The following is a 144179-nucleotide window of genomic DNA, read 5'->3' on the forward strand; positions in this document are numbered from 1 at the left end:
TTATAATTAAAAAGTACCGGTACTTACGTATTATCGCAACCAGGTCAAAATTCGCATAAATTGCGAAATTTGGCTACCCTACTTACGGTAACCCTACATGTTATACGTAGTTTTGTAAAAAGAGCATGTGGAGATTCACAAAATTTTCCTGCATTTTCGTGCAAATTTTTGTAATTTATGAGAAAATAGCAGTGTACATGGATAAAGTGAACAGTGTGCGTAATGCCATTTTTGTGCAATTCTGGGATTTTTTTTAAGTAAAAATAAGTCGACGTGTACATGGTTATGGCGAATACGGTTTTTAATCAGTGCTAAAAGCAATAGCCAAAAGATTTCCGCCGAAAAAATAATTCTGCAACTTATTCAAATTCGAAACCGGAAGGGTTTAATTGCTATTTTATATTTTAAAAGAAAATAATATAAAAAAACTGTATTAAAAATTATCTGTAATTAATAAATGTACATTTTCTTTCTATTCATACTTTTTTACTCAAACTTACAAATAGCGTCAACCTGGTTGCGATAATACGTAAGTACCAAAGTACCTTAAGATATTAGATTGAATGTTGAAACGTCATTATGAGAAAGAAAAAAAATTGGCTTTTGCTTCAATAGGATTGCATGTAAAATCATAAATGTAAATCAAAATTGTATTAAAATTAATATGTTTATGAATTTTGTTATGAAATCTCACATATCTTTTTAATATTTAAGCAGTATAAATCAATCTAATTAATTTAAGCAATACAAATTAATGTAGTAGTATGTGGTGTACAAAGAGTTTAAATATTTTTAAAAGAAAAAAAAAAGAAGAGTGTCTAAATTAATTGAATACTAAGCATCTGTAAAAAATATCCATGTTGGCATATAGAATGATATAGATGATATATTGTAATATCAGTGAGTCGTAGAAACTTATTCAAGTTTGAAGTTTATTTTTGTGGACCTCGCATCAGAGTCTACAATAATAATGTTCCATTATTAATATTTAAAAAATTCAAATGACAACTTATTGCAGATGTGAAATGATAATTTCAACTGGCTAATCAGTATCTTAATACTATCGTAATGACTCTCAGGATTTTTCATTGCTTAATATTGTGATTTTTAATGAGATGTATTAAGAGTGTATTTTTAATCAGATTTTCTTTCATACGAATTTTTTGGAGCATGATATGATGCTCATTGGGATTGATTGCATAGTTATGATCTTGCTTTTTTTAAGAGAATTTGAAATATATTTTTGAATATTCTGTGTAATGTTTTTGCCATAAAACATCTTTAGAATGAACCTTTTTTCCAATATGTAGACTAAACTTCAGATATACTTTTAATATATTAATGTATTAATAAGATTTATGTATTTCACTTAATGTCCACATGTGTATTTATTATTAAAAAGCATCTTAGGATCTCTGATTGAATCTTGAAAAATCTTTATGGGAATGAAGAAAAGAGAGTTCATTTTGCTTCAATATTATTGCACCGAAAAATAATTATAAAGCAATATTTTATTATATTAGAATTAATGAATTGATATTAATTTTATTATGAAATACTATATATGTTTGTTTAGTATTCAAGCAGTATAAATCAGTCTTCATAATTTAAGCAATATAAAATCATCTGAGAGCCTTAACATATTTTTTCATTTTATTACAAAATGAAAACATCTCATGTTTAGTTCATTACATATGTTATATTTTCATTGATATTAACATACCGTATAATTTTTATAAATAACTTTGTGTCCATTTTATTTCTGTATAAAAGTTCAGATATGTTTCAGTTTATTTAAATCAGCTCTGCTATATTTACAATATCACTCGAATCTTATTTTTATTTTCTGTTTGATAAATCGGTAGAACAGTATTTAGTATTTAAATATCCATCATTACGATGTAACATAGTACGTTATTATTCCTAAAATTCGAAATATTAGTTGTAAAAATTAATTTAACTTGACTTGAGTTTGAAATAAAACGCTGCGTACTACATAAATGAATCAGTCGGCTGCGTCTACCGAGGAACGATCGCCTTCGATTGTGACGTCACAAATCGGTGCAGCAGGCCTGTAGATATCTAGTTGGCCTTGGGCGAACGTAGTTCGCAAACGTCAGGCACCTGCGCGGCAGCGGTATTCCGGGCTAACTATGTTGACGATTTTCAATCCGAGAATAGAAGAGGGAGAACATTAGGTTGAAAACTCGTAGGGAAAAGCAATTATAGAGTTTCCGAAGTAGATATCACGACAAGCGCCTGGCCCCAGCCACCACCCCAAGCTCTTATTGGACACGACTTCTGATGCCACACAGTGACGAAAAAAATTCTCCGCGGCATTATTTTGCGCCAAAAGCTTTAGCTCAAGGTCATTTTAGCGCTGAAACAGGCGAAGCGCTGGCCGACGATAGAATAATTTGCCATATTTGGGAAAAAATTACAAAAATAAAAAGCAGCTTCAGAAATATATTGTTAATATACATAGTATTAGAAAAAACGTGCAAATCGATGTGCAGGCGATAACCGTTTAGCAGTATTTTTGTCATTGGATGAATATCGTTTGACAATAAACATTTTTTATAAGATAAAAATTGAATTAAAATAAAAAGTGATCACTTTTTATAAGTATAAAACACTTTTACAATAACACTTTTTATAAGATATAAAAGTTAAGAAACAAAACAATAATGCATAAGAAAACAGCATGATAATTCCAATTGACAAAGTCAAATAAACGATATTATTAGTGCTTTAAAAATATCTTATCACTTTATCTTATTTTTAACCATAAATGAAGAGAAATTAATGCCTAGAATTAGAAAGAAAAAAATTAATCTGACTACGAGCAATTTTAATACCAAACAATCTCTATATAACAAACAATAAATGAAAGGAAGGTTATTTAGTTAACAAACAATTAATTTTTATAAAGCAATAACTAGCTTTTACATTTATATCACTTTTAAAAACACTTTTCTGCAAAATAAACCGCTAATTCATGAAAACTGCGGCAGACATTATTTACACAGTAAGTGTTACAACTCGAACGCGAAATGAGCGAAAGTTTCTCTTCAGCCAGTGGCAACGGGGAGTCGAAAAACGAACTTGGAAGAGAACGGTCGCTCACTCGGTTTTCTCTCGATAGAATTTGATACGAAGGGGGATAATCCCCATCTTTTGATTTGAAATTAATCTCGAATATGTATATATTGTAATATAAAAGATGTGTGTAAATAAAAGTCATTAAGACTTAATTGAAGTAGTGATTTGAATCGAATATAGAAATCGAAAGCTCTCCCAAATAGAACTATGGATTATAGATATGACATATTTTAGTGGTGCCTTCACCAAGGGACTTTTGGATTAGAATTTCGAAGATTAGCAGATGGATTACCTGTAAACAGGTAAGCAATTCCTTTTTCTTTGAAAATTTGGAAAAAACTGAGTTTCAATATTGTGATTAGTAAATTTTAAACATGGAAGCTTTAGACAAACTGAAGCAGAAACGTACGAATGAACAGAGTAGCGTTACGAAATTAATTACAAAAATAGAAGCTTTGTTATCAGAAAATATCGAAAACACAAACATTGAGGAATTGCAGGAGATGAATGAAACAATTCTCGAAAGAGAAAACACGTTGAAAATGTTGAATTCACAAATCGAAACTCAGTTAAAAGATGCCAAAGAATTTGAAAAAGATATTACTGCAAGTGATAAATACAATGAACAAATTATGTCTACAAAGTTTAGAATTAAAATAAGATTAAATAAATGTAATGAAAATTTGTCTGTGAAAAATGCATCAGATGCAAATTCTTTGAACACTTCCGTTTCTGAAATAAATGTATCGTCATCGGCTATGAAATTGCCAAAGTTAAATATTCCAAAATTCTTAGGAGATGCAGGAAAATTGTTAGAATTTTTTAACAGTTTAAAAGCATTAAGCAAGATTGAAAAATTCGTATACTTGAAATCATTATTGATAGGGCAAGCATATAATGTCATTGAAGGATTTCAATTAACCGAACACAATTACGATTCGTGCTTAGAACTTTTAAAAGAACGCTTTGGAAAACCAGAGAAAATTATAAAATCACATATGAATAATCTTTTGGACATAGAACCAGTTAAAAATTTTTCTAACTTAAATGCACTAAGAAGATTACACGACGCTTGTGAAATAAACATTCGAAGCTTAAGTAATTTAGGAGTAACTTCAGGTTCGTACGGACACTTGTTAAATCCGATATTATTGAAATTATTGCCTCATGATTTGATTCTCGAATATCACCGAAAGCGTGATCCAAAAGAGGAATCTGATGTTACAGGTTTAATTGCTTTTTTGAAAAACGAAATTGAATGCCGCGAACAAACGTACGCAGTTAACAAACCGGAACCGAAATTCGTTCCATTGAACGGAAAGAATAAACACTTCGACAAGCACAAAAGTAATTATAAATACACAAACAATAAGTTTAACTCTAAAGTTAATCCCTCGTCGACGGCAGAATTATTAGCTCCCGTAAAAGAAGAAAACTGTATTTTTTGCAAAAATAACACACATAATAGTGAAAAGTGTAATATGAGTGTAAATGAAAAACGAAATGTATTGCGATTAGAAGCTCGATGTTATGTTTGTCTGTCTCAAGGTCATCGATTTTCTGATTGTTCTGAGAAAAACTCTTGTGTATACCGCCACAAAAAACATAATGCAACCCTTTGTTACAAAAATGAGAAAAAACCCAAAGCATCGCAATCAAAAGGTGTAATAATAATAATAATATTTATTCTTAGCCTGCCTCGCCTCTCATTGGGCACTACAGGTCATTCGTTATTAATTAATTAATTACAAAGCAAATTAAATTTATAAATACAATTTGATGTTGGTTTTTCCAACTTACATTGAATAGTTATATTAGTGAAAACAAGTTTGAATAGGAATTTGAATATATATATGAAAAAGTGAGTTAATTACATATTTATATAAGACATGCTGCCTTTTACATATCGTCAGGTTTTAACCTGGTATGACTTGTATGATGGTTGTGATACTTCTTTGGCGAAATGAAGCAACTCCAATGATGGAACACAGCAATAACTTTTATTTAACACTAAAAAAATGGCGACATACAAACAAGAAGAGAAAACATATTCTAACATTTGAAAATAAATTACATTCTTCGTGCGAGAGTCGCACGTGGCACTCGAGTCTGGTTTCAAATATTGCCATTCACAAATACCTTAATGTTCATCTATTTAAATTATTTAAACTGCAAGATTTTAATACTATTTAAAGCTGTTACAACCTCTTCCCCAACGGAGAGACTTTTTCCGAAGGGAAAAGTTCTGTAAAATTTGACAGTTTAATAAGCTCGGCTTGCTCATTTGCTTAAAGAGAAAAGGTAACTTCTCTGATAAGTTTCCAAACTTCAGGCCAAAATTTTTCAGTTTAAACAAATAATTTTACACCACATTTAAATAGGAAAAAAATGGACAGTGTTCAAATTAGTCTTCCTTTTTTTTTTTTTTGGCGGTGCCTAGATCGCAGGCGGTGCATGTTGGATCAGTTCCTCGGCTATAATTCACAACAAAGCCTTTCCTCAGTTCATTTGTGCCTTTCGGATAATATTCAATTTTCTTTTGTTTTCAACAATTGTTTTCTTCGTATATTAGTAGCGGCTATGCTATTAAATCGAAAGCCGAAAGATGATGATAATGTTGCATTGCAAAATGATTCTCAATATTAATTTCTTTATCGTTTTTCAAATTTTCGTGAAAATCTTCCACGTTTAATTCCGGTGATTTAACTTCTTCTTCAAAGATATCTTTGGATGCTTTATTTGCTTCCTTCGTCGGTTCCAAGATCTTCTCTTCAGCTATTTTTCTTTTCCTTTGAGCTCTACTAGAGACGGCATTAAAATGGTATCACTAAGTTTACGTTCAAATGATAAACTAATAAAATAAGTCAGTTCAGTGTTAACAGGAAGTAATAACCTGATATCACTAATATTATGTTCAGTGATGAACTAATAAAATAAGACAATTCAATATCAACAGGAAGTTACGTTCAGTGATGAACTAATAAAATAAGGCAATTCAATATCCACAGGAAGTTATAATCTGGTATCGCTAATATTGCGTTCAGTGATGAACTAATAACATAAAGCAATTCAAAATTAACAGGAAGTAATAATCTGGTATCACTAATATTGCGTTCAATGATGAACTAATAAAATAAAGCAATTCAATATCAACAGGAAGTTACGTTCAGTGATGAACTAATAAAATAAGGCAATTTAATATCAACAGGAAGTAATAATCTGGTATCACTAATATTACGTTCAGTGATTAACTAATAAAATAAAAATACGCACGATTATTCGATCTCGCCGGTGCCTCCAAAATAATTAAGACTGTGATACTTCTTTGGCGAAATGAAGCAACTCCAATGATGGAACACAGCAATAACTTTTATTTAACACTAAAAAAATGGCGACATACAAACAAGAAGAGAAAACATATTCTAACATTTAAAAATAAATTACATTCTTCGTGCGAGAGTCGCACGTGGCACTCGAATCTGGTTTCAAATATTGCCATTCACAAATACCTTAATGTTCATCTATTTAAATTATTTAAACTGCAAGATTTTAATACTATTTAAAGCTGTTACATGGTCTTGTTGTCTTTGACGAAGCTGACAATCTGTCTTACTTCCTGGAGACCATAGAAATCCGTTAGGTAACCTCTGAGACCTTTACTTTGGAGTAGGGCGGTGTTGGCTGGAGATCTAAGCGACTTGGTGAGTGGGAATGAAGTGATGTAATGGACGGCATCTGCTGTGCTGGCGGGTGATCCACAACTGCACTTGACGTGTAAATGTAGAAACCTCTCTAAATATTGGGGGAACCTTCCATGATTGGAAAGGGCCTGAACCGTGTAGTGGTTCGAGTAAACTCTTGACAGCCTGACGATCGGGAAGATTGCGAAGGTGTATCTTCCGATGTCCCCTTGTTCCCACCTTTCTTGCCATTGTGACATGAAAGCCTCTTCGATGTGATGCTTGGCTGCTCTCGTGGAGATCGGAGGGGAGATATCTAAGTCTTGGCGAGATGTGGCTGCCTTTGCGAGAGTGTCTGTCCGTTCGTTCCCTCTTGTCCCTTGATGACCTCTTACCCAGTGAAGGGTGACTTGCTTTGTATTACTCAGAGTAGAGACAAGCTCTTTTAGAGATTGAATATGCGCTGGAATCTTGCCTGTCTTATTCATACTCTGTAGGACGCTCATACTGTCTGTGTAGATAGAGATCTTGTTAAAATCTGAACTGCTTGCCCAGAGGGCTGCTTTCCTAAGTGCTAGGGATTCCGCTTGAAAAACTGTGGCATGATCGCTGAATCTGAAGTGATCTTGAAAAATTTCTTGACTATTGTGGAAAACTGCGAAAGCAGCGCCTACTCTTGTGTCGTCTTTAGACCCGTCGGTAAAGATCTCTAAACCCTGATCGGACGGGGGATGTTTGTCCCATCGGAAATCTCTGAGGGAGGCTGGATGTAGGGATGTTGTACTGAAGCATGGTTCTAAAAGTGCTTCCTCGAGGAGAATGGAACCCTCTAATCTCGCTGATTCTTTGAAGGGCAGAAGTCTGTATGTTACTCGCTCGAATTCCGCTTTGAGATCTAATGGGAGTGTGTCGGCTAGGATCTGGAGGGCGGCAGGGGAGGTGGTAGTAAAAGCTTTTGTAATCTTTAACAGGGCGATCCTCTGGATTTGTTGTAGTTTTTGTCTTTGTCTTACTGCGCCCTGCATCCATACGGGGCAGCCGTAGAGAATCATTCTTTCGACTCCCCTTAGGTACAGGTCTTTAATTAGTCTACCTTTTAAGTTCCATTTGGACTCTATTATTCGGTTTAAAGTATTTATTATCTTGCAAGTCTTGTTCCTTATATCTGATAGGTGAGGAACCCACGTTAGTTTGCTATCCAATAGGAAACCGAGGTATCTGAGAGTGCCCTGGTTCTTTAATGTTTGGCCGTGCCATTTTATCCTGAGGGGACTGTTAATTATCTTGTTGCCCTTTGGAAAGATTATCATCTTAGTTTTATTTATGCTAAAATCTAGTTTATACTTTGAGCTCCACGCAGAAATGATGGAGAGAGCTTTCTCTGCTTTCCTTTCTATAATAAGTCTGTTACCCCCATTAATTACTAAGATGAAGTCGTCAGCATAAGCTTGAAGACTTGCTGTGTCTTCCAAATCTAATTCTAAAGCTGTATTAGCCATGATATTCCACAGGGTCGGGCCGATGTTAGACCCCTGTGGCGCTCCTCTTTGGTAAGTGTGTGTGATGTGAACACCGTCTCTTTGGTAAGTTATAACTCTATCGTGAAGATAGCTGCTTAGTAGCCTGTAGATATTCTTGGGGCATCTGAGTCTTATTAATTGTTCCTTTAGACCTGACCACCAGAGCCTGTTATAGGCCGAGGTGACGTCGAGAGCTATGACGCATGTGTGTAGCCCATTTGTTTTGTTCTCGTTGATGATCTTTTGTAGGTTCTCAAGGGCATCTATCGTGTTTTGACGTTTTCTAAATCCGTATTGTGCTTTGTGCAGTAGGTTATTTGAGTCTAAGTGATGTACTAGACGCTGTGTCAGAAGCTTATCAAGAACTTTGCCCCAAGCCGAGAGGAGGCAGATCGGCCTATAGGCGCTGGGGTCTTTGGGGTTCTTTCCTTCCTTTTTGAAGAGAACTAACTCTGCATTTTTCCATGCACGTGGAAAATATCCTGTATGAAGGCAGGCGTTGAATACTTGGGTTAAAAGATCCTGATTGGTTAGTCGCAATTCATCTACGAAGTCTATGTTAAGCCTGTCCAAACCTGGCGCTTTGCCTCTCTTTGTGCTTTCTATTGCTTTTCTTATCTCTATGTTCGTAAAGTCTACATCATGTGGAGTGTCTATGGGACTCGTTGCTTTCTGTCTTATTAGTCTCTGCTCATCCGTGTCATTGACGCTTGGATCGTCGGGAAAGTGGAAACTTAGAATTTCTTTTAATGTATCTTCGATGGTGGAAGTTAGGGTGCCGTCACCCTTTTGGATGGCACTTAGTTGGAGGGGACCTAATCTTTTGCCCTTGGCAATATCATAATAAGTGCCAAAGGGGGATGTGATCTGTAGGCTTTGCCAAAATGCGTCCCATGAAGCTCTTTTTGCTTTGAAAATTATTTTCTTATATTTAGCTTGTTCAATCTTATATTTAAGACGGAAATCTTTCCTTATTGAATCAGGAGCCCGGTGGTAACGGCGCTTTAGGGCTCGTAACTTCTTTCTCTGGATGTTTAATTCTTTTGTCCACCATGGATTGCTTCTGTGGTGTCGGATTTGGCCTACTTGCGATTTCTTTGTTGCGTCGCATGTCTCCTGAATGAGGACGGTGGTGTCTTCTATTTGTTTGTCTATGTCTTTTATATTTCTTAATCTGCTGTGGCTGTTATTTTGAAATTTACTTTTTATCGTGTGTCTGAATTCTAGCCAGTCCACCTGGGAGAGTTTCATTTTAAGATTTAAGTTATGCTCTTCTTCTATATTTGTTATTTCGTAGGTTATATAATTATGATCACTTAGGTTTCCTTCTTCTATAACTTTCCAATTTATGATTGCTAATTGATTATGTCTTTTGAGAAGTGTCAGGTCGATCCAGGAAGTCCCTCTGGCTCCTGAGAATGTTGGGGGCTTTCCGGATCGTTTATGATACTCATGTCCGTGGTAGCCAAGAAATCACATACCTTGAGTCCTCTTGGATCTGGGTGATTTGGGCTCCATATTGGATGTTTAGAATTAAAGTCCTCGCTGATGATGATGGGGATGTCTTTTTGATTCGCTATTTGACTTTCTAATGTGCTGAGAATTGGATCTATGTCTTGTGAAGGCGGACAATAGACCGATATCATAATGAATGGGGTACTCCCCTCTATCCTAATTACACATATTGACTCGTTGCTGTACTAATGCTGGGATTTTGCTATCTGTTAAGATAATTGCTGCTTTTGCCCTATTTTTTGCGTAATACTTCCTATAGTGTAGTGGAAAACCACGTATTTGGTCGTCTTTTGTGTAGGGCTCTTGAATGCATGCTATTTTTATATAACTATTTGTTTCTAAGTAGTCTCTTAAGTATGTAGTCGCACCCCTTGAGTGCTGAAGATTTATCTGAATTACTGTGAAATTATTCATAATTTATTCTTTGCTTATACCTTTGTAATTCCTTAATGAAGCATGCGCAATGTTTACTTCTACTGTTGTGGTTTGTTTCCAGTCCTGTTTCGAATTTTGTATTAACATTGTGGCAGTTAATGCATCTACGAGTTTGTCTGTTACACTCATTTTTGAAGTGCTCTTCTGTTCCGCATCTTGTGCACCGAGGATGTGCTGTACAGTTTTTTGCTGAATGGTTATAGCCTAAGCATTTTGTGCATTGAGAATCTTGAATGAATTCCCTGACACTATTCCTAGTCCACTGTATATTAATTTTCTTAGTCACCATTATTGCTTTGTAGCTGGTCGGGTCTATAGAGGCTACCCAGTTATTACCGAATCTGCCTTTCATATGGAAAAGTATTGCTATCTCAGCGTTTTCTATCCCTGGATTTTGAGTTAAGATTTTCTCTTTTATTAAGTCCTTATCAAGGTCTTTGTCTACGTTGTATATTACTATCTAGGATTGACTTTAATTGGTCTTTTAGTCTCTACAATCTCTATTAACTTAGAGTTTTCTTTTATCGCATCTTCTAGAATGTCTAGTTCCTTTTTCTTGTCTACTTTTATCAGAATCCCTCCTTTTCTTACTTTTCTAACTGCTTTGACCCCGACTTTAAGGCGTGCTGGGTTTATTTACTAACTACTTTTTCACGTACCTCTTCTGATGTCATGTCAGATTTGCGATAAACTATCGTGACGTATTCTTGGGTGTTTTGTGACAGGACTGGAAACAAACCACAATAGTAGAAGTAAACATTGCGCATGCTTCATTAAGGAATTACAAAGGTATAAGCAAAGAATAAATTATGAGTAGTTTCACAGTAATTCAGATAAATCTTCAGCAGTCAAGGGATGCGACTACATACTTAAGAGACTACTTAGAAACAAATAGTTATATAAAAATAGCATGCATTCTACACAAAAGACGGCCAAATACGTGGTTTTCCACTACACCACTACACTATAGGAAGTATTACGCAAAAAATAGGGCAAAAGCAGCAATTATCTTAACAGATAGCAAAATCCCAGCATTAGAACTGTACAGCAACGAGTCAATATGTGTAATTAGGATAGAGGGGAGTACCCCATTCATTATGATATCGGTCTATTGTCCGCCTTCACAAGACATAGATCCAATTCTCAGCACATTAGAAAGTCAAATAGCGAATCAAAAAGACATCCCCATCATCATCAGCGGGGACTTTAATTCTAAACATCCAATATGGAGCCCAAATCACCCAGATCCAAGAGGACTCAAGGTATGTGATTTCTTGGCTACCACGGACATGAGTATCTTAAACGATCCGGAAAGCCCCCAACATTCTCAGGAGCCAGAGGGACTTCCTGGATCGACCTGACACTTCTCAAAAGACATAATCAATTAGCAATCATAAATTGGAAAGTTATAGAAGAAGCAAACCTAAGTGATCATAATTATATAACCTACGAAATAACAAATATAGAAGAAGAGCATAACTTAAATCCTAAAATGAAACTCTCCCAGGTGGACTGGCTAGAATTCAGACACACGATAAAAAGTAAATTTATATGACAGCGCTAGTCAACGCTCGTATATTCAGAAACGTCTGTCTAAAGAACTAGGATTAAAAGTCGTGGGAAGGGAAGAAATAATGATTCATACTTTCGGATCTCAAGTGCCTACCAAACAGAACTGTGCGCGAGTAGAAGTAAAAATAAAAAACATTTTCGATAATTAGGAATTAATTATTCAGGTTTTAGAGACTGATGAAATATCGAGTGCTGAGCTAGACTATCCTCCGCAAAATATTAAGGAGTTTTTAAAAGATAGGGGAATAATTTTAGCGGATGTTGATCACGAATCTTTAGATAACAACAACGTATCTTTACTCGTTGGAGCTGATAATTATTGGAAATTAGTAAAAGACAAAATTGAACGTTTGAACTCATCATTAGTTACAATGGAAACCAAAATGGGTTGGATTTTAATGGGAAAACTATTTGATCGTATTGAAAATGGTGAAAATGTAACTAATGCCTTCGCAGTGACTTCTTTATTAATTCACACATCGAAGATTGAAAATTTGTGGAAATTAGATTTATTGGGGATTTAAGACCCTGTTGAAACAAAATGTAGAAAGGAAATGGAAATTGCCGCATTGAATCATTTTAACGAAACTGTTACCTTTAAAGGGCGAAGGTATGAGGTTCAGTTGCCTTGGGTAACAGAAAAGGACTGTTTAAGTCAAAATTTCGATATTGCTAGACAGCGTTTAAACAGTACGACACACCGGTTGATACAAAAAGGCAAATTCGAGGATTACGAAAATGTTTTCACAGATTGGTTAAATGAAGGAATTATAGAAGAAGTCCCTGAACACGAAATGAATAATCAGTGTCACTATTTACCACATAAAGGGGTATTCAAAGAAACTTCGACCACGAAATTGCGACCAGTATTTGATGCTTCCTGTAAAGACAAAAATTCGCGCTCACTTAATGATTGCCTAGAAAAGGGTCCAAATTTGATGGAACAAATTATTCCTAGAATTTTAAGATTTCGCAAGAATAGAATAGGAGTTACTTCAGACATAAGAAAGGCTTTTTTGCAAATGTCAGTGAATAAGAGTGATCGAGATTTCTTACGATTTTTATGATGGAAAGACTTTGACAAGAAGGAACTTAGAGTTTTTAGACATAAACGCGTTGTTTTTGGATTGAATTGCAGTCCCTTTTTATTGGCTGCTGTATTAAGCCATCACATTGATCTAAAATCGTCTAAATACCCTGAAACAGCGAAAAATTTAAAAGAATCATTCTACGTAGATAATTGCATCACATCTGTTCCTGATGAAGAAACACTTACGCGATTCATCGAGGAATCGAAACAGATATTAGATTCTGAGTCATTCGATTGAGAGGGTGGGAGCACACTTCTCTTTTGAAATCTGAAGACAGTATAGAACCTACTCCTGTATTGGGAATTTTATGAGATAAGGAAGATGATAGCCTTTTCTGTGAGATGAAGACTGCTACTTACAAACCAGTGAATCTTACTAGAAGAAATATATTGTCTGCGGTACATTGCATTTTCGACCCCATGGGTTTTCTCTGCCCTATAAAGCTAACACCCAAACTACTCATACAAAAGACGTGGTTATTAAAAATTGGTTGGGATACAAATATACCCGAAGACTTAGGAAAAGAGTTCTATTCGTGGATTGACGATTTGTCACTTTTATCCAGTATTAGAATTCCAAGGGCTTTAGATATAAACGGAAATGAAAGTCTTAGTCTTCATACGTTCTGTGACGCAAGTAAACAAGCCTATGGATGTGTGAGTTATTTAAGAAAAGAAACAAGTGAAAATGTATCGGTGTATTTTCTTCTAGCTAAAAGCAGAGGGAGTTCATTAAGAAAAATGACCATAAATCGTCTAAAATTAATATCCTGCTGTATAGGAATCAGACTCGCAGCTCTTGCTATACAAACACTCAAATTAGACAACGTTCTAAGGGACTATTGGACAGATTCGAGTACTGCTCTTTCTTGGATCCAAAGAGACGACCATTGGACGCCATTTGTCGCAAATAGAGTAAAAGAGATACGAAAATTGTCATCGGAATCTGAATGGCGTCACATTCCAGGAAATTCGAATCCAGCAGATATACCATCACGAGGGTGTTCAATTAAGAGTTTTGTGAAATCTCGCTGGTGGCAAGGGCCAGAATGGCTTATGAAGAACGAGGAAGAGTGGCCAACTAGTGAAGTAATTGATACCGAAGACTGTGAACTTGAAAATTCTGATAAAAACATTCAGTTTAGTAGATATGGCAGAAAAATTGGGAAACCAAACAACTTTAATTAGTTTAATTTTGTTTTCAATACAACTATTATTTGTTTTCTTTATTTCTTTCTTTGAATTTAAATTTTGTATACAATTTGATTTTCCAGTTTAGTGAATTAATCTCTTTGCTAGTATTTTTCAGAAAAGAATTTTTTGCCTGTTGTTTTAAGAATGTAAGTTTGCAGAATATTAAGTAAGTTTAAAATATTCAAGGTATTTGTTACGCCTAGATGAAATTGTTGATTTTGGTAAGATTTAAATTACTCATCTTATATTCGTATTTCAATTTTCATTTCAGAATTGTTTTGATTTTTTCATACTTTGTCAAAAATCAAAAGGTGGGAGAAATGTTACAACTCGAACGTGAAATGAGCGAAAGTTTCTCTTCAGCCAGGGGCAACGGGGAGTCGAAAAAAGAACTTGGAAGAGAGCGGTCGCTCACTTGGTTTTCTCTCGATAGAATTTGATACGAAGGGGGGATAATCCCCATCTTTTGATTTGAAATTAATCTCGAATATGTATATATTGTTATATAAAAGATGTGTGTAAATAAAAGTCATTAAGACTTAATTGAAGTAGTGATTTGAATCGAATATAGAAATCGAAAGCTCTCCCAAATAGAACTATGAATTATAGATATGACAGTAAGAGTTAAATGCTATTTCTTGACATTGCTGACGAAGCAATGTCAAGAAATAGCATTAACAATTTATATAAAAAGTGCCAACATATTTTCTTATATTGTTAGGTTCGTTTTAATTGCAAATATTCTGTTACATCGCACAAATTCACATTAACACAGGACATAACCAAATCCAAAGTAGTTGTAAGTTCCCCTTGACATAACTCAAACGAAACAGATAATGGTATCTTTTCAGTATGACGTCATAAACGGCAACCAATAAAAACAGGGGTGGGGGCTGGGGCCAGGCGCTTGTGATATCACGTCGATCAGGAACAGTGTAGGAAGTGGAAAAAGTTCTCAATGAAATCTCAAATTAGGCTGGGAAATGCAAGTAAGATGAGGAAGCAAAAATTAAGGAGTGCAAAAATACCCAGCAGTCTTAACCAAAGCAAGAGATGGTACCAAAAGTTAAACAGTTAAATATAAACAATTAAATACAGACAATTACATATTTTTTAAACATTCAATTACATATTTTTATAAATGTATTATAGAGTTAATTTTTGAGAGATTTACTAAGATTAGCACAAAATAAGCTACATAGGAAGTAAAGTTAATTTAAAGCGTTTATTTCCTCCATAACAGAGTAGAGGATGTTAGATTTAGTACCTAAGTCATTTGCAGCCTGCATAATAGGCAGTTTACTTTTAAAAATTTGCATGACCTTGTGTAGGTTGGTTTCAAATGCTCTTTGAAATTCAGATAGAATTTTCATTAGTTCCAATAATTCCATCAGATTACTGCCATTTGGCAAACTACTGGAGTTCATGCCGTTTCTACCGTTGGTGAAATTTGTAGAAAAATTTAAGCCCATAGCAGGAGGTTCCGAAGAGGAATTGGCATTTTGTTCTTCATTACCTGATTTTAAAGTCTGAGCATAACCCACACCATTGCGGCGAACAGAAGAGGGCTTCTTAGGTCTCTTAAGGCTAGGAAAATTTTCACAGCCCCCATACGAGGCTAGGTGACCGTCTTTTCTGCAGTTGCAGCACTTAGGGACGTCTAAGCGTCCTTTATCGCAGGCCTGAGTCTTATGACGTCCAGCGCATTTCACGCATCGTGGGGAAACATGACAATTCTCCGAGGAGTGGTGCTATTTCTGGCAGTTAAAGCACTGCGGAACTAGGAATTTCAAAACATATTTTTTCCACCGTAATTGAAAATAGACACAGGTCAGTCAGTTTATGGATTCGATCGATTACTTCATTTTTAAATAACTGTACTTGAAATAAGGGCATGGGGGCCCGAGTCCTATTTTTTGTCAGCTGCACTACATTGTGAACCTTGAATCCTTGGTTAACTAACTCATCTTTGATTTCGGAGACCTCCATATCAGAAGGTAGCCCTCTCTGTAGAAGCTTAATAGACTTTTCATGCCTAAAATTGACTAGAAGATGACCGATACCTTTTTCGAGACAGTATTTACTCAGAGTCCTATGATCATTATCAGTGCGGGGTAAAACACTTAGAAATTCACCATTCAGACGGAATAAAAACTTGACATCAGGTAGTTTAGCGGCTGAGTCCTTACAAAAATCATTAAACTTAAAGTTTGCTTCAGGCCTAACCATTATGGGGGAGGGGGAATTACACGTTGAACAAGCGTGCTGTTGAGAACCACTTGCATTTACATTTATATTACAAATATTATTAGATGAAATATTTGCAGATATATTTGAGTTTGAATTAGCTACATCATTATTTTCAGGCTGAGAATTGGTATTGCTGGACTTATCAGGTTCAATGTTTCTTCTAACCTTCTTCGGAAACATACAAGGACCTGACTAAGAACAGAGAGCTTACTAAAGCTATGTTCACTAATTGTAGTAAGTAGACACGATACAGACGAAGGGTATACAAAACCCTTTATTTTTCTTTATATACAATGACTTCCGTACTTCGGAATACACTGACCCTCCACTCGGGGTCTAACTTAAAAGATATCAAAATAAAACTAAACTCTAATTTAACTTTAGAATAAGATTGGCCTTATAATAACAGAAAGCGTATGTAGCACAGAGACTGTGAACACTACAATACGTTTAATTTATCAAGAGGATTAAAACCTCTGGCCTGGAAGGCAAATAGCAACTGCGTAACTTCTAAGGTAAGCGGCCTGCTTCGAACTCACTGCTTCCTCTCTTTCGCTTGGCAAAAAGGCCACACTTAAATACTTGGCGTTCGCCAGACAAACTTTGCATAAAATCCTTCACGCTTATAATTCTGGCCGGAAGTAGAAAATAAGAAGTGATAGTAAAGATTTAAAATAAAATAAACGTTAGTAAAACTTAAGATCCTTACATACTTCCCGCCAGAGTTAATTAGTTTGAAACTGAGGTCTAAAACGACCTTGTTGAAAACTTTTAGCTCTAGAATCTAACGCGAGGCCAACCTTTTACAATTATAACTTCGCTAGAAACTAGAAAATTTAAAAGAAAGAAATTTGTTACAATAGCAGCTCCCAGGATATACAACAATCTTTTTTTTTCCATCTGTACTGCATCTAACCATGAGCTTTATTCAATTCTGGTTCCTTCCAGAGATCTGGAAGGAAAACTAGTTTAATGAAATGTTACACAATGACATTGCAAATAACATATAGAATATACTTCTCTTAACATTCTTATTTCATTCGTGACTATTTTAATTATCTCTCCCCGTGCTCTCTGACATGTGTTGTAAAAGAACACCAAACACGAATGTGTTTCTGTCTACGTGTGCCACACTTCCTCCTACAATCAAAACACTAACGTGTTAAAATTCAACATAACGAGACCTCTTAACACACCCTACTTTCAACTCTAACCCTGAGGTACTATTCTAAAAGTGGCTAACTCTAAAGTGTAGCGTCAGAGAGCCTAACTACATCATTCAACCTTTACCACATATTCGCCATGATTTAATCTTTACAGTCACACGAATAACAAATTTTTAACATTACTTTCACTTTTACCATATCACGGTATTTCTTAACATTTAAAATAACAGTTCACATGTATATAAGAACATATCAACATGCCGTTAATTTTACACATTTGAAAACATACATTAGTAGTACATTGTTAACTTCTATTCTTTTCAAAGCAAGTGCCAATTCTTTCTACATTGAAATAATACTACATTTCAAAAAGTCTTTCAGACTAAAACTTCTCTCTTGCTAGAATGTTTTAAATAAAATTTATACAATAGCTTTTTACAAAAATTTAAGTTTACACAACGCTATTATACATCAACTTTAGTTTTACGCGCGAGTAATTGAAAACATAATAAGAAAATCGGTCACAACTCATTTCTCGCCCTTTTGGCGATAAAGGTAGACCTCGCATGAGGTAAAACTTCTTGAAATCTGCCACTTGCAGTAAGAATGAAAGATTAACTTAAGTTTGCAAAGTAACATAAAATTTTACTTATCTTTGTAATATTCGGACATCCTTTTCTGGGCCCAGTCTTTAAAGGTACTGCAGATATTAGCCTGGTTTATCCTCCTTCTTGTACGGGCTCGCCCTTCAGTGCTTTCCTCTGGAAGCTTCCGTTTTTCACCAGTACGGCCACCCTTGAACACCTTCCTTTTCTCCTCTGCTTGTGGTCTTGGCCGTTTGAAGGCAGCTGGTCTTGGCGGAACCGGGAAACTTCTGTCGTGATCCTGCTTGGACCTCGTTGTTGGCCGTTCAAATTTTTCTTGTACTTTTTCCTCCGCCGCTGATGGCCCTTCCGCAGTTCGGCGACTTTTGCTGCGGAGAGTTCTGTCGGATGAGTCGATCTTCCGTTTTAAAGCCGGGTTATAGTTGCCGTCATTTCTCCTGGTCCTCTTCACATACGTCGTCCTTCTCCCTTCTTCATTCTGGGGGTGTTCGTGAACTCTGTTTGCTGGACGGTGGAACGGCTTCTTTTTCTTTTTACCTTCAATTTTTCCGCGGGGCAATTTTCTTTTCACTTGCTTCTGTCTCTCATTGGCTTGCCCTTGTACTTGTCGTTTTCCCACCTCTGGAACTTGTACCTGCGGTGTCTGCCGTGCCGGATCCTGCAAAAGATCTGAAAAGATTTGCATTTTATTACGATCGAAGTAGGGCTTAATTTGATCAATATTTGCGGAACAGGTTTCACCATTTCTGGCCTTTAACACTACAACAGCGTGAGTTATTTTTTCTATAACATATGGTCCTTCAAATCGTGGAAAAAATTTGGCAGTTTTATCTTCTGGTGCTAAAGAAAGTGAATGCTTAATTTTTAAAACTTCATCCCCTACTTTATAAGTTACTCCCCGTCGTTTCAAGTCATAATACAGTTTTTGTTTTCTTTGTGCTACTTCAGTATTCTTCTTTGCTTCCTTAATTAGTTTTTCTATATCGCCCATTTTAAATTCTGTGGCTCTTTGTTGCACATAAAATAATTTATCTAACGGTGTTATAATCTTTCTGCCTAGAAATAACTCAGCAGGAGTTTTGCCCGTTGTATTATGTTTTGCGGTCCTAAGGGCGAAAGCAAATTCATTGACATAGTTATCCTAGCTTTTATGAAAATTTTTAACATAACTACGGATAATTTTTACTATATTTCTGTTGACCCGTTCCGCTATATTTGATTGCGGCCGATACGGGACCATTTTTAAATGACGTATGCCCAGTTTTTGGCACATGTCTTCAAATATATTACTTACAAATTGAGGACCATTATCCGACTTTTAGGGGCGCCCCGTATTTTAAAATATATTTATTTAAAATAGAATCAGTAACTAATTTCGCGGAGGCTCGTTTTAAGGGAACAATTTCGGTCCATTTACTAAAATGATCAACCATAACAAGGAGATAGCGACTTTTATTTAACTGACTTTTTGGGAAAGGGCCCAATAAATCGATGCCAATTATTTCATTTGGAAACTCGGATTTAATACTATTTAGAAACCCGGCCGGGCGGAAATTAATATAATTAACGGCTTGACATGTTGGGCAGGACTGGACATACGCCCTTGTTAACTTTTGCAGTTCAGGAAAGTAGACTGCCTCGCGTACGCGTTGGATAGTTTTTCGAATACCAGCATGAGAAGCTAAAGGGCTGTCATGGAGCTCATGCAGGATATTTAATCTAAGACTAGCTGGGATAACAGGTCGAAATTCGTTGTTGGAATTCGTAGTTTTTGTATAAAATAATAGACCATCTATTAGTTCGTAATGGGCCGCCCTATTTCTTATCGCCACAATATCTTGGTGGCTAAAATTTTCAGGATCCTTCAAATACTCATAAATACTTCCAAACTCAGGATACTTACCCATTTCGGTTATTACAGTTTCTCGGGAATTTATTGTACACGCTGTAAGCATTGCAACTTTTACCGTATTACCCTGTTCGTCTAATTTAATTCGTGATAGGGCATCTGCTACGATATTTTCCTTTCCGGGGGTATGCTTGATTACCAGATTATATTCTTGCAGCTTGAGTGCCCATCTTATTAACCTTGGGGATAAATTTTTCCCTGAGTACAATCTAGTTACCGCCGCATGCTCAGAATATACTGTTATCGGCGCCTTTCCAAAATAGACTCGGAACTTTTGCACTGCTAACAGAACTGCAAGTGCCTCTCTCTCGGTCGCGGAATAGTTTCTTTGTGTTTGATTTAAAGTTCGGCTAAAAAATGCCACGGGCTGCTGATTTTGCGAAAGTACCGCTCCTACCGCATAATCCGAAGCATCCGCTGAAATTTCTAAATTTTCATCCTTTTCAGGAAATTTCAACACAGGGGCTTGCGTTAATGCTTGTTTTAATTTTTCGAAAGCACTATTGGCTTCGGCCGTCCACGAGAATCTTGCCTTTTTCCTTTTTAATTTTAACAATGGCTCAGCGATAGCCGCAAAATCTTTTATAAAGGACCTATAATATGAACAAAGTCCTAGAAAAGAAGAGAGCTTCTTTGCCGTGTTTGGAGTCGGATACTTTTGTACAGCGATTATTTTTGATTCATCTGTCTCGATCCCTTTTTGCGATATTTTGTAACCTAAATATTTTAATTCAGGGGCTGCAAATTTGCACTTTTCGACATTAACTTTTAGACCGGCCTCATTTAATAAAGAAAACACCTGTCTTCAATCCTGTACATGTTGGTCTAGATTATCACTAGTAATAATGATATCGTCTAAATAGATAAATGTGGACTTTCCAAGAACAGGTCTTAACACAATGTCCATGCATCGCTGAAATGTTGCTGGGGCCCCAGAAAGGCCAAACGGCATACGCAAAAATGCATAAGTGCCAGACTTGGTTATAAAAGCAGTCTTAGGCACGTCCTCAGGCCTGACCCCTATTTGAAAATAACCATTTGTTAAGTCTAAAGTCGTCATAAATTTGGTTGATTTTATGTTCCTTAAAATTTCTTCTATGATCGGTAACGGATATACCGGATATTTCGTTATGGAATTTAATTTACGGTAATCAATAGCGAATCTCCACCTTTTTGGATGCTCCAAAGGATAATCATTATTTTTCTTACATAAAACCACCGGGCTAGCATAACTACTTGAGATGGGCGTTATGATCTTTTTACGTAGCATATCGGTAATATGCCATTCTATAATTTTTTCCTTATTCTTATCATACCGGTATGGTTTTTGACGAACTGGCAATGCATCTCCGGTGTCAATACTATGGTTAGTAACCTGAGTAAATCCTGGAATATCACTAAATAAGGAAGCAAATTCACTTACCACTTGTCGGATTCTATCTTGCTCGTCATTAGGCAGGTGGTCGAGATTTAACCTTGGCGGTTCAACCTTTTCTACACGCACTGGTTTCATCGTCAGCTTAAGAGACGCTTCATTAAAATCCAGTGTAGCTTGTACGTCTGAAAGAAAGTCTATTCCTAGTATTAAGTGTGCTTGCAAATTCTTTACTATAAAAAACATCACCTTTACTTGTTCGTCCTTGATACGGATGTACAAAGGTACTTTACCTACGCACTTACATTGTTCTCCTTGCGCCGCTAATACTGTTGTATTATCCGCATTATATATGCGGTATTTGCGAAAATACTTTCTAAAAAAGACTTCTGCCACACAGGAACACTGCGCGCCGGTATCCAGGAGTGCGGTGGCCGGGATATTATTTACCAAGACTTCAATCTTCGGAAGAGTTAAATTTTTCACCATTATTGTATTTAACTTGTAGGAAGAGGGGTTTTCGTGGCCTTCGGATTTCCGCACCCTCTCGTCAGCAGAAATCCGTTTTAGTTTAAATTATTTTTCCTTTCCGTGCTTTCCTTCTTTTTCCACTGGCCTTGAGACTTTTTTCCTGGGTTGCTATTGAACTGTCGACGTTCGCCGGCTGTTTTTGAATGCTCGGGTTTCCTTGCCCACTGATTCGCTTTTTCTCCGTAGCCGTATGCTTGAGTTTGCTGTAGTCTTGGCGTACCAAATTGGTTTCGCTGTTGATATTGGCGTCTTCTTTCGACGTCCGCCGTTCTTCTACTTTCAAACTGGATTGCTAGCTCAAATAATTTTTCCAGTGTAGTCGGATTTCTCAATTCAATAAAGTCTTGCACTTGGGGTAGTAACCTCGGCAAAATCACTTGAATTATTTCAGGATCCGGACGGTTTCCATACAAGAGCTTGAAAACGTGAATTTTTCTTAAAATAAAGCTCGAGAGGTTTTCGATTCTTTGTTGATATATGCTAAAAAGTTCCGTTTGTAATTTCGCACGATCCCTTACAACAGGGAAGGCTTTTAGTAGGGCAGTCTTGAAATTTTCATAAGTATAGGTGGGACTTCCTGCTTGATCCAAGAGACTTCTGCCGATACATTTGAACCAGTTAAGCGCTTGGCCCCTCAAAGCGCTGGTAGCTAAGGTAACTTTTTGAAACTCGTGCACGGGGTAGAGCATGAAGTGGTCATCCAATTTTTCCAAAAAACTGGTTACCGGTGAGTTTCCATTAAATGTTGCTTCTGGTTTCATCGAAGCGCGCATGGTCTGGACGATGTACCCAAATCCTTCCAGGGCGGCAGCTGGCATTTCTGGATTCTGAGCCGCTTCTGCAGGCAGCACAGGTTCTTCTTGAAACTCTGGCAGGGTTATTCTTCTTCGTTGGGCGCCACTATCAGGTTCAATGTTCCGCCTTACTTTCTTTGGGAACATGCAAAGACCCTGACTCGGAACAGGGAGCTTACTAAAACTATGTTCAATAAATGTGGGAAGTAAACAAGATAGACAGGAAGGGTATACGAAACCCTTTATATTTCACTCTTTACAATAATTTCCGTACTTCGGAATACAGAGACCAACCACTTGTGGTCTGAACGTAAGAATATAAAAATATGTAACTAAACTCTAACTTAACTTTTGAATAATAAACAAGGGCCTACATGGAAGATTGGCCGTATATTAACTGGCATTTCTGGATTCTGAGCCGTTTCTGCAGGCAGCACAGGTTCTTCTTGAAACTCGGCCATGGTTATTCTTCTTCGTTGGGCGCCACTATCAGGTTCAATGTTTCTTCTAACCTTCTTCGGAAACATACAAGGACCTGACTAAGAACAGAGAGCTTACTAAAGCTATGTTCACTAATTGTAGTAAGTAGACAGGATACAGACGAAGGGTATACAAAACCCTTTATTTTTCTTTATATACAATGACTTCCGTACTTCGGAATACAATGACCCTCCACTCGGGGTCTAACGTAAAAGATATCAAAATAAAACTAAACTCTAATTTAACTTTAGAATAATACACGTGTAAGATTGGCCTTATAATAACAGGAAGCGTATGTAGCACAGAGACTGTGAACACTACAATACGTTTAATTTATCAAGAGGATTAAAACCTCTGGCCTGGATGGCAAATAGCAACTGCGTAACTTCTAAGGTAAGCGGCCTGCTTCGAACTCACTGCTTCCTCTCTTTCGCTTGGCAAAAAGGCCACACTTAAATACTTGGCGTTCGCCAGACAAACTTTGCATAAAATCCTTCACGCTTATAATTCTGGCCGGAAGTAGAAAATAAGAAGTGATAGTAAAGATTTAAAATAAAATAAACGTTAGTAAAACTTAAGATCCTTACAGACTTATACTGTTATCAACAATGTTTGCATGACTTAATACTTCAAATTTATTACATATAGTTGCACAAAATTTCGACTTAGCTTTAGGAGCTCTAGCAGTTTTATTAGGTTTCTTAAACATATTATCATTTTCAGAAAGATCAGAGTCACTTACATTATTTTTTCTCTCAGATGTGTTGCACGGTCCAGGACCACGTGCAACAGAATTAGGCTTAACACTTACGGTACCATCATTAGAGCTATCAGAGGTTAATTTGGAACGACCTGCTAGGTATAAATTGCACTTACATCTAATTCGGAGATTTGTCTGTTGAACAGCTTTATTCCATCAAGAAATCCCATCGTGAAATTGTCCGGTTCAGTACATTCCCTTTTAGCCCACCTTTCATGCAGAGTACTTTTCACAATATCGCGTTGATGCTTTAGTTAAACGATTTTTGCTTGTGCAACATCATAGTCAAAATTCTCTAAACACAAGCAGAACTCCAGTCTGCAATTACGCATTCATAATTTGAACTAGATCCACTGTTATTAGCAGTCGGAGAACCCGTTAAAAAATTCATAACCAAATTCACTTGAGCAGAGGTAGCGAGATCGACACGGGGTAACGCGGGGAGATCATCCCAGTCCGCCGCGTCTGAATCAAAATCCATCGCACAGGCAGCAGCTCAGAAAACACGCACCTTCACACTAGACGACTAACACGCGACCGTTTCAGCAACGTGGACAAATTGCCAGGATGCAACGGCAAATATTTTTCGTCTTCGCTATGTTGTAAAGACGTGGTAAAAGTTACCACGACCACTTTGCAACCTCTCGGACCAGTTTGCAACGTTTTTGCTACGTCATGTGCTACTTGGAATCTGTGTGTGTGCATATATATGCAAGGTGATATGTTTTGTGATTTAAACTATAGTTATATAATATTTTTATTTTTCTTTCTATTGCTTTTGTTAAAAATTTATTATATTTTTACTTACTAGTAAATTGTTTTTAATGCATCATTCCAAAGTTTTCTGTATCATTCCAAAGTTTCCTTATGTTGATATCTACGATGTCATAAGCATAATTCATAAATAAATAAAATTATTGATATAATAATCAGTTTCTATGCTAAAATTTAAAATTCATTTAATATTCCTGTTGAATTGTTTAATATTCCTATTGAATTTAAATCAAAAAAATTAAATATTTTTTTTTGTACGTAAAATAGAGTAAATATGGTTGAAAATTTTTCTGTACGTTTTTATGTTTATTTTTGTTTGTATTGCGTTGCCTATTAGTTTACATTGCTTTATTATTTATTTTATATCATTCTTTTTCGATTATTTTGTTTATTTTATTATATATTGTGTTTAATTTTTAATTTGTGAACATCTATTTTATTTTATTTGTTTAATTGGTTTTTTATCCAATAATATTTTTTAATCTGTGTAAATAATTTGATGAGATCTGGTGACTGGCTATGTAAGTCTATCAAGCCTTGGTAACATTTTGGAAATTTTTGGAAAACACATTTTCGAGGATCCAGGACTGGCATTTCCAGAATGTCATTCTTCCCAATTTACCTCCTTTGAGCTCACCCAAGTTGGAAGTTGCAATTTAGTTCCGTCATTCTGTAAATTGAATTATTAAGTACATAGTAATTTAACCTTCGATCAGTGAGCGATTTTATTTTCCATGATAATCGTCCTGTGTTATACCATGTGTACGAGAACTGTTAAAGCTACTTTTAATTTATTTAGTTAGTTAGTTTAATTAATTATTTAATTTAATTTTGATAAAATAAAATGAACTGAAGCTATAATCTGAGTTTTTTGTAAAACCCTTGTTTATGTACTCTGTGTTAATTTTTATGAAGTCTTTAGAAATCAGTTTTGATATTGATTATATTGTATTTTATACAGCAGATATACAAAATTCTAAGTTAACCTTTTTTTTAGAACTCGAAAAACATGTTCTCTCACTGTTAGAACTGAAGGTGAGAAGGATGCAGTTGTGGAAGGATTTTTACCAGGCACATACAGTGTTTTCAACTTAGATAAGAAAGTTTCAAAATTCTTCATATGGAGAATTTCAGAAAAACTTTCGGTAATATAAATCACTATTATTATGTTATTTTATTTTCTACTCTCTCTGTCAATTTCTGCTTTGAACAGGCAAAATAATGTTTTACAAGTATAATTAATATATTATGAATAAGTGAAACACTACTTTTGCAATAATGCTTCATTCTTTATAACTTATAATATTAATATTTATAATATCATACAAATATAATAATATTTTACTGCAATTAATACTTCATGTAACTGCTATATGTACTGAAATAAGTTGGGTAATCTATGAATGTAAATTATGGGGACTTCTGTTAAAGTTTCCAGTTTCCGATGTAGTTTTGTCTGCAAAAAAAGCTATAAACGTCACGATTTATGGAAAGAAATTATTGAGATTTGCCCAGTAATTATATCTATGGAGAACCGTGCAGTAAAATAATAATAAGACAGTAAAACAAAATAATAATAACCTTGTGATAGATTAAAGATGCTGACTAAAAATAATAACTAAATTGCTTAGTTTGAAATAAAGAAACATGAAATATGATATTTTCTTTAAAATTAATAAGCAACCAAGCAGTTATACTTCCGAAATGAATAAAACTGAAGCGAAAAAAATTATTATGCTATAGAAAGAAAAATTTCAAACTTTATAAATGCATGAAAGGAAGAGTTGATAGAATGACAAAATTTATAATTATTAGTTTCAAAAACAGAGCTCACTCAGAAGAAGCATGTTTAAAAAATTTGTTACTTCGTGTTTGAAAAGGTTGAAGTTTAATTCCTGTAATACTAATAAACTATATATTAGGGAAACATTAAGAATTTTCTAAAATTAAAAAATACTTTTCAAATGATTTTGTTTCTTTATCTTGGTGATTTCTGCAGATTTCGCAGTAACATGTTTTAAGTTGTCTCCATGGCATAACAAAAGGTATTTCTCCTGCCTTCTTGGCATGTCTTCGTGGTGTGGTGGTCTGCACGCTGGGCGCGTATTCCAGAGGTCCGTGTTTCGATTCCCGGCAAAGGCGTTGCATATTTTTCAATCTTTCTTGCTTCCAAAAAATAACCTAATGTCTCTACAGTGGCGCCTGAACTAAAAAGGGTGTTGGATGATGATTCTCCACGCGCAGGATTTGGCGACTAGGCCCCCTAAAAACTCCAGTCACCATTTAAAAAAGGATGTATATAAGGTATTTCTCCCGCCTTCTTGGTGTGGTGGTATTCCAGAGGTCCGCAGTTCGATTCCTGGCGAAGGCGTTGCTACTTTTTCATATCTCCTACTTCGAAATAATTTAATGTCTCTACAAATTAAATTCTTTTATGGGCAGTTATATTGGAAATATATATTCGAAATATGAGTTTTGCTTGTCTTGAAATAGTCTGAATTTTCCTTTTAGGTCTGTCCTTTTATGTCTGTAGCAATTGTTTATCGACCCAATTGCATTGTTTTTATCCTTTTGCTCTGAATGAGGTTCAGTTATCATGCAGAGCAAAAGGAGAAAATGATCCGAATAATGACTCTGCCTCTTAAACTAGAAGTGATACTTAGCAGGTTCACTTTTCTACGTATGTACAATCGAAAATTTCTAGAACAGTTAAGCAAATTAAAAAAAAAAAAAAAAAAAAAAAAAAAAAAAAAAAAAAAAAAAAAAAAAAAAGAGGGGAAAAAAAAAAGAAAATTTTACAAAAGCTAATAAAAAATTTGAAATTCATCACTCAAAAATATTTGTCTTAGGACTAAAATAGGAATTTTAATTCATAGCATACAGATTGCCTAATAATGGAGATACAATTTAATTTACAGCATAGGCGGAGAGACACACTCAAAACATTTAAGTAATTCATTAGCATGCACTTGTACTTCATTTGTCACACGCTGAATAACGATTTCAAACATACAATTTCTTGTCAGATGCAGAATTTTCTATTCTGGCTTGCGTAGGACAGCATCTCTCAGTCTCTTCATACAAATAATATCTTTCACATATCCTCATAGGAAAGATCGAAAAGGGTCACTGAATGATCTTGGCGAAGGAAGGAATTAATCTATGTCTTCCAATCTATCTTCCCTGAAAAACGATCAAAAACCGAAACAATGATGCTCCAGTGAGGTGATGTACAGTGTGGGGGGGGGGGTCTTTACAACATTTTTGGCCCTTGGACATTATGTTATGCACAGGGCAAACCAGTGTGCTGATACAACAACCACTCACAGAAATGAAATGTAAATGGATCAACATGGGATCCAGGACCAGTGCCCAGCGGTCCATGCGTTAAGATAGCCGTGGTGGTATGATGCCCTATTGCAAAATGACGTTGGACTGAGTTCTTCAAGTTGTGAGATTTCAGAAGTTTCCAACCTATCTGTCTAATTGAATTATCCTTTTAGGATAGGAAAATAAAGAAAGAAAATGGTTAGTGATACGATTATGCATAAAAGCCTGTCACATATTTATTCTCGTGTAGTGTCTTAACACTTCATGGCGTCAGGACCGACGCTAGGGTCTCACGGCGCAATCTTCTGCTGCTCGATGCTTCCATAAATTCTAAAACATTTGCAGCTCCTAAATTCTGCTGGCCGATGTGTGCGTTAAATTCTAAAAATTTTGTCATCTGTACATTCTTTTGCTCTATGCTTCACTTAATTCTAAAATTTTTGCGGCCCCTAAATTCTGCCGCCAGGTGTGGTCGCACGGGTTGCACCGAACCTGTAAATTTAGAAACAGAAAAACAAATTGAAAAAAACCTGGCAAAAATACAAATGAAGTAACTCAATGTATGCTGTGAAAATTAAGTGCTCATATAACCCAGAGAATGAATGCCCAAGCAAATGAAAAACCGTAAAGTTACTGTTAAACTATAATAAAATTAAAAATACATGAAAAGTAAAAGAAAGAAGGAAATCACAATTTATACTCAATATAGTGCTGCCATCTATTGTCAAAGAGATCAACTAACTAGAGGATATTTAAATCAGTAGGTTACATTAAATTAAATTAAAAAATAAACATACTTATTATTGAAATAGCGAAAATATTTATGTGAGCTAAATAAATGAAGTATAATTTCACTACGTAACTGATAATATGCAGCCTTTTGTTATCTAGTTTGTGTCGTATTTTATGACTGTAGATGCAATAACAATGTGAAGAGTGCAAAATAAAGTCTTTTTAAGGTATACGCGAATGAAATAGACAGACATATTCAATATTAATAAGTTTGGTGCATAATTTTTTCAATTTAGAAATTTTTTAATAATACTATCTTTTAAATTATTAACTGAGTGTTTAAATTCAGAGTAATATTTTAATATAGAAATGTGTGAGGTAGAATTCTAATGACGTGCAAACTAAAGATATCTTTTTCATTTCATACGTAAAATTATTTTTAATAATTTCAAATTTAGGTCCAAAAGTTGAGCTTTAAGAGGATTACAGTTTGTCTGCGTTAATTTCACATAATTCGGGAAAAACAGCAATCAGCAACAATGAAGCCTTCATTTCTAACTATGATAATTAAATAAAAAATGTGTCTATATGCAAAATTATTAGCTGCATCTAAGCAGAGCCGTGGCTAGTGTTTTCAGCGTAGCTAGGTAATTGCTTATACTTATTTAATCTCTCTCTCTCATTACACTATATGATGAATTTGTCTTCTCTTAGTTTACTAACTATTTTATAAATTTTAAATGAAAATTTATTTCATAAACACTTTTTTATTTTTTTCCTTCTTTTTAGTTCCAGTTTCATGTTGTCAATCAAATTATTTAATTGATAAATAGTTCAATTTACTACCTTAGAATGAAATATATTATTTCTAACGTTAGATAAACATTTCTAAATAAATAAATAAATAAAATCAATATCACAGAAATCTGTATGGAAGCAAGAACAACAGTGTGAAGCATACTGACATAATAACTGGAAATATGCTTCTAAGAGAATGACGTGACTCCCGAGGAAGAATCGAATTTCTGTCTTTGGTTTTTAAAAGTCACGCTGCGGTAGAATTTTAAAAAGATGTAGAAAATCGTCTAATTAACATCTTTTTTATCACTCTTATTAAAAAAAAAAAAAAAAAAAAAAGTAAAGAACTTTTTTTAATCTGTGAACATTTCGAAACTTTATAAAATGCATTTTTTAGAAGTTGAAAGTTTAAAATAGATGCCAAATTGTTGAACAAAAATCCAATCGCCAAAAAATTAGAAATGATGTTAAAAATTTCTTAGAAATTTAATTTATAAGACTTCCCCCCCCCCCTTTGTTCGTTGGAGCAAAAGGTAAAATTATGAGATTTTTAGTTAGTAAGTTAAACGAAGATATGTGGAGTAAATCGTTTCAATTTTAAATTAAAAAAAAAAAAAAAAAACTTACCTAATTTTGAAAAAATGATGTCTGTACATATTGACACCCACAAACAGCAAAATTTGAGCTCGATTAGCTTACCAGGAAATAATTTTAAAACTGATGATAAAGTTTTTGACCATAGCTGCAAACACCATGAGTTAAATAAAAGCTTATAAAAAGTTGCTTCACTCCGCCGTTCATTCACAGGTTCACTATTTAAAATATTAAGAAGAGGCGTATGGAAGAATAGGTAATTATATTCTGTTTAAAGTTAATTCAAATTAATGGACATTGAATATTAGAATTTGACTACCTAATTATGTTTTTTTTTTTTTTTTTTTTTTTTTTTTTTTTTTTTTAAGTAAATAATTGCCGTATCTTACTCACATACAACAGCTTAAAGATAAATTTAATTACATTAAAATGGTGATAAAATTTAGTTTTCATGTGAATTGTGTGAATAAAATGAAGCAAATTTTTTATATTTATAATGCTTGGATTGCAGTAATTCTGTTACGATGTTCTTTTAATTTAATATGCATAAAATAGTGCATGAATTTGTAATTTCTGTATTTTTTTAACAGCTACCAGATAGGGTCAAGCACTTTCACTTTGATGGATGCATAGAGGATGTAGAGTTTGGTAGAACTCCTGTTGGACTCTGAGATTTTGGATACGCCGAAAATAATTTTGCAGTATGTGCAGATAGGGATCAGCTTGTTATATTACAGCCTTCAAATGGACTTCCTTTTAGTGGAGATGGATACATTATTTTGCCCAGAAACAAGCACCAGTTCGGGACAGAAACAAATATTAAAATGCAGTTTAAAACATATGCAAAAGAGTAATTGATCTTCTTGATAGGAAAAAAATGTTAGTGGTTATTATTATTATTTATTTAAATATTTAGTGAAAAATAATGAAACTAAAATTTTTATTATTTATTTAAATTTTTAGTGTTATTATTTGTAAAATGAAATGATTTTATAGTAGTAATAGTTATTAGTTAATTTTGAATGGTTGCTTTACTTATTGCTATACATTGCTTTACTTATTATTATGATTCTTATTTGATACTATAGTCATGTCCTTAAAATTTGCTTAATAATAGCTGGATTAGTTAAACAAATGTAACAGTTTGAGCCTCAGTTAAGTACCTAAGTATATCATGAATACCCAAAATGTATGAATGGACTAGTCTATTTATCACTTATTACTATAAAATAAACTGAAATCAATTATGAAACCTTTATTTCTCGTTTCTGAATCATATTACTAAGTTTCAGAGTGGGCAAATTAAAGTAGTTTAATAAAGCAGCCCACACGATAAGGTATAACAATTTTTAGGTAAGTTACTGAGCTACTGCCATTTTGCGTGAGTGCATTAGATTTGGATGATCAAATCCGGCAGTGAATCACTTTACTCCAGTTCCTGAAAGGGAAGTTCTAACTCTTAACAGTTCACGACGGGATCTTGTTGGAAGCGAGCGAGGAACAGAGATCTGGCATTCATTCACGAAATGATTCACATTACTGTGTACGTTTATGCCTGATAGGCGAAAAAAGAACGGGATTTGAAAGAGTGACAGAAAATTTCGATTTCAGCTTTAGGTGAGAAAAGAATGCTTATCCTCCCATGTTTAATTGTTATCATTTCCAAACGTTTTTAAAAATTTTTATTGTAGACTTTTATTTTTAATTCCGCGAAGAAAGGCGGTATTAAACTAAAACTTCAATAGCGCAACAGCAATTAATTATCCATGGACTGCAGTACCGTGATGTCTGCTTTCTTGACCCTGGACAAGTGGTCAGCTTGTCGCAGGACCCCCTGTGTCCCCAAGCGAGCTTGGTACGTATTTTATAGACCCATTCAATGGACGAAAGGGTGAGTCCCCTTGCCCAGCCCGGGAATTGAACTCCGGACTTGTGGTGTTATTGCGCGACACACTAGCCAATGCGCCACAGGGCCTCGAAGGAGGTATTAGGGAATCTGAAATCTGCAGCTGAAAGAAATCAGTTCAGGAAGTTAGTGTTTGAATGAGTCAATTCTTCGTGGTATACCATGCCGCATGAATATTTCTTCAATGAGGGTTATAGCGCCCTCACGTGCTGTAGTTTGAGTAAGAGGAAATTATTCAACCCATCGCGTAGCACAGTCTTCGACAATGGAGATCCATTTTTTTCCAGTGTCAGTCTGTGGCAGTAGTCCAAACAAGTTTAAATTCGATGTTTTATGAAAGGTGTTGCTTCTCCTCCTGGCTGGAAGATGATCTCAAAAGGCTGAGAATAGACACTGGTTCTTAGCAGTCCAGTTGGCTTTTGATTGGTAGCCTTGTAGTGGTTGCCCTCAAGACAGCTTTTCACATAATCAGACATGCACTTTTTCATACAAGTCCGATAGTAATGTCTGGCAATTTTTGGAATGTTCCTTCCTCTCAATAATGTCCAGCCATCGGGTCATAATGGTGCTTTCGCATGATGGATTCACGCTCGGCAGTTAGAATGACTAACTGGGCCTCTTCTGAATCAGAGTCGTATCAGTAGAGAACACCTTGATTCATTAAAAATCCCCGTTCAGTCCAGTTAGTACATTCTTCAGTTTTCTGAGTGGATTAAAACCTTTGTATAATCTTTTTGAAATTTTCATCTTTAAGTTGGGATTCGCGCATGACTTTTGGTTCTCTTGTGGGCATGTACACTACAGATATATTTGAAATCTCGAAAGGTGAAACTTTATGTTCAGAGCTTGGGGGGGGAACAGCATCTCAGCGATGACGTTTGCCTTTCCAGTGATGTATTGTATTTTCAGGCTGAAAGACTGAATTTCAGGTGCCCATCTAGCAAATCGTCAGGTTGCAGACTTAAGGTTCAAAAGCCATTTTAATGGTTTACGATCAGATGCTACAATTAATTCTGATCCTTCGACGTAACCACTGAATTTCTTCAGGGCCTAGACGACAGCGAGAGCTTCTTGTTTAGTCGTCGAATAGTGTAGCTCAGCTGGAGGAAAGCAATCGGCTGGAATATTCTATAGGGTGCTCTTTTGACTTTGAAGTAAAACGGCTCTAAAAGCATAATTGCTTGCATCGGTTCGAAGAGTATAAGGTTGAGTTCCACTTGCTTGTTTCAACACGGAAGGTGGTAAGAGGCGGTATTTTAGAGTTTCAAGTGCTTTTTGCTGAGTGAAACCCCATTTCCATAGAACTTTCTTCTTCATTAGATCACTAACGGGTCGTGATATTTCTATGAAGTTTTGTATATTCCGTCTCATCTAAGAACATATTTGAAGGAAGGATTGCAGTTCTTTGACGTTTTTGAGAGGTGGAATTCTGTGGAGAGAGGAAACTTTTCCTGGATCATTCTTTTTTTGTGCGATCCAAAATCCCAAATATTTGACACGAGATGTTGCAAAGTGGGCCTTCTCTCTGTTTGCGTGACGTTTGAAGAGCAAAAGTCTTTCGAAAATAGCTTGGAGATTAGAAACGTATTTCTCCAATGATTCTGACAAAACGATTATGTCTTCCAGACAGGTGAGGGTAGGATGTCCTCAAGTCCATTGGGAAAACTGTCTATCAATCTCTTAAATGTTGCTGGGGCATTCCGAAGAACAAAGGGCATTCGTAAGAATCGATATGTTCCGAAGGGACACACAAATGCTGGCTTGTCTTAATCATCAGTATGGACCTTGACTTGGTGATAACTTGCCCGAACATTAAGGGTCGACATGACCAGTAGGTTTTGCGTCATGTAACAGATTATCCATACTCGGGATTGGGTAGGAGTGCTGAATTGTGATCGCGTTCAATTTCCTGTAATCTATGCAGAGGCGTACTGTTCTATTAGGTTTCTGTATTAAAAGAACTTGGTATGCATAAGGTGATTAGCATTCTTCAATTATTCCTTTGGACAAGAGCTACTCAATTTCTTACTTTAAGATTTCTTTCTTGGCAGGATTCATCTTATATGGTGGTACATCTACTGGGGAATGAATTCCAGTTTAAATTCGGTGTTTTATGAAAGGTGCTGCTTTTACCCCTGGTTGGAAAGATAGTTATTGACTCAATAATTCATTGAATTATGATCCTTTGACAGTGGAGTAGCGAGCATAACTGGCGCCCGGGTCAAAATACCTTTTTGGCGCCCCTTCCCCGAAAAAAACACAGTGATATGATGAAAATCTTGTTTGGAGACCATTTGTCGCCCCTCTGCGAGCGGCGCCCGGGGCATCATACCCCCTTTGCCCGCCCCCTCGCTACGCCACTGTCCTTTGATGAGACGATAGATGTTGTTCCTCACCTTCTCTTAACAGTACAGTGTCAACTTCCGCCGCACATTCGGTTCACTCATTGGGTTCAAAATCATCACCAATAAACTTAAACTTCTATTTCGCGTTATCGAGGTAAAACCGCCAATGATTTAGTAGGTCTAAAACAATTCCAGCGCTTCTAAGAAAATCCGATCCTAAAAGTGTCTTGTAACCCTTTGCTGTGAAGAAGCGCAAATAAAGTTATGCAGAATGATCTTCCTTCAGTGTGACCGTCTACCTGGATCATGTGGACCTCTTTGTCCCTTTAAATTCCGTCGGCAAGAGGGACCTTCATAGTAGTTTTCTTAAATTATGTTCCTTGCTCTTTCAAAAGATTATATGATGTTCCTTTCCTATAATGTGACTAGCGCCAGTGTCAGTGCTGACAGTTCCAGTAAACCGTTGATTTTTTACCCTTAAAAGTGTCGTGTGAGGTGTCTCCACAGACAGTGTATGTAAGGTTATAGCTCTGAAGTCAGTTAATAATTTTTTCTTAAAGAAGGAGAGCAGGTTGGAAACTTAGCCTTAACGACGCCTGATTTTCCACAATCATAACAAATAACAATTGGTCGATTTTCTCTCACGCCAGAATTCTTTGTCTCTGAGTTTTAAAAAATGTGAGGGTTATTTTTATAATTTTTGGGACCACTACTTTGAGAAGGTTTTGGAGTCTCCTAACTGACGTTTCTACTTCCCATACTTTTAGCTTCTTCATATTATCAGCGAATTAAATAGGATCAGTTCATTCTGACCAGTGATCCATAAAATGTTCTGTATAATCAAGAGGGAACCGTTTAGTAATTTGGTCCGATACCCTCAAATCCTTTAACTTCTCAAAAGTGTTGACTTTTAATTCGCCGATTTAGCCATCAAAGAAATTTCTCAAATTGAAGTAAAAAAATCTCGCCATGTGCTATCAGGACTTTTGCGGTGCTGTGAAAATAACTGTCGGAACTTTTCAGCACTTAATTTAAAATGCTTTAAGAGAATTTTTTGATGTTGTCAAAATCTTGTGCATCACCAGCAGATTCCTTTGCAATTAGTTTTGCAACGCCATTAGGTAACACCTAAGAGATACACTACCGATTTCCCTTGAGGTATGTTTCAAAAGTTTTAGTTGCCTTTCAAATAAATTGAGAAAAAGGAGAAAACTTATGTCATCAGTTTTGGGATTAAAGTGAGGAATTAAAGTTTGTAGTTGTAACTTAGTGATATCCGTATGGGTGAATTTTAAAGCAGGTACAGAATTATGATTAGCACCTGAACTAGCTTCTTGCACTTTCAATTTTTCAAGCTCGTGCTTGCGTTCTTCTATCTTTTTCCTTTCGTTATATTCGCGTTCCTCTATTTCTTTTCAGTCCGCAACGATGCTAAAAAATAGGTCTTTTGTGAACTATCCTTAATATCAACTACTGTCATTTGTTTAGTAACCTTCACACGAAATTCGTGTGTTAGAATACACATATCTTGTTTCCGCCCTTTAGCAAAAAACGACATCGTGACGAGTTTCACTTACGATAAATTTTTCGAGGGGGGGACACTTTATTATGGTACTAAATAGAAGGTAGTAATAAGGCCACCTTACCAGGAAAGATATGTAAAATCTGCATCCGGAAAAGTCATTGTACGGAAGAATGTCATTGACGAACGAGGATTACTTTATTCAAAGTTTTATTCATTTGTAGGAACTGGATTTTCCAACTGGTGTGGATGCATGTTCCGGTTCTGAAAGAGAAACCGAGCAAAGGCCAAGTGAAAATTCTTAAAATTAAACATTAACGTTGAATCGTCAGTGATGGGGGGTTGTGTAGGATGGGTTCATAAATGACTCTTTTATAGTGTAACAATAATTTATTAACAGGTTTAAGTTACGCAGGACATCACGTATAATTTTAAGAATATTATAGAGCAAGAGTCTGATACAACCCAACAGGTTCATCCCCTGGCCATTACTGAAGTCTTAAGTCACCAGAGGGCATCTTCGTTATTAGAGTAAGTCCACCATTGTTTATATTTGCAGCAAAGTTTATATTAAAGGATTGGTTACGCATGTTAATTAAAATAAACGCTATAAACACATTTCTACTTTGCTGAAATTTTTTTCATTGAACGTTTTTATTCATGCTTGTAAAAGAGTAACACTGAGAGCGAAAACATTGCCATGATTGCTTGGCCATACATTCGAGAGGTAACAAAAAGAGAGTTCTTAAGCAGAGTAAATTACCGTGAGAAATAGGAAGAAAAGTTATATAATTTGAATTCTTATAGGTGCACAGTTTCGAAAAATTAAAGAATTATTCTCTGTATCCTAGAGCGCCATCTAAATGGCATCTTGCCTCTCCACCTCGAGACAGAAACTTCGTACACTTTTAATAAAGCACACTTAAAAGCTGTATAAACTAAGTGAGCTTGATAATAGTGATTCATTTTGAACTAAAATCATATCTTCAGTTTGAACAAACTGAAGATAAGTTTTTTGCACTCGGAGGAACTAGTTCATATTCACGTCAAGCTCGCATCAAAGTAAGCATCAGTCACGACATGCTGGAATTGTCATACGAAACTGAATTGAGAAAGAATTTTTTTAAAACTGGACAGCGTATTCAAAGAATTCATAACAATATTTCAACAGTTTCAAGTTTTTGATATGTCCTTTTTACTGTGTAGAAACTTTTGAATGAAAAGTACGAATAGAGATTAAATTATGATCGCAATAACGAAGAATTTCTCATTGACAGAGACATAAATCCAGATTTTTATTTCTATTATTGCTTGGAAAGACGAAATAGAGAGATGGAAGCACGGTCGCGTTTAACTTTTGCAACGTATTCTAAAATATAATGTCTAAAACGTATTTAAGCTGAAAAACAAATATTAAAGATATTAATTAACATAAAAATGAGAGCAACGTGCAGAAATTTGCAGTCCTGTAGTTTCGAAGATTAACTGAACGTACTTCTTCAGCTGCAGGAGTCAAAATGATGACAGAGACACTGCTATTATCGAGATGGCATACATTTCTCTCATTATTTTGACTCCTATACAGAGGCGTAGCTAGTGTTTTTAGCGCCCGGGGACAACTGAAGATTTTGCGCCCCCTTTCTGTGGGCCAAGAATGAAAAACATTTTATTCTAAAATTTTGTAACATCAATTTGCCGCCCCCTGAATGCTGCGCCCGGGGACAGATTCCCCCCTTGCCCCGCCCTAGCTACGCTACTGCTCCTATATCCGAAGAAGATTTTGTTTAACCTTCGTATTGCAAATTTCTGCTCATTGCATTGATTTTTGTTGCTTAGTAGTATCTTCAACATTGTAATACTATTGCTAAATTTTCTGCGAATTTCTGTAAATATTAATTGTTGTGAAAGGAATTTTTCTAAATGCAGTTCGATTAAGAAGGACTTAAAATTTAAAAATGATTAAATTGCGGTTAAGAAATCGTACTCTATTGTTTGCAACAGCCACAAGAGTAGTGAAACAAACTTCTAGAATTTTATCGGTAATTATGTTAACAGGAAAACAAGCAAATTAGCATTTTAGAATATTGAAATTAATGTGTTATTTCAAAACTAAACTCACAGCTTTAATTTATTTCCCTATTAGTAATTTTAATATTTCAAACATTTTTTTCGTGTGTACTGAGAGGAACAGGGCCATCGGCAGAGTTGGTTCGACCTGTGCGACAGCACTGCGGGGAATCAAAATCTTTTGAATTTAGAGAAACGCCGCGCAACAAAATTTGTAGAATTTAGGAAGGCACCGGAGAGCTTTTCAGTCATTATGATATAATTTTATCTTTATCCGTGAAATAGGCGTAATAAAAGTCAACTCTCCATCCACTTATTTTGACTTGACTTTTTAATACATTTTATTTTATAAGGGAGGTTAACTGTTCTGGACGCCGAAAATGCTGGAGCCAGTGTTGGAACACATGGAAGGAATTTTCTTGTTTTTACTAATTCTTCTATGTTATCAAATATTTTATTTTGTTATAATTTCTATTTTATAAAGTCTTTTATTTTTAATGGAAATTCTAGTTTTATAAAGTTTCTCTGTTTTTAAGTTAGACATTCAAATTTGCGTTTTTCAAATCCAATCCTCCTCGAATACTACTTTATGAGTTTGAACTGAGCAATAATCTTCCTTTCATTTGTTGACGCAAGTCATGTTAATCTTAGATGTTAAGAGAAAGTATTTATATTCTTAGCTTCTTTATTTACATTCTTTTAGACTTGACGTAAACTGAATGTTCGTTTCTAGGTTTAACTTTCAAGTGGCTCCATCTATGGAGCATAAAATGTAAATATTGTTTGCTTGGTATCGTGGAGCAATGAATTGAATCTTAACATTTATTTGCTTTACAGTTATGTGTTCCCAGTTTACGTTAAGTTTTAACTACAGCAGAACCTTTATCTGTCGGAGTCTCTGCTATCTAAGCTGGCTGCTACTTCAAAGAAATAACTGAGAAATGTAGTATCATGTAATGTAGAAATGTAGAAAATCAGCAACATTCGCGAATTTTATCAGCGACTGATATATTGGCTTTCCTTATCAGCAATGGGTTATTTAATAGCCTTCATATTGCGCATTACAGTAAACAACATGGCTTACACGTACTAAAAATACAATAAAGGAACGGCTATTAACAATTAATTTTTAGATATGTTTCACAGGATAGGACTCTGTTACGGAATGGAAGAATTCAGAAAGCATTGAACCAAATTTTCAAGTTGTGAGTGACGAAGAAATCTGGAGAACAATAAAAATTGTAGTGACGCTGCGGAGGATGATGAAACTAAATGTGTAAAAATTAGCTATGCTGAAGTCTTGTTTGGGTTTATTTTGACTAGGGCAATGTACACAAGAGTGTTCTCTGCCTAAAGGAAATGATGCTACAATGGAAGACTTTTCGAGAAAAAATGGCTCATATATGCGTTACATATGAAAGAAATCTATTAACGCTACCATGAAGCCAGCTGGTTTGCAGGGATTTGAACTGACATCAAATTATTCGTATTTTACCTCTCGGCCTCTAATAGTCCTAAAGCCTTCAGGAAAGCTCTTTAATAGTTAAAGCAAGCCCTAATGATACTCCTATGGATCTTTTGCTGATCAAAAACTGGCATGAAGCCAAGATAATTACAGCACAATCATAAAAAAGATAAAAAAAAATTAAAAGAAAATTGTTTCATAAAAATACAGGTAAGAAATTTGACGAAATTTCACAATTTACGTAAATTTTGATGAAATTTATTTATTCCAGTTTTTTATGCTCATTTTTGTCACAGATTAAAGTCTTGCATGGATTATCTGTTCATTGCCAGAAACAAATTTTATCTAGTAATAAAAGAATTTGTTAAAATATTAACATTTGTAACTGTGCACTTACTTTCAGAATTTCAAATTAACAGTTTCATAAAACTTTTGCGGAAAGATAAATTGACGGGAATTGAAATTTATTTTCTATTAACCAAGTTTTCGATAATCCTAGGTAATTAACGTTCCAATTAGCTTGGATAATTGAGGGTTTACTGATATAGTTCCTTCTTTTGAAGTTAATTTTACTTTCAGAGGCAGAAGAAAATCTAATTAGCCCACCTCCAGATCTGCCCTATGTTTTCCCACTAAAGCTGCTATTTCAGTGTAAATTTGGACATGCAGAAAATTTTATTGTATTAAAATGACTAAATTCCTACTGACAACAGAAGGGTTATTATTATTATTATTATTATTTTTTTTGAAACAAAGGCAGCAAGTAGATGAGAAGGTATAACCTAGCCAGGGCCACTCAATTTGTATGAAAGGTTCTATTTCCGCTCCAGTATAAAACATAATGATCTTGAAATTAAAATTCAATTAAATTCAAGAAATTTGCACTTACTATAAACACTTACGTATGCTTAAAAATTAATCATCTACATAAACAAATTTTCTCAACCATCTTAAAAAAATAAGGAAATGCTTTAAGTTAGTTTATATGGTATGCCATTCATTACACTTTTATGCTTCTGATTTTAACTGCTTCAAAAGTTTTAATTAGATCTTTTATATATGAAGTATCCGTAATATCATTTTCTATTGATAGCACTGACTAATCAAAATATTTTTAATCTGTTGTTTTATATCTGAAGCATGCATAATATTATTTTCAACTGATAGCATTGATATCAGAAAGACGTTCTTCTGACACTTTTAATTTCAAATAATTTTTCATTAATTGCAATAATGTAAAACTCCTTTTTACAGTAGCCATTTATTCACAGGTAATTTCAATAAATATGCAGTCCTATAGAGGTATTTAGATATTATCTTCTAATTTATATCTGCGTATTTATGTCAAAAGAATAAATGGATATATATTATTCTATTATAAAAAATCAACATTTTTATGTGATTAATCGATTATGACGAAGAATACAAGGATTATCTACCTTTTAGAAGTTTTTATATATCACGAATGGCATCAGTTGGAGTCATATGACAGAATGTCAAGAGCCGCAACTAGATTTTCTAGCAATCGCCACTACACTTTTATATCTTTACCAAAGTATAAAACACTTTTAAATAGTTAAAAACAAAATTTGAAGTATATTAATAACGATTTTGCATGCAATATTAATTTCTACAGCGTATTTCCTACCGTCAAGATAACAATTCTCTTCTTAAAAAACATTACGAGGTTAGAAAATCACAGAAACGGAATTATTTATCTTTTTGTTTTTTATTTTGTCAATTAACAAACGACGATTGACTTGGAATTGTTTAAAATTACCGTGCCCATTATGCAGTTGTTGTTAGTTATGCTCACTTGTCTGACAGTAACATCAGCCCAAGCCCACGAAATTCCTCATGGCAAGGAACGCAAGATAATGTCTGCAGCAGCCTTGAGCACTTAACAGGTGACAGTGCGATTTAGCTCTGTTCCGCCCCCAGTTTTGACGGAGAGCGCTCCGGGGGGGGATGGGTCCGAGGGTCTCCCACCCCTCTCCTCTTCCGCTAACCACATGAAAGGGCTTTCGGCTTGCTACATGTTTAGAGTGCCGCCATGCCGCACCGACACTACACATTCACAAACATCCATGCCTTCTCCGGGATTCGAACCCGGGCCCTTTCCGCACGCAGTCAGTGACGCTAACCCCTATACCGGTTGGGCCCCTAAACCGGTTGGAGCCGCCCAACCGGTTTAGTGAAAAGTTAAATTACTTATTGTTAAAAAGCACGCTTTCTGTGTTTAAAAATTGGAACTAATGTTTTTGTTACAACGTGAGACGCGCATGAGGGACAAGTGATATATAAGTCACGTGAGAATTACGATCCGCAGTTTGGCCACGCCTGTTACACGGTATTGATATCTTGCAATATATTCCTATATTCCAATATATATCATGGAATATAAATTTTAAAATAAATATAACTAAACAAAGGAGTAAAGTTATGAAAGCATATTAAATATTAAATGATTCTCAATTACATTTAGCGAAAGGAATTTCGCATTTCTATCTTACTTTGCGTATTTTATATGTATATGTATAAACAAAATATGTGTAAATCTCTAATAAACAGACTGGATCGCAGTTAAAGTAATAAACAGAGGAGCGTTCTTCCACACAACGTTTATTCACGAACACCAAAGACGAACTGATACATATACATAATTGACATCACAGTTTCCTTTTACAAACAAACACTACCGCCATCTATTGGCGATCTATGGATACACAATCCTAAACTTAACAATGTAAGGCTACGGTTTATACAATTCCGTCTTCATATACAAATATTTTGACCATAAAGAACTTTACGTGCAATAACTAAAATCACATTATTAACACTGTACTAAAAAATCTGGTGTGCACACCACATGAATTCCTTGTACGGCCTATTAAATTAAATATATCTTTTGCTACACTTCAATGAAACCTTGAATTATTCTAATTTAAGTAACCAATCTCTAAAGGCAAGCTGAAAGTGACATAAAAAAATTGCAAATTTTGAAAGTAAATATGTCAGTTAATATTTGTCGTACGAGAGTCAAACTTGTTGTAACTTGTTTTTCATTTAAGAGTATAAAACGTTTCCAGATATAAATATGGGAACCGGAAGCCTGCAAGTTAGATTTCGTTATTTGTAGAAAATATATATATATATTTTTTCCTTAAAATTTTTCATGGCCGAAACATGAATATCTTCGTCATTTAAAGCACTTCTATTACTGGACATACATGCTACGACCAACGATTGCGGAAATAAACGTTGGGTAAGGACTTTTAAGTAGGATAAGTGGAGTTGTTTCATTTAAACAAAATTTTTTCAGGATTCATTTAAATGCTTATAAGTTACTTCATTCAACTAAAATTCTACTAACTTTCTCAAAGGAGATAATATACTGAATAATCCATTAGTAAATAAATTATCATTTTATTACTTTGCAGCTTTTGCGCAAGTATTAGGCAATTATTACGATTAATTAATATATTTACTTAAATCATACATACATATGTAAAATATAAGAAAATACGATAGCTGCTTTAAAAATAATTGGCGATCTCAAAATTAACATTCTAGATTTGGTGTTCTCCCCTCTAAATTCATTTGTTCTCCCAAATTCGAGATCTTTCTACGTTATATAACACTACTGGAAAAAGGCAATTAAAACTAATATTAATCAATCATAAGTCTCTAGAATCCCACCTACTCTGGTATAAATATCTCTGGCGAGCTAATTACGTCATTTCTTCTTCCGTTCCCTCACTGCTGCTCTGTCAACATCGCGTCGCGTAACTGTCGAAAAAAAGCACACACAGCATTACAAGTATCCAGATGCCGTTACACGATTTTTCAAATGTTTTCACCCACACGTTAGACGACAGATGACATTGAACACACGGCATTACAAGGAAATCAGTCTTTTCTAATTTTTTTCTTTCGCAGGCTAGTCACTGGAAATTGTTGGGAGTTCATTGGAGTTTCTCCGCACAGGTTCGAATCCATTATATGCAAAATACGAGTATAAGAAAATACGATAGCTGCTTGAAATATAATTGGCGATCTCAAAATTAACATTCTAGATTTGGTGCTCTCCCCTTAAATTCATCTGTTCTCCCAATCTAATGAACTCCTAACAATTCATCTAAATGAATAATACATTGTTTTATAAGAATGGTAGAAACATACATACATTCATGCAGATTCTTCATTATTTAATTCCTTTAAATAAAATATAGGGCGATAATATTTGGTGGCAACAATCTGAAAAGTGAAACAACGCTTATCGTGAATCGACGCAAAATGCCAAAACGCGAAATGAATAGTCCTTCTGGGAAAATTGCCCCATTGGACAAAAAAAGAATAATGAAGAAAAAAGCTTTTGTTTAAGAATTTTATTGTTGTGAAATAAATAATATAAGAAATATATAAATAAGAAAATAATTAAAATTGTGTCTTTAAGCTCCTCTAGAATTCTATAAATAAAATAGTTTTCCATCACTGGAATTAGCTGCCATATTTTTAAAGTAATTGTGCTGCATAATGATGGTTCACAGTGAGTATTCTTCGTGGAAAGGAAAATGGATTCATGACATAGATGTCCATAAAACTGCTTCTAATGCGCATCGTCAGGTTAAGTTTACATCCAGAACACTTTAACGAACTTTTTTAAACTATTAGCTGCTTTACTTGCTTTTGCTGTCATTGCAAAAATGAAGGTTTCAAGATTTAGATATCTAAAGTCGTATTCAAGAAATACAAAATCTGAATCGCGATAAAATAGATTTCTTTTAATATCCAGACAACGGAACAATGATGAAAGTCTCGGTAAATTGTCCTCGATTTTGTTTTGCAGATAACCAATTTACTTAGAGAAATGTTAGTAATTAAAAAATAGTTTGAAAAAAAAAAAAAAAACAAATAAACTTCTTGTAATATATTTGTAGTTTTTGATCTTAGTTCAGTACTACTGTTTAAAAAATTTTGATATTTTAATGATTTCAATAACGCAGAAAATTAAATTAATTCATAGTTTAATAAAATTTATTCAAATTCAAATTTTTGTGACTATTTCAGTTACATAATTGCTATACAGATTTCTTGTAAGCATTTAAAGACTAATTTTTATTATCTGAAAATTATATAATAACTAATGGTTCAGTAAATATTTACTAAAAATTAAGTGTTATCATTAGGGAGTTTTCCAATAATATATCGGCCTTCCAGGAAGCAAAATCCTGCATAGATCTTTATCAATTTTTCTTTATCTGCTCTTTCTATGTCGATGCGACAATGTTGAATAATTAAGTATGATATCAGTTATACTTAAAATATTAATGTGTTAACTATGCAGTTATTATTTCAATTAATTTCTTTGGTAAAATATTCCTTATTAATAAAAATTTTTGACGTGTTAAACATATTAAAAATTTAGGTACTATTCGGTTTTGAGGGCCGTAAAAAATCGCCAAACTATTGTTGATGCCAGTGCTGCCAAAAATAATTGCCGCAACCCTAATGCAAGAAAGGAAGTATGATAGTAAATAACTATCCAAGATTGATGTTTTAATTTAGGTGAAAGGTTAATTTCATATAATACTTTTTTATTATTATAATTTATATAAAAAAGGCTAAACATGACTGAATGAAAGCATAAGAGTAAATAACTATTTCAGACCATTATTATAATTTATATAAAAATTGCTAAACATAACTGAATGGATGCCTGCATCGCTATTTCGCTACCGAGTTATCGCTAAAGCATAATTTCATCTCGTTGTTTGTTCAAACATAATTTTCTATCATGAATGATGCCTTTCTTTGACGAAATTCTTGGCAAAGTGCAGAATCGCCCACTTATTTGTTTGCCGCTTTTTACAAGGGTAAACACAATTGGATTTTTGTCAATTTTCTTTTACTTTTTAAGTGAAAATAGGTCGATGTGTACATAGATAAAATCAAGGGTGTGCACAGTGCCATTTTTGTGCAATTCCGGGATTATTTTTTTTTAAAGTGAAAATAGGTCGATGTGTACATGGAAACCGAGTATGTGCAATTCTTAAAAACGCGTCAAGTAGTGGGTGATTCTGCGCTTTACCCAAAATTCTATTGCAGACTTTTCGCCATGGGCAATTCCCAAATTGTTAAATCCATAGGATACCAAAAAAGGATTTAAAATCACAAAAGGATTTAAAAATTAAACTAGCATTTCAATGGCGTCTTAAGAAATATAGAACTATATAAACTTACGCAATTTGAAATCAGCGAGTACGATAGATTTAACGCGCTGTTAAATGGGCGCGTTTGCTAGATTTGGCGCTTTTGCGCATACATTTTCACTGCAATTTTTTTACGGTCCTCAAAACGGAATAGTACCAAAATGGGAACTTATATAAGAGGATTTTTCTTGTGAAATTTACTACTTAAAAATTAAAGAAATTAATGTTTATTATTTGAATAACGCATGCTGGCCATGCATTAAACGAATTCGTTTAATACAGAATTTATTACTTTTACGCATTTCTTACGGTTTATGATATGTTTTCTAAGTTTATTACAGCTTTTCCTTTCAGAACTTCATAAATTAAATTAAAATACGTTATTTAGCATTTTCATACCTTCCACTATTAAATGAAAGATCAATGTTAATATGATGTCAATACTTACATTTGAAAATATGGACTACTTTAGAAAGGGCTCTGAATTATTTCTCATTATGGCAAAGCACAAGGAGAGCTGTCTATCTAAAGGAACGGATGCCTTCGTGTCAGACATTTTAAAGTAAATTGGCTCCTATTCAGGTTACACATAGCGAAAAATGTCATGCAGCTCCGGGATTTGAACCCGGGCTTCACCGGGATTTGAATCCGGGTCTAACTACCCTCTTTCAGCGATCTTTACTGCTCGGTCCCTAGTGGGCCTCCAAAGGGTCTGAATTCCCTAATCAGTTCCTGCATCTCTTCTGTCTCAGAAGATTGGTTTAGTTGATTACGTCAAAGTACTCGAGGGCTATCTGCCTAAGGAGAGAGATGCCTTCGCGGAGGACTTTCAAAGGGAAACTGGCTCATATTCACGTTATACATGGGGAAAACCACGAAAACGCCTATGCAGTCAGCCCGATCGCGGGAGTCGAATCTCGGATCGAACCACCGATATTCAGTGACTTTACTACTAGGGCGCTGGTGAGCTGACTCTGCGTCAGAAGAAGTTGCGACTAATCTTCTCTCAAGATTAAAATTATATGTGTTATTCATTTAAGATCGCAGTTTATTCTTCTTATACTGGTCATTACTGAAACAACAGAGAGCAAAAAGAGTCATAATAAAAGGGAAAAAGTAGTATCTAAATTAACCAACAATTTTTATTCAAATTCAGGATGCCAAATAAAACAAGTACTTTTATGAGGTATGTTAAATTTGCGCAATTTAAAATTTCCTTAAAGTCTAGTAAGATGCAGTGACAGATCAATTATCTAAAGAGGTGGTTAATATTTTGCGAATTATACATTTGATTTTTTTAAATAAAGGTAAAAGGCACGTACACCTTGCACCCCCCCCCAAAAGGAGATAGTTCTAGTCTCGAGAGCGCCAAATAAGATATATATTAGATTTATATACAGCATTTTTCTAACAGAGGTATTTTGACTAAAAATTGGAGTTTTCTGAAATGACATACCGACTTTTTACCCTTATTTCAATTCAACAACTCAAAAATGCCTTAATATTAAATTTTGTAAAATGTGGTGAGAAACTTGCCGCGAAATTTAAAAATTTATCTTGGCGCACTTTTCCAAGTTTGCGCCAAGGATAATTTACCTTGCGAAATTCTTAATTTTATAGGTGTGTATGGTGTGGTGTATTTAATTATGGCAAAGCACACTAGGGCTATCTGCCTAAGGGGAGGGATGCCTTCGTGGAGGACTTTCTAAGGGAAACTGACTCGTATACACGTTACACATGGGGAAAACCACGGAAACACCCATGCAGCCAACCCGTTCGCGGGATTCGAACCTCGGACCGAACTACCAGTGTTCAGCGACTTTACCGCTCGGCCGCTGGTGGGCTCTTAATTTTATAGGAACCTATTTTCCTTTTCCTTTTTTCACTGTGCAAGAACGGGAAAAAAAGGTGTATCGTTCATTCTTTCAAATAATTTTAACAATGAAAGTAAAATACATTTGACGTTATTATCGCTTATAGCAAATATGCCAAATTTCAAAATGCGCCAATATATAAATTCACACATATCTTTGGAAATTTTGAATAAAAAAACTCTAATTTTTTGCAGGTATGCCTAGAAATATATCTGCTTTATGAAGATAAATTATGATTAAAAAATGTTTTTAAAAAATTTATAAAAACTACTAAAAAATATAAATTTAAAAAAAAAGTTAGAAAATAGCTGCGAAATTTATTTGGACTGAACATAAATTTCGAATTTAAAAAGAAGAAATCAATTAATGAGTTTAACAAAACAAGATATATTAATAAATATATACCAAATTCAACTAACACTGAGGAGCTAAAATTTTGAGAGCTAATTTTTTAAAAACTACCCTTGATATTTTTGCAAAACTTGGCCTTTTGGTATAATTTGAATCTTAAACTCCAAATATGTAAAAAAAAATGGTATGCCATTTCAGAAAAATTTTGATATTGCGTCAGAATACCTATGTTAGAATAATGCTATAAATAAATCTAATGCATATCCCAAGTCGCACTTTTAAGACACGAAAAACTCAGATTAAATTCCGTCTATTGACCTAGTAGAATGGGAGATATAGAACTGCTCCTCTTTTTTTTTTGTTTTCTGCAAGATGTACATGCAAATTATGACGTTACTTTCATAATGTAGTACAGAAAAAAAAGGAGAATTTTAATTATTAATTTAAAAATTAGTTACAATTCTTTTAATCACGGTCCTTTCGAATAATTCACAGATTACCACACGTTTTATTTTTCATAGAAAGTAAGATCTAGATAATTTAACTCTAAATCTACCATAGAAAAACTAAAAAATAATCCTTATTTCTGGCTAAATCTATATGGAAAAATAATTTTCTTTTTTGCTTTTGCTTTTGTAAACTATTATGATGTAAAAGAAATAAAAAAAGAAAGAAATACAAAAAAGGGGGGAAAAGAAATAAATACAAAATTTATTTGATACACACTCATAACACAGAAGTTTTCAACTAAATTTAATACATATGCGTTCAGTTTTTTTGCGTATTTACAACATTTTTTGGAAATGTAAAAACAGTAATAATATCTTCATCATACAATCTCTTTATCTCAGTATATGTTTTTATAAAATTGCATAATTTATTTATCAGGGTAACGGTATGTATTTTTTATTGTTTGCTTCAAAATTTGAAAAACAGTCTGACACCATATAAGTATGTGAAATTAATTTTAAAATTCAGTATCAAAAAACGTTTGAAAATATCTGCTACTTTAAAACGGCGAAAAACTTTTTGAACTACTAATAAACTGAGCGATGAAGTAAAACCAAACGCTTTTGAATCGAACTAAGTAATCTGAAACTAGTGTTTGGTGCGTACATTTACACGCACTCGAATCCAATACTATGAAGAAAGTGACTCATTACCCTTATAATCATTTTAGGATCGATAAAAAGAGATAAAAACACATCATTTTAATTTTATACTTTATTCGTTATCTGTATTACTCCGAAATTATCTGTATTACTCCGAAAGAGTAACAGTAGATGGCGTTTCAGAATAAGTGGAGATAAATATTATTGAAATTTTTATTATTTGAGATTAGCCCATCGTTTTGAATGTGCAGTTCTACATTCGCTATTATGAATTCTGCGTGTGATTAACGGGTGGACTATTTTGATAATATGAAACTATGTTACTAGAAAACTTTCTTAAACTTTTTTTCTAGAAAAGGTTCTAACTGATTGTACTGTAAAATGTCTGTGCAAGAGGAAAAACTTTATACTTTAGATAAAAATCGCAGCAATGTAGAAAGCATTCCCTTAGTGAAAACTTTGAAACTGGGGAAAACCCACTTAGCAGCTATGGCAGCTCTTCTCAATATTGTTGGATTAGGAATGGTATCTGGATTTTCTGCTCCAGGAACTGCAGACATGAAGAGGCCAGGAAGCAGGTTTACAGATATAACTAACAGCCAAATTACTTGGATTGCTAGTCTTCCAAGTATAACTGCAATCCTTGGCAATCTTTTCTCCGGTAAGTGTTGTAGATTTTATAAATTATTTTCTTGAATTTTAATGGTTTTAATTGCATTCTTTATTCCTATTTAACGCTTAACTGCTATTACTAGTCATCGGATTATTTGAAACAAAACTATCATTATCAAATAGATGAAATGTAAGGTATTATCTTTAAATGGCTTACTACAAAAGAGATTTCACTTAAATATTAAATAAAGTTTTTTAATAAACTGATACATAAAATAAGACATTTTTCAAAGAAATTAATATTTTTTAGGTAGTGCAACTAATAAGCAACTTCAGACAGGGTTAAATGGAAATAATTTTCAACTATAAAATTAGGCTAACATACAACTTTAGATTGGTATTATTTTTATACAGTATGTTATCGGTCTAGCGAAAGCAAGCACCTTGCAAAAGAGGGACCTATTTTCTCTCCCTTTCGAAAATGACATAGTTGCCCCCCTCCGTAACATTAATGCCAACCTAAGGTCGGATTTTTACCTAATTAAATATTAATTTTGGTTTTGAACCTTTTCCTTTCTTATGCACAAAATATATTCTTCATTTGAAGGTTAATGAAAAAAATAAATTCCATTCAGAGCAAAAACGTACTCATAAGTGCAATTTTCATTGCAAGGACCTTAAAACAACAAATGCACTTTGGAGTGTAAACTGCCATTTGTTTCCCGGCGTATCGCGGATAGCTTTAAATTTAAGTTGTTTGCAGTTTCTGATTTTCTTTATGTTAGATACGAGTTTGTCAATATCGGGGTAATTTGCACGGATTCCTTCAGCGAGACAATGCAACGCATGAGCCAGACATGTTACATGCACTAGCTTGGAATAAAGTCTGTTGATTTCCCGCTTTAACCATGCGTGTTGTAGCATCGCTTAAAAAGAACAACACGTCATGGTTTTGTATGCGATTTCGCCATAAAATGTGTAATGATTTTTCAAACGATTTACAAATTGCAGAGCGGTTCACTTATTCCGAAAATATCTTGTTAACTAAATCTGAATCTAGTTTGGTTTGGTTTATTGAGATTACGGCAAAGCACACTAGGGCTATCTGCCTAAGGGGAGGGATGCCTTCGTGGAGGACTTTCTAAGGGAAACTGGCTCGTATACACGTTACACAGAGAGAAAACTACAAAAACGTCCTTGCATCCAGCCCATTCGCAGGATTCGAACCTCGGACCGAACTACCAGTGTTCAGCGACTTTACCGCTCAGCCGCTGGTGGGCAAATCTGGATCTAGAGTACCTAGGACCATATTACACATGTGCCGAGCATCAGCATCATTCGCTTTATCAACTGAAACAAATATTTTTTAGCTTTTACAGTTTCTCTAATTTTCTTCATAAATTCCGAAAAACAGTCGTCTATATAAATTTTTAGCAGCGTAGATTTGTCAGTTATCATTTCGCTTGTATATTTCCTAAAAGCTGGAATAATCTAGGGTTATTCAATTTTACTGGAAGAATGTTTCGATTGAACGTCCGTTCAGATGTGGGTGCCTGGGAATGGCCCTAACCCAGTGCAAATGTTGAAAGCTTTGCAGACACGAAAGTTTGCCTCTTTCTCTACCCCATCCCTCCCGAAAGAGGTAGGGGGACGAACTTTGCCATGACACAGTTTGATAACGGTTGCCGAATAGTTAACAATGTAAATCAGTTAATATTTTAACATTAAACAGGTATGTGAATTTCTGGTATTTATTTTATCATCTGTGATGGACTTGCGTAATAGTATGGCTAGATAATGTGGCAGATTCTACGACATTTTAGATAATTAGAGAGATAAGAAGATAGATAAAGAGAACTGGAGATGAGGGGAAGATAGTTACAAAACTGTACAGCTTTGCAAAATTAGGATTAGATCATTTTTGTTCTGTGACTAATATTTTTGTTTCATAACTCAGCATTATGTAACTAAGCAAGCGCAAACAATTAATCATAAAGTGACGCATGATTAAAATGGAGCAACAGAAATTAGAACCACTGCAATTACAAGAAGAGAAAAAGAAAAAAAGTGGTTATATGTATATATATGACATAACAACAAGGTAAAGACCGAGCAGTGTTGATGCGTACGTAGATCCATATTGAAGAGGAAGAATTCTGATTGCGTAGTATACTAATATGTTGACCTGGCAATATCTAAAAAACTTGGCGGTCGAAGCGGTTTTAATTCCATTTTTAAAATCCAGTTAACGTTTGTAGCCACAGTTCACTTGGTACTCTAGTTGTGCCTATTCAAGAATATTTATATTTTTGATGTTGTCACAATAGGAAGCAGCATAGCGAAATTACGTCCAAACAGAGCAGAGAGCGAAGCTGAAGTGCGTAGTTATGCAATGGTGGAAGCACACGAAGAGAGGTTTTGGTTTTAGTTGAAGTTTCAATTCCCAACGTCATCAGCGCTGCGCAGGCTATGCAAAATGGAATGATCTAGAAATGGCACAATCCAGGGAAGTTATTACGAGTTTTAGAACAGAGGGAGAGAATTAAAGAGTTACCGTTAGTTTAAATTATAATTTTGATTCAGATAGTTTTTATCTTGCATATAATATCTCGAAAAGTAAATAATTTTCCAAATATACTTTTCGTTTATATATATGCAATGAAGCAGACTTAGATGTAATGATGTTGTAGAAACACTGATAACATGATAACTGATATTGAAGATATTGGATTTCGTAGAATGTCGAATGTTCATCCATAATGAGAGGCAAGAATTTTGATTGCGTAGAATGTTGATGATTCATAATGAATAGGAAACTGGCAGCCGAGACAGATTAAATATTCATTTTTTTTTTCAGTAGACATTTTGCGTTTCCCAAACAACATGGCACACTACTCGTACTTATGTCAAACCGTTTACATTTTGATAGATTTTCAGTTAGAAGAGAGCAGCAAGTAGCAGTCCAGTTAGGCTGAAGCGTAGAAAGTAAGTTCGACATTACGCTTTTGAAAGCATTACCATATAACCAGATTCAGACTTATTTAGTGCAGCTTTAAATGAAGCTTTACCTGTCAGTTGCTTAATTTCAGAAAACGATCATTCTCATGAAATATTATGATAAGAATTTAATTGATCATTAGAGGGCAAATTACTTGAATATGGTTTTGGTTTTAGTTGAAGTTTCAATTCCCAACGTCATCAGCGCTGCGCAGGCTATGCAAAATGGAATGATCTAGAAATGGCGCAATCCAGGGAAGTTATTACGAGTTTTAGAACAGAGGGGGAGAATTAAAGAGTTACCGTTAGTTTAAATTATAATTTTGATTCAGATAGTTTTTATCTTGCATATAATATTTCGAAAAGTAAATAATTTTCCAAATATACTTTTCGTTTATATATATGCAATGAAGCAGACTTAGATGTAATGATGTTGTAGAAACACTGATAACATGATAACTGATATTGAAGATATTGGATTTCGTAGAATGTCGAATGTTCATCCATAATGAGAGGCAAGAATTTTGATTGCGTAGAATGTTGATGATTCATAATGAATAGGAAACTGGCAGCCAAGACAGATTAAATATTCATTTTTTTTTTCAGTAGACATTTTGCGTTTCCCAAACAACATGGCACACTACTCGTACTTATGTCAAACCGTTTACATTTTGATAGATTTTCAGTTAGAAGAGAGCAGCAAGTAGCAGTCCAGTTAGGCTGAAGCGTAGAAAGTAAGTTCGACATTACGCTTTTGAAAGCATTACCATATAACCAGATTCAGACTTATTTAATGCAGCTTTAAATGAAGCTTTACCTGTCAGTTGCTTAATTTCAGAAAACGATCATTCTCATGAAATATTATGATAAGAATTTAATTGATCATTAGAGGGCAAATTACTTGAATATGGCAAAGTATTCGACAGCTATCTGCTTAAATGGAGGAATGCCTTTGTGGAGAACTTTCTAAGAAAGACTAATAAGACTAATAAGAATAAGTTCATATTCACGCTATTACATATGGGAAAAACCATCTATACAGCCTACCCATTCACATGGTTTCGAGTCTAAGTCGAACTAATAATATTTAGCGATCTTAACAATTCGGACACTAATAGGGATCATGGGCCTCTCAGAAATCTGCAAGATATCCTTCCTGATTTTCATGTTTCTAATTTTGGATAGCTTTGATTTTAGAAAAAAAAAGGCTTCTCTTTTTCTATCCCTTGCTTTCAGAAAGTTTGCCATAAAAACTAGTTAATATGGAAATAAAGCAGGTGCATCATTAGAGGTCTTTCTAAAGTTTCAAAAACTACGTACTTTAAATGTTAAAAATAATTTCCTCTTTTCATGTCAGTACGTTTTAATTAGTCATAGTCTCTTTGATCCTTCTATATAATCGCACCTGTGTGTCTGATGATTCAGTATCGGCGGTGGAAATCACTTGAATTTGCCTTAAGTTTCATAAGTTTCGAAATGCAAGCAGAATAATAAGAATCTGTAGCGAAGATGAAACATAACACCAACTAAAACACGGCCAGTACAGCTTCTTGGCGTATTTGCACTCTAATTTTGAACTGATGCAATTAAATATGGCTCCTTTAGTATCTTTCGAATATTCTCATAATAAGAAAACGCTGTACTCTGGGTACACAAATCAGTTTGACAGTCACAAATTTGTTGGTAAGAGATTTCGGCTAATAGTGGTCCAAGAGGTTTTGTATATAGTTCCAAAGTTTTATATACTCGTATGTAAGTTTTATATACTCGTATGTAGGTCCAAGAGGACATTATATTTTTCAATACTATACTTCTCTTTAGCTTTCTTCTCTCTTGCTTCTAGCATTCATCTTGTTCTCATTAGAAACTCATTATCGCAAGTTTTAATTTATCACAGTTCGGCCCCTAAAACATACAACCAATGACGTAATAAATACTTGGAAACTACTAATATTCTGTTTTCATTATTGACAATGAATAACTCTTATTTGTATTCTACAATTCTTTCAAGAGTACAGGCCTTCCAGGCGCAAACCAGTAAAACAGTTGAACACTGGTAGTTCAATTTGGGTTGAAATATCGGAGAACATGCTGACTGCATGGAAGTTTTCGTGGTTTTTCTTAGGTGTGACGTGAGCGCGAGCCAGTTTTCCCTACAAAAGACCTCCTCGAAGGCATCTCTTTCCTAAAGGAGATAAGGAGATGCCTTCGCGTGCTTTGCAGTAATCCAAGTAAGCCCATACCTTCATATGTGAAGCATAAACAAGTGGTATATATGAATAACTAATTTCATTATAAAAAGCAGAGCTACTTTTAAGCTTGTTTGCGTAATTTCTTACGAGTACTGGAACAATGGATACAAATGATTAGCTTTCCAGCTAAATATAGATGATAGTATGCTATACAAGATAATCTTCTATTCTAGCTACTATTCTAGAAAAATACACTTCCGAATCCTGGAATCGAACCATTGACCTAAAAACATACAGCGACACATTTGGGAGTTCTTTCTGTTGCCCTGGACACCATTCTGATCAAAGAGAAATAATGTTTGGATCGAAATGAGGGATCTATAGTTTATTAGATTTTTATGTTTGTCCGGAAGATAAGTCATTTCGGTCTCCTTTTTACATTCCCACTTTCAACTATTGAGTTTTTTATTACATATAAATGTCCTATTTGGGTTTTTATTGCTACATATTTTATAGCTTAGATTATTGTTGCTCTTACTAAGGTACTGCTATCAGATATATAAACATTTTTGAAATAACTCTGTATTTTAAACAACGAGAGGTAAAAACCAAGAGGCTTTAGCCTTCCTTTCAAATTCTGGATCCATAAAGCTGAGTACATGCAGTCATTCCAGATGAACACGAGGAAAAAAAAAATCATCGGATATGTAGTTTATGGAAAGTTAACGAATGGGGATTTCATAAGGAGAGGAAAGAAGTCAAACCACAACTGCACTGTATTTGACGTGTAGGACAATTTGCAAAAGATGAGAGTTTAGAAAAAGAGACTTCTATGCCCTGTTTCTCAATTTGAAATCAAGCAAGAAAAGTGTGAAAATAAGTAATTCAAATAATAGAAAAATAAATAAAAAATAAGTAATCAAAAATTATAAATAAATAAATACTTATATCAAATGCAGTTAAAGAGGAGAAGTTGAAATCAATCAATATATTCATTTTGAAATGTATGTATTCTCAAATGGATATCTTTTTAATCACTTCTTTTCATCGTTTAATAAAAATTTTTGACATTATTTGCCCCTACCTGCAAAGAAAAAAATGTACTATTAATATCCGAAAACTATAAGATCTAGAGTATTTTAAGAGGTATTGAAAGAAAAGATACTCTCCGCGAAATTATAGAATTTGATATACATACATACATAGTACATACTCATCGCAAAAATAAAGCAGTTGAAACGCCTTCATAGAACTTTCCCATTGCAAAGGTGCTGGCATCGTGTACAGAAAAAATGCTGTGTTTCAAAAAAAGATGATTCATTTGAGCATCATGAGCTATAAGCTAATATTGTATGACTATTTTCCAAATTCTTCATAGTGGCTGCCATCAAAATTCTATGTATCTATTTACAAAGAAAGAAATTTTTTGGCTATAATTTCTACCAATTATTCTAATATTAAGATACACAAGGTTTAGAGCTTCACAAGGCTTTATCTTGGACCTATTTTATATAGATGGCATTTTATAAATGGTTTTTATATAGATTATTTTCCGATTCGAAATAGTCTCATCACTACTTACTAATGCTGACGATACGGCTGCCAAATCGTTAAAGCCCAGTAGAACAGTGTTAATACATAAGAATAGTTTTTCTCGTACCATGAACTGATGCAAAATATAGAAATCTTCAGTAAATGCCACAAAAGGTACTGTGGTAATTTTTCTAAACCGCGAAACAATTAAAATCAAACTGAAGATATTTTTATAAATGGAAACCCAATACCTTACTGTTGTTATACTAAGTGTTTAAACGATATTCTCAGCAAAACGCTCGCATTCGAAAGGCATATCATATACAATAGACTCAAGGATTATAAAGCGCTTATACTACTGGCTATTAAAATTTTTACGTCATGAAGGCGGCATACAACAAACGTCAAATTTTTATGAAAGCTACTACAGGTTGGGCTATGCAAACGATTAGCTTTCCAGCTCATGCGCAAAAAGCAGATATAAATAATGCCACCTACATTGTTCATAAATAGGATGACTACACAACGGAGTTTTCATCTGGAAATCGTGTTTGAACGTTGGTAGTTTTTGTAAAGATCATGCTGTGTCTCGGGTAAGAAGGAGAAACTGCTGCAAAATTCGACCGCGGCCAAGATTATCGAATATCGGGATTGTGGTTTATCGTTCCACGACATTGCTGCTCGTGTTGGTTTGAATCCCATGACTTTCAGGTGATTACGGAATCGATGGTCCAGAAGGGCCATATTAAACGCCATGCAAACTCTCACGGCTCTGGAGGACAGACCTCATGTCATCTCGGCCTTGCGGGATCTCACAGTCACGCCAAGTACCCTGAGTCAGGAATTTGACTCGTGTGTTAGAAGACAAGTGTGTGCACAGGTAGGGCAACAACAAGCACCATAGACTGTCACCACGGCCAACATCCTTATGTTTTCCCTTTATGTCCGCCCCTTTACGTTTCCTCTTTACGTATTCCCCTTTACTTTGTGGTTTATCGTTCCACGACATTGCTGCTCATGTTGGTTTGGATCCCATGACTTTCAGGTAATTACGGAATCGACGGTCCAGAAGGGTCATACTGAACGCCATGCAAACTGTCACGGCCCTTGACTGCTGACGTCCTAGAGGACAGACCTCATGTCTTCTCGGTCAGGGATCTCACAGCGACGTCACGTACCTTAAGTGAGGAATTTGACTCGTGTGTTAGAGGACAAGTGCGTGCACAGGCAGTGCGACAATAAACTCCATTAGAATGTCAGCATGGCCACCATTTCCTCACAGGTTTGCGAGTGTATTTAGTCGCAAAAGGTTAGGTTATGTTAGGTTATTTGCATATGGTCAAAGCACACGAGGGCTATCTATCTAAGGGAAGGGGTGTCTTCGTGGATGACGTTCTAAAGGCAACTAGTTCGTATTCATGGTACACATGGCGAAAGCCACGAAAATCAATTACGTAGCTGGTCCGTTCGCTTGGGATCGAACCCAGGCCGAGCTCTCAGTATTTAGCGATTTTAATCATTGTAAGGGGCCTTTCTCTGAAAGGAGGTTTTTAAGTAAACGTTGATCAAGAACCGCCAAAGTTCTACGCATAAAACCTTGCAATTATGTTGTTTTATCACACTGTGGGTAAAAGAGCAATTGCGTCATGAAACAGATTTCGATAACATCATCGATAATTTTGATAACGGCAAGGAATTTTGATACCCTTTTAGGGTACTGAAATTAAAACTTTTATTTCAAAAATATACATAGTGTACTACTTTATTCCTCTATGTCTTGTTCCGACGTTCTGTAGCATTTTTGGTGCATCGTATCAAGGGTGAAAATTCAAGGATTGCCTGAATGGTGCTCTGGCTATAGCCTCTGAAGCCATTCTTCCTTGAAGTACTATAGTCAGAAAACCCAGCTAGCAAATAAAAGATCACGGAATCGATTATCGGTGGAAAGGCGATTGTATTTCAAGATTCACTCTCATCCCGCCCCCTTATAAAAAACTCGAATGCCTTATTACCTTTCGTGATTTGTATTCTTCAGGTAAGCAAGCGTTATCCAAAATTTATTCAGTTTTGTCACTCTTCATTTTCGACCACATGCACACTTGCGTATATAAAACAGTATAGCGAAGAGTGTTATTTACCAAAATAAAATTATAAAAATTTTATTTCAATTATTATCTGTAAGAAAACAATAAGAAAAACATCCGTCAAGCTAGAGTGTTCCGTGTATAAAAACGAACCCATGGTTCTACTTCGAGACATGAAACATTACGTGCCCCACGAATTTAGCTATTTTTCCAACAGTGGACGGAGTTGAGTAAATGTGCGGATTGTTTCAAAATACCATATTCTATTTTCCACAGTGTCTCAATTTGGGGAAAGGAAAGGAATAGATCTAAATTCGACAGAAATTTAGTTCCGGTTAAATCTTCGTATAATTTTAATTCGGGATGAGTTTTAGATTAAATCTGATATTTGTCCATTATTAACACTGATATAAATTTGTGGTTATGATGATAAAAAATTAAAATAGATTATTTATTAAGTGCGAATTGAAAACGATGAACACTACGAATAAGGGAAAGGTTAGCCTAACCGAAAGTTAAGGAAAAGAAAACAACCGTCACACTTGCTTATGTCGGCAATGCGTAAAAAACCGAAGCTCATATCAGGTACAGAATAGCTTTCGGTAGGTAATAATTTAATGATTTAGGGAAAACGTCAAAGGATATTTATCGAGTGAGAGATCCTACTTAGTAGACTTCCTACACAGTACTTACTGTCTTCTATTCCCTTTACACATGGAAAGCAAACGACGAGCCTGCAGCCAGCCCATTTAGCCACCGAGAATTTAACTTCAGAATGAGCAATGCACAACGGTCATTGGCCGTTGTTGGGCTAAACATAGTTACAAATGTAACATATAGCGAAAAATAGTATCATATATATTGTAGACCACCAAGCAGAAAAATTAAAATTCCTTATTTTTAAAATGATATTATCTGCTTACATTACAATTTACTACAACTTTATTTTCTTTCACAGGTTATTTTTCATTTAAGCTAGGACGGAAAGCTGTGCTGATGTATGTATCTGGGCCATATTTAGCAAGCTGGTTAATTATTGCATACGCCCCATCTATGCACTGGATTTATGTTGGACGACTTTTGTCTGGACTATGTATAGGAGCTTGCTCAGTTGCAGTTCCAGCTTACGTTATAGAGATTGCAACACTTGAAATACGGGGATTACTAGGTTCTTGTTTCCAACTGTATTATGCAATAGGAGTTTTAGTAATGATGTCTTTCGGTATCATTCTTAGGTGGTCGTGGTTAGCCATTACAGGAGCTTTAATCACAGCAGTTGCTTCCTTACTGATGTACTTCATGCCGGAGTCACCTGCGTGGTTATTAGCAAAAGGCAGAGACTCGGAAGCTTTTGAAAGCATTCGATTCTTAAAAGGAAGAGATTTCGACTCAATTCGAGAATACAGCGCCACTGTGGATCATATAGCTGAAGAAATGCAGAAAACTATCTCCATTCAAGAATTTCAAGAACCTCAATTGTATAAGCCTGTAGTACTGGCTATTGCTTTAATGTTCTTCCAGCAATTTTCAGGTGTAAGTGCATTAATGGCTTATACTGTCGAGATATTTGAACATGCCGAAAGTTCTTTAGATCCTTCAATAGCAGCAGCAGTAATAGCTGCTGTGCAAGTAATTGCGACATTAATAGGTAGCACTCTTATGGATAAAGCTGGGCGCAGAAAGTTATATCTCGTATCTGGGGTTTTTGTAACAGTTGGTTTGTTAATACTTGGAGTTTATGGCATCATTTATAAGAAATATGTTTTAAACCAAACAGTTTTTGGTTGGATACCTTTAGCTGGCTTTATCATTTTCGTAGCTTCCTTTTCATTAGGATTTGGACCTATACCATATTTAATGACTCCAGAATTTGTACCAGTTCACAGTCGAAGTGCAGTTTTGGCAATAGCCGGTATATTTTCATCAGCATTTTTGTTTATTGTGACAAAAACTTTTGATGACTTGAGAACTTTCGTCTCTGATTATGGAGTATATTGGGTATATGGATTTTTCTCTCTTTTAGGCTGTTTATTTTGCTGGCTATGTCTTCCTGAAACCAAGAAAAAGCCTATCAGAGAAATACAGCAATCATTTTTAAACGATATAGACAAGGAGCAAGATTTCATCTCATCTTATGAAGCAATATAACATCGCATAGCTCAATTTATAAGGTATTACCCTAGGCCGTCCGAGCAAGACATATGCATATGATAGTGCATTCGTATTTCGATATATATTTTATATCAGATTAAAAATAACTGGAGAAAATATAATATTATAATTTTTGTATAAATCTTTTATTTCGACAATTATTAAGGACATGTCTATATCTGAAGCAAGAGCAAGAGATTTTCCAAGAATCAATTTTACATTTTCAGTAATTAGTATGTATAAAATGCTTATTAATAATTTGTAATCCGCAAATGAAATTTTAGTGATTATATTATATTGAATCTGACATTAACTTTTCACTTGCTTAACTACCTTTTTTAAATGATAGGAAGGCTTATGATACAACTGTCTTAACATAACAGAGAAACTTATATGCCATAACAAATGTTTACTCAAAAATGAAACCTCAAAAGCCTTTTAATCAGACATCAGTGATTAAGCTTTATGATGCAGGTAATATTATGTTTACAAGATTACATTTGAATATAAAACGGTGAGAGCAAATTTGTCCAATGGCATATTTTAAAATTTGTATATATTATACTTATATCTGTAGCAAACTTAGGTGCAAAGCTTTTGGTTTTAAAATATGCTCAATATCAGCAAAGTAAAATAAGGAAAATCTTAGCGCTAATTTAATTCCTACAAACAAATTTTTCATGCACTGTCTCCGAAGGTATCCGTCACTGTGTTTATCTAGAAAGAGAAAGCATTATACTCCACTTGTCACTAAGGATGTCTGCTAATACGAAAATGTTTCTTTGAAGTTAAAAGTAAATTATCTATTCTTAGTCTGAAATTTGTTTATGGCTGTCAGTGAAATTATCAACATTTGCTTTTATTTAAAATGCATAATATTCTCAGCACATGCTTCAAATAATCATCGACTAATAGTTTGCTCCATTGCAACTGTTATTTTGCTGTCATCTACATTATTCTTCTCAAGAATTTTGTGCTCTTGCTTAACATATTATTTACTTCGAAAGAAAATTCACATTGCCCTTTTTTTCATTTATCAAGACTGTTACATTCAGAAAGTATATGTCAGTAACTTATATGTCAGGAAGTGCTGTACTAACTTTGCTTTAGAAATAACGATAAACACATATTCTTTTAAACGAATAATACGTTTCAGACCAATTTATTGTAAAGTGAAAGCACATGGCTTCCTTGAGAGACTTCAGAAATATTACCACATTTTGTTAACATATGCTTAACATATACAACTATCATATGTTTACAATGAAATGTCAATTTTAATCTTCATAATTTTGTATCTGAATTAAAATGTATAACATAAGGAACCACATTTTTGAAGAGACAGAACTATATGCTTAAAATTCATCGTCACAAAGTTATAACTATTTTTAATATAGCGAAGAAATCTGTGAACATTGAAAAAATAGTGTTTTTCATTATACAGCAGATTGAATTCTTTACAGAATGCGATTGTGCACGCATATCTCTACCTGTAATATCAGCATTTATAGACATCGTCATCAACATCTGCAATCATATATTTTTCTCAAGCCTTTGAAGGAGCTGGGGTAAAAGAAAAGTTATAATAATGTGATTGGTTTACACTGACTTATTTATATCTTTATTGTCTTTCTGTGAAGAGTTGAGAATCTGAATTTTATTTACTACATAAAGTTATTAAAAAGTAGTATACTTATGTATTAAATTTGTATTTGCATTTCATCTTGAATTGATCACATTAAAACACGCTAGGAAGAATGGATTATTTCTGCATGTAACTAAATTTAGCTGAAAGGCAAAGATAAGGGAAACTTTCTTCCTAAATATTTTAGTAAGATGACACTCATCTTTCAGGGCAGAAAGCTTTCTATTTCTTAGTAGCTTAATTTTATTTAATAACCTAGCTTTCCAAGAAAATATAAGCAAAAAAATTTAGGATGTAATAATTCAGCATTTCCCAACCTTTCGTTGACCTATCATCACTATTCTACGTATCCCAACTCCACCCCTTTATGTATAATTACTAACATCTACTTGTACAAGAGCAAAAATAACACTTAAATACAGAATCATGCAAAAAAATATCTCCATCTGCCTTATTTTCAGAAATGCGATGAGTAAGCAAAACTCATTTTGCAAATTTATTTCCTTACAATAACCATCAAAACAGCCAATTGTGTTACATCAGTACTCTCATTAACTTGAATTGAAAAATATTTAATATTATTGATTTCTTTTATCATCGTCTCCTCCATATTATCCTAATTTTTTGCTTTTCTATGAGAGATCGTGCCATTGGAGAGAGGGATAGCATTAATTTTGTGAACATATTCATTACTGAATATACAAAAATTGCATCCTTAATGCTGGGCAAGATTGAAATTTTCACCAATCTTGATATATTTACTGTTTCTGGCGAAGTACAACCAGAAGACACCTGCAATTGTATATCCTATATTGTAAATATTTTTCAATTGCAAATTCTATATTGTAAATATTTATAATTGTATACATATAATTCTATATTGTAAATATTTATAATTGTATGTATATAATTCTTTATTGTAAATATTTATAATTGTATATATATATATAATTAATTTATAATTGTATACATATAATTCTATATTGTAAATATTTATAATTGTATGTATATAATTCTTTATTGTAAATATTATAATTGTATATATATATATATATACACATAATTCTATATTGTAAATATTTATAATTGTATATATATAACTCTATAGTAAATATTTATAATTGTGTAATTCTATATTGTAAATATTTTTATTTTGGAGCAAACATTTAAAAAATGTCACATATTTGTCTTTGAAATCTGATGTTTAGTTTGCAAATGACGAGTAAGTATTGAAGGCTTTGTATTTCTGTTAAACATTATTTCACAAGCAGCATTCAAATCTGGAGATATTTTCAATAATTTGTAGAGACATTAGATTATTTCGAGCCGGAGAAATGAAAAATGAGCAAGGACTCCGCCGGGAATCGAACCACGGACCTCTGGAATACGCGCCCAGCTTGTAGAACACTACACCATGAAGGCACGCTAAGAACGCGGCAGAAATACCTTATATACTCCCCCTTTTGAAGGGCGACTGGGGTTTTTAGGGGACTCAGTCGCCAAATCCTGGGTGGGGAGAATCATCATCACCACCCTTTTAGTTCGGGTGCCACTGTAGAGCCATTAGGTATTTTGGAAGCAGGAATGATGAAAAATGGGCAACGCTTTCGCCGGGAATCGAACCACGGACCTCTTGAATATGCTTCTAGCGTGTAGACCACCACACCATGAAGGCACGCTAAGAAGGCGGATGAAATACCTTATAAATTAAGAATCAATATCCATGTGGCAAATATTCTTCGCAATACTTTCTCACTTTTCCCGGCTTCGAAACTGAAGCTTTATTTCACTAATATGCTACAACTTCTCCTTAGGTTGCCACTCGCAAGAACTGGTACCTGATGATGTAATGGGATCCTTTACTATTTCAATAATTTTCCTTTTCTTAATAATACCAAATTTTAAACATTGACCCATGCTGAAAAAATTCAAGTCACAATAACTATAAAACTATAGCACTAACTGATTACAAAAAAATTATGCTGATAAAAATAGAGAGACAGATAAAGCAGTATTACCAAACTTATTGAGATGTATTGTAGATCATTTCGACTACTGATTGTTAGATGCCTGTGCAAGTAGTTTCTCGAACTATAATTTGATGGCAATATTTTAGAGCATTCTATATGCTATTATAATTTGTAAATACAAGACACAGTTTGCATTAAAATTATAGTACAATGTACGTACTATATCCGATCCAATTTAACACTACAGAAAGTTTTATCGTATAAATATCGTATTTGTAGTACGGTTTGTAACATCTTGACAAACAAAAAGACAAACTACAACCAATTCGACGACTAACAATGGGATTATCCCAGATTCTTCTCAGTAATAAAATTTTATTACAGAAAACCCTACTGCCCTACCGCTTAGTATAAGGATTATTGAAGTATACCAATTACTGTCCGGTGTCGGTTCTATCCCTGTAGACAGGTACTGGTCTTGCAGATAAATTGTGTACTAATCTGAATTTAAAACATTCATGTCTTTCTAACGTAAAAATTATTTCATATTCAGTTTAATGATTTATATTTTTCATAATGAAATATAATTTGGATTGGAAATGTTAGTTGTTACAACAGCCTTTTATATTTTCTCTTATATTCAATCGCACAATCAATGTCCACCTTTACATTTTTTTCGCGTACTCCCTGAGACCATTTCACGTGCCACTACGGGTACGCGTACCACAGGTTGAGAAACTATGATGTAAATTAATGAATACCCAATTTAGTCAGAGCATTTTTAGTTGTGAATATTTAAAATAATATGTTTAATAATATTGCTGTATTTACAACGCGCTTTATCGTAACACTTACTTTCGAAAACGTTTCACTCCATTTTAACAATAAGCAGCATATTTAGAAATGTGAAAATACTAATGCTCATTTCTACAAATGTTTGATTATTACATATGAATATGATGACGCTCAAGTATCTCCCGTGTGGTTGAAACCCCCGTAAACTTATTTCTGTTTATTGCGTGCCCTGATATACTACTGCACTTGGCATACGACCTGTTATAATAATAGAGACAATGGAACCAAATAAAAAAACAAATCTGTTGAAATATGTTCTTGTTTGTGAAAACAGCTGTACCATGAAAGAATTCTTCTAATAAACTGAAACTTACAGGAAATGTAAAATGTGCAAATGATTGGAATTTCAGAATGATAGCACACGCGTTGGATGAGCAGCTCCCTCTGATCTGTTGTTTTAGACACATAAATAGAGGACTGTAGTGGAACGTTTAAAAGCAATGTTTCGTGGTCTACCAACAGTAAACATTTCATAAGAAGTCACTGTGATTTGCAACTACAAAGAGACCAGTTTGAGTAAGTTAGACCGTTTGAACAGTGGTAAATGAAATCATTTACCACACTTCAAAGTGCGTAACTATTAAAACTCCCTATGAGAATGACAATTTTTCTATTGTAAAATAGCAGCTTGTATGGGACATAATGCCTCGTTAGTGATGTACGTGTGCAAACAATGGACTGAAGAGAAAAGTACAAGTAGCAGACTTCGCAATGGTCCACGTTACGTCAACACGAGATGACAGACACCTCATCTACGTGATGGTGATGGAGTATGCAGCTTCCTCTTGACGCTTGTCACAACGATGGAGCACTTCTGCAAATATACCTTTGTCGGCTTCAACCGTTTGCTAATGTCTGCTATATGGCGTGCATGCAAGTGTATTGTGTGCATGCATTTCTTTGAGCAGAAATCTCCTGAGGCAAAAGCATCGACGCCTGTGACTACAACGGATTCATCAACACAGCTACTAGCGTGGCGATTGGCAACAGATCGGCTTTTCCGAATTTTGAATCTGGCTTCTGAAGTAGATCCTGCTACTGATGCTAGACATTAAAGGTTATGAGAGCGAACGTCATCTCCCAAACACTATTATTTAACTTCATATAAAGTGATCTCCAAGCGTGATGGTTTGAGGAGTCGCTGTATATGATGGATAATCTAATCTGTTAAGAAATGAAGGTATTCTCATCAGCAACTGCGTCATCTCCCAAACACTATTATTTAACTTCATATAAAGTGATCTCCAAGCGTGATGGTTTGAGGAGTCGCTGTATATGATGGATAATCTAATCTGTTAAGAAATGAAGGTATTCTCATCAGCAACTGCTACATCTGGGAAACTGTGAAGCCCACAGTAATAGCCTTCATTTAAAAGCTTTTAGAGGTGTAGTTTCAACAAGACAATAACCGTCCATGTAATGGTTAGAGATATTCAAGCCTTCTTCTCAGCATGTCAGATACCGCTTCTGGGTTTTCATGAGTCTACAATTCACTTTAACACTCATCTTGCAGACAATACAGATGAACCTCCGAATCGGATAAAAGCAATATCGATTGATATTCTTCAGATATGAATTCGAAACTTGATTGATTCAGAGCAGAAAGTGCTCTGAATATTTAATTGCTTTTTGTTTTCTTTCGTATCATCACAGTCGTGGAATAAATTTCATACATTTTCTATGACTCCTTTATGGTGCTACAATTTTTTAAAACAGGAATGTAATACAAACTTTTAAAATTTGAAATGGTTACATGTCTCTTATCTGACCACAGATGATGTTATGAAGTCTAGCCGTAATGCATAAGCCGTAATATTTGATACACTGTATAAGTCAAGCATCATACGAATAAATAAACTTATCGTTTAAATACCTATGTGCATTTTCCTATCTAGAATTATGAACGACTGAATTGGAGTGTTTCAATAAAGGCTACCAAATATAATGCTGGACTTCCTGGACACGTTTTAGTTTTACGTCCGTTACTAGTTCTCTCAGTCTTGCAAAAATAGAGGACAATTTTCCTTGTTTTCCTTATCCTTTACGTGAAATCCTCCGCTTTCATTCGGTTATGATGTTTGCTTACATTTCGTTGCATAACCTATTTTTTTAATATATATATATATAAATTTTGGTTAAACCTCTGCACTATATTTATGTTGACCACAGCTCGGAGATGATAAAGATATCATTTCCCCGATGACTTAGCATCGATTCATCTCAAACTTGACAGTTGTGTTCTCAATTGAGTCTTTGTTGAAATCATTCAGTTATTTTACTCCCTACTCAACTCGATCAGGAAATACCTCCTCATATCATTTATAGCATTGCTTGAGTTTTTAAATCATTGTCTGCGTTTTAAAATCAGTGTTCAAAAGATATACGAATATTTTCTTTATAAGCGACAGATCGGCACACCTTATTGCTTATTTCCATTCTGGTAGACATGTTTCAATCTAAAAGATCAGACATTAAACATAAATTAGAATTTTCGGATCCCTTTTGCATTTCAGCACGTTCGATCACCTTTTCCGCCTAAGAGTATTTCTAAAGAACTCCTTTCGTGACTGGTACACCGTAGTGTAACAAGTTAACAAAACAAAAAGAATATGAAGACGGGGACCCTACGACTAGAATTGGATCCTTCAGAAAGATCAGATGCGAAGATGGTTAATAAAATTCCTGTGACAGTTTTGGTATAAAAAAATTTAGCCTTAAACTCGTTTTCCTTTATATGAGGGGGTGGAAAACGAAGGCTGAGTAGAGAATAATTGAGACAGGATATTTCTGTTTCGAACATTTTTTTGTTGTTCCAATGGCGGGTTCTAGCCGCTTATACGCATTGGCCACTATTAAGGCCGGAAACTGTGGTCTCTTCATTATGGAGGCACCTAATAAGTGGGCCACCGTTGCCTCCTATGAAGGACGGAAAAATTACATCCATGCCTTCTCTGGGATTCGAGCCTTGCCTGCCCTTCGGTATGGCTCTCAAAGTCGCTAGCCACTTTTCCGTCTGGGCGGCCTGTTTCGAACTGATTGGGAATAAAATTGCTATTGCTCAATTGAAAAAAAAATTGAATTGGGACATCATCCTCATGACAGGCTGATAATGAAAATAAGAGTGAAAACATTATCTTTCAAACTGATAATTTTCTTTATGTAAATGTACCCGTATTGTTCCATAAATGATTCTAAAAGTGTGATATTAAAGCGAGTAGAGATACAAAATCAAGAATCACAATTCGATTTTTTCAAATGCTTATTAGAAGTCCAAATGAATTAGGCTATGGAGCGCTTGTTCTTCGTTTGAGATTCAACGCCTGAGAGTGGTCAATAGATAAGGCCACTTTGGTAATATATATCCTAGTTTCAGTTTCTAGCAAAAGAGCTGCCTCCGTGGGGTTTTCCCCATATGTAACATGAAGAGAAACACTAATTTAGAAATCAAACAACAAAAATCGCTTTTGCAGCTGAGGATGGTGGTTCAGTAAAACCATCGAAACTAGTCCTGTGAAAATTTGAAAATATAACGCTGATTTTTGTTGTTTGACTTCTGAATTGGTATTTGTTCGGTGTGTTATTGTGTCTTAATTATGAAGAGAAACAGTTTCTCACGAAGCATCGTTTCCTTATACAGGCATACTTCATATACTTTGCCCTAATCGATTAAGCATTTGTAGAATAGTATTTGTAGTATTTGTAGAGTTTTTATACCCATACTTCAAGCCGCAGAGTATCATTCGGAGCCAATTTTATTGCTAGCAATGGGTTTTGTCGTCCTGATTTATATAACAACGTCTTCCCATTTGCAATAAAATGTGAAAAGAGAGTGTTTCATTCCTTCAGTTTATTCATTTACAAGATTTTTTTCTATTTATTTGGCCCTTCCCCCCTCCCCGAAATGATGCTTGCACAGAAGAAGCCTCAAATAAAACTATTCTTTTTTAAAACAAAAACAAACAAATAAAAAGAGTATGTTAATTTGTAAAATATATCTTAAAACACTAAATCTGATATTCATCTAAATATTAACTAGTAATCCTGAACCTTGTAATCTGATTTGCGTTGTTCTTGAGTTTCATTTTTTATTGATAGTGCATGTCTTTGACAGTCAGCTAATAATCGAGTTTCGCGCTGCTCTTGAGACGCATCCTGTAATCTTTGATTTCGTTTATTTAAGCGTTGGCGCTTTCTTCTTTTTTTTTTTTTTTTTTTTTTACATTTGCAAGCTTTTCTTGGCGCTTATGTTTTTATTTCTCTAATCATCGCTTGCGTTGTGTTATAGTTTCTTTTCACATTTTCCGTTTGTGAAGCAAGGGACATTTTAAAGGGTCATATTTTAAACATATATTATTATCCCGTTAACGTAGAAATATGGGGAGAATTTTCTCTACATAAATGGGACATTACATTCGCTTCATCCTACTCTATAAAACTACAATTCTTTAATTCCATACACTTTAAAAATCTTTAGAACTCTGTTTTACTGTTGCCACTTATTTTTGTTAAATATTATAATCCCATTTATCACTGTCATGTCCTATTATTTATAAGTTGTTATAAAATTAATTTTTACAGCACGTGAGAATGCCTAATAAACGATCATTATTTGTGAGTCTTATAATATATTTAAAAAAACAGCATATTTTTAGTTCCGATAAACAGGAATAAATAAGCAGGAGTAGACTTTAATATGTGAAAAAACTGTATTAACATCAAGTGTCATCCACTACAAGTTTAAAAAATGTATTTGAACTTGAGTGGATGAATAAAAAGTATTTTATTAACGACTGAAAATTTGAACAAGGTATAGGGAGAGTGTGAGCTAATAGTAGGAATTTAAAAAGCAAGTTAAATTAAAAAAAAAAAAAAAAAAAAAAAAAAAACTCATCTAGATTATGAAAGTTAAAAAATCTGCGACTTAGATAAAACTGCGTACTGTGAATCATTTTAGAATTATTAACACAGTTATCAATCTATTAATACACTGGTGTGCAAAAATTAAGGACGAAGTCGAAAAATTAGCATATCAGCTGAACGAAGAGGCAGAGCGGACAGAAAGACCAATCAGGAGATTAAGTAAGGTGATGTACGGTAGCACATGCGCAGATATGCAGGTAGACGTAATGGGGGAGTGTCTGAGTAGTATAAAGCATGTTGTCGGTGTAAGATCAGTGTTTCTGGCAAAGAGATTGTACGCCGTATAGCAGTTAAAATCACACCGAGTTGCTGCCTCAGCGAGAAATGGCGAATAATCAATCTGTTAGACGACATCTGGATGCTTTTACCCGAGGTCGACTCATTGGGAAGTTGGAGGAAAGCCGCAGTGTGACAAGTGGGGCTGCAGAGTTCGGAATTGCTCACAGCATCGTTTCACGACTTTGGAGACAATTTCAAACTACAGGAACAGCTTTCCGGGGGTTTAGTAGTGGTCGTCCACGAGGAACCACACCCGCAGATGACCGGTATATTGCCTTACAGGCCAGAAAAAACAGGCGGCAGACAGCGGGAGAAATCGCTAGACACACGACACAGGCGACTGGACGACCGATATCGCGTTTTACCGTGGCCAGAAGACTGCACGGTGGTGGTCTGTTTGCACGACGCCCTGTACGGTGTGTACCTCTAACGCCTGCCCATCGGAGAAGGCGTTCTCTGTGGTGCCGGGAACACCGGAATTGGAGAGACAATGAATGGGGACGAGTACTCTTTACAGATGAGAGCAGATTCAGTCTGAGTAGCGATTCTCATCGCATACTCATCTGGAGAGAACGGGGAAGCCGTAATCATCCCTCGAACATCATTGAAAGGGACAGGTATGGAGGTGGCGGTGTTCTTGTTTGGGGAGGCATCATGCTTGGTAGTCGTACAGACCTTCACATCTTCGACGCAGATTCAGTCAACGGGACCCGTTATTGTAACGAGATTCTTCTCCCATATGTGCGTCTTTTTAGAGGCGCTATGGGTCCGCAGTTCCTTTTCATGGACGACAATGCACCATGTCATCGCACAGTAGCTGCCGAACAGCTCTTAGAAAGTGAGGATATTGAACGTATGGATTGGCCGGCACGATCTCCGGATCTCAATCCCATCGAGCATGTATGGGATTTTCTAGGCAGACGCTTGACAGCTCGTACCTTACCACCAGTAACGATCCCGGAGCTTCGATTGGCGCTGCAAGACGAATGGGCAGCAATACCTCAACAACTCATTGACACCCTCATTCTCAGCATGGGCAGACGCTGTGAAACCTGCCTAGCAGTCAGGGGAGATCATATCCCCTATTAAAGACCGGATGTTTCTTGCTGGACACCCATCACAGGTATGTTTCGGCCTTCAGTCGCATTGCGCTTCATGCTACTTTTTCAATAAAGCTTCTTTTTATCCCTCTGATTTCTCTTTTAGTAAATGTTGCTTACATTACTCATGTCCTTACGTATTGGGGATCTTACCGTATTAAATGTGTTGATTTGGAAAGCTTTTGTACAAAGTTATATTGAAAAAAACCGTCTCGTCCTTAATTTTTGCACACCAGTGTATGTCTAATAAATTAATTTATTACGTCATTTGGCAAACTGCATATTTATTACGGCAAATGATTTTAAAATTTAAGCACAACAAGCTTATTTTGTAGGCTGGTCAATATGTCCCGCTAAACGGAAAATGACAGAAACTTTTAGAACGTTAGAATTCAAGTTATCCGGATATTTTTTCCCTTCTTTCCAAGCCAAGTAAATTAAATTCATAGTTAATTATCCTGAGTTCATAAAGCTAATTATGTACTTTTTGCCATAAATTGATTTCAATAAATGTGCACGATATATAAACAATATGGCCTTCATTGTTCAATATTGTTTAGTTTTATAGAAATAAAGAATTCTATTTTTATGCACAATCTTTGTTGAAATAAAACAAACGTTATTTAACTTATAACGTTGCGCGCCTCTAACTAGCACGCAACCAAGAGGTGACTTTGAAAGCTTGTATAAACCACAGAGTCTTATAAAGGGTTTAAGTCCCTTTTTATTCAACGTACTAATTTACAATTGCGTTCTCTTGACGCTTACAAACGGTGCCAACTCGGCAGTCAAAATAAAAATAAAAACCTGAAAAGAAATTAAAGACAATATTCTAACTACGAGGCTCTCTCAAATAACTAACTCACCGCGTTTTACAATACGGCTGCTAATTCAGCAGACTTGAAGCTCACTGGAACAATTGCAACTACTTCCCGCCAAGCACATAGGCCGCAACGCGGGGTTTTTCAAATCTCTATAACTACCTCCGCGCTCGCTAAGTAAGAATAACTCTCTCTCACCGAACTTGTTTCCTTCTTTTTAAATCATACTACTTCCGCTGATAATTTGAATGCTTGCGCGTTCTACTCAAATTTACATATTCTGGCATTGGCAGTTCCAGGGGAAAGTAAGGATTGACAGGAAAGATAGTTTAAACTTAAAATAAATGTTAGTTAAAATAAATATAAACCCTACATTTGCCGCTGCCAGAATTTGGAAAACTTGGAAGCAGGTCCTACAAACGACCTGTTGTAAGTTTATCTAATTCTGAACTAACTGGCGAAAGCCTCGTTTACACAAAAATAATCTTATGTAACAATTAAAATTCTGTTACTCTTTACAAAGGTTTCTTCTTACAGCAACTTTTCCTGGACTTCATCCATCAATCTTGGTCTTTCCTTCCAGCATCTGGAAGGAATAAGTATCAGTATCTTTCTACATACATTATAATTTACACTTTCTTGACACAATAAATTTTTGTTTTTAACGTTTAGTTTTTGTTAGTTATTGCTTACTTCACATTCATTCAATTTTTCAAGCATTAATTTAACTTTACCCTGGCTCTCCACCGTGTGTGGTGTCAAACGGGAATATTCGTGTTTTAGTCTTACAACACTTCCCCTAACCACCATGATTTGTTAGAATTCAACAACCAAATAGACACACCTTACTCGACATTCTACAACTCAATGAGCTACTTTAATATTCTTAAAAATTCAAATGTAGGTGGAGAACCCTACAAAACACATTCATTCTAACTTCCCCCTCATTCATCTTTTAAACATGCAGGCTTTCGCTCTAAAGCATGACTTTACAGTTTAATACTTAAATTTTGACTTCATTGCTTTTAAGCATTCACTTTTAGCATCTACAATTTTATGCTTCTAGACTAAATTCTACTTTTACATAACATGCAAGTATTTACATACATTTACAAAAGTTTAATACATATGCTTTTTACAATTTACCATAAAATGAATAAGAGAAAATAAATTTTTACTTTACTCATCCTTCGCCAAGCTGGCGGCACTGAAACTAAAATTCTTATTAGTACATACAAGAATACGAAGTTATTTTTATCTCCGGCCAAATTTTGGCTTTAACATAACAGAATTAGTCTTTCGACCAACAGAAAATGCTTGTTTTTAGCTTTTACACTTAAAGAAAATAATACTTTTGCCTTAGCTAAATAAAGTAAAACAAAACTAAGTCTCAACCGAGACATATTGACTTTCGTCAAAACATAGAACTTCGTACTTATGCATAACATTTCGGAACAAAAGAGAAAAATATTTATAGAAGGTTTTAACTTATCTTTGAGTTTTCGATGCTTGAAACTCCGTCATCCGTTTTTGACAAAATTGATCCCAAGTTAGAGGTGTCATGGATGTCAATCTTCTCCTTGTTGATCTCCAATTGTCGTCCCCGTTGATCTTTCTTTTGCGTCCTCTACATGCTGGCCTCTTGACGGAGTAATCGTCTGGTTGTTGGCTTTTGCGTTTCTGCCTGGGACGGCTGGTCTTGACGTCCTCCGGTCTGGAGTCCTTGAATTTCTTCTGTTCCTCGTACTTCTGTGCTTCCTGTTGGCGTTTCAGTTTCCGGAACGGCGGCCTTGCTGGCACCTGACTCTGTGGCCGTGTGCGCGTTCTGCTTGATGTGTAATTCCTCCTGCCATCCTTTGTAGGTGGTGTTTTTCTTTTTACCACGGTTTCTTTACCCGGTTCATCTGTACTTTTGTTTTTCTTAAACGCCGGAGTTTGATAATCATTTTTTCTTTTTGATACCGACGTCCGGGTTGTAGAAGTGCTAGGTCTCTCTTCAGTTCTCCGTTTCTTGGGTGGTGGAATAGTTGTTGCAGTCTCTGGCCCTTCTATTTCGTTTAGACTTGAGTCCTGCAAGAAACTTTTAAGGATTTCAAAATCATTGGGATTATAGTATTTTTTCACCTGGTCGGGACTTGCTTTACAGATTTCCCCTCTCTCGTTTTTAAGATATAAAACTACTCCTTTGATTTCCTGAATTACATAGGGGCCTTCAAACTTTGGAGCTAGCTTTGCCATAAAATTGTCTGGGGCAATTGATAAAGAAAATTTCCGTTTCAATACTTTATCACCAACTTTAAAATCTGCTTCACGGCGTTTTTTATCGTAATAAATTTTCTGCCTATTTCTTGCCGTATCCGAGGTTTTAAGCGCCTGATCAATTAGTTTTTGCACGTCCTTTTGTTTTAATTCCTGCTCTCTTTGTTGCACAAAGAATAATTTATCTAAGGGCGTAATTAACTTTCTGCCTAAAAATAATTCTGCTGGAGTTTTTCCCGTAGTATCATGATGTGCCGTTCTTAAAGCATAAGCTAATTCATTTATGTAGCCATCCCAGCGCTTGTGATGTGTGCTAACGTAACTGCAAATTATTTTTACAATGTTTTTATTAACTCTTTCTGCTATGTTAGCCTGTGGTCTATACGGAACCATTTTGATATGGCGTATATCAAGTCCATTGCATATGTTTTCAAATATTTGACTAATGAATTGTTTTCCGTTATCGCTAATGACTTTTATCGGTGCACCGTATTTTAAAATGTATCTGTGTAAGAATGCAACTGCGACTGTTTTGGCTGACGCGCGTTTAAGTGGAACAATTTCTATCCATTTTGAAAAATGATCTACTATTACTAAAAGAAAACGATTTTTATTTAACTCGCTCTGGGGGAAGGGACCAAGGAGATCTATGCCTAAAATTTCATTCGGAAATGTAGCGCGAATGCTATTTAAGTACCCGGCCGGGCTGTAATTAATATCATTTATTAACTGACATTGATTGCAGGACCTGACATACGCCGTTACTATTTTGTATAATTGCGGGAAATATACCGCCTCGCGTACCCTTTTTAAAGTCTTTCTGACCCCGAGGTGGCCCGCTGTTTTTTTTTCGTGCAACTCCCTCAAAATGCTTAATCGAAGCGAGGCTGGGATGACTGGCTTATACCCAAGATTTTCGTTCGTTGTTTTCGTATAGAATAATAAATTATCTATTATTTCATAGTTTTTTGCTCTATTTCTTATCGCATCGATATCTGTATGCTCAAAGCCTTCGGGGTCTTTCAAATAAGCATAGATATTTCCAAATTCAGGATCAGCTTTCAGTTCAGTAATAACCGTATCTCTAGAATCTAAAATTTTTGAAGTCAACACAGCGCATTTAAGTTCATTACCTTCCTCGTCCAGTTTTATACGAGAAAGTGCGTCAGCTACATTGTTTTCCTTACCCGGTTTATATTTTATTGTGATATTATATTCTTGGAGTTTTAAAGCCCATCTTATTAACCTGGGCGTTAGGTTTTTTCCCGAGTAAAGTCTACCAACAGCCGCATGATCCGAAAAGACAGTTACTGGCGATTTGCCGAAATAAACTCGAAATTTGTGTACAGCCATTAATACGGCTAATGTTTCTCTTTCTGTAGCTGTATAATTCCTTTGTGTTTGATTCAATGTTTTACTAAAAAATGCCAGCGGATGGTTATTTTGCATAAGAACCGCACCCACCGCATAGTCTGATGCATCTGCCGCAATTTCCAGGTTTTCGTCCCCCTCAGGGAATTTTAAAACAGGGGCATTAATAAGCGCTTCTTTTAATCTTTCAAAAGCCGTGTTAGCTTCCGCTGTCCACGTAAATTTACTCTTTTTTCTTTTGATTACTAAGAGTGGTTCAACAATATTAGCGAAATCTTTTATGAAAGATCGATAGTAAGAACATAGTCCAAGGAAAGACGAAAGTTTCTTGGCGGTGTTGGGCGGTGGGAAATTCTTAATAGCTTTTATTTTTGAATCTTGCGTTTCTATACCCTTTTGCGAAATTTTATAACCGAGATATTTAAGTTCTTTAGTTGCGAACTTGCATTTTGAGGCGTTAATTGTAAGACCGGCCTCTTTTAATAATTTAAAAACTTGTTCGAGATCACTAATGTGTTGTTCCAACGTACTACTCGTTATAATTATATCATCTAGATAAATTAAAGTTGATTTTCCTAGGACAGGCTTTAGAACAATGTCCATAGCTCTCTGGAATGTTGACGGGGCCCCACACAACCCAAAAGGCATGCGTAAAAATGCATAAGTGCCCGATTTTGTTATAAACGCGGTTTTATGTATATCTTCGGGTCTCATAGCTATTTGATAGTAGCCAGACGTTAAGTCCAAAGTAGACATATATCTCGTCGATTTGATCTGTCTAATGATCTCGTCTATAACCGGCAAAGGGTAAACTGGGAATTTAGTTATGCTATTTAGTTTTCTATAATCGATAGCAAACCTCCAAGCCCTTTTATCCGAAGGAGGAAACTCGTTCTTTTTCCTACATAGTACGACTGGACTCGCGTATTCATTTATGGGCGTTATTATTTTATTCTTTAACATCTCCTGAATATGTTCTTCGATGATTACGTCTTTTTGTTTGTCATAGCGGTAAGGTTTAGTCCTACAAGGTTTTTCGGCATTTAATTGAATCTTGTGAGTTACAATCTGACAGTTTCCCGGCTTTTCTGAAAACAAATGAGAAAAATTACTCACCACTTGCTGTATTGCTTTACTTTCCTGGTCATTCAAATGGCTAAGGTCCAATTCAGGTGTCTCCACCGGTTCCACCACCCTCTGGTCCATCTCCAGCACCACGGAACTATCTTGAAAATTTAATTTGGCCCTCGCGGCCCTTAAAAAGTCCATACCTAAAATAAGAGAGTGTTGGAGGTGTTTCACCACAAAAATTAATACTTTGAGATTTTCCTCTTTTACCTGTACGTTTAATGCTACTTTCCCGATGCAGTGACATGTTTTTCCTTGCGCCGCTATAATTTCCGTATTTCTGGTTTTAAAGAGTCGTATCCTATAAAAATTCTTTTTGAAGAACTTTTCACTCATGAAATTGCCTTCTGCCCCTGTATCGATGAGGGCTTCTACTGGTACATCGCCAACCAGGACTTGTATAATTGGTAGCTGTGAGTTTTTTACGATGACTGTATTTAGATGTCTATTTGAGGGTTTTTCTAAAACTTCCGGGGTCTGGACCCTCCCTTTCACAGGCCCCTCTAGTCGTTTAAAGCTTTCCTTTCAATCTGTGTCTTCTGGGTACGCGGATGCTTATTTTCAAATTTTCTTTTTGGGCCTTGCCCTTCAAGTTTCGATGCGTTAGCTTGATAGTTCTTTCCCCCATATGAGCGATTTCCATTTCTTGTTTCCTCCTTCCTTCTGGTACTTTGAGAATATGTTTCCCCTCTCGCTCTTTCCGCGATTCTGCGATTTTGAAACTTCACCGCCAATTCGAAAAGTTCCTGCAATGTGGTTGGGTTTCTAATTTCAAAGTAGTCTTGGACAGCGGGTAACAATCTTGGTAATATTATTTCAATAATCTCCGCATCGGGTTTTTTCCCATACAACATATCCGTTAGCTTGATTTTTCGTAAAATAAAGTCCGTCAGTTGTGCTGTATCCCGTTGATAGAAACTATATAGCTCGGCTTCCAGCCGTGCGCGATCTTTCACTATGGGGAAGGCCTTTACTAACGATTTTTTGAAATTTTCAAAAGTATACGTCGGGCTTCCAAATTGACCTAGAAGAAATTTGCCTATATTTTTCCACCATACCGCGGCCTGTCCTCTTAGTGCTGATGTGGCGATAGCAACGTTTTGTCTTTCGGGCACAGGATAGAGCTGAAAGTGGTTTTCTATACCTTCTAAAAATACGGACACCGAATTTTTTCCGTCGAAATAGACGTTTGGCTTGATTGATGCTCTCAAAGTCTGGACCAGGTATCCAAATCCTTCTAACTGCGTTGTCATTTCTTGGTGTTGTCCAGCGGCTTCCATCCAGTTTTCGGCCATTTCAGTTCGATAAGTGTTCGGGCGCCAATATAACGTTGCGCGCCTCTAACTAGCACGCAACCAAGAGGTGACTGTGAAAGCTTGTATAAACCACAGAGTCTTATAAAGGGTTTAAGTCCCTTTTTATTCAACGTACTAATTTACAATTGCGTTCTCTTGACGCTTACAACGGTGCCAACTCGGCAGTCAAAATAAAAATAAAAACCTGAAAAGAAATTAAAGACAATATTCTAACTACGAGGCTCTCTCAAATAACTAACTCACCGCGTTTTACAATACGGCTGCTAATTCAGCAGACTTGAAGCTCACTGGAACAATTGCAACTACTTCCCGCCAAGCACATAGGCCGCAACGCGGGGTTTTTCAAATCTCTATAACTACCTCCGCGCTCGCTAAGTAAGAATAACTCTCTCTCACCGAACTTGTTTCCTTCTATTTAAATCATACTACTTCCGCTGATAATTTGAATGCTTGCGCGTTCTACTCAAATTTACATATTCTGGCATTGGCAGTTCCAGGGGAAAGTAAGGATTGACAGGAAAGATAGTTTAAACTTAAAATAAATGTTAGTTAAAATAAATATAAACCCTACAAACTAAAAAATAAAGCTCCCTAACTTTCATTAGAGCAAAAACGCACTTAGCGTAAGGAAAAAAGGTAGTTTTAGTTATCAAGAATTTATTATTATCCAGATGTGCTGTGGTTCCAGTTAGTCCAGGAAGTCTGGAATTTTATTGTGCTTTCTTTACAGACTGTACTTTGCTTATATTCTTTATTATTTTACATATTTTATTTTATAAAGCGTAAATGCAATTTATTTATTTTAACCTTCAAAATTGCAAGAATATTTATTGCATATTAGTTCAGAAGAATTAATAACAAATACTACAACTTGCATTGCTCTACGTCCCGATTAATTTGCTCAATAAATTGCTCTTTCAAAAGCACTTTTTCAACACTCTACGAAGATTAGCGTTCATTTAGGAAAATTGCTTTCTAGCTTCTCAATTTGCGCACTAAAAATATCAAAACGGAGATTAGATCGTCATTTTCGTGACCCATAATTCAAACACCTCATCAAATGAATGAAGGCTCGACCTGTGTTAACGTAGTGCTGAAGCTTAGCCATAATAATATAGTGCTAATTTGTGAATCGTTTTCTGATTCATAGTGCCCCTGGGCAGAAAATGAGAGAAGCGAAATTAGGCTTCATGAATTACCGAGTTAATGCAGTGTCGTAACCCGGATATTAATGTTAAGGTGACTCTTCATCAAATAACATATTTAATAACTTTATCAGCAACTTAAACAAACATTGCTTCCAGCCCAATGCAATTTGTTCTTCGAAGTACGGTTGGTTACGCCCTAAAGGGGACGTTCGTAGTTTTTGTGGAAGCTATGCACAGGTTATGTTCCACTATTGCATGCAATTTCCTACAAGTAAATATAACATATAAAAATTGGGGTTATATTTGCATAAGTGAGAACGAAGTGATATAAGGTACTGCCTGCTTTTCTGCCTGTAGTAGCTGCTGTATTAAAAAAAAAACATTTATATGCAGAAGCATATGAAGTCGTGAATCCCATTTAATATTGATACTCCTTACATCTCACAATAATAGTAGCAGTTGATGAATTTAGTTCGTCCCATAATAATAATAACAAAAGAAAATACATATAGACCGCAACATTTATTACCGAGAAACTAGGTTAAACAATAAATATTGCTTCTAAATTTGCTTTCTTTAGTGTTCAGATAGTTTCTGGGGTTTTAAAAAAATTTCGTTAATGGATTTTAAACTTGTAGATAGGATTTCTTGGCTGCGACTTTCCCTAAAGTTATTGGTGCCATCTTTCTTCATTGCTTTCAGGACGGCAACATATTATCCAGAATTTCGGGAGAAATATTGTCAAAGGTCATGTTTACTGGTTCTGTGATGTAATATATATATATACAATGTATACAATATATATACAATTTTTAAGTCTTTCTCCGTAGTCTTTGCATTTACGTCCACAGTTTTGTTTTTTCAAAGAATCAACATGAGCATAAGATTCATTTCGACAATTATTTTCGGAGGCACATTTCCAAATTCTTGATATGGTCATTTATTCTGTTTCACTTAAATTGTTTTGTAGCCTAACGTAACTGCACCTTTCTGTTTTTCTTTTGATGCACCAAACAACAATCGCAACTTGATCTTTGCTTGAAAATTCTCTTTTTTTCATCTTACTTTTACAATGGGTTGATATTTAACTGAAATAAATAGGTTAAGTTAAAAAATGGAAGATGTGTTAAAACAAATGACAGATATCATGAAATATTGAATTTGTTTCAAAGCTTCGCAATTTTGCGGTACAACAAAACTTCCAGCTGCATTTGCCAATAAATCTAGTTTAAATACTCACTTGCTGCTATTATTTTGAAACAGATGTATTACAATAATTCAAGTAGTATTAGCTTTTCACGCCTAATTCACCGGTTTGCTTACAAAAATTCTTAAATTAGAATTTCGGCGCTTTGAGATATATATCATTTCAGCTAAAAATTTGTTGATGCATTATTTTGCATAAAAAGTAATATGTAGTTCTTGATGTTCTCAAAATCACGTTTCGCTTTGAAATCATTGAGAAGGAAGAAAGTGTTTTTCGATTTTAACAAAAACAGTATTCAAAAAATTATTACATTGTTCCTGCGATTCAGATCAATGAATTGGTTACAGGAGAAGCTATTCAGTAGCTGATATTATTACTTTACAAGTAATTACAAAAATGACACTAGAAGCTTTAGTAATCGGAAGTCAAATATTTCAATCTACAGCAGTAAAAATGTGAAAAGAATAAGGATCACAGATTTCATTGAAAACATATTGTAAAAAATAACTTTGTCTTAGTTTATGTTGTGATTTATATAGTTTTAGTCTGCAAAATAATAATACAGTCTTTTCTAGGAAGACATTTTGCGATTTTGAGAAAAAATTATATTTGACAGTTGCATTAACTAAATGCAATAAAATGAAAGAACTTGTTCTCTCTACCTATTTTCTATGCTGCAGATTATTAAATTGTAGCTGAGACAGGTGAAGTGGGAAAGAAAACTCTAAACTGATTATCAGTGGGTTCAATCTTGTTTCAGAGGCTGTATATTTTGCTTCAAACAGTATTGCACTTTCAGTGAAAGAAAAAGTATACCACCATCTTTAGTTGGATTTTAATACCAAAATAAATACTATAGAGTTCTGAAGAGAAAACTTATAGCGCTCGCATGCAATTTCTTTGCTGTTGAAAAATTAAAGTAACTGCGCATAAGTGAGATAATTTAATATTTAATAACGAATATTATATGATCCCAAACTTTTGTTAAAATATTGAGGGATTAGTTATTATTGATATAATAGAACCTATAATAAAATGTAACTTATTGCGAATATTATTTTTGAAGCAACATATAAATGACAAGATAAAAAAAGTATTAAAAAAATAAAGTTTTAAAAGCTCAATTTTTTTTCCATTGGCACGTTCTAACCGTTTATAGGCGTTGGCCACTACTAAGGCCGAAAGAGGCGGTGTCTTTATTATGTAAGCAACGAACGAGTGGACAGTATTGCCTCCTATGATGGGACGGATAAATTACATCCATGGCTTGTCGGGGATTCCAACCCGAGCCCTTTGATACGACAGTCAAAGCCACTAACCATTTGTCCCTCTGGGGAGCAAACTCAAAATTCTAATATGCAGGTAGCTAGCCTTCTTTGTCTTGGTATAAATTACCTTCACATTAACTCCTTAACTGCCTAGTTCTTTAAGTAAGAATTTTTTATGTGTGTGTGTGTTGGGGGGGGAAGTTTGATACTGTCTTTAGTCTGGCATAATAGTTTTCAGTTTTTGACACCGTTATCCAGACCTTGCTTAGTTTTGTGCGTCTGAGGCTTTAAACTTTATTTTCTTTTCAAGTATGAGATGCAATGTAAGCTTTGCGTGGAAAAATCTCAGGATTTTCGAAGAAGGGTAAAAACTGTTACAGCTTTTCTTCACATTTCTTTTTCTACTAATTTGAATGTCTGAAAATCGAGAAGGGAAAATTATGCAAATAAATTAATCTCTGAAGGACGCAATTATAGTAAGAACATAATAAATGAAAAGAAGTCATTGATAAACGACAAAAAGCTAACACAATATTATTTTTTTTTAAAAAAAAACCTACACTCCAATAAGAATGCATAGTAATATTAACATTATAATATCTAATAAGATATCTTTATTTTTACTTTCCTGTAACTTGAAACTTGCCCGCTCTTGCTGCTGTCTCTGCTACAGCTTAGGCTTCATATTATTTATAAATGTTTAGAATAAGGGATAATAATAATAAGGTGAATGGGCAAAATAGTAGACTGACTGTCAGTTCATATTTGCTTCGCTGTGACTGACCGATTCTTGCATTAGGCTTGCATAAAGTTCAACAGTTAGAAGTAAAAGGTTCAGCGTGACCTTCGTAGGTAGTTAGCGAGGATTTATCTCTGTTAGTAAGATGAAAACTATCACCACGTAGACGAATGCATTTTTAAAATTTAGGGAAGTTCCGTTCTCTGGAAGCGCTAAAATCTGGCGCTAAAAAGCTAGGGGGAAAAGTGCTTGAGGAAATACGGCATTAAATATTTTATATCTAAAGCTAATAACTCTAGTTTCATATTATATTTTCGTCTCCATTTGGAGAGGATATTTAACGAGTTTTTATAATCAAGACTGGCTTTATTTTAAAACATTAGGGCTAGTTAAAAATTGATTTCCGTTTGAAGTTTCTATTATCTACATAAGATTCCCTCTATCCCCAAATTTGTAAATTACAGGGGAAGGAACTGGCAATTCGGGGATTAACTTTCAAAACGGGAATCCAACTCAGAACGTTTTTTCGTGTAGCAGCTTTTGAAAAACAAACATTTTCAGATTAACATAAGCTCTGGCTAATAATTAACATTATTAATGACATTTTTTTCCCTTCGGAAAAGGAATTAAAAACTGCAGGGAAAATGTCTCTTGAAAGCCCTAAGCATCAGCCAGTTAGAATGTCACACGCTTTCACATAGTTTATAATCCAGTGTGATTAAAATCGTACATGGGTTTAATAGTATATCACTTAATAGAACTTCACGGAACCAAAACTCGGCGTAATGAAAATGGTGACTTCAAAATATGAAAAGTTGACTCAATTTGAAGAAATCATGTCCAATCATTTTTAATCACACTCTCTTCCTTATTCTATGCTTTAAAGAAAAATACATATTTTAATGAAAATAAGTGATTGTGAGCTGTGATTTATCTCATGAGAATTTTATCATAAGTCCACGAATTTTATCATAGCTAAGAGCGCAAGATTGCCTCTGTCGTTCGCATGGGCACCTTATGGATGACAGTACGATTTTGCCCAATTTTGTAAAAGAATCCCCGGGAACAGGTCGAAGAGTCTCCTACCTCTCTCCCTTACCACCAAAGGCCACTCGAGAGAACTTTCAAAAACGTGTTTTCAAAAATTAACGTGTATTTTAAATGTCCGCTTGAGGAAAAGACACTGTACATTTACAAACATCCAGGCTTTCTTCGGGATTCCAAATCGGACTCAATGATCCGACATCCAGCAACGTTAACCACCATACCGAGCAGGACGCCTTAGTTGTTTTGTGTGCATTGCATCATATTGTATGTAAAAACAGTAAGCTACAGATTCCAACTTCAGTAAATTTATTTCGCATTTATTTGTCTTGAATAAACGGCTCTATGTAGATAGAGGTTCGTAAGCTTTGAGAGAAAGGGCTGGAAAGAAAATTCGTTATTCAAATAGTTCACATAAGACTGTTAGTACTACTGATGGTCAGATTATTTATCACAAATATGTAAATTATAGTATAACGCATGGTTTTCATAAAAATGGCATTATTATTTATTTCTATATTTAATTGTCAAAAATTGTATCCATGGCTTATCGGAAAGAAAGTCAGGTATTGTCTTAAATTACTTCATTCAGTTTAATTTCACCCACGGAGTCGTGTTACAAAAGATACCTCTTATTCCCTAACATAGACTGAAAATTTTAAGTGCTCTTAATAAAATGTGTAATGCATGCATAACTGGTGCTGCTATACTGAAACAACTTTTTTTTATATTACGAAAGGTATTAAAAATATTTTAGAGTAAATAATGCACTGAAATAGTAAAGCAAAATTTCATTGCATTGTATACTGCTATACTAAGATGTGGAAAAATCGAGGATATAAGCTTTACCCTTGCTTACCTATAACAATGTAGAAAGTTTCCAACCTTTCGGTAACATTAATCATGATTCTCACATTAACAATACTACAAAATGTGAAACAAATGCATTAGTTCTGAAATTTAATGATTTTGAGTTTTAGTCAGCCTTATTGCTTTTTTGCTTAATAAAATTACAGCAAATAACGCGACGGATATCTACTTAAAGAGAGAAATGCTGTCGGGAATGACATTTTTAAGGGAAATTGGAATGCATTCGCATTACACATGGGAGAAGTCACAACATGCCTGTAGAGCCAGCTCATTCAAATGGTTTCGTTTTCAACCTTTAATTATTAAAAGTCTAGAAAAAGGTAATTTCCATATTGTATTGAGGCTGTTAACTGTAAACTGTATGAAGGAGACAGGGTAATTAGAGTTGACATTTAACAACACTTATTATGCATAATAAGAATGACATCATTTTTAATTCCATTGTCTAACTTCTTGAAGTGCGTACTACAAATTTATTAACCTATAAGTGCGCGCGCGTGTGTGTATACATACATATACAGTATTATATATACACATATACAGTATTATATACAGTATATAATATACAGTATTATAGAAATTGTTTTACAACAAAAAAAAGTTCAATTAAAAACTGATCTACCTCCTCATGATAGCGTTGAATCAGATTTTATTTGCCTTTCTTTCCTTTTTTTAATGTAGTTTTATTGTTTCCCAAATTTCTTCTAATTTCAAAGTTTGAAGCTGAAGGAGTTTATATATATATATATATATATATAATCATCGGTGATTTCTTTTTAACAGCTTAGCCAGCTGCCTTAAGTGCTTTGGAATAATTTACGTATAAAACTATCAGAAGAAAACAGAAAAAGGAATAATCACTTGTGTCATACTTAAAGTTTAATATTATCCTCACATGGCAATGAAGCTATGTAGTTATAAGGTCTGAGGTTTCATTTGAGATAAATTGCTTATGCGTTTGTAGTTCTGCTTACTATTTACAACAGAGAAACATCAAATTCTAGCATTTTATACGCAATTTCAAATTGCGTATAAAATGCTAGAATTTGATGTAAGTCTCTTTTGATAAATACGGAATACCGAATAAATAATAAATAGAGCAATGCCCGGTATTATAACGTTGATAAATAAACATTGCAGATATATATAGATGCTATGAGAAAAGGTAACAAATGCAAGAATATTCCGCAAACGTAAATGCTGGTAATACGAAAAATTTAACCTCTGGAGAGCGTTTACTTAAACAGAAAAGAATTGTTTCATGTAAATTAGCTCCTAAGAAAAACTGAATTTTGTCAGTTGTGAAAAACCAAGACTATTCAAATTCTATTAGCTTTGAAAATGATTCAAAACGCATGAGTAGGCATTGACAAAGAAAGTGCAGTAGCCTAACTGCAGACGTGCTTTGATTTACTACCCATTTAATATTGCGTTGAAGTGTATTTATGTTTGTGTTCTTTATTAGAGATAAAGACTCAGTTCTCTAACTTCAATAGACGAGATAATCATTCAAGTGGAGCTTGCAAGCGTTTGCAATTCCTTCCTGTGCTTAATGGGAGAAATCCGCAGGAAGAAAGCACCATGTGCGGAAAATTTGTAGATGATCCCATTTTGAGAATCCAGATAGAAGCAATGATAAGCATTCCTCCCCCTCCCCTTATAGCACAGAATCGCGTTGATGAAACAACTGGGTGGCATAAACTTGTTCAACACAGAGGGATTTATCGCCCCCTGCTTTTCTGTTTTTTTTATTCAGACTTTTACCATTTGTCAGCGAGGAATTTCTGCTAAAAGAAAACTCTTAAGTGAAAAGTTTCATATAAGATTATAACTGTTTCAAAATTTTTAAGTTTTCTTACATTTAGGTTTGTCTACTGTACCTGATCTTTACCGGGACAATGAGAATAAATGTGAATTGCTTTCTCTCGCAGAAATAGGAAATAGAAATAACAAAACCGTCACCAGTAAGTTATGTTCTCTGTTCTCCAGAAAGAAGGAAAAAACTGGAGTCCTAGGATCCATGGCAGCTAAATTCCTGTTTCATTCGAAAGATGAATTTTGAATTCCATACATATATTTTTGTGTAATATATGTATGGAATGTATGTTTGCTTTTCTGATTTAAATAATTAAAATTTTACCTTAATTGAGTTCTCCTTTACAAATTACAGCTTAGTTAAGGTAAAATTCCTGTAATATAAATCAGAAAATCAAACAGTTTGCTTTTCTAATTTCAAGGACTTTACAAAATTTACGCATGGATTCGCAGTGTGCAAAAATGCTGCGTTAGAAGTGTTTAATCTTACACAGATATTTTTTATAGTACATTTTATTATTACATATGCATATTATATTATCATAAAGCATTTGAATTATATTGATAATGAATGTCCTGATCATTTGCTATGCTGGCGAGTGACTGCTTTTTGGTGAAATGAAACCTCGATTCACAAACTTCAACTCGTTTCTGAACGTTTACATCATCATCCGAACTATTCGTAAACCTATAACGTATTTTCTCCCTTCTTCCAGCATGCCTTTCTGGTTAGCACACTCGGCGCATATTCAAGAGGTCCAGGTTCGAGTCCTGGTGAGGGCATTGCTCAGTTTTCACTTCTTCTGCTTCAAAAAAACCGAATATCTCTACAGTGGTGCCTGAATTAAAAGGTGGTGGATGATGATTCTTCCCCACCAGGATTTGGCAACTGAGTCCACTAATCCCCATTCGCCTTTTAAAGGGGGAGTATATAAGGTATTTTCTTCCTCATTGCTGCATGCCTTCGTGGTGTAACGATTAGGACACTTGGCGCGTATTTGAGAGATCCAGGTTTGAGTCCCGAGGAGGGCATCGTATTTGCTGTTTCAAAAATCCTAATGTCTCTACAAACCGAAGCAATTTTCTCCCTAGGAATTGCTATAAAGTGAAATAATGAGTTTCCGAATCTCAAACGATTGTTTAGAAAAGCAAACGAATGTAATGCCTAAATCTAACACATACACAAATTTTTAACACAATACTAAACATATAAAATGAGAAAAACTTGAATTAAATTTTACCGTAACTCTATGAAGAAAAGTTAACGACGTAAGTAGAAACTGGCGATACCAAAGCGGCAAAATGCTATTGTTTAAAGGCGAAATCTTATTCCACAAAAATATCAGGTAGTTGCTACCTTTCAGTGATTTCTTTTTTCTTTTCTATTTCTCTTAAATACCACTCACATCCACTTCAGAATCTCTGATCCTTTGTCGCAGTAAAAATTTGTACACGCTCTGATTTTTGACGTGAAAAATTTGTACACTGTGTGAAAAGTTTATCCACTGCGTCACAATAAAAATTTGTCCACTACAGTGTTATTTGCTTTTGTTTTAAATGTTCCTGAACCAAGATATGGCTTTACCCATTGTAAATATTTATGCTATGGCTTACTACTATTTTATCAGAGTAATGATGTTCTGTGAATCTTTGAACCTTACCCCATTTTGCACAAATTTGTCTGATCAAATAACTAGGAACGTATTCCTTTCTGTTTTCTTCTCCTGAAGATGTTTTCTTCCCTGCATTAAATGCATTTTAGAAAATGATTTCTTGAAGGCTTACCTGTTTGTACCTCGAGACATTGTTCATTATTCAAGACATTTAATTTTGGAAAATTTGTCCGTGATCCAAGGTATTCGTGAACAAATTTTCACTTTATCTTCTAGAATCTTAAGATTTTATTTGCATGGGATAGTTAAAAAAATTATGCTTACAATATTTGACAAAAAATATTGAATGATAGATTAGGTATTTTAATAATAAGAAAAAAAAGGTCCTAGTCTAGTCTTAAAAACTTGCCCAAAATAATCTGAACTACTAACCTCACGCACATAAATTTAAAATATGTGCATCAGAAGAGAAATGTCTGCTATTAAAGTGCGTCAATAAATTTTCAAGTTTTCTCAGTGCTAGAAATCACATAATAGTACTTCATAATCATGAACTTTTATTTGTTTATGTAATCAGTGCGCTCAATAAAATTGATATTTATTGAAGTGGCGGATTTGATTAATAATAATGAATATGCTTTATAACTGTAAGCAGCATGAAAAAGAACTTACAAACTCAAAAAAGATTTCGGATCCATTTTTTAATAAATGATACACTCTGTATCACTTATTAAAACTTAATAAGTAACTAAAAATAAGTACTAACTTAATAAGAACTAACTTAGTAAGTAATCAAGTAGGCTCAGTAAACTAGAATCAAGAACAGAAATTTTAATTAATTTATTTCGATAAATTTTTGTGACCCTTTAATTTACATTAATAACTGTTCACATCTTCTAACACATTCTCGAAAACATAAAAATTACAACATAAGAAATTTTGCCTTAAATTAAGGAAATTATCAGTTCCAGTATAACACATATACCTAATTTTTCCCCCAAGCAGAAAATGGGTTACTTTGATTTATTCCGGAAATATAATTAAAATGAAAATAAAAGTAAAGAGTTTAGAAGACTCTCTTTTGTTAACTTTATCAGTCTAATAAACAATTTAACTTTAATACTCATTATAGTTTAAAAAAAAAAAAAAAAAAAAAAAAAAAGCAAAATATTCTTAGTGCTATAATTAGTTGCATTTGATTAACGTTTCCATATGAAAAAGGGAATTTTTTACGAGGACGAGTAAAATAAACTTTACATCATTCATATGAACTTAGCAACAATCAACAAAAAATCAGTAAGTAATTTTCATAAACGATTAATTCTTTTAATAAAAATAGTAAAGACTAGGTAATTCATGTCATATATTTTTTATCATGCATGGTTTATAATATATTTTCTAAGAAAAGTTTATGCAATATCATTATTGTTTATTGTAAAATTTTATTATACAAGTTCTTTTTTATAAAAAAGAATTTGTTCCAAAAGAAGTACAAATGAATAAGACATCTCGTTTATTTTCACTTAGGCAGCTGAAGAAGTTGGTTTTGTATTTAAACCATCGAAACTAGTCCTGCAAAAATTTACATACAGTACGCTGATTCTTATTTTTTAACTTCTCCAATAGTCGTTATTCGGGGTGCTATTTTAACCTAAATCAAAATTAAATGTTTGCTCGTTCACATTAAAGTTTGGTTTAGTTTGCTTAATTATGGCAAAGTAATCGAGGGCTATCTGCCTAAGGGGAGGGATGCCTTCGTGGAGGACTTTCTAAGGGGAACTGGCTCGTATACCTGTTACACATGGAAAAATTACGAAAACGCCCATGCAGCCAGCCCGTTCGCCAGGATTTGAGACTTGGATCGAACTACCAGTGTCCAGCTACTTCACCGCTCAGCCGCTAGGGGTCTGATATTAAGGAAGAAACGAAAAATATCAGTGATGAAACTCGGAGGTTAAAGTCTTCAGCTGTAATTATAAAAAATGCATTGCTTTTATTCATGACATGAAGCTATCATTATAAAATATTTATATCATTGTAAGTACTTAAAAATGTTTCAGTAAAAATATAACCCTTTAAAAATATAATATTTGTTCTTAGGCTATAGTTTAAATATGTGTTCGACTAATTCTCTTTTGTGCTCGAAAGCATAGGCGAATATTTTTTTTTTTTCCTTTTCTTTTTTTCCTTTTTAACAGGATTGGATTATTCAATTCAGTTTCGGCAAAGCACACGAGGGCTATCTGCCTAAGGGAAGGAATGCCTTCGTGGAGGACTTTCTAAGGGAAACTGACTCGTATACACGTTACACATGGGGAAAACCTCGAAAACGCCCATGCAGCCAGCCCGTTCGCGGGATTCGAACCTCGGACAGAACTACCAGTGTTCAGCGACTTTACTGCTCGGCCGTTGGTGGGCCTCAATAAGGGAAACTGGCTCTATACACGTTATACATGGGAAAACCCACGAAAACGCCCATGCAGCCAGCCCGTTCGCGGGGTTCGAACCTCGGACCGAACTACCAGTGCTCAGCATCTTTACCGCTCGGCCGCTGGTGGGCTCTTTTTTCAACAGGATTTAAGCTAAACTGACAAAGACCAAACTTTGATGATCAGATTCGTTCGGAGTTCTCTCGAGACATTAATACTCGAGGATGCTTATGATCAACCTCTGTAGATCTTCAAATAGTAGTCTGAAGAAGAAAAACTCTAAACCATGTGAAATCTATTTGAGCCAAATCTCATCCGTGTTAGAAAGGAAGGAAAATTGCATTATCTAGTATGAGCCAATAAAAAGATAATATGGGCATCTCGCTGATAATTTCAAAGCTGATGTCAGGATAATTTGTCATAACACGCCGTACATCAAACACTTCTGAAAACGGAGTTACTTAAGCCGTGTGACACGTTTTTATAGAAAATATTTTCTACCATTTGAGCTGAATAACTTATTTCTAATAATTAACGTGCCTTATTGCAGTAATAAAATTTTTATAATATCTAATATAAGACTACTTTAAAACAAACTATTATAAATGAAAAATACTACAGTAACTGACGTTCATGAGCTAGAAAAAAAGATTATATTACATTTTCTCTTTCTTTCCATTGCCATCTTTCTCTTAAATAAAGCTATCTAGGCAGAGAAAAATTCATGGAAATTAATTATCGGATAAGATTTTGATCTTCTGTGAGTGTTAAATATACGTTTATTTATTTGCTGCTGATTATTAAACGAAGATATTCTTATTTGTTGATTATTATTAAAATAGGACATTAGGCTCTTTAGGCAGATAAACTTCATTGCCGTAATTAATTAATCAAGCAATTCATAATAAGTGTGTTTTACGAATGTGGTTAAGTTCTTCAGATCTATCTGACAACTGTTTCTGTCTATTTTAAGTCAATTTTATTATTTGATTAATTAATTACGACAGTGAAGTTTATCTACCTAAGGAACCTATAACCTTCAAGATGAATTTCCTAAAATTAAATCGCATATTTACTTCAGAGGAAAAAACATTAAAAAACCATTGAAATCGGCTGTTTTATGTACCGGAAATCAAACACAGAACGAGCTACTAAAGTTTCGATAACTTATCTAATAAGCTACCAGTTGTTGAAACAGTTGAGAAAAAATTGCTTTTCCTATAATTTATCTTAAATGCATATTTCCTCCTTCGCTGCTAGAATTATTTTACAGTTTCAGGAAGAAAAGCCTTGGTACTACTATGTTCTTCTTGTAGTATAATTATTACAGTATTAATATTATAATATACTAATTATTATATTATTAAAATTGTAAAACCGAATTTATTGGAGACTGTCTAAGCGAACCTTAAAATTAATTCGTCATGTACGAGAGCCATTCACAGAAATGAGAAAATGTGAGACAATCCCATTGCTCCTGACCACCTGTTGCGATGGGATGTAGGCAAGACGGAGGAACAAGACAAATGAGGAGGCTTTGCTCCTGTCTACAATATTAACGAGGGAGGTGGGAATGCAATGAACCCAGCTACAAAATAGGATACACGCCAAACAGATGCTACAGCTGATGAGGAGAGAAAGCATTTGGAACTCACTCCTCCAAGTATTGAAGTAACATGTATCCGAAGGTTACCATGAAAGCTAAAAATCGCCAAACGTTTCCTTACGGAGTATTTATCATTTTTGTTCATGAGAATGTTCATTCTTTCAAACATCATTACTTACGTATGTGTATGGTACATTATATTTGGGCCATTTGCCATTTTTCAATTCATTCTGTTATTTAAAACGCTTGGTTTGGTTTACCGCAATTTTTCGAATATTTTTTCCCCTATCTTAACTAATTTTAGTGTTCGAAAATCGAGAGAGAAAAATTATAAGAGTAATTTAACTTCCGAAGAAGACCGTTCCACTAAGAATATACAAAATGAAAAGTAGTCATGTGTAAACTACCGATAACTATCTCAATATAATTTTTAAAAGAAACCTGAATTCCAATAATAATAATACCTATCTAGTAATATTAGCATTACAATATCTGACGGGTCCGTCTCAGTTGCCATGTAAAGCCCCAAGGACATCTCAGATAAATGAGTCTTAAGCAGAATTCTCAGCAAGGACGTCCGGAGAACGAAGGCGAAGAGGGGCGAACAAAGAACGGATTTCGGAACATTGAACACGTCAGCAGTAGATAAACTGGAACGTAAATAATAGAACTAAAGTGTAATCACATGTTTGGAGAGTTTTTTTTTAGTGTGAGAAAAACCTGCTGTGTACGAGCAGTTTAACGAAGAATCTGCACAAAATACATTTCAAATAACAAATGCAAGGGAAAATAAAATGGAAGAAAATGATAATACGAAAATGCAAATACAAATTTGAAAACACTGAATAAAAATAAAATGAATCAAGAAAATACAATTTGCCAGTAAACTAGCCCTCAGAGGGAGAAACTATGTACAACAGAGTAAGGGTAAAGGAAGCGGGAAAAAAAAAAAAAAAAATCGGAGCCTAACGCTAAAAAGCTAGGAAGGAAAATATGGTATTTGATTACGACAAAGCACGCGAAGGGCTATTTGCCTAAGGAGAGGGGTGCTTTTGAGGAGGGATCTACATTACACATGGGGAAACAACGAAAACTCTCAAGCAGCTAGACCGTTCGCCTGGAATCGAAGCCATATCGAACTACCAGTGTTCGGTGACTTTATCATTCAGCTGCTGGTGGTCTTTATTTGAAAAGTTCACGCTGGTAAATGGATCCAGGGTTTAGGTGATTGTGCTTAGTTGCATATGTGGTGTGAATAAGGGTCAGTTTCTCTTAGAATGTTCACAATAAAGTCAAAGCACCTCTACTCTTAGGCAGATAACCTCAGTGTGCTTTGCGTTATAAATTAACCTACTCTAACCTTTCATTTAAAATGCATCCTTGATTGGACAAAACGGGAAAATAATTGCATTAGAATATTACTTTATTATCGGTTAGACGAATGAGAATTTATAAGTCCGCGAGAGGTTCGATTTCTGTTTAAAGAAGTTTGTGAATAGAAGTTTTAATATGTTGTAAAATAAAGACCTTTTTTACGGATTTAATTTATAATGCATCATGAAACGTCAGTTCTCCTCCTGCCGTTTTAATCGCTAGTGCTTTTCATGGCAGACTTTTTTTTTAACTTCGCGCTTTTCTTTATAAATTTAATTTGGAGAACATCATCTCTTTCAAAACTTTCATATCTTGCCTTTTTTAATTTGTAATATTTTATCGCAAATTTTCATTAGATTATTATTAATTTCATTAGATTAGTATTTCGTTTTCATTAGTTATATTTGAATGTATTTGATTTTAAAAGCGTTGCTTTTAACATTCGTATTCGGAATATGTATATTGCTGGCAAACAAATTATTTTAAGATAGTCAATGAATTTTTCATCAAGCAGTTAGCGGGCCATTAAAATGTACACATAGTGGAAATGGTTGTAATAATTGGATTCTCGTCAATTATTACAACATGATAACTAAAGTAAAATCATCATGCTCTTACTAAAATAAAAAACTAAAATTTAAATAAAATTTTAATTTAAATCATAGCACATTTTTATGTGCTATGATTTAGGTATATTAAATTCTATTTTCAAATTGAAAGTTTACAAGCTTCTTTGTATGTACGAATATGAAACGATCTGTAGAAGATAAGAAAGGTTTTTTTTTAAATAAGGAATCTTGTCCTTTCTGATGTATAGGCACTCATTTTGAGAGACCTTTTTTGGCGTTCAAGAATTTTATTTCCTAGTTCAAAACGAAATTGAAACAGTTTGGCGCACAAAACCGTCTTTCAAAGCACTTCTCCTAAGGCAAATGGAAACTGCGTAAGCTTTCCGTACTTATTTACTTAACCAGAAACAAAACTTCTAAGATAATTGAATTTCCTGTGAAATTTTAAAATGCATATCAATGAGATACAATCAAGAATAAAAGTCAACCCAGAATTAAACAAAATTGCAAAGTAAAAGATATGCTTGAGCTCTAAGAAATTCGCAGTAAGAATCTCTAGACTCGTATCTGGTTACGTTTTTATATTCAAGTAAAAAACGTAGTTGTTAAGGAGACATTTAAACAAATGAAAGGCATTTTCAAAAGTAAATTTCTTTCTTTTATTTTATTTGGTTTAATTTTTTTTTCTACTTTATTTCATTTCGATTATTATATATTCTAGTATTACATATTCGATTATTATATTTCGATTATTATATTATGCTCTTCCTTCACATCTCGTTTGTTAATTGCATTACTAACTAAAAAGGGAGAAATTTAAGCAAAATGATCATTTCATTCATTTCGTCATGATGCTCATTTCATCCTTTCGTATGGATGATCATTTCATCATGATGCTCCTTTCGTCATGATTCATCATCATGAGTTAATATTTACATATTGTCATATTTATCATGGTGATCATTTCATCGTGATGCTCCTTTCGTCATGATTCATCATGAGGAGTTAATATTTACATATTTTCATCTTTTTGTAAATTTGCCTAAATTTGTGAAAAGTGGAACCAGAAATCTCGCCTGTCTTAAATGTTAGATCTTCACAGCTCCGTAAACTTTAAAATTCATTTCCATAAATAGCGTCTTAAACCTGCAATTCTGAATAACTTCTAATAGCAGACGGAGAATGGTAGCTTGGTACAAAAGATTTTACCTCTGCCATGAAAGTTGCTTCGAAAATCTTCAAAATTTGATGCTAAGGTTAAATAATGCTACTAAGGTTTTTTAGCTTTTAATTTGGGAGACTTTGAATTAACCACATGGAGCTACCATGAAAAGAAACGACTGATATTAGAGGGAACACCATTACCACAAGGAACTGATATTAAAAAATGAATTTTATTGATTAGTTAGAGTTATCGAAGCGGAGTAGAAAGCCAAGTATTTGGACTACTGGAATCACAGTACTGTATGATTCCGAATATAGACTTTGAGTTGTAGTCGGAACCTAGAAATACCATTTTCTTTCTAAATAGCTCAATATTAATTCCAGCGAGTTTACTTGGTCTTTCCACTGATGTCATCTTTACTTCTTAGCGGTTCTTTACTAACGAAAACTGTTCTAAGTCATATCTTTCAGTCAACGAAATGAGGTTGAAAAAATTTATCTACTGAGTGCCAAATGCTATTTATATCAGTTCTTTGCCTTACTGTAGTCTCCCTTTCTTTGATATAGTCAGCTTTCTATTTACTTTGGTTTGCACCGCTTGCAACTTTGCATATTTTATTATCGTTGCCTTATCACCGTTATATTTGCATATTTTATCTCAGCTTTCTCTCTCTCTCTTTTCTTCATCATATAAAAGTTGCATATTTTTATCGCCTTAATATATGTTTGGGTAAGTTACTTTATTTTAAATTTTATGGGGCCAATTAATGGAAAATTGGAGTCTTTATGCAAGATATAGAATTTATAACGAATTACTAAAAGTAACAGGTTGTAAGGTATATTTTAATTTTATAACAGCTATTTTATACTTATGCTTATTTCCTCTCTTTCCTAGCTTCAGCTTACAATTCCCTACCAGAATGAGTTTTCAGAATAGCATTAAATGCAAATTTGAAGTAGAATAGTATTTAAATCAAGTTCCACTATCTTTGACAAAGATTATACAGCTTGCAGCTTTGCAAGCTAGATGCGGCGGCAAGAGCAAACGGAACGGAACGGAACGGAATTTCAAAAGAGAGACTTACGATTCTTGAATATCGCGCGGTTGCCTTTGGGATACGTCTCCCTAAACTGTTACTACACTCGGCCGTATTACGTGCCTTTTGATAGCTTCGCTGGCTAATTTAATATTATGGGCCAACTAGTTTAGAATTGTGTTAGCTTCGGCTAAATCTCTTTAGTCAGTCATTAATTAGTTAGTTCTTATTTCTTACTTTTTGAGTTTAAGCCCAAGTGGAGGCTTTCCTGTATTACCTAAGGTTAATACCTAAGGCCGGCTGTTAAATCATTTATTTTATTCAAATGAAGGTTAATTAACCCTTCTTGAAGTTTACGTGTCTGTTCTTGGACTTAAGTGATTATTCGCTTAGCAGTTCACTAGGTTCCTCGACATTACATTTAACAAGATAAAAGTGAGGAACCCTATAAGGTTACGGAAAAATTTTATTTGAGATGCTGTAATTAATAGAAGACTAAAGGTGGATAATGGATTTTCTTCCGAGAGATTTCAAAATTGTCATAAATATATGCTATGTTTAATAATAAAAGAAAGAAAGGAAGTATTATTTAAAAAGTTGTAACTAACAAAACATTAATTGTGTAACATTACGTATGCATCCAAGAAAGATATTGCTTGTAAAAGGAAAATAACTCAATAAAAAGCAGCTGCTGGATAAAAACATCTTTAACCCTTTTAGTCGAAAACTATTTCATTTTCACTAAACATGTAAGTTCTAACCAACATCTTTTTCATATTCTGGCAGATTGTTGTATTTAAATACCTACATTAGGAGACACATACACAACTAAAATATATTTATCATTCAATAATTTTATTTAACATTTTCTCAGATATAAATTCCATGTTTTATGTTGAGGACCTCTAATATTCATACTCAAGTAATTATTAAACTTTTTCGAGTCTAAGATTTGCTATTTGCTAGCCATTGTTTATATTAAGAAAGACTGATGTAGCTAAGCTTTCTATATACAGAGTATTTGAAGTATGTATTATAAGGCAAATGTCTAAGAAAAAAAAATCATGCTTCCTTGGTTAGACATTTCGGCGATACAATTAAAAGCAATTACATAGGGAAAAGTTAGTTAATACATTTTCCCTCCAAGAGTGCCTTAGCTGACTTCATGTCAACCGTATTCTAATACATTAAATTGTTTGACTGTGAAACATTCCAAGGCTATTTATCTAGAATGGTAGGAAAATAATATTGACACAACTTCAAAATGGAAACTCGGCGGTGAAAATTTGCGGGAATTCGAAGAACGTCACTTCTACAGAATATGTTTGTCAGTTACTATTAAGGAATGCCTTTAACGTTTCGAAGTGGAGGCGATCGTGGAAGAAATCGCCAAGTTTCATGAAATTTTTGCGGGTTGAGATTTACACTAATATTTTCTGGAAAAACTCTGCGGGTTGAGGATTTACTGTAAGATTTCAATGAAAAAAATAATTCTGTCAACGAAAACGTAACGTAACAAATCGAAAATTGTGTCATTCATTGTTAAAATTGAAACTTCTATTTCCTCGTTACCACGTTCTGCAGAAATCTTTGTTTCTAGGAGAAAGTTTTTGGTTGTCAGAAAAATCGAAGTATGGTTTCTCTCCTTTTGCAAAGTAAATCTGGTTCATTAGTCTTATAAAATATTAAATCTGTTTCTTATATCATAGTGTAAAATATCGAAAAATAATACATAAAATAAAGGTAAACGTAAACAAAGGTGTAGGTCTTCGATTTTGACGTGATGCCAACAATTAATAAACTAGTCACGAAGTTGTATATGTATATTCACATGTGATCAAATTTCCATTCGAAAGAACCCCATTCTGATATAAAATACTCACAAGTTTCATGATTAAATAGTATATTTTGAAATAATGATAATAAGAAAAAATAATAATAGAAGGGAGCCTTAAGTGTCAAAACTATTTATTATTATTCAAATGCAATGTTAATATCACTTACAAAAATAACTTTTCCAGTATGCCGGAAGTCTAACCAAAATCAAGGGATAGTTCAAAGTTCTGGCTTAGATTTTGGAAAAGGGCTGTTTTTGCAGTGCACGCTTTTCTTAAATTATCATGGAAGGTAATATCAAAGTCATACAAATATGAAAAATAATTCGAAAAATAAATTAAAAAAGCATTAAGAGGTAAAAATTGGAATTCCCAGATTTGTTGAACATTCTGGAAATCTCAGAAAATCCCCTAAAATTCGCACGGCGGAAAACTTGTATTGCTAGTATATATATAATTATAGATGAAAAATCAGGAGACTAAAAACTTACTAAAAATGTATTTTCAGATTATAAGTTCAAGTTTATACCGATTTGCCTGTAAAATGCAACGCACTTTCGTATTATTGTAATATTCGAGCGTGAAAATAACCCTACATTTTAATTGCAAGTAAACAATGCTGTTTTATTCTTGTTATTAAAAGTAAAAAAATGATATTCAAATTTAAGCTTTAAATAAAATACTTAAAAATAAATTCTAAGTGTTCAAGCCTAGTTCACATAGATTTTAACAAAATAATAACATGCAGAAATTCAACACTAAGTGAAAGCAATTTCTTCGCCTCGTTCTGTATAGCCAAACTATCGCTAAAATGCTAATTTAAACGAGTGTCAAATACGCCAAAGACAGATAACTCGCCAATTATTGCATCATTAACTTGAATATGAATGGGCGGAGCTGTGTGATACATAGCGTAGACCCACCCGTATCTTTTGACTGCTTCCAAGCCTACGTGTTCTGAGAGTTTTTATTTTTTATCGACACTTTACCAAGTGATCATCGTTACTGCCTGTTTGCTTAAAATTGAGCTTCTGCTGATTGGGATCGAGGTTTGAGTGAATGAATAGAATGCTGTTGACAGCGATGGAAATTGTGGAAACTTATCAGTTCTATCTCTATATTAACGTTTCTATGGATAAGATTAACGAAGATTGACAAAATTAGCTTGCAACACTATAGCAGTTTTATCTTAAAACGAAATAAATTGAGGGGAAATTAGTTTATTACCTGTCATTTTCTTTCAAGGCCATTCTGATACTTCATCGCTTAAAGATGAGATTTCATTAGCTTTTAATTACTTTTGTCAGCTAAATCCATAAATATTTAAAGAACAAGATCTTTCCGTTATAGAGTTCCACATGTGGTCGAGTAGTTAAAGAGCTCTAAATATTGGTAGTTGGACTCGGGCTCCATTTGGTTTGGTTTGGTTTACTTAATTATGGCAAAAGCACTCGAGGGCTCTCTGCCTAAGGGGAGGGATGCCTTCGTGGAGAACTTTCTTAAGGAAAACTGGCTCGTATACACGTTACACATAGGAAAAACCACAAAATGCGCATGCAACCAGCCCGTTCGTTAGAATTCGAACCCTGGACCGAACTACCAGTATTCGGCGACTTTTCGGCTGCTGATGCGTACGGAACCGTGTTCGAGCTCAGTCGAACATGGTGGATGCATGGCTGTTTTACGTGAATTCCTTCAGGGTTACCTAAATACAGTCCAGTTTTCCTTAACGAAGGTATTCCCCCCCCCTTAGGCAGACAGCCCTCGGATACTTTGCCGTATTCAAATATTCAAATAACGTTTTGCGTTTTTGGACAACACGCGCTAAATAATTTTCAGTAGAAAGGTATACAGTGAGTCTCAAAAGTATTTTGCCACCTTACACGAATTGGAACTTTAAATGATTTAAAACACTAAATGTAGTAAAAATAAAAAATACACATATTAGCTGAAATTTTCTTTTTTGTGCTTTAATATTACATGCAAAAATAAAAATAAATTAATAAAAAATTCAAGAAGATTATACCGATAAGTAATAGAAAAAACTAAATTTCCCACATGAAAGTATTCGGCTGCCGAACAAACTGCAGAATTCTAGATTTAATGAGCACATGCAGTACGCAAACTCCCAAGTTTCATAAATGTTTAGTTAAGTTATTTATTTAGTACAATTCAAATTTAAATTTTGAAAGGCTTTTCGCCTGATCATCATGTTATAAGCCTTACCCACACACATTAGTCATGTGGTTGGACCTTTCAAAATTTAAATTTGAATTGTACTAAATAAATAACTTAACATTTATGCTGCTCAAAAGTGATAGACTCACATTAAATCTGAAGAGGAGACTATACCTATCGATCATAAGACGTATTGTTACATATGCTTCCCCCGCCTGGGCCAACGCCAGCGATAAGGAGGTTAAGAAACTTCAGGTTCTCCAGAGCAAAGCTCTAAGGATCATCGCAAACGCTCCCTATTTCATTCACAATAGAAGCCTGCATTCAGATCTGAAGATGGAATCCATTGCAAAATTTATCACCAGGATAAATGAAAAGTTCCTTAATAGATCAATAAGGAACAACCCCGCAAACTTCGCTGACAGCCTTGACCTATGAGATTGATTTCTGGAGGAGGATATACTTATTAGACTTTATGCTGCTCATTTGCTTCACTCAAACCCATGTGACCACGATAACCAATGACAACACATTACTTCTGTGCGCTGATAGAACTGAAGAAATTGAAGAATTCTTCAATTTTATGACTCATGAAAGACTCTTTCTCGTTCCCATCGCATGGAACGTAATTTTCTGTGCATTTTGAGTGATCGTTGTACATAATTTGCAAATAAACCCACATCTCAGGATTTCGTCGCAGGAACTCACCTGGCTAGCTTCCAAGCCTCCGGTTTGCTTTCGAGAGACAAAGTGCTCAAAACTTCTTTCCCGACAAATTCACCTCATCTAGAGGATACACTTAGCTGCGGATTTCACAAAGGTCAGGCCCTAAACGGGAATCTCTGTCTAAGGTACTGTTAAAGAAGAGCAAGGAAAATATCTCCTGCTGCAAGCCAGTATACCGACGAAAAGTATCAAAGTAATTGTATGCGCATTCTTTGAAAGTATCAAAGTATTAAATTTTGAAAAGTTGTTTCTTTTATGTTTTAAAAGGACGAACTACATGAGAGCTTATGTTAGTTGAAATGGAAGTAATTATCAGCATGAATAAAGACAAATTTCGAAAGTAACAATAATTTTAAATTTTGTCGTGCAATGTGTATTGAAAAGATATGAGCATAAAAGTCAGAACCGGGAGACCAAAAATTCTGACTAGGTGAGAAGAAAGGCAAGTCGCTGAATGTGCCAAAAGAAATCGTGCTGGACCAGCCAAGGGATACTTTCTAAAGATATCTGCATTTTCTGATTTCAATTTAAGTACTCAAACAGTGCATCATAAAAAATATGAAATATTAATATAGAGGGTTGAAGTATTGATATAGGGATTTTCAGAAGAAAGCTATGGCTTAGTGAAGCTACATTTGGCAAAAAAATGCCTTAATAAAAATAAGACTTTCTGCGATTCTGTTACTTTCCTCACGCAAGACGAAAAATTAAATTGTTTTATGTCTTGGAGATCAGAATTTCATCAACGCAATCCTTGTGTTGCTGTTAAGTTATGAAAGGATTTCGGTAAAAGTTTGGAGAGGTATGTTAGCAGTACACTGAAATATACTGGATTTATTGATTGGAACACTAAATAACTGGTGACTGGGAAGCTGGTGGAATACACTGGAATTTATTAGTGGGATTATGAATTAATATGCATACATAGATACCTTAAAAGATTAGGTTAGGTTATTTGTTTAAGGCAAAGCCCCTCGAGGGTTTTCTGCTTATGAAGGGAGATGTTTTCGTGGGGAATCTTTCAAAGGAAACTGGTTTGCATGCATGTTACACATGGAGTAAACCACGAAAACTTTCATACAGCCAGCCCGTTTATCGGGCTTCGATCCCGGGTCAGACTACCATTGTTCAGTGATTTTACCGCTTGGCAATATCTTTCCAAATTAGCGAGATAGGCATGTACCTCAATGTTAAATAGACTTGCCCCTCAAATCTTACTTTTCCTGCAGAGCTTCGTGTCTTCAAGCATTTCGAGTTCCATTATACAAAAGAATACTAGAGTTTCATATAATTTCACTAAAATTATTATATACACAAAATTCGTAAGAATTGGTTATGGAAAAGGGTCAATTTTTTATCATTTATATATTTATTCATTACTAGTATTTCGAAAACGATCACTATAATACTTTGCTTGAATTTCAAATATTTCTTAACAGTCCTTTCGTGGTTTTCTCCCCGTGTAATGTGGATAGACCCCAGGTTCTCTTAGAAGGTCCTGTATGAAGACATTACTTCCTTTAGGCAGATAGCCCTTGCAAGTTTTGCCGTAATAAAATAAGTCAAAGCAAACCCTTAACGTTCCAGTGATTTTAGTTTTGAATTTTTAAAAAATCTAAAATTTAGAAAACACAATTTGATTGCGAATAACAGTAATTTGTCACTGCTGAATACTAGATATTTTCAGAATAATGGTGACGGCATGTGTTAATAACGCAAGAAAAAAATCTCGTGGTGTTCTTGTCTAAAGTTGCCTAGTATTTCTGAGAAAATAAACATAAGTATTGAATACGACTTTTCAGACAGCCCTCTACAGAAGATCAAAAGAATCTGGAGCCATGGGTTATCATTTTAAAGAGGTTTGTTTATTTTAACTAAGGGAAAACACTCGAGGGTTTAATGCCTAAGGGGAGGGATATCTTCGTGGAGGACTTTCTAAGGGAAACTGCCTAAAAAAGAGGATTCATTACAATTGTGCTTACATGATAATTTAAAAAAAATCACACAAAAAAACACTAAATTTTTCCTACTGTATCTATTCAGAGTTAGATGGCAATCAACTGTTGACAGAAGAATTAATTTTAAGAATTTTTTCATGAAATTTAATAGAAAGAAAAATTCTATAAAACAACAACTCATGTGCGTACATGCGAATTTTCAAACTCGGTATTTTTCACATGATTTTCAAAATTAAAAACTGAATGCAACTCTTTCTCTTGATTGTGGTAAAATTTCAAAAACAAAACATAATTACGTAATTAAAATAATATTAACTATACAATACTGAATTTACTACATCAAAAACGTTGTATGAAGCATAGTATAATATTGCATGTTACCTTCGTCAATAAACTTATTATTTATAATATACATTTTTCTGGGTACTTACGTATTAACGCAACTACTTTAATAGAAGTCGCCAAATTTTCAGAATGCACTAAACTCTGTCAGCCATTCGCATAACCATTCTTCCGACAACCATGCTCATAATAATCCTTTAGTCATGGAACGCCGCCATTTTGGTCTGCGTTCTTTTTTGTTGCATTTTAAGTTCAAATGGTTTTTATGAAGAAATCGCGATATATTTTGCCTTAAGTTTTAAAATATGAGCTTGGAAAATTTGCCAGCAATGGATGAAACTGGAGTAAAATTTCTGCAGGAATACAGAATTTTGATGAAAATTTTCTAAGGGGAACAACGAGGAAATGCATTCCTTAGATAGCCGCCGTTATCGTGGATTGCACGAAGCTGAGTCTTCGCAGTTCTTTGATTTTTTTTAAAGCGAAAATAGATCGCTGTGTACTTTGGGAGAAGAACAGAGCGAAAAAATTATAGAAAGATTTGAAGAAGAATGTAAGTGTTTTATTTTTTTAGTGTATCACATAATTATTTAAACAACAATTTAAATTTGCATTTTAAGTTTCCAAAGTATATTTTCTTTTCATATGTTGATAACGTTTACTGACTTATGATAAATATCGATAATTTAGGAATCTTTCTAAAAAACGGCTCGAAAACTACCAACTTGCTCCCAATAATTAACTTTTACCTTTTAATCTGTAAAATATCGCCAAATTACGCTAAGATGGTTGCGTTGATCAGTTATCTTTTCCTGAATATATTTATTTTGTATATTGTTTATATTTTTCTGCCATAAGAGGTAATTATATTGATTGTTAAAAACAATTTCAGATTTGGAAGGAAATGATGTTTTGATTATACTTAGAAATAAACCAGTCATTTTTGTCATACAAGTAAATATATGAGTCAATAAGGAGGTATATGCAATAACTCAAAAATGAGCTTTAAAAAAAATTTAATTAGCATATAAGATCTTGGTTTAATTCAGGATATACATTTCAGTTATGAGCAAAACATATTGACTGTAGGCAAAACCTGCTTTAAAGTTAATTATCTCCTCTCTTTCTTAATTAATTAATCAGATTACAGTATTTCATCATATAGTGTCTGCAGTTTCAAAAATTAAGTCCTTTGTTCATCTGATAAATGCAATCCATGAAACCAAAGCAACTTTGTAACTTATTTATTAAGAAACTCTAGCTACACAGTAATATAAGTATCAGACAAAAATTCGCTGAAATGGTACAGTTACTAAATATTTTTAAAATGTTCAGTGTAATGGTTCTTGTGGCATAATTTTTACTTTAATTCTTGCGGAACTAATTTTATTACTTATAATGATTTAGGAAAACGCCTTAGGTTATCGCGCAACTGGACTGAAACTTACGTATTCTTATTTTCAGGCTCGAAAATAAGCCAACTTAATGAGTAAAATGTGGCAAAATTATCTCATTACTCACAACTTCCAGCCTTATTTGTTATCATCGCCAATGCATTTACCTGTAGGTGTTACTCTCACCCATTATTGCACAGAATTTCCAATGGGGGAAGAAAATAAATGAAAATGAAGAGAGGTTTTGCAACAAAGCGCTGCAATTCACTACTTAGAGATAGATGACTGATGATCTCAGATGCGCGGAGTGTGCTAGCTAGATAATTAAATCCCAGTATTTGTTCAAGAAACCTACACGTCTGGAACAAGGGATAGGGAAACAAGATGAATTACCCAATCCCTACAGGTACCCCCCATACATTCTCATTCCTTTGTACAGGGGATGGGCGCGCGTGCGTTTTTTTAACTTTTAACCTACCTGACCTCATGGTTTGGCTAGCTAATTGGAACTGTCGAAACGTTCCGTAATGATGAGACTAAGAACACGTTTAGAAGAAGCAAAAAGTTCACCGAATGCATCTTTAAACCCCCCCTGAGAATGAACAGCGTGAACACGAAAGCTATCTAGTCCGTGATTGGAGGAGAGCGGTTGCCATTTATCAAAGAACAAATACCTGGACACCTCGCGGTGTTTGAATGGACAGCGGTCGCTATTGGCACTCGCCTTTTTTAAGGAAGCTTTAAAAAAGGCGGCAAACTCCACACTTGCCCTTTCGTTCTGGTCGCAAAAAGATTCATTGTTTTCGATAATATCCTGAATTACTCATGCTCTTGCATATTATCATTCGGAATTGGATATGAAAGCGCCACGGGATACTCAAAGTTGGAAAAAGTTAGAGGTTAAGTCACGGAAAATAAATTACTAGTGCCGTTTCATTCTAAGGTCTTTACAAATACTTCTTTGTCTTTTCTTGCACATATTTAGCACTTCTTGGAATTTCTCCCAGCCAGATCTACATCTTTAAAGAAAGAACGAAATTTGAATTGGATTGAAACAGATTTTCTAAATCAGTGGTATCAAACTTAAATTACATGCGGGCATAATGAAAGAATTGAAAACACCTGATGGCCCAGTCCCCCAGTTAAATTTAATTGGATTTTTGGTTTCGGGTTGGTTTTATTTAATTATGGCAAAGCCATTGAGGGTTATCAGCTTAAGGGAAGGGATGCCTTCGTGGAGGACTGGCTCATATACACGCTACATATGAGGAAAACCACGAAAACGCCCATGCGGCCAGCCCATTCGCCAGGATTCGAACCTCGGACCGAGCTACCAGCGTTCAGGAACTTTACCGCTAATGGCCTCTAATGGGAAATTTCCTTCGTCGCATAAATAAAAATACACATATTTGTGTATTTTTACCGAAATATAACCAAAATATAAATACATATGAGTTTCTTTATTACTACAGCTTGACACTTGATTGTGTTTCGGTTCTGGTTAAGTTTGTGGACAGAAATTACCAGAAACAATCTACATCGTGGATTGTAGGTGCTCATCGGTCAATCGGGTTATTTTCTTATTAATTTTCAACTGTGAAAAAAAAGCTGTTCACCTATAAATATTACACTCACGAAGTAATTTACTCAGTGCAAACATTTTTATCTGAGTTTACTTAATTTTTGACTAGAAATTTGCGCATAAATGTTAATGAAATCTGTTCTCAAATCTCTGAATAAGATTTAGAGCCCGTTGTAAATTAATTAGCGCCAGTTATAGACTTTCGATGCTCATGTTCGTTTTTAATGGTAGTGAAAATAATGTATACTCGGAATTCCAGTAACTAAAATCTTGAAATCTTTGCAATACTGTATTTGCAACAAATACAGAACTGAAATGTATTTTTGAGCAGCATAAAATTGATTCTGGGGCACATGCGGCCATCAGTTTCACATCACTGTTCTAAATGAAATATATAATAATGATAATACAGAAATAATAAATGAAAACAGCTATTATGAATATCTATATATTTTTAATATAATGGAGTCTTAAGATGGAAATAAATGGTGGAATTATAAAATCCTCTTGACCCTTATGAATAAAAAGGAAATTACGAAGATAAATTTCTAAATCCAAACATTAAGGGTAATGGCAAGATTTAAACAGAATACGGAAACAAATTAAAGTTAGGAAAATGACTGAGTAGCTTATTAGATAAAGACTTAAACAGAAAACGGAAACAAATTAGAGTTAGGAAAATGGCTGAGTAGCTTATTAGTAGCACATTTGTCCGCAGTAATTTAAGTGATCTTTGATTTTAAGCCCCATCCAATCAGAGTTTCCGAACCCGATATGAATTTTTGAGTTAGATGCGCAAAATGTTGTGAAATATCCAGTTGCGGTAAGACAGCTTCTCCGCAGAGCGAGATTAGGGTTGCTAGATTTGGTACGAAGTCGCCCAATTAAGGCAGGTCGAAAGCTATATACACCCCTGTCTGTACGCAGAGTATCGAGAGTATCTTGAGTATGGTGAGTTTACTAGTAGTGTCTTGAGCTCAAAGATTAGCTCGATAGCTATCGACCAAGTCGGGAGCTGTAATTTAGTACTTTGAAGGTGTCTTCACCGTTATAGCCTGATAGTATGAAGGCTGTGTTGCTGATTGTTTCAGCGTGTTTGTCGTAGTTTTTCGACGGCTGTAGCGCATCTTGGGAACCGCCCTGTACAATGCTGACGAATAAATTGTGGATTTGATTCTTCATCAAGTGTTGCCATCAGTCACTCTAAATCCACGAACCCGTAGAACGCAACAATATAAAGCTTCAATTCCCGCTGACAATAATCTGCGGATTTACTTCTAAGTATTACTGCATATCCGAGAAATAACAAACATTATGGCAATGAATTTAATGTGAAGTTTATGAAATTCACACCGAAATTTATTGAATAATAAACTATCTACTTGCAGTCGTCCACTCGTATCCGCGGTTCAGAGGGACAAAGAAGGAAAAATTACCACAAGTTTCGAAATACAAGTGAAGCATCAACTGTCCGTAAGATAATCGAAATATAGCAGTTCAAACGCACCCAATACTTATATTCCCACGCAACTGCATGATCGTTTGGGACAAATGGAATTAAATATAAAGTATGGAACGGCTCTCTGCGAATTGGATCTTACGCGAATTTTCAGCTTACAGGAATCTCTTCAAACTCTGAGCTCACACATAATCTTGATGAGCTTGAATATGTTGGCAGGAAATCTCGGCTATTAATGGTCATAAAATATTTAAGTTATCTCTTTTTTTTTTTTCATGCCTATTCTTTTTCCCAGTGTTAGCCCTAACATTCGCATTATGATCATAAGTAAACTGTCACTTTAGCTTTCTTGTTCTTTCAAGTTCTATTTATCGTAATAAGTAGTCCAGAATGAAAAACTAGTGATTCTAAAAACACTTGAAAACTGCTAGCGTGCTAAAGTGTTATGAAAATCAGTAATTCTTAATTCTGACCTTGCTTGAAATAGTTATGTTATGAAATCTAGTATTAAGAGCTCCGTTTCTCCTTTTTCCACTCATCGTAAGTATTCTTAACTATAGATTAAGTTAAAATGTCAGACTGCCTTAATTTCATAAATGTGAGAAAAAGTCTACTAACGAACAATATATTTTATAATATCTACAGTATAGTATCTACATTATCTAGAATATCTACAGTATATCCGGGAATATAGTATACTATAATGTATTGCTGTATGGAGAATACCGTTTTATTGCATTATTAAGTGCTAGCAATGTCTTACGTGCAAAATTTTCAATTATATGTAAACTTAATTATGTATGATACACGGCGCTAAAATTTCTCATAAAAATCAGAAACATTCTACTGGTTTCTATTTGACTTTTTCTGATCTTTACTGGTTTTTCTTATTGGTATCAACAGTGTTCTACTGATATCCCTACAACTAACATAAGTGTGAGTAGAAGTTGCTGTTGGTTTGTACTGGTTTATTTTGAAATTTATAAGCTTTGTTTACAAGGATTCCAGTTCTATTGATTTCTATCAGAACTGACATCAGTAGATCTCTTATAAACAAAGAAAAATAATATAGGTATCAGTAAAAAAAAATTAAATAGTATTCATGTATTGGTTCATTGGTATTAATATTAATTTATAATTTTTTATCTTATTTATTTATATTATTAGTCCAAAGGGGCAGTTTGCGCAGAAGGACTATTAATTTCGTTTGGGCATTTTGCCTTGATTCACTACAAGCGTTGTTTCCCATTTCAAGTTCTTGCCACCAAATATTATCGCCCTATATTATATTTAAAGAAATTTAATAATGAAGAATCTGCATAAATGTAGGTTATGTTTCTCGCATTGTGATAAAACAACGGTACCTAGAGCCATCAAATTTTGAATAACGTAATGCTTCTGCGAATATGGGCATCTGGAAGCCCAAATTTGTTTTATTATCGATTTCATATTTTGTAAAACTTTAACGAATTTTTTATTAAAAAACTCGAGGATTTCAAAGCGAGCAATGGCAACGTTGTACATAAAAAACATTTTTGTCTCCAGCGCGTGCGACTGAGTATCGGAAATTCTAAAGATATGCTCATTTTAAAATTGTTTTGGGATATTGGTCTTGAACTGAATTTGATGTTTTAAGTGCGAAGAACATGATATTTAATAAATAAAGGTAACACACACATAATGTTAAAAAACGCCCCTTTAGACGTAATTTAAAATCTGAAACCATCCAGATTTTTTTTAATTATTTTTTTAAAATTTCCTTATTTATTTATTTTTTATACTGATATTAAGGTTATTTCAGTTTTGTAAAATAGAACCGTTTAAGGTTAAAAAAACATACAATGGCACCTCTCATCCGTTCGTCCCTGAAAGTTACTTGATTACATAAGCAGTCGTCTTAGAGAAAGATCATTTTATATGGCCGTTTCCGTCTGTTTATCTTTTACAATCTTTTCTCTGTCTCTCTCTATATATACAGTGTAGAGTATCTTATATTAATTAACCAGTTATAGCAGTTACAATTTTCTATATTAAATTGATTTGTTTGTGCAGACATTGGTAATTATAAATCAGATAAAACTGTTTGTACACAAATATGAATATGTGCGCTCATACTCAATTTGGATGAGTGTTTTAGAATGGATTGAAACTCATTTTAAAATAGGGGCTGTGTGGAAGATTTATTTATGCTTCATAATACTGAACTATATAAATTTCATCTTTATGGTGTAAATACAAGGCAACACTCAGAACGTTTTAAGTGGTATTTTTATATTTTTCCTCAAAAAGATTTAGTCCTGCTAAGTCAGTTTTTTTTAATAATTACTTATAACTACTTTTTCGTGAGTGTGACTCTATTCATACCTTTTCACTAAAATCGAAGTTTTTATGACACAAGTGTTGATAATTAAGCCTTTTTTTTTTATTGAGAAATAGGTATTTTATGGATACTTGTATGTTATAGATTTTATTTATTAAAAACTGAAGATAATTCGATATAAAGAATAAAATATAGAATCAGATTTTGTTTCCTTGTTTATTATTTCCAAGAAAATACATGCCTTCCGTGTCATGATCCTTTTTTCACTCACGGTAATTTTCCTTATCCTGCAAATTAAGGTCTAGTCTGGTTTCATTTCAACCTTATGAAGTGCATTATAGATAACCTAAAATCTCAGGAGGTGCTCGAAAATACGATCCGTTTTCAACAAATTTACTGTTAGATATCAGATTGTTATACATCAAGATGATGTGACGAAATCTGGTTGTTTAGTTTTCCATTAGAAGATGTCAATAAATAAGTTATTACAAAATAGTTCTAAAATTTGTATTGAGGTCGTTGAATACTCATTTAAAATATAAGCATTATTTTATATAATTTCTCAGCTGTTTTGCATTTTTTTTAATCTTTTAAATTTTAAAGTTTTTTTTATACATTTTAAGACGTATTCTTCTTCATGCACGGTTATTTATATTTACTGCTTTTGTGAAAAGTAAAACATCCATTAGAATATGGTATTTTGTTTTTATGAAATAAAGCTCGAACATTTGGTAAAATTGTCATACTTTCCCAGTGGTTGGAATGCTAAAATGTTTTAGATGCACTAAAATACAGAATGTTATACAGATATATGCAGTGAGATAATAACAGAAGTTTTTTTTAATATCTTTAAGCTTCTTGGCGTAATGAGGAACTTAGCATGAACATTTTATACTTAGTCTTAAAACATTCATACTAAATCTCGTAAAAAAATCATACTATGTTTTTAAAAGTCATACTTAGTCTTAAAATATTCATACAAATTTTGGTATTTAGCCAAAAATTTTGGTGGCGTTTAGCTAACTGAGTCTCAGTTTGTGGCGTTTAGTTAACTGAGATTTCAGATACCCAGTAATTTGCATCACCATGTAATAGCTACATTGATTCAAGAGGTATCTTTAATCTTCTTATGCAGAATACTCGCGAGGCATTGTGGAAATGTGTTAGGAATCTTAAGTCTCAAAGTAATAAGTGATCTGTTTCCAATCTTTGCATTCATATCTAATTTCGGCTTTAAACATTTCTAGCTTGCTTTAAAGGAACAGCACTTTGTACATCATCGTTACAGCTCATGCCCAGCAATTTGAAAACATTTACAAATAACTCAAATTAACAAATACAGGAAAAGTACGTTTAAATTAGCTTCCTGAAAACCTGCAGCTCCCTGAAACATAATTACAGAATCGCTTCTTTAAATAAATAAAGTAGGTTCTTGGAGGTAAAATATAAATAGAAATTAAGTTTCTGAGGACATGAAATTCAGCTGCTGACAATGGATCCGTTTCGGCTATAATCATAAAACTGTCGAAATACTTACATCTTTATTACTCTCTTCACGCGGAAGTTACTCTTGAAGAGGTATTTAATATTCGAGTGGAAGTGTCAAATGTTGTCCATCCGATAAGAATTAAATATTATATTTCTAGAATCCACTCAAATCGCACTTAGCTGAGAAACGTTGAATAAACTTCTACAATTTATGCTCATCTTACAAGACAGTCAAGGGCTATGATAAAGTCATTAAAGACGAATCTGATGCTGAGCTAGGGTTAAAGAATGGTTTCAACAGTCTTGATAAAGAATAGCGGAAAGCAGCTCCCCCCAGATGGAAACCCTTTCACTGCACTTCAGAGTAGTTTTAAGAACTTAATAATAGAAGGTCTTAAGTGGTATAAAAGTTCCGTTTGCTGAAGGATGGTATTATATGGTTTTTAAGGATTTTTTTAAAAATTAATTTATCAACGCAAACAGAAATTTTTTGGCTCCAACATAAATTGGATTTCAGGATCTTGACGTTATTACAGTAACATCATATTGCCGCTATGCATTTGGCAATAGTAGCTATTTTAAAAAGAATTAAGAAATGACATAATCTTTCTATATTGAGAAATAATTATCCTCTTAATGCAATAAAAAATGTGGGGAAGAACTATCCGTAAAAATGTTCAATAGTCATGACGGAAAAGATGGGAGTGAAGAGCTGCAAGTCTGCGGAATTCGTATTTATCTAATTTTTGAAGGAATTCGAAGTGATCATCTTAGAGACAGTCCTAATCAACCTGTTTCGCAAGGTGTAATCCAGTCTTCAGAGTGCAAGTGGAGGAATATAAAAAGAATGAGAAGATAATACACCATCATTTCAGCTACAGGATTCCTTTTTTATTGCTGCATGGTCTAGTTGCATGGCCATTTTCTACATCCATACATTTGTTTCACATATAGTGAAACAAAGTCATTGCCGTTTAAAAAAACTAAAAAAAAGGGGGGAGCAATATTCTTGTTAGATTTCTCTTTGTTACAGAACTAGACTTAGTGTACATGTAAAAAGATAGAACTAAAGAAAATTTTTATAAACTTTTATTAATAATCAGAATAATGTAAACGTTAATAATAATTATTGCCGTTATACTATAAGGTATTTCTCCCACCTTCCTAGCGTGCCTTCGTGGTGTGGTGGTCTGCACACTGGGATGGTATTTTAGAGGTCCGTGGTTCGATTCCCGTCGAGGGCGATTGCTCTTTTTTCATCTTGCTTGTTTCCAAAAAATACCTAATGTCTCTACAATACTATTAAAGTTATAACGTTAATAGTAATTATTATTAATAATTATTATAACGCTAGTAATAATTATAGTGCGATTATTAATTATTGCTTTCAAAAAGCATCAAAATATAAATGCAACCTTCAAATAGCTTCCTTTGCTACATTACTAAGAAACTCAGTAATGTAAGTCGTAGGAAAAATGAAAGAACTTATATCCCCTAGCACAGTTTGTTAAAAAAAGAAACAAAATCGTGATTTCAGCTAAGCATCATGATCTTAAATTTAAAACCGAGTTCTTTTCCATGAAATTAACTAACTTATTCTTTAAGAAAGTTTCAGATTCAGAATTTACGGAAAGCTTATGAGGAAAACATGAAGAAAAACATACGTATGTTTAAATATTTGGAATAAAGATTCATTCGAGTTAGTCTATAGAAATGAATAGACAGACAAGCAGAATTTTATTTAATAATACTTTTGTGCAAGACATAAGCTCAATCATATATCACATGCCCTCTAATATTATGACAGTTTGTAACGACGTGTAGTCTTAGCTATCATAAAATGTACGCGACATACCGAAAGACTCTTTAGTGGATTCTAGTAAGTCTTTTAAAGCACTACAAAGTCAAGAGAATGATGTATAAAATGCTTTATTACCTCAAAGTTTAACAGTCTGCACCAACTCGTGATTAAAGAAGCCAACACTTTTGGCTTAAATCAAAAGGTAATGATTAAACTTAAAATTGATGAAATTAAGTATAGCGTAAGGGCTTCTCTTTGCTTGCGCGACAGTTAAAGTTTAACTGTCGCGCAAGCTGGCTCTGACTTGAAGTCGACGTAAACAAACCTGAAACGTAACGTGAACAAGACTAACTCAACGCCTCAGAATTCTAATCGCTACAGAATCAGAGTTAGCAACGTGGCCTTGAAGTAGATACAACACGCTCTGATTTGACGCGAGTATTCGAGAGGTCCGTGGTTCGAGTCCCGGCGAGAGCATTGCTCCTTTTTCATCTCTCCTGCTTCCAAAATACCTAATGTCTCTAAAATTGTAAAAAAAGAACAATAAATAACGTACAATAACTGTTCCAAAATCCCCAAACAAACCAACGTAGTACAGCGGTGTCATAATATGAATGTTGGTGGCGGATCTACTGCGCCAGCGGCGATGGGAGAGGCTGAAACATCCATCATACTGGGTGGATAGAAGGCTATATGACTATCTCTTCGCCAAAGTAAAAGAATCACTACAAAGGATCCATTTCAACAAACGGAGAAGAGATTATTCATGCTTTAGGACGGTCACTGCGGAGCATCAACAAAAGTGGACATGACGACACCATCCAGTAGTTTGGCAGAAGGTGGTAGACATAGCAAGCGATTGTATTAAGGGACTGTAAGACTGTTTGTATTAAGGGACTGTTTGTATTAAGGGTATTGTATTATACCTATGGTATCAAAGTCTTTTCAGATCTATCACTATGTTGCCACTATTTTTTGATCAACTTTGATATCTTTACATTATGTGTTGAAGAAAAGCAGGAAAAGCTGAAAATGGCTGAAGTTCAGCCTAAAATTTATGTTGGTTTTAAAGAAAATTTCTAAATATTATAATAATGTTGGTTTTAAAGAAAATTTCTAAATATATATAGATATTTCGAGGGGGATTGACACGATTTTGTACTTCAAGGAGTGAAATAATTTTACAGCAACGGAATAGTCAAGACTCCCGATTAATTGCAATAACAATAAAATACAGAGGAGAAGCACTAGAGTTTGAAATTTAATGTTCGGCAAAATTAACTTGATTTTGTAAAAGAAGCTTTGCTTGTTAGACATTTGGTAAATTTTCCTCTTGTTTCATACCTATAATTTTCTATTATCTTTTGTGAATTTCTTTTTACTTCTCATTTTTAATTTTTACCTATTTTAGTTTTGTTTCAAATGTTATCAAAAACAACAGGTAAAAGAAAGTTTTTATCGCTTGAGCTATACCGAAATATGTAAAATTTTCTTTAAGAACTAATGCAGGGGAACACGTTTTTGTACAGTTTTAAGACTGAATAGGCGTTAAGACTAGGCGTTTAAGAATAGGCGTTTAAGACTGATAAATAGGCGTTTAAGGCCTATTTATTATACCTGAATAGGCGTTTAAGACTGATAAAACATGAAAATTATTATAAATGAAGCAGATATTTACCTATGCTGCAACATGTAAATTGTTTAATTTAAATTTTAGATGAATTATGATTGATTTTAAATAGCTGCACATATTTTTGAGGTAACAAAATGCATAAGTATGTTTTTTAATTAATTGATTAATTAATTATTATTTTTCAGTAATGCATAACTTGATTTATGCATTATTGTTTGATTCGAACTAAAAAACTGTCGGAATAATTCATTTTTTTATTAAGTATTATTTAATACGAAGTAAATGCAAGCCTGACATCATTATATTCAAAATTTCACGTAAGTGCATGAAAAGAATATGAAACTGCGTTGCTTCTCAATACCTTGAACGCGTTGACGAAATTAATCAACACCCATTACAAACCAAACACGCTTTAATTAGCGAATAACTGATGTTTCCTTCCTGTTTTCCAAACTCAGAACAAAGCGCCACCAAAAGCGACCCATTTTAGTTAGGAAATTCATTTCACAAAAGCGGAAACGCAGTCCAAGTAAATGAACAATTAAATCGGCTTGAATCACTGAATGTCACTTCCACTTTATTAATTAAACAGGTGTTATGCAATTATTTGATGACGCGCAACAAGCTCGCAGTATTGTACGGATAAGTCTCACACAAGGCGTAAGATTTTCCATGTCTTGGCAGATAGATGTTCCTTAGCTTGAAGTTTCCGGTCTTTACGTTTCCGGAAATTAGGAGAATTAGCGTCAGATTCTTTCAGTTTAGATACGCAAGCTCTTACAGTTGTTTGAAAGGTGACATTTTCAAATTAAGACCTACCTCTTTTACTTGTTGTTGTGAAGTAATAATTATATCGATAACGCTGTTATTTACAGGGAAAGGTGTTGGTAGCTAGAAGTGACATACTATATTAGTGTGCTATTTCAAGGTAACAAGAAAGAGATAAGATTGAATAAGAATACAGTTCTCGGTAAAAATAACTTAAGTTTCGAGTTTTGAATCTACTGCCTTTAAAAAAGAAAGCAAAGAATGCATTGAGAGAAACCGGATGCATAACTGTGACAATAGATTCAAAACAAAGTGACAGCTAACATCGTTTATATATTTAGAATGAATTGTTTAACATCCAGAACGGCTGATGATACTTTCTCGTCCAAATATATTCCGGTAAACAAGCTGCTGTCGTCTTTTCTCCTTTAACTTCATTCCGTTGCTAATGAAACACGTGCAGATTTAATTATCTTCTAGGGATAATTAATCTTTATCACCAATTCTGCCTTTTCTTTGATTGTTTTTAAATATATTTTTCGAAGATTTGTTAACAACTTTGAAAGTATAATAGAGTGAAGGTAAAAGGTATTGTTGTAGAGATTTAAGACATGCAGAAGTGAATCTAAGAGAAACGCGCCAACTTGAACTTTAGAAATAGGCAAAATTCATCTTGGGAAGGCTTTGATTTAAACGGAAAAGTTGATTTCAAATAAGAAATGCGTTTTGAGGGTTTAATTCAAGTTTGTCTTCCTTCAGTGGGAGGTTTTTTTTCAATGCTTACGTTTTTTTCAGTGGATGTGTTCATTGAAGAATGAAAACCATTTAACTAGTTATTATACAGAGTCTGTTTGCACATTTTTTTTGGTAAGCGGTAATAAAAAATTGTTTGCTGAAAAAGTAGTAATTGCAATTGTACTATGTTTTTAAAAGTCAAAATTATCGTCTGTGGCTTGAAAGTTTTGTTTTGATTCAAAATGGCGAATTTAACAAAGCAGTGGTTCGAAGGCTACATTTACGCTCTTTACGAAGAGAAATATGCATACTCCGTTATCCAAAAACGATGTGAGAGTCATGGTTTTGTGATATCTAAAGCGTCGATAGGTAATATCATCAACAAGAAAGGAAAAAAACGTCAAATTGGAGCCTCAAGTGGGACAAAAATTCCAAACAAGTATCCAAGGAAAAAACGGACATTTTCGACTATTGCAAAGGTACGTTGGTTAATGTTAAAAGAAAATCTCCCTAGTCAAAGGACAGTTGCAAAATCATTAAAATGCTCGGTGCCCACTGTAAACAAAATGATAAACACTGATTTAAATCTTAATGTAATTTTAATGCAATGTGCATCGTCTTCTTCCAAAGCATATCACTCAACGCAGGACACGCTGCAGAATTCTATATGAGAAACACTTATCCAAAGAAAAATGGAAAACAATTATCACAATAGATGAAGCATGGGTGTATTTAAATGGTTGTAACAGAAAAAAGAGCCATTTATTATCATATAAGGGGAGAAAAAAATTTAAGTACATGGTTCAAAGAATCGAAAGAAAGTTTTTCTAAGGGATTCATGATTGTTGCTGGTTTTTCTTATAATGACAAGTTAAAAATAAAGAGAGTGCAAAACAATGTCAAGGTTAATTCCAAATACTATCAAGAACATATTTTATCGCCCATTTTTCTGAATGAAATACCATCGCTTTACCCACAGTGCCATCAATCCGTGAGACTCCATCCGGTCAAAGCTAGCAGTCACACATCAAATTCCACTGTAAATTTCCTAAAAGAAATGGAACAAAAAACTGGTATCAAGGCCATACCCTTCACTGATATCCCTACTAAATCTCCCGATGTGTCACCTATGGACTTTTGTGCTTTCGGACTTTTAAAAACTGCATTATCCAAACGTTGTCCCAAAATCCTAACAGGACTCTGGAAAGCTGTTCGGGAGGAATGGGATAGAATATCTCTTCTGCCACTTCAAAAGGCATTATTATCCTGGAAATTGCGGTGTCAAAAGGTAGTTCAGAATAAGAGATGTCAAATAGAACATTTAAAACACAAGAATTTTATGTAATTTAGTTTTGTGAATACAATATACATCGTCAAAAAAGTCTGTGAACAGCCTCTGTATTTCTTAGAATTATTATACCAAATGAAATTATTCCTCAATGTAACCTTAAAATGTGTGCAAATTTAATGATTTTATTTTGTTAGAAGGTATCGAGAAGTTTAAGCTATTGGAAAAAAATGTGACAAAGCCAAGTGTGTTGCTGTATAAGGCAAATCCCATAAAAGAAATTACTGTTTTTTACTGCAGAATTAATCTTGACACATCTAAATTACCCTCATCAAGATTAAAACTTCCTTTATTTATAAAGATTTTGTTGTTACGCTGACACAGTGAATTACGTATTGGTGCTACTTCCAGTATGAAGCTGTGATAAAATGGAGGACGAGTAATTTTGGATTAAAAAATTACAGGTACGAAAAGTTTCACTTATTGTAGGCAATATCTCTTTCAATTTTATTTTATACATTTGATAATTCAATGCCGTATGAAAATTAAGCACAAGCATCAATTTTCTTATTTTTATGATACATCATTTATTACTCATCTAATATGTGCAACCATGTTAAGAATAAAACTGTGTATTGTTATATGTTTATTTTAATATGACTGATTTGCTTAGTATAGAAGTTAAGATGAAAAATGAAATATAAAAAATGAAATATAAAAACATTCTGTAATAAATGTTATTTGTTGTTTTAAACATTTTCAAAAATACCTGTCACATGACTTTTTTTACAGTTCCATGCTTTTTCACTGTTTTGCAGTTTCCTTGTCCTCTAAATACAGATTGACATTCCTGCTGATCAAAATCCAAAAATGCTGGATCAGTGGTTTTAGATAACTTCTGTGAGAAACTTTGGATTCCATGCGCTTTAGTACAATATTTACACGGTAAAAGTAATGGGAATGATAAGAAAAATGTTAAGGATATTATAAGTATGGATAAATATACTTTTGTAGCATCTAGGCAGCATGTGTCGAGGACGCACAACGTGAATGAAAATATGCCAGTGACAGCATGCAGAATTTTATATTGACATGTGAGCGCTTTATAATCTGTATTATTATGGCCTTCTTTTACAGAACTTACAAACGAGCACTACATAATCTGTATAATTATGGCTTCCTTTTAAAGAACACCTTTAATGCGCTCCATAACATATATTACATATGCCGTAGTTTCATGTATTTTCCTCCTTTTCCTATTAATTTCACCACTCAAAAACTAGGATGGGAAAAATACTCGGAGTATACTGTTCCTAAAGAACGGCTTAAAAGTTGAACATAGCATATTAAAAAGCACACATGAAAGACGTACTAATATTATTACATTACGTATTTCAAAGGACTTATCAATTTCAGTAATATTCTTTTTATGTCCACAAAATAATTTCCAGTTTGTACATACATTTTACATTGTTATCATAAATCAGAAGTTTCTAAATCATATGCTGAAACCACTATACGTGAAAATACACGAGGAGAAATATATGAGTAAATACGGTATATACATGATAACACAAGATTTCTAACGGCAAATAAACCTCAGTCATAAAAAAAAAAAAAAAATAAAAAAAAAAAATAAAAATAAAATAAAAAAATAAAACAAGAACTATCAGCCAATACTACAGTCGTTCAAAATATAAATGAAATTAACGAATATTAATTAATGCACTAATAACTGATGCTAATGACTGTGCTGCAATAATTAGCAGCAAAAAGCATATGCGGATCGTGAAAGAATTCAGTAGTACAAGTATTACGATGCACATTTGCGGATCATTTTAATTTATCTGCGATATGTACTGTGACGTAATATTCCATTCACGAAACCCTTTCCGTAGACTATGCTTTGTATATACTTCAAAGCTGTGACACTATCTTTATTCTGAACTCAACATGTCACTCAAGCGGCGGAAGTATTCCCCTACGGGAAAATGATGTCATTCGAATGACATTTGACGTTGATTCAAGTCTACCTTTCGTTTCAGTATTCAATGAAAAGGGGTTATTATTTTGATTCACAGTCTGAACAGGCGAATGTTTTAATAGATTTAAATGCATGATAAATGTGTAGTTATGTAAAATAAATTTTAAATTACAGATGAGATTAGCTGAATATGCTATGAAATTATATATACATATTTAAACATGTCATGGCGTAATTCCGTTTCATTTCATTTTAAAATTAAGGTACTTTTTTGTATGTGGTTATTCTATATACTCTTTTAGATAGTTACACCGAAATTGTGTGCTAAAGGGAATTTTTTATTGGAATCAAATTTAATATTAATTGAAAGAGTAATTCGGCAGTAATAACAATTTATTAACCTTTTAAATTAAGTTGAAATCATACTTACTATTATATACTTTAGCCGTAATTAAAAAAGTTTCCATTAAATGTATGGTTGACACAGGGGAACTAGCATTTAAAAATTCGGCATAAGAGTAAGAATCTAGTTTTGTCTTCGAAGTAACAATTCTTTTACATGCATCTCAGAGAATATATACCTCCCTCTTTTGGAATAGCTTAAAATAATAAAAAATTTCCAACACCACACCAAACGTAGGAATCTGTAAGTCTGCCGTATCGAGAGAAACACGTCACATTAAAGTTATTGAAAATTTTGGATAAAAATGGAGATATAACTTTGAAATAATAATTATATTAGAAGCATTGTCATGAAGTATACATTTCTTTCTTTTTGTAAAGGGCAAAACATTGAAAACAATGGTACTATACTGTTATCAGGACCGGGTTCAGAAATGTATATATGTATGTATGTGCGTATACGTGTATATGTACACGAACATACATTCGTACGGATATATAAATGCATGCATGGACACATACATTCACACATACATGCACACATACATCCATACATACATTTCTAAATCCGGTCCTAATAACAGAACCAAAACAACATAAACATCCCATTTTATTGAAAATAATAATAATAAAAATGGCAGTCCCATATTTTTGGCGTGTTGCCGACGATATACTCCACTATTTTGAATTTATTATGTAATATAAAGAAACGTTTTGACATTTTTGTTCATGGCACAAGTAAACTGTCTACTTGCTAAAGGCCAATTTTAAATATTATTGGGCTACTAATTCAGACTCAGAATGAAACAGCATAGCCAACTAGTGTAGTAACATCCAAAAGCTCAGTCATTTAGGTCCTATATTTATATTCTCTGAAAGCGTACCAAGTGGGAATATATTATTTTGTAGTATATAACTTAAGCACCGATATTTTTAAATGCCCAGTTTAATCACAGAAGCGAAAAGAACAAGTAAAGTAATTAGGGTATTGAGCTTTCCTTTCTAAAAGATAGAAATAGCTTGAAAATCCCATCGATATATCTAGTAGTAATCCGTATAACCTAACCTTCCCATTTATATATTATAGGCAACTTTTGTATCTAAGAATTTATTTGCTTGATACTATCTGTACTATAGTAGAATGAATGGGATATAACTTCTTTTGTCAATCTTGATATGTACAACTCGTAGCTAGGAACAACTTTTATAGTCAGGAAGCAAAATACCGAGAGTAAGAATAGATGCTTAGTGTTGTGTTTTCCTTAGAACTGATATGTATGATTAAGCTATTCAATGGTAAAATAATGGTTATCGTAATAATAATGTGACAATTTTTACACAGCTGTTTTTAGAGACTATTTATCCCACCATTATAAAAGGATAAAACCTCTCAACACCGCAGTTCAACCAGAGTTAAAATCCTAATGAATGGGTGGTTGCATTGGGTGTTTTCGGATTTTCCTTATATTTAAAGTGAATACAAACAAATGTCTTTCAGAAAATTCTCCACAAAGGCTTCACACACTTTAGGTAGATAATTCTCTTTGCTACTTTAGGTAGTTCTGTGTGCTTCACAGGATTCGAATAAACAGGACAGGATAGCAATAAGCATACAAGACACCAGAACTTTAACGATATGGGGATACAGGTATAGTCCCGTGATGCTACTGATTCACTAAAGCATCCTGCAGAAGCTCCGTGCAAACTTTTCAAAATGTTTTCATGGAGTGATTATTTTGAATCATTTGTATACTAATATAAATACTTTTTCATAACACCTGTTGCTTATCTTGCTCTTATTCCGAAATGTATCTTACAATAATTTTGATTTTGTGATGAAATTTTGGATTATTTATTATACATCTTCGAAACTCGAGTTCGTTTGTAGTTGGTCTAACGCTGTGGTGTGCTTGTATTAATGGGCATGAGAAGAGGTAGCGTTCTAGAGATCCTCGTAATTTATATAAAGATAATTAAATAAAAGCATTGTATTTTTATTAAAATATTTTAACATAAAACTAGTGTAATTTACTCATCAATAGCTATAACACGGGCTTCAGGTGTCACCTACCCTTGCATTATATTTAGTGACAAAGAGTGTGCTTGCATTTTTTTGCATAAACTGTCAAAGCTGTACTGATGTTATCTACAGTCTCATTTCATATTCTGCTTGTAATTTGTTTCTATATTTTATTTTTATAGCCACATACGTTGAAAAAGATTTTGCACTTAAATACGTTGCTATAAATGACATTGAAATGTTTGTAGCTGTGTGAGAAACTTCTAGGTATTCTTTATCAATCTACAACCAAAAATTTAGGAGCTACTCTTGCTTAAATTTATATTTTAATTTCGAATCTATTGAGATGCCGATAAGTTGTTTCCTTATAGTAGTACTCGAACGTATTTTTTCTACAGTTATACTTAGTTTTTGCTGGAAAATGTACTTTTATAGTTTTCTTCAATTGAAAAAGGCACAATTTTTAACACTGTCGTCTAAATTCAATTCTCACGTCAATCCATAACTAAATGTATCTTTATACTTTTTTAGTTAATAAACACTAGTCAACTAGTCTGAGTAATTTGTAAGTGTTTTGATTTTTTATTTTGACTCGTAGAACCCTTGGACTTGACTCGTGGAACCCTTGGACTTGACTCATGGAACCCTGAGACTTGATTCGCGGAATCCTGCGGTTTCGCGGAACACAGTTTGAAGACCACCGATGGTTTATGTGATTACGCAAAGCCTCGAGGAGTACCTACCTAAGGGGAGGGATGCCTTCGTGGAGGTCTTTCTACTGGGAACTAGCTCGTATTCACGTCACGTCCATGCAGCCAGCTTGTCCGCGGGATTCGAATCACGGACTGAAGTGTGTCACGGATTCTGAGTGTTCAGCGAAATTACCACTCAGCCGCTGGTGAGCCGAAGACCACTGATCTTAAGGTTAAAGGAAACTTTGAATTGGAAAGAGCTTCTTGCTTTATTAAAACTCTACTTTCACCAAAAGGTCAACAAAACCTCTTTTTAGATGCTAAAAATTCTTTTGAAACCAAAAATTTGCTATTAAATTATCCAAAAAAATATAGTAAAAAATATAGCTGATTTGAAAATCATTAGGTTTGTTGACAATGGCCTTAATGCTTAGCAAAATATATAGTTTTTGTTTCATGAAAGCTGCAACCAACAGACAACGGGCAAAAGAAGGACTAATAAGCCTGGTAATCTTAACAATTCAACCATACGAGCATAGTACTTACAAACTCACTAATTGTATTTAATAATTTTCTTATGTCATGAGAATCCTAAATTTACCGTTTAGGATTTAAACGAATTTTCGAACGAAAACACTCTTTATACAAGACACGAGACTAGAAAATTTTGCTAAGAATCTGACGTCACGCAATTAGAACTAAACTTTAGGGAAGGAGGGAGAAAAAAAGCAGCAGAAAACAAAGCAGGTTCCACATCACGATTTAATTATCTATTTAAGTGACTGCTAAAGGTTAATAAAAAAGTCCATATCTTTATCGCTTTGAATCGTGATTAGTTGAGAAAACAGCTTAACGGGAGCTTTCAACGCCCGGACTCTTAAAGATCGTGACTTCCTCAAGATCGAGAGATGCGATTTTGGCATTTGATCGAGTTTTTTTCTTCAAGTTTTAAGCCTGTGCTAGTCAAGGGACTATGCAGCCTATCCCATGTAAATGTAAATAAAGAATGTAGTTATTGTTTCAAATGCGGAGCTGAGTTAGGTACTTCATGTGAATTATAATTTATTTAAGGTACATCATACAAATTATAATTTGTTTAAGGGAACATCCCCATAAATTATAATTTGTTTCTTTCTTCCTAAACTTAGAATAGACGAATGAAAAATTTCGATATTTTGGGGAAAATGCGAGGCTTAAGCATTCTTCTATTGGTTTTACTATGAGCCGTTGATTATTGACAGATGTTTTCATACTTCATCCCTATATTGTCATAAGGGATAATTTATATTTGTATTTTTGATAACTCAATAGAAAATCAGGAATATTAAAATTATTTAGCTATTAAATTTAGCTGAAGCTATTAAATTTTTACATGCTCTCGAGATAAATAACTTTAGAATAGGGTTAAAAATTAATCCAAAAGAACTCTTAATCGGCATGTCAGAAATTTCATTACCTTATATACCTCAGTGAATAGAGTTTTGTATCCCGTGGTTTTTTTTTTTTTTTTTTTTTTTTTTTTTTTTTTAATGTTTCAAATATCTCGCATTAAGCTTGCAAAAATGTTATAAGTTTTCCACTCCTTTTTTTTTTTTACATCCTTGTATGAAATAAAGGAAGTATTGTAATCACGAAAAATTCCGGGTACCATATTTCAACGAAAATATCCGTTTTGACCGCTATCGAATGCAATTTAACGATGTTTTTGAGCGACATCTGTACGTAAGGACAGACTAAAGTACTCTTTTTCGCCAGACGAATTATAAAACTGATTTAAAATGGATTCACGTTGAAATCTTGTATATAAGACTGATATAGCATGCAGTTATGCACCTCCCTTTTTGGTTGCAATCGAGGAAACCAAAAGTATATAAATAAATATACATTGTTTCACAAGAATATAGTAAAGTTAAATTAAATTTAAATAATTTTCTTGCGCCATTGCTGCAAGAAATGAAATTTGAATTTAACAAATATTCTTTATTCGTATAAAGCTAATATAAAATTAAAATTTAATTGACAAATTTTAATTGCAAAAATAAAAAATAAAAATAAAAATTAATTATTGCTGCGAACTAATTTACAATGTCATTTAAATTCTAAGAGCATATGTAAGTTAAGTGCACGTATCTAAAACCATGAAAAAATATATTATTCCTAAAATTTAAATTAAATTGCATAAGTGAATAATTGTTGAGCAGGCAGAAGACAGACTTATCAAGGGGAAGTTGCCTCCAAACCTAACTCTTCAATTACTAAATTCGTGTTTCTTCATCCATATAGGCAAGGGTAAAAGTAAAATTCAAAACCAAAAGTAAAACCAAATGTTGTGAATTACCTAAAAATTTAAAACTAGTAGGAATTTTAAGAAATTAGGAAGTAAATGAGTAGAATTAAAATTAATTAAATGCCAATTAAGATTAGAAAAAAATTTTTTTAGAAAACCAAAGTAATTTAGAAACTCTTGCGTACTGAAAACTATCCCTACACGAATTATGCATGTAAACATAAAGTATATACAATTTATCAAAATATAAAATAATAATAATAATAAAAAGGCTAGTAAATAACAAGTTTTAATTAAACTTATCAGAACTATATATTTGAATTCCTAAGTTGGACTAACATTTGCTAAACTAGGTGAAGTTGAGTAATTTGTTACTGCTAACTGTATAAATAGAGGGCGCTAATGCAATGTAAAGTTAAGTGTAAAGCTGCTACCTGTGAGAGCTATTGTAAAAACCCATGCTGTAAACTTTAATAATGAAAAATGTAAAATGCTCGTTTTGTGCGCAAAAATGTTGGTAACTTTGAGGCATTGTTAAAATGTGTAAAAAAGTAAAAATTGTGAACTGCTTTTGTTTGTGAAAAAAGTTGTTGCAAACTACTAAAGATGTAAAAGTTTTGAAAAAAAATTTCGCAAAATTAAAATTAAAAGTTCGAATAAACATTTTAATTGAATTAATTGAATTTGAATTTGAATTAGAAAATTGCAAATTGAAAAAAAGAATTATTGTAAGAAATTTTTTGAATTGAACTGCATTATTTAAAACTGAAGTTACAAGTTTAATCAAAACTTTAACTAATTACTGGCCAATGGTAAGGAAAATTAGATAAAATTTTCACTCAGTTCGGGCTATAATTGAGACTTCTGAAAAGAGTTGGCCTTTCATTAGTAAAAGGAAAGTATCCAGTGTTGATAAAATATACATTTTTACAAAATTAATTAATAATTAATTAATATTTACAAGGTAATCCCTTAACTCTTCAAAATCCTCCATTACCCTCCAGTTAATGTGAATTAATGTGAATATTATCATACCATAAAGAGTTAAAAAATTAAAAAGAAAAGTTAATGCCTGCCTTTTTAATATAGAAAATTAATAAATTGTTTTGGGACCTGGTTATTAACTAGAACATTAATTCGTTTCATTATTTCTTCCTTTAATTCTTCTATTTCAGTACATATATTTTTAATTCTAATTATTTGGCTATAAAAAGTGTTACCTATTACTTTTTTAGAGATATTAGAGTTCCAATTAATTAGTTTAATAGTTTCAAACTGGAATGTCTTCCTTTTATCATATAATTTAATTTTGTTGTGTTTAATTATGAGCAGGTCTAGGTATTCAATATTATCTTGATTCGTATTAGTTAAGTGTTAAATTATCTGGGTAAATTTTGAATTTTTCAAAAGCAGAATTATTATTGAAAGTTATAATATCATGAATGTATCTGAATGTATTTACAAATAACTTTAATTCATTCTTATTCAAACTAACTTGGAATTTATATTCATTCGCAAAAAGAAATAGGTTACATATTTGTGTAGAACTGTTCTCTCTCATTGGATTTCCTTTCACCTGCTAAAAGATCATATTATTGAATTTAATGTAGTTATTACATAATGCCCAATGCAGGTAAGTTTTCCATTTTCAATTCAGAGGATGCTTAGCATGTCAGGAAAAAGGTTGTGGTAGTTGCATTAAACTAGTATAAATTTCATCTACTGGTAGAGAAGTATAAAGGTTTTCAAAGTCATAGCAGTTAATTGATATTGTAAATTAGTTCGCAATAATAATTAATTTTTATTTTTTATTTTTGCAATTAAAATTTCTTAATTAAATTAAAATTTTATATTAGCTTTATACGAATAGAGAATATTTGTTAAGTTTAAATATATATATGTATGTATGTATATATTTTTATATACTTTATATATATGTATTTTTTAGCATAAACTTTTAAACGCTCCTCTTACTTCTAATATTTAAAAAAAAAAAAAAAATTGCAGCTCAATGCGCAAAATTCTTGACCACTAAGATCTCTCTAATTCATGTTGTCTTGCTACTTTTATATACATATAGAACTAATTTTTCACAAAGACCAAACATTGAAATTGATGATTAATAAATTTCATACAATCTTATAAATGCAACAAGAAATTTTAAAAACTTAAAACCAAAACTTCAATATTCTTTTTACGAGCAACAATTAAAAGTAATTAGGGTGCTAGCCTAAATTACAGTAAAATTTATGGCGGAAAACTTTAACTCTTATCTTTGTGGTGTTAGTTCTAATTCCTAAATTTGTAAAACTATTAAAATAGTATAAGCGCTAGTAGCTGCTTATTGTATTTTATAATTACAAAGCAATTCTTTTGAAAACAAAATTTAAACATGCCTAGTAGTTTCGCGCATCAACTCAACAGATTGATAAATATGCTGGGTATGAGATTTTTAAAATCCAGATGCTGCCAGAGAAACCACATAACACAAACATCCTGCACTATTTGAATCCCACTGGCATGGAACCAAAACCTTAGATATCAGTAAGCAGCACTAAAATTTTGGAAACATTTTTTATAAATTTTGTAAATTTGTTAATTGCATTCTTTGCACTTCTCAGAATCTCGTGACACATAATATCAGCAGTAAATCATTCAATGTAATGTTTGAAGAGGAAAACAATGCTAATACTCTGTTACTATCTCCTGTATACTTTATTTACTTTATAAAGCTTACGATAGCTGTTTCCATCTCAAATATTTATCCCTTATAAGTAATTGTCATCTTTTTGCAAGCAACAGAACATGACAACTACTGAAAAAATAAGCTGTGTGCACAGGAACTTAACTTTTATACAAGGGTCTTCAACGCACGCGACGTTTGAGTAACAGTGAATACGGGAAGTAATTGTCCTTTTGCAACTGAACTGTGATAAGTGAAAATGTAAAATAATTAGGAAATTAAGAAAACTTTCTTGTGAGTTTCACCGCACCTTCTATGAACTGATGATAGTGCTGATACATTCAAAATGACTTTACACTGTATATTTAGTTATATAGTACGTGAAAAGAGGTTTGAAAACTGTCTTAATACTTTATTAAAGTACGTACAGATTACAGAATAAAATCTTGCGGGCCGTAGCTTTATATGTAAAGGTTAAACTATATTAAGATTTCAGGATTATTTTCATGATTAGGTATTATTTTATTACCTTTTTAAGCGCAACTATAATAAGCTGATACGGAGCTATTCGATGCATTTACATTTGACTATTGCGTATCAATAAAATGTTTTGTAATTATTATTATTTTATTAATTGCAGTCTGAAATTCAGTTAAGAAAATGTCAAATTATGTTCTTTATTTGGTACTTACGTATTAACGCAACCACAATCAGAAGTCGCCGAATTTTTAGAATAGGCCATCCATGCACATGACCATTTTTCTGGCAATCATGCTCCTAATAGTTCTCACTCAAGTTACGCCCCCATTTTCACACGTATTCTTTTTTGTTGTAAACTTTTTTTGTAAATAAATCGTTATTTATTTATTTATTTATTTATTTTTTAATTTACCAGCCATAGAAAAAACTACATTAAAATTTCTGCAAGAATTCAGAATTTTGCTGAAAATTTTCTAAAGGGAACAAAGAGGAAATGTTTTTCCTAGCTGTTTCATTTTTTAAAGTGGGGCATATTCCTTATTTAGTCATTCAAATTTGTATATTAAATTGCTAAAGTATGCTTTCTTTTCATATGTTGATAATGTATATCGATAGTTTGAGAATCTTTCTTAAAAAAGCACGAAAACCACCAACTTGCACCTAATAAGTTAACTTTTACTTTTTCATCTACAAAAAATCCTCAGATTGCGCCAATGTAACTGCTTTAATACTTATATGTTTAAGTACCTGTTACATTTAATTTATGAGAAACTCATGGAAATATTACTTCTGGAAATTATTTGAAGATAGCCTCTTCATTTGAAAAAATGAAAAGAAAAATGAAATTTTTTCATTAAAAAAGAACAAGAAATTTTGCGAAAAAGATGACCTCTGAGCTAACTCCAGAACACTTGTCTTCGGGATTCGAAAGATTTTATATTCGACATTTGATCTGAATGGAAACTTAAGTCCGAGGAATCTGGGCTATGGATGGTCTAAAATCCCGGGAGACAAACAGGGTGAAAATTTTAACCAGGTGCAGCCGAACAGTGACACAATGCAAATCCCCTATATCTAATTGATTTCGTAACATTCTCGATCTAATCGTGAACTGTATTTATATTGAGGCTAATTTAAAAGGAACAACATACTATCAAACCGTTTTATTAGTTCTTCAGACTAACAGATTTACACAGCTACAGTGACAAATATTATCTCTGCTGTAATTGCTAAATATCTCTGTTCTTTTTACAGTACACTGAAAAAGAATTACTTCACAAAAGTTATCAATTATAAAAGAAGCAGATTTTCTGAATTTGTTCAAGCTCCTTACTGAAATAAATTCTTTCTCTATTCAGAATTCGGAAGTCTATTTTATGTTATCATTTCTTAGTACCATAAGTTCATTCAATTTATTTCTGGCCCCTATTTCATCCGAATGAGGAGATGAGAGTCCATTATCGTGCAAGCGTTGCCAGGTCAAATGATCTATTACCGGGCGAGGAAGTATGGGGGCGAAACCCTATAATTTGTTGGCCAGAACATTTATTTATTGCGAAGTAATGAGTCTTCAGCACCGCAGCTCAGATGCTGTAATGAGAAGGAGGTGCCTGTTTACATAGATTCCCTATCAGATCTTGCAAAGTTATTTGGTTTTTGAGGGACCAGATGCATATTTTGCATTGCGTTTATCTGAATTTAATCCCACGTTATTAAATGAAACTTGTCAAAATGTTTGATTTTTTCCTCATTTACCGACTTGCATTAGTTTCTGTCATTTTACTTACCATTTTATACGAATTACTGCCTAAATATCCCATGCTGCGAATTAGAACAATATAACGGATTACACTATATTCATAAAAAATTTGTCCTAGATTTTTGATGGATTTTTAAATTTTGATTTTGAGGTACCAACATAATAGGATTAACTTACTAAAAAAACTATCTTTTCCATGTCCTTGGTTTGTATTCTGACGTTTCTGTAATCACTATATATTCGAACGAACGTAATTCTGAAGATATTCTTTTCTGGCGGAGGAGGGAAAAAATTATTCTTTATTTCGCAGCATGATTAAGATGTACACTTGCATATTGCGTGTTCGTTTAAAATTAAGATTTTTTCGAAGATTTTACACTTTATATCTCATACTTCCAATAGTCAGTTACCATAGAATAGAATTTTTCTTAAATCATGAATTTCTACCCGTTTTCCAGAAAAATAACTCAAACATGTCATCTTTGATTTAGAGTATTCGAATCAAATATCATATAACCTTACTGCGATCGCGAGGTGCATATTTCCTGTCAAATCCTGTAACGTTCAGCATATGAAGTTCGCGTTTTCTGCCCTGTTACACAGCAACAGCATTATAACAGCAAATAAATTGGAAATTCTCTTTTTAGCCTTTTCACCTTATGTGTATGTGTGCGTGTGCGTTTCATGTATGTGTAAAATAAAACTCTAATTTTTAATGATAGTTAGTGTAAAAAATTCCTTTTTTTAAAATTTGATTACTTCCAATTTCTTTCTTAAAAATAGTAATATGTTTATAATAAATGTTCCTGAAGTGTGTCATTTAAAAATTAAACTTTGAAATTGTATTCTTACATAACGCTTTTGACGCGTGTACTTCTAAATTACAAAACGGAAACAGAAGTATTTTATCCAATAGTATCGAAAAGTATTAAGCTGTATCAATCGTAACTCGAGAGAAGCCATCCTCATCTACAAGATATACTCGTGTGCAAAATTAATTAAATTAGCATATTATGTCGAATTTCTGGAAAGCTAATGAACAGGTTTCAATGAAATTTGTATGAATATGTATTTATAAGAGAGAAAGAGGTGTTCCTTTCAAAAGTCCTTTTATATACGCATAATTATCAGCAAAGCTCATAGGGCAGGAGAACCCAAAATCCACGTTGTCATATCGAACTGAAAATGAGCATAATATGGAGTATTGTCCTCTCTCACAGCCAGACTGGTTTCACTGCTTGATGGCATATTGGACTGGAGGCAGTTGAGAAGTCCCTGTGGCAATCGATCCTACTCCGGCAGCAAGGCAGTTTTCAACTCTGGCTTGGTTCTCGGAGGAAGGATGGGGAGATAAAATTGCCCTCCCAAGAGTGTCCAAATAATGCTCTGTAGGGTTAAGGTCAGCAGATCTGGTTGGCCAAATCATGCGGCAAGTATCTTCATTTTCCAGGTAATCGTCGACTAGCTGAGTCCTATGTGGACCCGTGTTGTCACACATTAACGGGAATCCACAACCGACTACGTTCCTGAAAAGTCGAACGTAAAATCTATAAGATCTCCTCTCTGTACCGCATAGCAGTGAAGGAACCTTTGCCAAATATATGAAAGGGTGTGGGGCCTTCCAGCAAAATGCCTGCCAAAACCATTACACCTACACCATCGTAATTGATGCTTTTCTCTGACGAGAGACATATGGTATCAGGTTTCAGGTTCTCTCCAGATACAGGTACACCGAGAATCAGTTTCCAGGCTAAGCTTTACTCATTTGTAAAACGTACGGTGCCCCACTGAAGTCTGGTTGAAGGCGCATATTGTCTGCATTATGCTAAAAGCGAACTCTTGTGATTCTTGCGTGCAGCAATAAGCGGGACGCAAACAGTGTGTCTTCTGTTATACAGCTTTATCTCATGAAGCCTTCGGGTAACTGTAGAGCTTGTAACTCAGCTTCCAGTGGCAGCATACAGCTCATGTGAGAGCTATGAAGCTGCAGAAGTCCTGTGTCTCTGCACTGAAATTACCTAATACCGATCATCATTCGTCGTTGTACAGGTCTTCTCGATACGAAACAAACCAGTGTCCTAAAACTGTTTCCATACACTGTAAACGACACTGGGCATTACTCTGAGCTCTTTAGCTTTACTTGCTTTTGTGATTAGCCTGCCTCCAATCTACCAACAGTTCTGCATCTCCTTTCGTTATTCATACGTTCGTGGCTACTCACTTTACCTAATACCTGATAAAATTACCCAGTTCTTGAGAGAAACATGGATAATGTCGTGAAGGGGTACAAGCACACAAATCACCAAAAACCCCTCATGCGCTTCTATCCTCTCCACAGTCACAGCTTCGCAGACACTTACGTATTCAACGCTGAATATTTGCATACTTCCTTGGCAGATGATTAGTATCTTTGATTTGATACTTTTCGTAAAATTAGACATAATTTGCAAATTCTGTTAATTTTGCATATGAGTTTAGATGCGAACGAGGATTAAGGGGAATCAGATAGTCAACTTTATAGCACCAAGATCAAGAGCAATGTCAAGCATGTAATACTTCTAAATTATCAAAAACAGAGTCAACAAAGTTTTGTTACTTTAAGTAGATTTTGAAACTATACTTCATCGTGTGTTTCAAAGATAATAATTCCTCTTTTGAAAATAAGTTTCTAACGCTTCGTGCCAGTTTGACTCGACTTGCTGTTGTTCATCTTAGGAAAGTGCCGCACTCGTCTCGGCTGTGCTATGCGTACGCGATTTACAACAGTAAAGATCGAAATTTATCTAACGAAATTCTCCTTTCATAGAAAGACTTACTAAAGGGACTATCACATCTAACTACAGTCCCTGCTAGACGGGACTTTCCTGAGAAACGAGATTCATTGATTTAAAGCATTGATTTAAAGGGGAGGATTCCTAGAAGAAAAAAAAAAAATCCCGCCTAGCTACGGAAACCATGTCCCGGCTACGCGGGATATTTTGAAACTTCGCCGAAAATGTACCGTCTGCAGCTCTGTCCCGAGTAGACATCAACCAATCAGACAAAAGTTCTGCTTTTGAAGGATCACGCGATCCCAGTCTGAGCGATAATCGATTATTGTTTGGTGTTCAAGCCTTTGTAGTAAGTGAAAATGGTAACCTAACTACGTGGGCTTCCTGGAAATGTGCGGGTTCTGAGAAATGTCCCTTTCGACGTCCATTCCCATATATGGGAAGCATATGGGATAGGGACTTAAGGGAAAAGTTTTAGGGAGATTCTTTCTTGTATTATTTGATCCACATTAACTGCAGTCGATATACATACGTAACTTTCATACCACGTTTCTTAGTCTTCATATCAACATATCCACTAAAAGTTACTTGACTTCTTACTAAAAGACCGTAAATTTGCAAATAAAATTATCCCGATCGCAAAAGCAAAATTTTACTGCAGTTGCTAATATATTCTCTAATTTCTAGATTTAACCTGCAAAACAATTTCGCCATATATATATATATATACGAGAAATAGACCCAAAAAACCGTGAAAAATTTGCAATTTGTTGCGTAATTGTAGCGTAATGTAAATATGAGCCAGTTATTATTAAGCCATCATCAACTAATAAATCTATCAGACTATACCAGCAGTGTGACGCGGTAGCAGAAATGAAAAAAGAATGCAGGAAAAGTGTTACAACACTTTCCTAGAAATTATCAGGATTGAAGGAGTTGACGAAGTCCTGACAGCTGATAGATTGGAAAGCTAATTTGCAACATTTCCTCAAACAAAACAAAGGAAAATAAAGGGCGTGCAACTTTTGTGCTAAAGGTGGAGTAGCATAAGAAGAGTGCTTCTTTTAACACTAATTAAAAGTAAAATAGTGTTTTAATTCGCATTTTGTTTTTGTTGTGATTAAGTAAAAAGTATTTAGAAACTGTAATTTATAAGCTTAATTTATTTTTAAAAAAAAATCGTTGTGGACATCACATGACTTTCTGGTACGACCTATTAAATTATATACATTTTTTGCTGCACTTCATTTAAACTTATTACTTAAATTATTCTAACTTAACCCTTTCCACGGGCAACGTAAAAGTAGCAAAATTTGCGCAAACCGCGATTTCCGCGGGGATGAACTTTTGCCGTTTATTTAACTGTGCAACCCGCTCTTTCCCCGTTCAAGTTTTCATTTCGGCTTTTCTGTGATGTTTAATTGTTTATTTAGATGTGGGCTAACAGATTCTGTTAGTTGTCTACACTTCTGCCAAATATACAAGAATACCTAATGCAGCATTTTGCGAGCGCTTTTCAGAGCTCAAAGATGTCTGGCAGGAAGCGTTTCTCGAGGGATATAACCTATATTCTTGACAATATTTCCGACACTGATAGTAGTTCTGACTCTGATTTCAAGTATATTGAAGATAGTTATAGCAAAACTGATGAGAATTTCTCGGATTCCTCTGCAGATAGTGATGAATCTGAAAATTCAGTTTCTATAGAAAACGTTCGACAGTGGTACAAAATTGATATGCAAAATATTACATTATGCAAATATTTTCATTAGTATATATATGTTTTAACTTTGTATTTTATAAAATAAATCATAATTTAAACAATATTAATTTTCAAAATTTTCCTTTTATATCATTATTCTTCAATTTCAGTATTCTGACAACCTTTTTCTATGATCTAAATTTTTGAACCTATTTTGATAAAAATAGTATGTAATGAGAGGGTTAATTAACCCATCTCGAATAGCAATTTAAAAATGACATAAAAAATTGCAAATTTTGAAATTAAATATCCCGGTCAATTTTTGTCGTACCGGAGTCAAACTTGTTATAATTTTAGTTTTTCATAACGAGTATGAAACTTTCCCAAATATAAGTATGGGAACCTGGAAATCGCATTAAATGTTAAATTTCATTACTTGCAAAAAATCAATTTCTTTTTGAATTTGGTGTTGACAAAACAGGAATATTTTCGTACTAAGAACACTTCCGTAAATGGAAGCATCGACCAGTGCTTCCGTAAATAAAGGCCTGGTAACGGCATTTAAGCCGGGTAAGAAGCATATATATTTAAGAGGTGTATATATATATATTTGTAATAATAAAATTCCATAGTCAAGAATACACTTAAAATTCTAACTATATGTTCTTTTCATTTTATAATGGCGACGTTCTCTTATTTGAAAGTACGTGAAATTAAATGCACAGCCCCGTAGTCAAGTTGGTTTTCCCGCCTTTTTCTACACGTACAGTTATAGAATGTTCTGGAAGTATTTAAAGCGAACTGGATTGGCTGACGTCATTTCTTGGAAGCTCCGCCTTTCCAGAGGCTATAAAAGGACTCGCGAAGGAATATCGGGGCTTTTTTTTTAAATGTCACGATGCAGTAAACTTCATACAAAAAGTTATTAGTAATTCTTTTTATTTACTCCGGATATCTGATTTTTGTAACTGCTATTTCTCCTGAATAACAATAAATGGATCCTGTTTTTTTTAAAACTTTTTTAAAACTCAGCTTTAGTCGTTGCTTAAATAATCGTCTGATTATTTAAGCAACGACTAAAGCTGATACATCACATATATATATAATATACGTTTGGTTCTGCCGATTGCGATAAAAAAGAAAGGCGCACAACTAGATATTTTACAGAAAATTTCAACGTGCATATGGAAAATTTCAACGTTTTATGGTTGTTTTTGAGTTATGCGAGATACATACATGCATAAGTAAAGATGTCAGAAAAAATCTCTTCTGAATCCATTTTGCAATCCGTTTTGGAAGAAAACAGTCCTTTATTCTATGCTATTTGAATATGGGAAAGCAATAAGAACTATCTGCCTTAGAGAAAGGATGCCTTCGTTGAGGACTTTCCCAGATGGAAATTAGCTCCTATTCACGTTACATGTTGGGGAAAGACCACAAAAACCAACCACGCAGCTAACTCTTTCTACGAAGATCGAATTCAAACTAAGTCAAGCTACCAGCATTCAGCTATCTTTAACCACTCGACCACTGGCTCGGAGGAGGCGTTATAGAAAGGATAAAATGCAAAGAATAACATAATTAGCAAAATCTCAAAATACCTTACAAAGTGACACTTTTAATTTTTTTTTTAACCCGAGATTTGGGGAAATTGCTTTTATCTCAGATATATGCGTTATAGAACATACAGACATTAAAAAAGTAATTTATTTTGTAAAATATTATAATGATTGAAATATTCAAATTTAAAGTTTTCGGTACTGAAAAAGTTGCGCGTGTCCATTTTGCAACTGAACGCTACATGAAGTAAATAACGTACTTAAAAAATTGTTGCTGAGATTTTTTTGCTATTATTATTTTGGAAAGGTTAAAAAGATTAAACTGCTGGATGACCAATATTAGCTATATAAAATGAATAAAACTTAAAGAGGCATTCTGAAGTTCAATTAAGATGGGAAGTCAAAAGTATTATCTAATTAATGTTTTATATAAATTGACCAGTAAAAGCTGTCATAGTAATAAAGTTTGAAAAACTGACAACAAAGCATTAAAAGCCCATTTCTAAAACTACTGTCCTGTTAATAAATGATTAACTGTCAATTTCCTAGTTATCATTATTATCTTTTCTTAAAATATTTTACTTCCGACTTTATTTGCCTTTAGGATAATTATTTTGTATAAATATATGTGAAAGAAGATATAATTAAAGATTCGGCACTCTATTTTTCATCTGTATAAAATTGAAATTTTTTAAATATTTGTTACACTTGGTGTAATTGCAATGATCAAAAATGATTATATCAATTATAACACCGAGAACATAAATCTTGTTCAATTAAAAAAAATCTTATGAAACTGCATTCTTCAGTCAATCAAACGTTTTATAAAAGAAAGGTGTACGGGTGTGTTAAGAACGAACAAAGGTGTGGTGGTTCGTTTTCATCAGTCATTAGTCCCATATCGATCAATTTATGAAAGCTCTGAAATGAATGCGTCTCATTTATGCGTTAAGCTGAACTGATAACAACGCATGTAATGAAATCTTGGTCGCCTCTAGGATGTTTTTGCGTTATTGGAAATTTTAGGCATTCAGCTAAGTACAGCTGTGGATATGAATTTAGGATCCCAAGGCGGTGAAAATATTACATTACTTTCCATATATGATTGAAATGACACTTAACTGTTAACAAAAATTCGAAATGAAGCAACACAGCTACGTCCTGGGATTAACTTCTACATGTTTTGATAACCAAATTCTAAAAATGTTCAAAAGCAAATGTATTTGCGTATAAGCTTAACATTTTAGTAAGGTAAGAATTTTTCTTTTTAAAAATCACGCTCGATTGTGGCGCCACTTCAAAGCGCTATTTAAAGCTTGGAGTTTTCGACGAGTTCAAGTTCAGCAATCGTGTTTTTCTTGTGGGTGGTTTTTTCAAAAAAAAAAAAAAAAAAAAAAAAAAAAAAAAAAAAAAACACTCAATTATGCCTCGTAGTAAACAGCGATCATCGTTTGATCAAGTATCCAAGTTCGACAGAGGAAGGATAGTGGCCTACCGAGAGTGTGGATTATCTTTCAGGCAAATCGGCAGTCATGGTGGACGAAACCAAACACAACTGTAATGCGGATATATGACCGTTGGATGCAGGAGGGCACGACGTGTTCGATCGCATCCACCTCAATGCACCACTTCACGTGATGTCAGGAACATTGTGCGCATGGCAGTGACGGATGGCTCAGTCACATCAAGAACCATAGCACAGCACATTCAGTCTGTAACACATCATCCAGTGTCTGCGCGTACCATTTGACGTCGTTTACAGCAGAGTGGTCTGTCCGCAAGACGTCCATTGCTTCGTCTACCCTTGACGCAGAACCACAGACGTCTCCGCCGCCAATGGTGCGATGAAAGAAGGATGTGGACGGCAGAATGGAATGAAATTATCTTTACTGACGAGTCGCGCTTCTGTCTGCAACACCACGATGGTCGGATTCGTGTCTGGAGACACCGTGGAGAGAGGATGCTGAACAGCTGCGTTATGCACCGCTACACTGGTCCTGCACCGTGTATTATGGTATGGGGCGGTATTGGATATCACTTTCGCATTCCTCTAGTACGCATTGCCGGTATTTTAAACAGCCAGCGCAACATCTCCGAGGTGTTGGAGCCAGTTGTCCTTCCTTACCTTCAGGGCTTGCCCACAGCCATATTTCAACAGGATAATGTGCGACCACACGTGGCACGCATTGTCCAAGGGTTCTTCGTCAATCGCCAGATTGAATTGCTTCCCTGGCCGGCTCGCTCTCCGTATCTTTCGCCGATAGAAACCATGTGGTCCACGGTTGCTGAACGATTGACCCAGATTACGTCCCAAGCTGCCACACCAGATCAACTTTGGCAACGTGTGGAAGCTGCTTGCTCTGCTGTACCCCAAGACCAGGTCTGCTTGGTCTGCTGTCTCTTTGAATGAATGCCGAGGCGTGTGGCAATTGTGATCTCCAACAATGGCGGCTACTCTGGCTACTGATTCTGGAAGGAACCACACTTCACAGAAGTCTATAAATTTAATCATTTGATACTTGGTCAACATGTTATCTACTAAATAAATTTTGTTGTGATATCTCTTGTCTTTCTTGGTGTTGCAATTTGCTTGGCCAGCAGTGTATAATAAAGGACAATCTAAACAGCTGATAATATAAAAGGAATCAACTGTAAAAAAATTTTATACTGAACATTAAAATTAAAGTGTTTAGTTTAAAGTTTATGAGATAAAAGTTTAGTTTATCAGATAAACTTAAAGTTTATTAAGTAAAAATTCAAACAATTAGAAATTATTTGATTTCTTAGCTGTTAAATTCACAATAAGGTATTTAGAAAAAATTGGTAATATTCGAAATATTTTACCCTGAAGTTGATAGTGTAAATACACCTACAGTAGGGCGACGTACCGACCATTTTCAAAGTTAAAGAATTACCTTCACCTTTGTATTTAGGAAAAACCAGAATAGCCAAATGATACACCTTTATCTACTATCTCATAAAAGCACAATCACAATAACATGCCAGCTTACGAGGTAGAAGCGTGTTTTCTAGAAGTGGATTTTTGGCTCGTTCCATTCTTTTCCCCCCCTCTAAGTGTATAAATCGTTTATATTATAACTCAACATTTCTATTCAATTACAATTTAAATACTTTGTATATTATGCTTAAAAGCATAAAATTTACATTTGATTAATTTTGGAATGAGGCCGTCTTCTGAATCATTATTTTTTAGATGGCTCTAAAAGAGAGCCAATGGAGCAATCTGAAACTCGAGCTATTTTCTGATTATACGGTCTTTTATTTAACTTATGTTTTAACAAATTGTCTTATATAAGCCATATGTTTACTTTCATTTTTTGTAGGACAATGGCTGAAAGAAAAGAGAAAAATGTTATGGAATAATTAAAGTACATGAGTTTATCTCTATTAGGAAGCTAAGAAAGAAAAAAACTATCCGGTCAGTAGCTAAGAAACAAAATATCACAAGACTAGTTTTACAATAGAAGCAAAATTAGCTATGTAAAATTTTTTGTACCTTGTTTTCAACGAATAAAGAAAGTAAAATTCTTCCGTGGATCAAGCTATATCAAGTGTTGGGGTTCCTGTTATGAAAGAAATACGCTATATATCAAAACTGGCAAAAGAAAATTAAGTTACTTTCTCAAGGGAAGATAATATTTCTCGAATAAAGTAATCTGACGCCCTTTTTTAAAAGGTCAATTTGGAATCAGAATGCAGACAAGGCAAAATTTAACTACAACCAGGCAACGAATGTCACAAAAAATAAAAACATTTGATTGTTGGAAGTTATTTGAAATACAATTCAGAAGTGTAGAAGGGTTAACTTCCATTGTGCTACAATTTATTGGGGAAAAAATGTAATCTGTGATTCAGAAGATACCGTAATAAGTGGTGAAGAACTGACATCAACAAAAAAGTAACGTCTTTAGTTGTTAAAAAAAAGTGCTTTTTATATAAATGTTCCAGAAGTTGTTGGAGTGGTATTGCAACTACGATCATAGTGCAATCATAAATAATAAATCATCAATAGTAAAACATCTACAAATAGTGTATAATTTTTATTCAAACTTTTATACATTTAAGTCGTCCATATCAAGTAGCGCACGATAGCTACATCAGAAATTTTATGTATCCTATAGTGTATTATAAAGAAATTAAAAATTTTTGATTTTCTTATAAAACTTTGAGCATTTTATTTGCTATTTGACATGATAGCTTTAGAATGTGATAAAAAATTACTTTAATGCCTTATCATGAAAACTTTGATGAAAATTGATTAAATGCCCTTGAAAGGTCCAGTGCTGGTGCTTTTTTTCCTATTTCATGATTTTTGTAAAGATTCTACTGTATCTAGATGCTTGCGTCTAAGTCTTGTAGCCCCTACTACTGATTGCGAGTTATCGCTTTGTCTGAAACAATCGCAAAGTCATCAGATGTTTAAAATAACCTTTTTGATGTTTAACTATTAAATGAACAGAAAGGCACAGCTTATGCTACAGGCTAACCTCCGCGACTTTGGGGTATTAAAATTAACATAACAGAAAGTTGAATTTCAAATGTACTAGATAAAGTAATCTGAGACCACAAATAAAATAGACTACTTAGCTGGCTCAGATATTTAAGAGCGCGTATTTTAAAACACCATCTAACGAGACGTTAAAGCCGAGATACAACTTAGGCAAAGCTGGTGATGGTAAGTAACAGCAAAACACGTCTGCCAGAAGCTCGAATCTAAACATTCAAAACCATCAGCTTAAGCACACAAAACAACTAATTGGCATTCTGGTTAAGACTACGGGAATAAGTTATAGTAAAGGTTTAAGTAAAATTAATAATTGCTTAATTAACCTAAAATACCTTGCAAGGTGCTTCATATTAGAAGAGCACTAATAATTAATATGCTACTAATCTTTAAAACGCCAACCAATAGCAGCTGAACAGCTTACATATGCCTCTGGTTTTTCCTTATTGGGCTGATTGGAAACGTGAACAGTAAAGGATCACCGTTATTATTCAATCAATTATCAATGCATGCACTGATTAACAGGTACCGTATTCCGTATTAAAACATCTACTTCGCCCACAGCACCGTCACACTGCAATAGTGTGACGGTTTTATTATTTTCAATAGATTTTTTCTCTCTTTTTATATCATATACTCAATAATAAATAAATTTAAAGATGGTATTCTAAGATGATTCAAAACTTAATCGAATATAAATGATAGTTATTAACAAATAATTTTAATCCTTACATTTATATTTTAACTATTTTTCAATCTGACTCAATATTAGAGGAGGATTTCTGATATTTATCTGTCGAGAAGAATTCTTCTTATTAAATTGCAAGGCAATATTTATAAAAAATTAAGTGCGTTCTCAAGACTCGTAAATCTTTTGTTATTTTTAAATTGTTCTGCTTCAAGCGAGAAGTTATGTTCCTAGCCATAAGGATGATATGGAACAACATAAAAACTTTATATTTTAATTCAAAATAAATGTCTCTGAATAATTATTTAAGAGCGGGTACTTAGCCCATGATTTCCTCTTCACTTAAAGTAAAAAACACCAGTATTTTAAGGCTGTATTTGAGATAAAGTATAAAAAGACGAATCGAAAGGATAAAATTTCTATATACAGCATTTTACTACAGTACTAATTGAAAAAAAATATTGCAATAAAATAAATTAAACCAATCAAAAGTTTCTTCTCTCAGCGAAAAAAACATTAGCTGAATTATTTAGCAATAATTAATCTTAGAAACACATAAAACGAAATCATAATTTTATAAATGAAAATATAATTTCACATTGTTTTCTTAAATTATAGAACAATTAAAAAATCAAAGCAAGCAAAATACATGTGCTGACAAATGTGCATTAAGGACTTAAGAATGTGCATTAAGGGTGTAATATGAAGAAAATAAGTTTTAAAATGTCGTGAAAATACTTTATATGAGAAACATTTTTCATAAAATTTAGGTTATAAATGAATTTGCTCAAAAATGAAGTGTGACAGTGCTGTGGGCGAAGTAGATGCTTTAATATGGAATACAGTCACCTGTTACACCAATGCATGATTGATAATTGATTGAATAATAAAGGTGATCCTTACTGTTCACGTTTACAATCAGCACAACAAGGAAAAATCAGAAGCATATATAAGCTTTCAGATGCTAATGGCTGGCAGTAGCATATGTTCCTAGAGAATTCTTTGTGCACTCAATAGGATTTAAGTGAAGAATTCGAACTAGTAAATTATGCGTATACTGTCTCTTCTTGAAGATATGAATGCTACTCCGAATACACATGTTAATCTTTCATTATTGCCTCTTTGGATAATGGTACTGGGATGGTTATGGTAATCTGATTATTTTCTGTCTAAATGATGAGAATCGAAATTCTTAACATGGTCGATTGATGTAAAAGGGAAAGAAAGACAAATATTATCAAGTTATTTATTGGCTAACTGTAAATAGGAATTTTAATATGAATCATTAACTAGAACAGAGATAATTTTGTGGATACGAAACCGTCTAGAAACTCCGTTCGCTAAAGGAAGATATTTTTTGAATAATTATGACAGTCAGAAGTTATGGTTTCATTACTGGCAATGATTTCAAAGGATTCATAATTAGAAGTTGTGGAGTCATTAAGTTTCGTTTAAGCAGCAGACTTGAAAAATGACCAATGTTCTCTCCTGGACCTCTCCGAGTGCGCTACCGTTACACAACGAAGGCATGCTGGAAGGAGGGAGAAAATACATTATATCCCAAGTAGCACGGCAACGTCGTTCAGACGTTGCAAACTGGCCCCGGATGTCGTTGCAAAAACGTTGCAATATGTCGTCTTTAAGACGCCCAGATGTCCGCGAAACTCCACCTGTTTTGCAACCGTTGCAAAGACGTGTTAAGGTTTATGTTGAATAGACGTCGTTATTGTGGCCTTCTCACGTTATATTTTGGTTGTAAAAGCATCATATCACGACATCTTAACGACGCCTAAATGTTCTCAGAATTAAAACTTTTTGCAACAGTTGTGAAAACGTCGTTATGACGTCCTTGTGTTACATATTGATTTATGCAAAAAAATAAGCTTAATAATTAATGTATTTTCCTTCTTTTTTAAAATTTCGTATTTCTTGTATTTTTCTAAAGTTTAAATATTTTATCATTACCTGAAAACCAGAAGATAATACAATTTTTTCTCTTTAGACTAAATAAGCATAATTAATAATAGCTTTAATTATTTTCAGTATTTTAAACTATATTTTTTAAATAACTTAAATTCTAAGTTACGATTATTTTAGATTTCATCATTTTTTTCCCTTAATCCTTTAGTATGTAAGTGAGAGTAATTATGAAAGAGATTATTATAAATATATAACAATAATAGTATTTTTTAAGTAAATAAAACTCAATCAGACAGAAATAAAATAGTTTTAGATATAAAATACCAACTTATTTTAAGAAGCACTTATTTTTAATCCAGATGTGAATTACCAAAATTGATTAATCAAACTAAATTTCATATGATATATTGCTGTGACATTCAATTAATAGTTACATGACCGAATGTAGTGAAGATAGCACACGTTCCTTAATTACTGTTCTTTAATTACAGGAACTCAGTGTGCCTTCTTGTGTCATGAAATCATATCACGAACCTCATTGCCTTTTTTAATTTTGATAGAATTTTAAGATAGATCTCATATATATTCAAAAGACGTTAAATCGTTTAATTCTCGAATAATTAATATCATGGTTTTACTGGAGTAATTTCTTTAAACATTCAGATTTTTAGAATATTCATTTTTGTATAATCATTTGATCTTGGCATTTAGAATGTAATAAACGCAAAATAAGAATGTAATAAACCAATAATATGTTTTTTTATTATGGTTGACTCCAGAAACCCGCATTAATGAAAGCGTCGGAAATATAATGTCTGCTTCATAAGTGTTCGTATTCTGCAAGTAGATTTCTTACTAGATATCAAGAACTTATAAGTTAATTAAGTTTATTACTAGACTTTTAAAGCGTATACACTTATTAAAGTTCATTGTTAAATGCGAAGAAAAGACAAAGATGAATATCATTAGAGCTAAGAAACTCAAAAACCTCCTAGGAGCAACAAACACTTCTTTCCGTTCTTAA

The 144179-nt window shown here is 34.0% G+C and overlaps 1 protein-coding gene and 1 long non-coding RNA gene across 2 annotated transcripts; both read left to right on the forward strand.

Moving 5' to 3' along the window:
* The first annotated feature begins 3117 nt into the window (after positions 1-3117).
* Positions 3118-31452, forward strand: LOC146992747 (uncharacterized). The gene is made up of 3 exons (XR_015039100.1): positions 3118-3404; positions 25750-25897; positions 30797-31452. It is a non-coding gene; the product is annotated as an uncharacterized LOC146992747 (long non-coding RNA).
* Positions 31453-49284: 17832 nt separating this feature from the next.
* On the forward strand, positions 49285-62334 carry LOC118181828 (facilitated trehalose transporter Tret1-like). The gene is made up of 2 exons (XM_035351030.2): positions 49285-49721; positions 59437-62334. The coding sequence occupies exons 1-2, from the start codon at positions 49442-49444 to the stop codon at positions 60624-60626; spliced, it is 1470 nt and encodes a 489-aa protein (XP_035206921.1). The 5' UTR covers positions 49285-49441; the 3' UTR covers positions 60627-62334.
* The last annotated feature ends 81845 nt before the right edge of the window (positions 62335-144179 follow it).

Source organism: Stegodyphus dumicola, chromosome X2 (genome assembly GCF_044657685.1).
Source record: "Stegodyphus dumicola isolate Sdum_Otavi_A_Nest chromosome X2, ASM4465768v1".
NCBI classification, from domain to species: Eukaryota; Metazoa; Arthropoda; class Arachnida; order Araneae; family Eresidae; genus Stegodyphus; species Stegodyphus dumicola.

Coding starts and splice junctions, on each gene's coding strand:
- LOC118181828 (XM_035351030.2), top strand. CDS start 49,442: ATGTCTGTGCAAGAGGAAAAACTTTATACTTTAGATAAAAATCGCAGC. Junction 49,722..59,436: donor CCTTGGCAATCTTTTCTCCG/GTAAGTGTTGTA, acceptor TTTCTTTCACAG/GTTATTTTTCATTTAAGCTA.